We start from the raw sequence: 116,259 nt of genomic DNA on the forward strand, positions 1-116,259 counted from the left end.
ATACTCTTTTATTTATTTATTTATTTATTTTTGGCTGTGTTGGGTCTTCGTTTCTGTGCGAGGGCTTTCTCTAGTTGTGGCAAGTGGGGGCCACTCTTCATCGCGGTACGTGGGCCTCTTACTATCGCGGCCTCTCTTGTTGCGGAGCACAGGCTCCAGACGCGCAGGCTCAGTAGTTGTGGCTCACGGGCCTAGTTGCTCCACGGCATGTGGGATCTTCCCAGACCAGGGCTCGAACCCGTGTCCCCTGCATTAGCAGGCAGATTCTCAACCACTGCGCCACCAGGGAAGCCCTCTTGATAGTCTTTTTTTTTTTTTTTTTTTTTAAAGAAGGTTCAACTTTTTATTTATTTATTTATTTAGTTTATTTTATTTTTGGCTGTGTTGGGTCTTCGTTTCTGTGCAAGGGCTTTCTCCAGTTGCGGCGAGCGGGGGCCACTCTTCATTGCGGTGCGCAGGCTTCTCACTGTCGCGGCCTCTCCCGTTGTGGAGCATAGGCTCCAGACGCGCAGGCTCAGTAGTTGTGGCTCACGGGCTTAGTTGCTCCGTGGCATGTGGGATCTTCCCAGACCAGGGCTTGAACCCGTGTCCCCCGCATTGGCAGGCAGATTCTTAACCACTGCGCCACCAGGGAAGCCCTTGATAGTCTTTTGATGCACAAACGTTTTACATTTCGATAGAGTCCAATTAATCTATTTTTCCTTTGTTGCGTGTGCTTTTAGTGTCCTATCTAAAATAAAACAGAAGGACAGTGAATCTGCCAAGTGGGGTCCTGGGGCTGAGGGGTCTCTGGGGACTGATGGCTCAGGAGGGGGATGGGGCAGGGGCTCCTGGCTCAGGTTGGATTCTGGAATGTAACACGACTGATGGGCAGTGGACCAGGTCCGAACACCTCTTTCCCCACTCCATTGCTGTCGAGCTGATCTTTGACGGTGGGCAGGAGAGGGTGATGGCTCCAGCACAGGCGAGAGGGAGAAAGACCAGGAGAGTGACTTTGACTTTCTTTCTTCCTTTTCTTCTTCCCTCTCTCCCCTTCTCTCTCTTTTAAAATAATTTTAAAAGAATATGCTATTCTGTAGGATCATGTAATTGTGGATATATGACATCTTGTGTTTGTGAAAACCCATGGAATGTACAATACCCTAATGTAAACTGTGGCCTTATTTGTAATGTATCAATATTCATTCATCGATTGTAACAAATACACCATCCCAGTGCAAAATGTTAACCTAAGTGTCCATCATCTGATGAATGGATAAAGAAGATGTGACACATATATACAATGGAATATTACTCAGCCATAAAAAGAAATGAAATGGAGGTATTTGTAGTGAGGTGGATGGAGTTAGAGTCTGTCATACAGAGTGAAGTAAGTCAGAAAGAGAAAAACAAATACAATATGCTAACACATACATATGGAATCTAAGGAAAAAAAAAAAAAAGGTCATGAAGAACCTAGTGGCAAGACGGGAATAAAGACACAGACCTACTAGAGAATGGACTTGAGGATATGGGGAGGGGGAGGGGTAAAATGTGACAGGGTGAGAGAGTGGCATGGACATATATACACTACCAAATGTAAAATAGATAGCTAGTGGGAAGCAGCCGCATAGCACAGGGAGATCAGCTCGGTGCTTTGTGACCGCCTGGAGGGGTGGGATGGGGAGGGTGGGAGGGGGGGAGACGCAGGAGGGAGGAGATGTGGGAACGTATGTATATGTATGACTGATTCACTTTGTTATGAAGCAGAAACTGGTGCACCATTGTAAAGCAATTATACTCCAATAAAGATGTTTAAAAAATAATAATAATAGGGGAAACTGTTGCAAGGGGAACTCTATACTTTACAGTTTACTTTTCTGTAAACTCAAAGCTGCTCAAAAAAAATCTATTAATTAAAAAAAATGCAATACAGTAGTGATTACATTGCAATGATTGCAAATATATGTGAAAAATGAAAGAGAGAAAAAGTAATATTGATATATTTGATAAATGTTATTAAATTAAAACATACTTTTTAATAAAGAAAAATAAAAATTTCAATGATTTTTTAAAATTTCAATAACTTAAAACAATTAAATAAAAATTTAAATCATTTTAATAATTTCTTCTGAAATAATTTCAGACTTGCAGAAACATGGCAAGAACCATCCAAAGAACCCCCTTTCACTTGGATTCCCCGAAGGTGGAATTTTATCATGTTTGCCCCCTGCTCCTTGTTCTCTACATCGCCACTCATCGTAGCGATTTTTCTTTCTGAATCATCCCGGAGCAATTGGCAGACATGCTGCCCTATCACCCTGACGCTATCCCCCAAACAAGGACACTCTCCTACAAAACCTGCTTGCCACTGCATGAATCCAACACCACCACTAGGGCGGCACCACCGGGCAGTCTCCAGACTCCATTTGGCCTCCAACTGCCCCTTTAGCCTAGAACATTTCTCAATCTTTCCCTGGCCTTCATGGCTCTGATGGTTTTAAATAGAGATGGAAGACAGATGAGTGGTTGCTTAGGGCCGGTGGGAGGATGGAAGGCTGGTATGAAAGCTAAAGAGTATGAGGTTGCTTTCTGAAGTGATGAAAATGTTCTACAATACTTTTTTAAAAAAATTGTTTAATTTTTTATTTGGCTGTGTTGTGTCTTAGTTGTGGCAGGTGGGATCTTTGTTGTGGCACGTGGGCTTCTCTCTAGTTGTGATGCATGGGCTCTAGGGCATCCCGGCTTAGTTGCCCCACAGCACATGGGATCTTAGTTCCCTGACCAGGGATCGAACCCGTGTCTCCTGAATTGGAAGGTGGATTCTTAACCACAGGACCACCAGGGAAGCCCCCTACTTTTCTTTTTTTTTTATTGAAATATAGTTGATTTACATTGCTGTGCCAATCTTTTTTTTTACAATACTTTAAAAAATTTTTATTTTCTTAATTGAAGTATAGTTGATTTACAATGTTGAGCCATTCAAAAATGTTCTGTAATTGATTGTGATGATGGTCGCACATACATGTGTATATACTAAAAACACCCTTGAATTGGACCCTTTAAATGGTCAAATCGTATGGTGTGTGAATTATATCTCAATAAAACTGTTGGGAAAAAAGAATACAGCCTTTTCATTCTGTAGATGACCCTCAATCTGGAGCTATCAGTATATCCTTATGTCCAGGGTCAGGCCCTACATTCTTGGCAGAACCACAGAATCAGTGATGTACTCTTCTCAGGACACCACATCAGGAGGCCCCCCTGCCATCTGGTCCCTCCACTGGGTGTTATCTTGTGTGTAGTAAAGAACTGAACCTGATTCAAAGAGAGTCTGGCCTTTGCCGTTGACTCTTTGGAGGTGCCTTCTAAACTTCTGGGATGTCCTGCCTAAGAAGAGTGTCTTTGTTTACCTGGAACCTTGGGCCACACCAAATAGTCTAATTTATGATGGGGGCCTCAGGCCATATGGTCTCAGCTTGACCTCCAGATGGTCTGGAGACTACAGGTCAGCCACATGGACAGTTGACCTTGGACCCCTCAATAAAAACTCTGGACGCTGAGTCTTGGATGAGCCTCCTTGGTTGGCAGTACACCATGTGGGTTGTCACACATCATTACCAGGAAAATAACTCTTTCCTGACTGCACTGTCGGGGGAGGGGGGCACTTCTGGAAACCCATGCCTGGATTTCTCCTAGACTTTTCTCTTGGCTGTTTTTAACTTATATCCTTTCACTGTCATAAACTGTAACTGTGAGTATAACAATTTTCAGTGAGTTCTGTGAATCCTTCTAGACAATTATTGAACCTGAGGGTGGTCTTAGGACTCGTAAACTTGCAGTTGGTGTCAGAAGTGAGGGTGGTCTTGGGACTTCCCTGGTGGCACAGTGCTTAAGACTCCACGCTCCCAATGCAGGGGGCCTGGGTTTGATCCCTGGTCCAGGAACTACATCCCACATGCATGCTGCAACTAAGAGTTCGCATGCCACAGCTAAGGAGCTGGCAAGCTGCAACTAAGGAGCTCACCTGCTGCAACTAAAGAGCCCACATGCTGCAACTAAGACTGGACACAACCAAATAAATAAATAAATAAATATGAAAAAAAAAAGAAGTGAGGGTGGTCTTGTGTCCTCTAATTTCACACCTTGACAACAAGGGTCTCCACCATGAGGCTCTGTTTTTCCTTTTGTCACTGGTAGGTATTTTGCGAGCAGATCCTTTGTGTCTACACCAATCACCTGTTCTTTCCACCCCTCTTATCATCAGCCTTAGTGTCTATTATGATCCTGCCTGAACCAGCTACCTTCCTGGTGGTTGACAAAGGGCATTTCTACATTCCCATCACTTGTCTCAGTTTATTAGTTGATAGTCTATCCTGTTGACTCTCCTGGTGGTTGACAGCTGATAAAAATGGGCTGTGAATCATTACTTGAAAGAACCCATAGTGTGATGGCATCTTTCCAAACATGGCTTTCTTAGGGGGTGGGTACTGTGTGCAAAAACCAAGGATTTGGTTTGCAAAGTGAAAAGCTTGGGATCCTCTAAACCAGTGGTTCTCAACCGGGAGTGGTTTTACTGGCATCTACTGGGTCTGCTCAGCATCTCATAAAGCACAGACAGCCCCCCATGGCAAAGAATGATCTGGCCCCAAATGTCAGCAGTGCCAGGGCAGAGAAACCCTGGAATAACCCTGGGTGAAAGGCCTGTCAGGCAGTGGACACAGCCTGGGCAAAGGCCAGGAGATGGGACCAGGTCTGGTGTGTGGGAGGGAGGTTGGAGGGGCAGGAGCTGACCTTGATCTTGGCCTTGGTCCTGGTGGTGGGGGCTTCATCACACCCTTGTTAAGGCAAGGCCCACCTGAGCCTCTGCCCTGCTCTGCTTTTGCCATCTTGCTTCTCTGTGCTTCCCCTCACTGAGCCCCAGGCTGTTCGTTTGTGAAATGGGGGAACTTATAGGGCACACTGGGTCAAGGGGGTTAAAATGCTTAAGATACATAATGCGATAAGGTGAGGACCTTGGGACCTTTGGAAGCAGGCAGTGAGAGGACAGAGAAATGGTCCTAGATACACTTGCCAGGGTGCCATGGGCATACACAGAAAAGACAAAATCCATCCCCAGTTCGGACGGACTCTAGAACCTTCCAGGGGAGCACAGGGCGGCCCAGGGAACTGAGATGGGGAGAGGGGGAAGCCTTCTCAGGCCACAAGGTTCAGTGGGACCCCGTTCTCTGCAGGAATCCTCATTGAATCCCGGCGCCCTCTTGGGTTGCAGCTCATGACTGACCCACAATATTAGCCATCAGCTGTGGGAGCCCAGGATGAGATGCTGTTGACGGCACAAGAGGCCCACATTCTCCAGATTCTGGATTTTGGAAGGAGACCCAGGAAGTGGAGGCATGGGAAAGGAGCCCAGAACCGGCTCTGGTTTCCTGGGTGCCGCTCCTGGGCCAGGCCCAGAGTCAAGCTCTCTGCATGCACCCGTCGCCTTGTTTAGTCCTAGCAGCATGTAGGAGGGTGGGGTTATGACTATCCCTATGTGATGGACAAGGAAAACGAAGTCCAGATTGCTTGGCACTGCCCCAGATGTGAAGCTGGGTTGGGACCCCTAGGCCTGGCTCCAAGCCCCCACCCACACCCAGCCCTTCAGTTGCTGTGGTCTGTACTCTGAGGCTAACAGAATGACACAGTGGGGCAAACCTAACTCAGGCCAAGGAACTGACAAATTGGACTTATGCACAGACTTCAATTTATATAGATATTATTCCCTTCCTGGGAAGGGCCTAAGAAATCACTTAAGATTATTTGCTGAAAGGTCCCTGTGCCAGCATGAGTAGGATCCCCCTAAAATTCATGTCCCCCCAGAATCTCAGAATATGATCCTATTTGCATCACAAGTCCAAATGGGTTTGGGTCTTTGCAAATGTAATCAGTTATTATAATGAGATCAGGGACTTCCCTGGTGGCGCAGTGGTTAAGAATCCGCCTGCCAATGCAGGGGACACGGGTTCAAGGCCTGGTCCGGGAAGATCTCACATGCTGCAGAGCAACCAAGCCTGTGCGCCACAACTCCTGAGCCTGCGCTCTACAGCCCATGAGCCACAACTGCTGAGCCTGCACGCCACAACTACTGAAGCCCATGTGCCTGGAGCCTATGCTCCACAACAAGAGAAGCCACCACAATGAGAAGCCCGTGCACCGCATCGAAGAGTGGCCCCTGCTCGCCACAACTAGAGAAAGCCCGGGCACAGCAACAAAGACCCAACACAGCCAAAAATAAATAAATTTAATTAAAAAATAATAATACCATTAAAAATTTTTTTTAAAAAATAAAAGGAGGTCATATTGGATTAGGGTGGGCCCTCAATCCAATAGGACTGGTGTCCTTATAAGAAGAGGGAAATTTGGACACACACACACACACAGACACACACACGAGGAGAGAAAAGCCATGTGATGATGGAGGCAGAGATTGTGAGATGAACTGGGACCTGGGACCCTTTACTGCAGTGCTTGCGCCTGGACAAAGTTCTCCTGGAGCAAAAGAATACAAAGAAACTATAAGGGACTAAAAATAACTGCACGCATGTGCAGTAGAGGCAATTATAAACAATAAGATACCAAAAGGCCACAGACCAACTGCCACTTCTGACGTGCCAGGAGCAAAAGCAGGGTACTGCCCGTGATCCCTGCACAGAGTACCACCAAGGGAGTGGGCAGACTACCTAAACTGCGCCTCCTGCCCAACCCACTGATCTGCCCGCACCCCCTCACCCCATGTAAGGAAGCCCCTTAACCCCCAGCTCAGGGAGTGAGCAAAGGCACCTGTTTCTTTTTCTCGCTCCCTCTAAAGCCTTGCCTGAATTCCTCATCCGGCCTCTTATCAATTTCTATTGATTAAAGAGTCCAAGGACCCTAGTCAGTAACAATGGGAGCAATGTATCAATTAGCCAAGGTAAGCCGAAGACTTCCAGAGGCCACCAAAAGCTGGGAGAGAGGCATGGAATAGATTCGCCCTCACAGTCTTCAGAAGGAACCAACCCTGCCAACCAATCCTGATTTTGGATTTCAGGTTCCCAGAACCATGAGGGAAGAAATCCTGTTGTTTTAAGTCACTCAGTCTGTGGTCCTACATTATAGCAGCTACAGGACACTAACAGACCCCAGAAATGGTTGTTGCATCTGCAAACAGCATTCACTCTGTTGTGGAATGTAACTGCAAATAACAACTGGAAAGCCCTCTGTCCAAGTGCGTCTGCCCTCTACACTGCTGCAAAATTCCTTGGACATTTTCATGATGCAAAGGAGCAGGACACACCATGCACAGAAGCAGCATCAGATGGAGCTGGCTTTAGGGAATCTGCATGGCAGAGCTCACGTGATTAGCTTTTTCCTTGACCTCTGCTGAGCCCTGGGCTGGGCATCTCCAGGTGAGGTGTGTGAAATACACCTTCTCGTGACTGATCTTTATTAATTCAACTGCAAGTGGAATTGAGCTGTTTGGGGCTTCCGTGAGATGCTGGAAATACAGAGCCAGAGAGGGAGGGAGCAAAAGGAAGCAAAGACCTGTCAGTGTGGGCATTCCCAAAGCACATTGTTTGCTTGTTCAGAAATATATATGCAAACAACTATATTTGCATGTATTTCCATATGCCATTTTTTGCTCTATTGAGATATCATTGACATGCCATCAAATTTACCTGTTTTCAGTATACAAGTCAATGATTCCGCATAAATTTATAAGATTTTACAACATCATGACAATCTAGTTTTAGAATATTTCCGTCACCCCCAAAATATCCCTTGTGTCATTTCACCATTAATCTTTGCTCACAGCCAACCATCACCTCTATCTAGTTCCAGAATATTTTCATCACCCCATAAAGAAACCTCATACCCATTAGCAGTCACTCTCCACTCTTCATCCACCTCAATCTGTTCCTGGCAACCACCAATCTGCTGTCTGTTTTGCACATTTCATACAAACTGAATCATGCACTATGTGGTCTTTTGGGTCTGGCTTCTTTCACTGAGCATAATGGATAATGGTTTCAAGGTTCGTCACATTGTAGCCATGTCAGTGCTTCATTCCTTTCTATGGCTGAATAATATTCCATTGTATGGATGAACCACATTTTGTTTCTCCCTTCATCTATTGATGGGCATTTGGGTCATTTCCACCTTTTGGCTACTGTGAAGAGTGCTGCTGTGACGTGTGTGTACAATTTGTTTGAACACCTACTTTCAAGTCTTCAGGTCTACACCTAGGGGTGGAATTGCTGGGTCATATGCAAACTCTATGTTTAACTTTTGGAGGAATCATTCCCTTCTTTTTGGAGATTATTTTAAAGGTAATAATGAAGATTATCCCTCTGTCCTCACCCAGTTAGAAATGTCACATAGAGCATAAGACACCCTGTCAAATGTGACTCCCACATAAGAAACAAATAAAATTTATTAGTGTAAGCATGTCCCAAATATTGCATGGGCTACGCTTATGCTAAAAGTTTTTGTTGTTGTTGTTTATCTGAGTCAAATTTAATTGTATTTTTCTTTGCTAACTCTGGCAAACCTACACCTAATCCATGCCTTATCTCAGGTGAAAACATTGCTATTTAGCCCCATTGCTTATTTACAATCTCTCTGTCTTTGGGTATATATCCCAGAGTGGAAACTGGTGGAGTATATGGTAATTCTGTTTAACTTTTTGAGGAACGGCCAGACTTTTTCCCGCATGGCCGCATCATTTTACATTCCCGTGAGAAATACACAAGGGGTTCAATTTCTCCACTTCCTCACCAACACTTGTTATTATCTATTTTTTAAAAAAATACTGTCATTGCAATAGGTGTGAAGTAGGAGCTCATTGTGGTTTTGGTTTACATTTTCCTACTGATTAGTAATGTTGAACATCTTTTCACATACTTGTGGGCCATTCGTATATCTTCTTTGGAGGAGCCTTTCTCAAAGTCCACCCTGGGAAGGGGGCTCACACTGGTTGTGTGGAAAAGCCTCTGCTCTTCACATGCTGGGGGCATAAAGGACACAGGGTGAAAGAGATCACACAGGTGCAGGAAGATCCCCCCCCAGTCATCCTTCCCTCCCCTCCAGGTTCCTGCTCCCCAGGCAGCAGGAGGTGAAAGTGCTTGGGTCTTGTTGAAGTCGCCTTCCTGCATCCCTCTCTCTGGCTACTCTTCTCCGCCCCCCACCCCCATACCCCGCCTCCCCTGATTTGTGGCAATCACACACGGCACATCCTTCCTTTATCTGTCCCTTGTCCCTTGTCCCATGGATGGACACACAGTCTGCTTCTGGCTATTCACCACCCTTGAATGACGCAGCTGTGAAAGCTCTTGGCTGGGTCACCTTGGACGCATTCATGTCCTTCCAGCAGGGTCAGAGGTCACATGCAGTTTCAGCTTCATTAATATCACTGGCCACTCCCCAAGTGACGAACTGGCTGTGTCCTCCTGAGCAGCAAACAACACTCACCACAGCCACTCCTGCACATGGCATGCCCTGTTCCCCCTCTGGCTTTGGGGTCCTGGCCATGCTGTGCTCAGCTCCCACCTCCTGCAGGCGGTGGGGCTGTCATCCCCTGCCACATCCTGACTGCCGGGTGCTCAGCGGGCCCAGGACCAGGCTGGCTCCTTGGAAGAACAAAATGCTTCTCACAATTGGACTGTCTTCCTCGTCCTCCCACCCAGACCCAGACTGCTATGCCATTCATCACTGGTGAGCTAGGAGATATTTAGCAATCTCTTCCTGAGGGGGTAAAAGCAACCAGTTCTTCCCTGACATATTCTTGAAAATGACTATGTTCTTCACACCAACCACAGGGCTCATGGAAAAAAGGAGTCAGGACACCACACTCAAAAACTGTGTCAAGGGCTTCCCTGGTGGCGCAGTGGTTAAGAATCTGCCTGCCAGTGCAGGGGACATGGGTTCGAGCCCTGGTCTGGGAAAATCCCACATGTCACGGAGCAGCTAAACCCGTGCGCCACAACTACTGAGCCTGTGCACCTAGCGCCTGTGCTCTGCAACAAGAGAAGCCACTGCAATGAAAAGCCCACGCACTGCAACGAAGAGTAGCCCCCGCTTGCCACAACCAGAGAAAGCCCGCGTGCAGCAACGAAGACCCAATGCAGCCAAAAATAAATAAATAAAATAAATTAATTGAAAAAAAAACTGTGTCGGTAACACATTTTAAAAAGATAGGCATTTACTAAAAACTGATAGCACCATTATACACACGTTAAACCCTAAGAATGACGTGAATACTACAGCACATGTGGCACTTGACCTTGAAAAAGACCTGAGGTTCATGTGTGGATGTGGTGTGGGAAGGTTGTAGCCTTCGTGTCTCTGAGAGGTACCAGGAGGAGGTTTGCTGAAATGAGATGGGATGTTGTCATCCCAGACAGGGGAGGGCGGGGTGGCTCCTAACAGCTCAGAGAGTGTAGATGTTGAGGGTGTGTGTGTGTGTGTGTATGTGCGTGTGTGTGCGTGTGTGGCAGGGGTTGTATATTCCCATGTGGCTCTGGTCAGTGGGGTGCTATTTCCTGCATTCACTCCGTGTTTCTTGCAGACCAAATCCTGCGTAAGCAATACCACATTCCATCAAATTACGCTCAAATCCTTCCCTTATGTATCCATCATGTTGGAACAAATTTTTGTTTTCAAAACTAGTGTTAGAGCAGAATTGACTGTACTCCCCCCATGGCCAGTTTCAAGCTGCCAGCAGGAAGTCACTACATGGGAAGAGATATGTATCATTACAGAGTCTTTTCACCATCAGATACAAAGGTCAGGGATACTCTCAAGAGCACAGAGAATAGTACGATGTAGTGAAATAATGAGGAACTGATAACTTTTGCATACTTACTGTTTTTATTTTTAATATCATATACTAAATTGAAAGTTGGTGTAACAATTTCTAATAATGGCTCTGTTAACCAGGGACTCACACAAGTGCTGGAAATGTATCAAATGTGGGACTCTTCCCCAGTTCCCCACTGCAGCTCAGGGGACCAGGGAGGATGTCACATGTACTGATGTCCACTTCAAAGCAGGGGCCCGGCATCCAGTAGCAAATGGTGCTCATGCCCCAGGGGAGACAGACAGGAAGTAGGTTCACGGGGATAATAAGATCATGGCCTCCGTACTGGGCACCATGGAGCGAATTAAATTGGGTGTTGAGAGCACGGTGGTGTTCTATTTGCCTCTTATTCACCCCATTAGGGAAGGAAGGATCCCTCATGCTAAATAGTACAAGATAGCCAAACACACAATACCCAACACTGAACAGGTGAGGTAGAGAGTGGTCTGTTAGTTACATATATTCACAACCCCGGGCAGGGTGGGGGGAAGACACAGCTGGCCATGCAGGACCACATGAGGGTTGCACTTAGGAGCGGGGTGGACAGCCAGACGCTGTGGGAGGCAGGCTTTGTAGTAACAAGAGGGTGGGGTGTCCCTGCTTCCCTCGGGAGGACGTGATGGGCTTACTTGAATAACAAGAAAGTGAGGGAATTCCCTGGCGGGCCAGTGGTTAGGACTGGTCGGGGAACTGAGATCTTGCAAGCCATAGGGCTTGGCCAAAAACAAAAAACAAAAAACCAAGAAAGTGAAATCTGTTAGCTTAGGACTCGGTGGCGTGCAGCTGGTTTGACCAACAGGGGAACTAGCCAGGTGGGGTTCAGCCTCTCCTGCTGAGTGGGGGCAGACCTGGCAAGAGCAGGGAGCTCAGGCTTTTGGGGACCTGAAATCTGAGGCTTTATCTTACAGGTAGTCAGGCAAGGAGGGACGGTAGAGCTAGTCCTGAAGGTAGAGGGGGGCCAGCCTTGGGATGCAGGAGGAAGAGCATCCCAGGCAGAGGGACCAGCTGGCACCTCGGCTGGAGGAGGTGGTGGTGGTAGTGAGTCGGCATCCACGGAACCCTGGAGGCCTGTGCAGCCAGAGCTCAGCGGATGAGGGAGAAAACAGAGGGGCAGGAGGCTGGCCTCGCGAGACTGGAGAGTGGAGCCTGGTTTATGGAGGAGCAAGGGGAGGCGCGCAGGGGCTGAGCAGACGTGAATTATGGGGATCACGCTAGACCACCCTGCTTGGTGCCAGTGTGGCTGGGACTGGAGGCTGGCAACTCCCCTGGTCTCTCGGCACTGCGGCTGCTCCCCAGGCCACTCCGGCCCCTGCGCAGCCCCCTCCGTCATCTAGGACAGCAGATCCTGTCTGTCCTGAAGTCCCCACTGCCTGCCCAGGGCTTGGTGCTCACTGGGTGGCCAGGGCTTGGCCAAAAGCCCGTGGAGAGGGCTGGTGGGAGAGGCTGCCTGGAGGACCCACCATGCCCGTAGGGCAGGGAGGGCGCAAGGGAGGTTTCTGGAAGAAGCAGGAGTTGGCCAGGCAAAGGAGGAGGGCAGAGGGGCAGGGTTTGAGCAAAGGCTGGCAGTGGGGATCGGCACAGGGTGGCACAGGGCACCTAGGAACTAGGATGAGGTGGGAGCCATCAGCGCAGCCTCGGGGCAGCCCGGTGTTTGGACTTGGTCTGGATAAATAGAGAGCTGGGAGGATTTCGGGCAGGAGGGCCATGTGGTCAGCTCTAGAGTTTTAGAAGTAAGGCCCTCGTCGCTGCAGGGGTCCTCACTAGAGGGACCACCTGGGACAGCTGGGGGGTAACTAGAGGAGGGACAGGACTTGGACATGACATAAAAAGGAGGTGCCCCCTTCCAGAGGGACCTACAACAGTGAGGCCATCACTGAGTTGGGCACACGGGGAGGGGCAGGAGGGGGCACCCTGCTCTCAGAGAGGGAGGGGTGCCGTCTCACCCCTGCTGTTTGCCAGAAGGGAAAGTGAGGCCCAGACAGGGAGGGGCCTGGCCTAGGGGATTTGCGGATGGAGGAGGTGGGGAGAGGGAAGAAGTGAGGAGCGGCAGTCAGGCGCCTGGGGGAAGCTGCGGGTCTGGAAGTTTCATCCCTTGGCCAGCCTCCGTTTCCCCAAAGGGCTCAGCTCCTCCTGTGCGTGCACTGCACAGGTCGCCGGGTCCAGGCTGGGGCAGGTGCGGGGTGCCGACGAGATGCGCGGTGAAGGCGGCGCGGAGACCGAGCGGCCCCCGCGTGGGGCGGGGCGGGGCCGGGCTGGTCCGCGGGGTCGGGGCGGTGGGGAGGCGGCCAGGCAGGGAGCTCGGAAGGGGACAGTCCAGGGAGGGGGCGGGTCCCAGGGTGCGGGGCCGGGTTGGGGGGGGGCGAAGAGTGGGATGGGTCGGGTTCGACGAAGGGTCAGGGAATGGGTCAGGTCTGGGGATGCATCCGGGCAGGGGGCGGGGCGGGTCCCAGGAGAGATTGGGGGAGAGTCGGTGTGGGGGGGGTGGATGAGTCCCGGGAAGGGAGCGGGGGGAGGGGGCGGGACGAGGTCCGGAGAGGGGGCGGGGCGGGAGGCCGGGAGGGGGTGAGCGGGGCGGGTCCGGGTGGGGGCGGGCCCGGGGACAAGGCGGGTCCGGGGAGGGGGCTGGTCCCCCGCTGCCCCAGCCTAGCCGGGCGCGGAGTTGGGCGCATGGCGCCGGGCGCACTGCGCGGGGGCTGCGAACAAAGGGCCCCCGGCGGCGCAGCGGGGACGGCCGCGCTCGGACCCCGGACCTGGCCTGACCCCGGCCCGGCCCCCTGCCCGGGCGCGGCAGCTCCGCGGAGCCGGAAAATGTGGGTCGCCCTGCTCCGGCCGCTGCTCCGGCTCCTGGTGCTGCTGCTGTCGCCGCGGGACGGCGTGCGCGCTGCGCAGCCCCAGGCCCCGTGAGTAGCCCCGGGCGACGGAGGAGGCTGGCCGCCTTCTCGGGGTGGGGGTCGCGGGGTCTGGTTCAGAGAGACGCAGCGACCTGTCCAAGGCCACACAGCCTCCGGGCTGGGCGGGACGTAGAATCTTGACCCCTTAGCCCCCAAGAGTCGGACTGGGAAGAGGGCAGCCTGAGGCTTCAGAAGTGGCCCCGTGGAGGTACAGGGACTCCTCAGAGCTAAGGCGGCGAGGCCCTCCCCCATCCCACCTCGCTCCCTTGGTGTGACCAGGGCTGTCTTCTTGGGTGGCGATTTCCAGTTGTCCGTGGCTTGAAGGTAAGAGGTGCGTGTTTTGGCTGAGAAATGGAAGGAGAGACCTGCCGTTCCGTTTTCCTTGGGAGGGCGTGGGGTGGGGAGGAAGTGTTTATTTTGCTTCCACATTTTTCTTGAAGTTTGCTTACAGAGCTTCTGGTGAGTTGACACAGTGAGGAGGTGAATTAACTAGCTGCTAAGGAGAATTTCCCATGAGTTGGCTTCACAGGGACTATTCGCAGACCTGCCAAGTTTGGGTGAGCCCTGCGGGGTTGTGGGCTGGGTGGGGGCCTGCCTCCAGCTGCTCAAGCTCAGCCATTTAGTGCAGACCGGACTTTCTGAGCCTTGTTCAAGCAGCCCTTGTATAGGAGTTCCCAGAAAACAGGTCAACAGTGAGACCAGGTGGGCGGAGGCACCTCCGGCGCTGCCCCTTTGGATCACAGTTTGAAAAGTAAGACACCATACTTCAATTGGAACCATGGGACTTACCTCCCCTGGGCCTTGTGAAATTGGAACCCGGCAAACTTTTGACCTGATGCTTTCAGAGCTGACATCCCTCAGAATAGCAGTTTTCAGCCAAGGGGCGATTTTTGTCTCCCTGGGGTCATTCAGCAATGTCCGGAGGCATTTTTGGTTGTCACATCTAGGGGGAGGCCATGCGGCTGGAATCTACTGGGTGGAGCCAGAGATGCTGCTACACGTCCTGCCATGCACAGGACAGTCCCCAGCACGAAGCATGACCCTGCCCTCCATGAGAGACCCCGCCTTATAAGGACCAAGTTCAGAGTCCCTGTGTTGCAGAGTTTTAAACAGTTCTCAGGAGTATTTGCCTCTGACTAAAGTTGCCCTGGGATCTTACCTACTGTTGAGTCAAATGGAACTCCTGTGCTGGGAGACACACAATGACCAACCCAGGGGTCCAGATTAGCCGACCTCTAAGCCAGAGCCATGGCTCACCAGCCCGAAGGATCCCATTTTAGGAATAGCCCTGGACACCCACTTCTATGATCCATCTGATTGTAGTGTGAGGAATGCCTGATGCCAGAAAGCCCCATGGATTTGCACACTGTTGTGAGACCCATACTGTCTACACTTTACCAAATACCACCCTTCCCAGGATGGGACCTTCCAGGACCAAAGGATGGGAAGCTAGTGTCAGCCCAGATGGCAGGGGTGTATCAGGTAGACAGTGATTGGCTGGCGAGCACTCCAACAGCTGTAATTCCTCAGTCGCAGGGAAAGTTAATTTGGTTCCATCAGGTTCTCTGGGCCTTTGAGCGAAGACCCTAACTCAGATCTGGATACGGGCTTTAGAAGTGCCCAAGGAAAGTGAACACGTGGATTGTGTATTTCCCCCAGTACTCTTCCACATGCAGCAGGTGCTATGTGGGAGGCCCTGGGGGTCATCTGGGAGCTGGGCAGAAAGGTTCTGTCCTGAAGGTGGCCGTATTCCCGTGCTGCAGTGGGACAGGACACACAGGAACCCAGGGTCATTGCCCGTGCAGGCCGGTGTTGGAGTTAAGATAGTACACATCACGTATGTGGAGTGATTGTGTGCTCCAGACAGTACAGTTACGTACCCAGGATCATTGCGTGCTCTGTGCACTGCTGAGGCCAGACACTGCACAGGGGACCCCAGGGTCATTGCACCCTCTGGTCAGTGCTGGAGCTGGATGGTGCACATCACACATGAAGCAAGGGTCTTCCCATGCTTGAGGCAGTACATGTCTGTCCCAGTGTCATTGAATGCTGTGTTTGATGCTGGAGTGGGACAGAAACATATAGGACGCAGGGTCAGTACACATTGTGGTCAGTGCTGGATCCGGACAGAACATCCATGAAACCCAGGGTCATTGCATGCTCCGGCTGGTGCAGTTACATACCCAGGATCAATGTATGCTCTGTGCATGGCGAAGGCCTGACACTGCACAGAGGAATCCTGTCCTTGCAGGCGCTTGTTGGTGCTGGAGTCAGACAGAACATCGGACCCCAGGGTTGTTACTGAGTCCAGCCACTGCTGGGCAGTGCACCTACGAAACTAGGGTCTTTGCACACTCTTATCAGTGCTGGAGTCATATAGTGCATGGCATGTCTCGAAGGTCCTCTTCGTGTATGGTGTGTGGTAAGGGCCTAAATTCATCTCTTTGTGTGTGGACCTGGGGTTGTCCCAAAGAGGATGTTGAGAAATAAAAACATCTCTCCTGATCTCAGTGTTTGCCCAGTGTTTTCCCTTTCTCCTATTTCCTCCTGGTGCCTGTAGTTCTGCACCGTTGGAATCGTGCTGCCTTTGCTGCCAGGCTCCTGGCGCTTGCCATTGCACTGTGAGTGGGTCCCGCGGTTATGGATGAGCCTTTGTGATTTTCTACCTAAGGCTGCAAAATAACGGGGAAGCAGGAGCTCAGGTGGGGAGGACCTAGGCCTCCAGCTCCGGTGCCATAAGGGGAGCCCAGGGCCCTCCCCTGCCTGGCTGTGTGATCTGGTGCACGTTTCTTCTCCTTCTGCAAGGTCAGCCTTCCCATCTGGAAAACAGGATAATAACGCCTCTCTTCCAGAAATGTCTTCACAGTCAAGCTGAGTCTTTTCAGAAAGAGAGAGCTGTTTTGACTCCATTGTTCACAGTGCTTTTCCTGTTTCAGGCCATTTAGTTTGTTTTCAGGGTCTTATTCTTAAAATTAATGCTGCAGGCAGTTCCTTGCTTCTTTCCACTGGGTTCCAGAGTCTGGCTGCCTGGGTTTGTAGCCTAATCTCTCACTGACTCGGGCACATGAATTGGCTTCTCTGGGGCTTAATTTCTGACTCTGTAAATGGGAGATGTTAGCACGTCTCACGGGTGGCTTTGAGGATGAAGTGGGATCCTACCAGTTACTCAGTCTACAGGGGAGAGTATTTTAGTTTGTGGGTGTGGCATGTGCAAAGGTCCTGTGGCAGAAGGAGCTGCGAAAAAAGTCCAGAGGCTATAATGCAGAGATCGAAGGGGGTGTGGTTCCGGGTAGATCCAGAGAAGCCAGATTCTTACTTATTCGGGGGGGGACTTCAAAGGTGAACAAGCCTCAAGGAGCTCACAGGTTGGTAGGGGACACGGACACATAAAGTGACAGTGCCATCGGAGTGTGGTCAGGCATAGGTGGGAGTCCACCTAGGGTGCACCCTGATTTAGCCAGGTGACAGTGAGGCTAGGGATGGGTCAGAACCTTTGGCCTTCACTGCGGTTCTCCTCTTCTGCAGGGGCTATTTGATCGCTGCACCCTCCGTCTTCCGCTCAGGAGTGGAGGAAGTCATCAGTGTGACCATCTTTAACTCCCCAAGGGAAGTCATGGTCCATGCTCAGCTGGTGGCCCAGGGCGAGGCGGTGGCGCAGAGCCAGGGAGCCATCCTGGGTAGGTCCCTGGGGTGCCTGACCAGGCCTTCCCCTCCCTTTGCAAAGTGGTCTTTAGGGCTCAGGCAGTGTCGGCATTGCTTTGCTTCCTTCCCACTCCACCCCCAGAACCCTGGCAGGAGTAGGAGGACAGGTTGCATTCTCCTCACTTTACAGATGGAGAGAGTAAGGCCCAGCAGGGGAAGCCACCTGCCCAGTCTGGGAAATCAGAGTGCCTTGTTCCTCAGCAGCTCAGGTTCAGTGGGTGCAGATCTGGATAGATTTGGGCACCCTTTCGTGCCAGTTTTGGCTAGAGGTGGGAAGGGGGCCCAGAGGGAATCTTGTGACCTTTTCAGATCCTTTGTTGAGCTTCTAGCACCCCTGTGGTGTTAGACCCGGAGCTGGGCTCACAGCCAGCCTGCCACTGAGCTGAGCTCAGGCCCTCAGCCAGCCTCTCCCTGGCTCTCCTTTGTAAACTGCAGATAACAGCAGCGTTGGCCTCTTGGACAAAGTGTGGAGAGCAGGCCCCTGCCTTAGGGCCTGTAGTCCAGCAGGGCAGGTAACTCATTCATCATGCAGGGTGTGGTGCGGCCACAGGAGACACCGAGGGATGATGTCAGGTCTCCCAAGGCCAACAAGGCAGCCTCTGTCCCCTGGGAGAGGGAGACTTGGGTAGGCAGGAGAAGTGCAGGCAGTCCCGACTCCACTGGCCAGTCCTGAAACCCAAATCAGGTTGGCTTCAGCAACAGAGGGTTTATGGGCTCTTATAGCTGGAAAAGTCCCTTGGCATCACTGGTCCAGTCTCCCAGCTCCACTTCTGGATGTGCCTATGTCTCCCCAAAGCAGGGAGGGAATGGCAGTTACAGGACCTTTGGGGAAAGTCCCAGGATTCCCTCTGATTGGCTCATGTTGGGTCATGTGCTCAATCCTGAACCAATCCCCATGACCAGAGGGAAGGCCTATGCTGATTGGCCCATGTGGGTCATGTGCTCAACTCTGAACCAAGTCCTGTGACCAGGTGGATGGCCCATGCTGATTGGCCCATTTTAGGACATGTGCTCAACCCTGAACCAATCACTGTGTCTAGGAGGAAGGCCTATGTAGATCTGCACAGAGCCCCAGGGAAGATGGGCAGAACCCACTAAACCTTAAGAATTAGGAGTTGGGTAGGTGGGCTTCTCCAAGAAAATCGGGCTTCTGCTAGCAGGAAATGGGGGAAATGGACACTGGGAGGCAAAAACAGTAGATGCCTAATTAAGTCCCGGAGGTCAAAGAGCCTGGAGAAGTGTCAGACGACAAATGGCTCAGTTTGGGTAGAAGAGAGAGGTTGATGGAAGACTAGTTAGATCCATTGGAGTGAGGTCCACTGGGGACCTCAGGCTCCTCTTTTTTCTCTCCACCTTTCTCCTTGTTCCTCTCCCGTGGAGTTTTCTCTTTGCTCCCCTCACAGCTTACCTTGGTCAGGGGCCAGGGGTGAAGTGAATAAAGTATGCAGGCTGGCCAACCTTTCCCTAAATAGCTCGGCTTTGTCCATCCCCTCCAGTCTTCAGTACTCTCCAGCTTGGAGGAAACCTCTCACTTCTGCCGATCCCAGCCTAGGCCAGACCAGCATGACCCAGGGTGTGTGTTTGTCCGCAGAAAATCCCTGTGGGTTGAGAAAGCCCCTGTCTGTAAGGCTGCAGCTCAAGGAGGCAGGAAAACACAGCTCCTGATTTAACTGTTTTCATTTTATTTTCATTTTTTAGATAAAGGGACGATCAAACTCAAGGTAAGCTATGAATTTTTAAAATCAGAAACCCTACCTTGGAAATAAAGAATGGAACCAGAGAAGTTGCATGTGTTGTGAAAAAAATCATTAATGGTGTTGTTAAAAAAAAAAAAGAATAATGAAGGAAAGAACAGTTTACAAAAGGAGAAAACTCACCCATAATCCCATCCCTCATACTTTTCACTTTTTCATGTTTCCCATAAATCCTTGTCCATATAAAGACATTTTCTTTCATAGTTGCAGTTAAAGGGTATATTGTGGTCTGTCATGCCATTTTCTCTTCACACATTGCATAAACATACGTCCATGTTTCCAAGTCACTATAATTGCATCCTATTGTAAATAACATCCCACTGCATCTCTTTTATATACTAATTTACTAACACCTCCCCCTCACACACACATCGCTTGTACATGGTTAGATTTTTTTCTTGTTTTCAGGGTTTTGATAATGTAATCCAAAAGTTGAGAGCATCTTTGTGCGTAAAGCTGTTAACGTTCTGGATGCCTGCCTTAGACTGAACACCCTGAAAGAAGAACTACCAAATTAGGATCCAAGGCTCTTGCTGGGTCCTGTTGTGTCTTGGAAGACACAGCAGTGCACGTGCATAGCACCACCAGCTATACATTAGAGACCAAATTTCCCGCAGCCTTGTTGGCATTGAATATTATTATTTTAAAATTATTTTACATACCAAACTACAGGTAGGTCATTCTCTGACATGGGTGTTTTAACTGGAGTCCTTGGATTTCAAGGCAGTCATAAGCCCTGAAATTGTCGGCTTTTTCTGGGTTAGCTAGTCCTTAACGCTTACCAGATGCTCAAAGGAGTCCCTGAAAGGATGGACTAAGTAGAGAATCATTCCAAATTGTAATGTGCTCTCTCCCAGTAATTAGAACGAAGTCCGAGGCGGTTCTTCTTCCATGGGATGGGATGCATCATTAGTGTCTAATTGCTGTGGGGCAGTGGTCTTCCTGCCCTCTTGTCAATGTTAGAATTTCCTCTCTAGAGTTCTCTCCCGTGGGTGAGGTTTGCAGGGTCTGGAGACAGTTCTGGTTGTCACAGCTTGAGGGGCAGGGCTGGAGGTTGCTACTGGCTTCTAGTGGGTAGAGACCAAGGATGCTGCTCAAATCCTGTAATACACAGGACGGCCCCTCCACTGAGAATGAGCCAGCCCCAGATGTCAACCTTTGGAAAACCCTGGATAAATAGGCTAGAGCCACCCCTGCCCGCTTCCTGTGAGCAGATCTGCTTTCTTGTGAATCAGAATGCAGGGCTGCCCTATCCACTGACAGATGAACTACTTAGGAAAAAAGAAAGCCTCGTATATTTTATTTAGAGAAGTACTTTTAATAAAGCATATTACTTACCAAAAAGAAAAAGAAAGAAAGCAAGCAGAGCTGCCCCAGCGGGGTTAAGATTATGCTCTGTCCCCGGCCACCACACATAAGAAGGCACTCTTCACAGGCTAGATGCTGTGGATTTGTATAAGAAACCAGTAAAGGGCCATATAACTTTGGGAGAAGGGTCAGAGATCCCTAGACTGGAGACTTTCAAAAGGGTCTTGGGATCCTTAGCATTTAGAAGAACTCTGGATGAGCCTTTCTCAACTTGGGGGGTGGGGAAGGATGCTCCTCTCCCGCCCCCCCCCCCCCCCCCGGGGGACAATGGCAGTGTCTGGAGATATTTCTGGTTATGGTAGCTGGGGGTGAGGGTGCTACTGCCATCTAGTGGGTGGAGGCCAGGGATGCTGCTCAACACCCTACAGTGACGGGGACGCCCCCCGTCCCCATCCCTGCAGAGGATGATTCAGCCCTAAACGTCAGTAGTGCCGAGGCTGAGTTGAGAAACTCTTCTCTGTGGAACCATGGTGTGGGCCTCAGACAAGAGAGAAGCTGCTCTTGTGGGTGTAGGACCCCCCTGCCCACTACCCCACCCACACCCCAGCTGTGTCTGCCTTGGGGACCTGAGTGCTTCCGGGTACAGGTTTTGGAAACCCGTGTTGTGGGGACCTAGTGTTGCCACTGACTGCCACGGGCAGGCTCTGCCCAGTCTGTGTCTCATCCTTCTCATCTGTGCAGCAGCGAGGATGCCAGTAAGAGGCCCTTGATGGAACTTTCAAGAAAGCATACCTAAAGCCTCGTGATGTTTGTTTTATTCCGATTTTTCAGACTTAACCCGTGCATCTGTGTAACAAATGTCTTAAGCATCTATTCAGTTTCAAGCAGGAAGTTGGCCACATTCCCTGCTCTCAGCCACCAGCCTCATTGGTGCTGGGCAAAGGGGTGGGTCAGACAGTAAACCCCCAATTACATAAACATGATCACCTCAGAGAGTAGCAAGTGTCCTATTTTAGGACACTAAATGTTAATCAAATTCTAACATTTTATTTTAAAATGTGTCAGAGAAAGAGAATGCTGAGGAGTGGGGGGTAGAGTCACATTTTATATGGCAGCAAGGCCCCTCTGAGCTGAAACCAGGAGGAACCGACATGCAGGAATTTGGGGGTAGGGCATTCCAGGCAGAGGGAACCGAGGGTGCAAAAGCCCTGGGGCAGGAAGGAGGCAAAAAGAGGCAGCCAGTGGCCTGGAGTGGAGCCAGCCAGGAGCTCCCGTGAGGACTGGGAGGGAGATTTCCAATCTGTGGAATCAGCCTTTACCTGAATCCCTCTGCTTTGGATGGTTTCCATTTAGGAGAGGAATCGTGATACCTGTCGCCACCAACCATGGGTGTCTATCGTGTGCCATGCCTTTATAGTTCCATCACCCATCTGCACAACAATGTGTCGGAAACTCAGGGTCTAGTGAGTCTGGTGGCTTCTCTCTCGGGTATGTTTGGTGGATGCCTACGGAGTCCGGTAATCTGGGACCCACACCCAGAGCCCCAGGGGCCTCCCCTGTCTGGAGCTGGGCGTTCATCAGGGTGGTGGATCGGCCTGCCGTAGGACTGGCCCCTCCACACAGCCTTCCCCAGAGGACAGCCGCCCTCTTTCTTTAGCTGGGCCCCAAGCCCCCCACCTTTGTACTCAGCTGCCAGCTACGCCAACTTTGCCTGGCCGTCTCCCTTGCTTGGATCTCGGCCCCCGAGTCCTTGGCTGTCACTGATGCTAGAGGAGCAAATGTGGATCACTGAGGTCAGGGGTGGGGATGGGGATCAGCTCATTCCAGAACCTTCCGGCAAGACCTCTGAGGGCTGGCAGGTGCAGGACCAGGTAGGAGCGCCACTTTGAGCTGAGACTTGATTGGGAACGGCAGCTCTGCAGCTTTCAAGACCCGGGGTGGGTCACTTCATGTCCCCAAAGGTCACATCTGATCCTTTCTGTTCTCAGGGACAGCTTCTTGGTCCCAGCACCCACGACCCCCCGCTGGCACACAGCCCATTCCGCTCCCCCCGCCCACCTCGCCCGCCAGCTCCTTCTTACCTGTCCATGCCTGCTCCCCTGGGTGGCCTGGGGTTTTTTCCTCCTTGCATGGAGGTCTTTGGCTGATGCTGAGTGGTTTCCAGAAACAAAGGCAGGTAAGGATTTGGGGGTCCAAGTAAGGGGATTATCCTCAGGTTCGTCCTAAAGGTTCTCAAGGTTAACTGCAGTTAGGAGGGACCCCAGAGTCCTGAGACGCCCCACCCTGAGGGTAGCAGGTGGGCAGGCAGGCAGACAGGCAGGGTCCCTCTGCTGCTGTTCAGAGCAGACAAGAGAGGCAGCCAGAGCCAGGTGCTGGAAGGATGGAGAAGGTCCTGGCATGCTCCGACCTCATCCATAAAATGGGCACACTGGTGTGAGGACCGGTCAGATAATTCACCAGGATACTTAGCATGGTTGCTTGCTGTGATGGTGACGAGGACTTTTTCACCCCTTGAGCAACCACACAGGTGGATGCTGACAAACAACTGGGAGAAGAACACCCCCGCATTTGGATGGTCTTAGGAACAGGTGGTGCTGTAGCTCCCAGTGTGAACTGATGACCACGTAACGTCCACCCGCCAGGCACCCAGGGATGGCCGCGAGCATCGCATTCATGACACATGGTCACATCCAGAGTCGTGACTTTTGTTTGCTTTAGTCGCAAAAGGAGTTTCTGTAGGTTATGACTCACATGCACGGGTGTTCTGCTCATGACTTAAAAAAAAAAAAAAAGAGGGAATTATATAGGGTAGTTTCCATTCCCTAAATGTTGGAAATTTTGCCCTAGAAGAATTTGAACTCCAGGGTGAATCCTTAAGACTGCAGTGAGTATTTTTTTTTGTTTGTTTTATCCATCTAGGTGGCCAAAAAAAACCCAACTTTTTTTTTACCACTTTCACCATTTTAAAGTGGACAGTTAAGTGGCATTTAGAACATTCACACTGTTGTGCAACCACCACCCCTGCCTAGTTCCAGAACATTTTCATTACCCCAGAAGGAAGCCCCATCCCCATTAGCTGTCACTCCCCATTCCCCATCTCCTTCCAGCTCCTGGTATCCACTAATCTGCTTTCTGTCTCTATGGATTTGCCTATTGTGGACATTTCATATAAATGGGATTGTATAATGTGTGTGCGGTGTTTACAGGGAGACAAAGCACAGAGGCACATACATTATATACATAAATGAAGTATGAAAACATACATACATATGCATACATGTATTCATATGTGTATATGTATATGAAGGGGCTAGGGTCTCCATACCTCCCAGCTTACCAGCTATGACTGCATTTGGGTAAGATGGGAGATAATTCTTGTAGCTACAGGGATGAGAATATTTTTGCAAGCTTGCAGTGTCAGGAGAGGAGAAGGCTCTGTCTTGTCAAGCTAGACCAGTGTTTCTCCTTCGCAGCGCTGCTCACAGCCATCCTGTGCATCACAGGGTCTTGAACAGCATCCCTGGCCTCCACCCACCAGATGCCCAGTAGCGCCTGCTCCCCGAAGCTGTGACACCCAAAACATCTCCAGAAGCTGCTGAGTGTCCCCTGGGTGCACAGTTGCCCCCGGGTGTGCTCCCCTGCCCTAGACCTCCATGCTGCTTTCCCAATACCTGGGTACCTTGCAGGGTGACACCCCCTGCCCAAAGCTCTGTGCTCTGCCTGCAGGTGCCCACGGGCCTCTGGGGCCAGGCCCTCCTGAAGGTGTGGGGCCGTGGTTGGTGGGCAGAGGAGGGCCCTTTCTTCCACAACCAGACTTCAGTGACTGTGGACAGCCGGGGAGCCTCCGTGTTCATCCAGACCGACAAGCCGGTGTACAGGCCCCAGCACCGAGGTGGGTGGCCGGTGCGCGCTGGGGGGAGGGCCAGCCATGGCCTGGAGCTGCCACACGCCTATCTCCTTTCTTCCAGTGCTCGTCAGCGTCTTCACTGTCACTCCAGACCTGAGGCCCGTCAGCGAGAAGGTGAGATTGGCTTCTAAAACCGTGGGCCCAGAACATACCCACCTGGGTTCGGCCTGGCCAGGGCCACCATCCACAGCTGGCCTTTCCCCCTGCCTCTTCCAATTTCTACCTCCATTCTCGGTTTCTTCCCAGGGCTCCACGTCCCTTGGGGGACCCAGGGGAAGTTCTATGTGACAAGAGCGCTTGTGGGCATGCTTCTTCCGCAAGGGGCACCAGTGGTCCCCGCAGTGGGCAGTACCCCTCTGTGTGGGGTCGGGGCCGTGGCCCATCATTTAAAATCTTAATAGCCCTGCATTTATTTAACGTTTATTAGAAAGAAAATATAATTGCCACTTAAAACCCACCGTTTCTCCTTCAAAATAAATATACTCACATGAAAAAGGCATTGATTTTCTCTTAATTTTTATTTGGAAATAACTTCAAATGTACAGAAAAGTTGGAAGAAAGTCACAGAGAACTTCCCATAGGTCCTTCATGGAGCCCAGGGGTGAGCAGACTTCCTGTAAAGGGCCAGGTAGTAAGTATGTTCAGGTCTGCCATTCAGAGGGATTCTGTCACAACTTGAATGGACTCAGCTACAGACAACACGTGAATGAATGGGTGTGCCTGGGTGCCAATAAAGCTTTATTTACACAAACAGGCAGAGGGCCGGATTTAGCCCAAGGGTCATAGTTGGCCAAGCTCTGATCAGGAACAGAGGTTCTCAAACTGCAGTGTGCAGCAGAACCACCTGGAGAGCTTGTTCACATACAAGTGATTGGGCCCTCCCCAGAATTTTTGATTCAGGAGCTTCCTGGATGGGCCCCAAGGATCTGTATTTCTAATAAGTTCCTGGTTTCTGCTGCTGCTCTGGGGAAACCACTTTGAGAACCACATATCTAGATTCACCCATTACAAAACATTTTATTATATTTATGTGCTTTCTCTCTCAGTGTGTATATATACATATATGTACATATACATGCATTGTATGTATATATGTATAAGTACATATATAGTTTTAAAATTATTTTAATGATAAATCATTTGAGAATAATTTGCAGATATCACATCTCTTTGTCCCCGAACACTTCCTGTATCCTTTAAGAACAAGAGCATTCTTTCATACAACTAAAGTACAATCATTACATTTAGGAATTTTGACATCGATACAATAATATTATCTAATACAGAATCCATATGGTTCCAATAATGTCCTTTATAGCATGTTTCTTTGCTGGTCCAGGACCTAGTCTCTGACGACGTGTCGAATTTAATCGTCATGTCTCTCGCATCCTTTACTCTGAATCAGCTCCTCAGCCTTTCCCTGTGTTTCACGGCATTGACATTTTGGAGACTCCAGGTAGTTGCTTTGAATGGTGTTCCCCAGCGGGCTGGTCTGCTGGCTTGTTCTCTGCAATCAGGTTCAAGTTGTGCGTCATGGGGGAGGATCCACAGGAGCCGTGCTGGTCCTCCACAGTGTGTCGTATCCCGAGGTACCTGACGGTAGTTCAGATAGGGTCTGCCTGGTTTCTCCCCGCAAAAGTCACTGTTTCCCCTTTGTAATCAGTAAGTAATCTGTGGGGGACACTTGAGGCTGTGTGGACACCCTGTTACCAGTCACCATGATCACCCGCTAGTTCTAGCCTCCACAGATGAGTTCAGAATTACACGAATCAAAACTTGCTATGATGCTTGCAAAGTGGTGATTTTTCCAACTCTGTTGCTTCTTCTGTATTTATTAGTTGGCATTCTGCTGCAAAGAGGCGTGTTCAGAAGGAAAGAGATTGTAAAGGAAGAGATTTAAGTAAACTGTACATATCCAGAGCAAAGATGGGAACGCAGTCTGGGGTGACTTCAGTTGAGGGGGTCCCTGAGGGGTCACGTGTACGGTGCTTACTGCGTGCCAGGCGCCGTTCTAACACTTGGGGCACATGATTGAGCAGAGCAGACCCAGACCCCACCCCAGGGGGCTCATTCTGGAAAATAATCCTGCAAAGTTCCCCAGTGGGCCCCAGCCTAGAAGCACAGTTCCACTGGGTACACGCAGCTTTTTCTTAACTTTCACCAGCCCGAGTTTCCACATTACTTTTTTCATTGGATCTTTGAATGCACTTACCCACGTTTTTGACACAGCCTTGCAAACTCACCTCAGTGCCTGAGGTCCTTCTGCCAAAGGAAGGCTTCATACCCAACTGCCCCCTCCTGGTGGACATTTGCTTGTTTCCAGGTTTTGGTCATTGTCAGAAATGCTGCCATGATTGTTTTTATGCTCAAACCTTCTTTTCCACTGAGGTGTCCTTCCTTAGGCTCAGCTGGACCCCAGGAGTGGGATACTGAGGTCCACGGCCAGGGAGGTGTTGAAGGTCCCAAACGTGTATGTTTCTGAGCGGATGGTGCTGGGTCCCTGTGCCCAGTTGTTGGAGGGGGTCATCTGCCCACAGCCTTCCCTGGAGAGGGGGGATTAGCCTCAGTCATGTGACATCAGCTCCTGCCCAATGTCCAGTTTTTGCCAGAAACGGCTTCCCACAAACGATAGAAGGAAGGGGACTGGATGTATGTGTACAGCTGCCTATCTTCCTCTGGAGGTTGGTGGAAGTCCAAGAAGGACAAATCACAGGACAATGAATTCAAATCATTGAATTCAAAGTGTAAAGCTTCCAGGTGCCTCTGGGCTCGACACGGACACCCCTGGACAGCCCTGAGCTGATGGGGACGGGTCTGCGTGCACAGGGTCAGCTATGCATGGGTACCAGGCTGGGCATGTTGCTGGGTTCAGGCGGCACAGTTGTGCAAGCAGTTGACCTTCACTGGAGTCAGTGTTGACTGTTCAGTTTGACACTGATGGAGCTAGAAGCCAGGCTCCAGGCAGGTGCTGGGGGTTCAGGGATGAAAGCGTGCATTCCAGACCTTCAAGGAACCTGGCATGATCCCTTGAAAGAACAACCCAGCTGCAACATAGGAGGGCTGCCTGGAGGAGCTGTCCCTGGTTGGGGCGTGGGGGAGTCTGGAGAGAAGGGCAGGGCTGTGATGGGGAGCGAGGAACACAGAGGTTCCGGATGGGGCTCGGCCACCCTCATTGCCAGTGGCCACTGGCAATGAGTTTGCTCAGTGACTTAAAGGGCAGAAATGTATTCTTTCCCAGTTCTGGAGGCCAGAAGTCTAAGATCAAGGTGGGGGCAGAATTGGTTCCTTCCAGGGACCCTGAAGAAGGGATTTGTTCCAGGCCTCCCTCCTTGGCTTGTAGCTGGCCATCTTCTCTCTGTGTCTTCATATCGTCTTCCCTCTATGTGCATCTGTGTCCAAATTTCCCCTTCTTATGACACCAGTCCTATTGGACTGGGACCTATGCTAGGGACCTTATTTTAACTAATCACCACTATAAAGACCTGTCTCCAAATACAGTCACATTCTGAGACACTGAGCGTGAGGACATCAACATGTGAATTTTGGGAGGAGGGGGACACCATTCAACCCATTACAGAACCTGTGCCTGTCCCGAGGGATGAACACTCAGCATGCACGGAGGACTCGGGTCTTATGGGAGGGTTTGCTCACTGCCTCTGTCTGTCTCTGTTGCAGCTGGAAGCTTATGTCCTGGTGAGTGGCCTGCCCCTCCGCAGCTGGCTCAGAGACAGTTAGCCGCTCTCTGCAAGACCTGGTCTGTCTTTGCCTAACACCCACCCTCTGGGTTGATCCCTGCCTGCCCCGGCACCCCAAAGACTGGGACCCGGTCCATCCCGATCCCTGGGTCCACCCTGGGATAAACCGAGCTTGTGTCTGTCCATCTCTTTGTAGATTTGCATGCAGCTCCCTAAATGAGGAGGCAGGCTGGCCCTTTCCACCACCTTGTCCTCAGACAAGTCCCTTCTATGCCCCGAGCTTCTGTTTGCTTCATGTAAATAGCTAATCTTGCCTGCCCTAGAGAGCAGGCTTGGAAGGTCCGCATGCACGCCGGGCACACACAGGCTGCCTTGAGTTTACTGTGCATCCGTCCCCCTGCAGGACCCCCGGGGCTCACGGATGATGGAGTGGAGACACTTGCAGCCCTTATGCTGCGGTAAGTCTCTCTTCTCATCCTCTCTCCTAATTCCTTCTGTGGCTTGGGGGCTGCACCTTTGGGTGGCAGATGTGATAAACCTTCCAGGAAAATAGAATGTGCTCTGTCTGGGCACCTGCCGCTCCTTCCCTGCAGCGTTTGGACCCTCTGCCCACATTTCTCTGTGCCTGGGATCCCAGCTGGGGAGCCTCCTATAACTTGAGATCTTTCTGGAATATCAGGGCCTTGTTTGTCGGCACCCCCCACCTTCCTGCTGCTGCAGATCTTCCTCGTCCTCATCCCCAACCCAACACGAGACAGTTCTTTTCCAGCTAGGAGTCAGAAGGCTTTGCTTTGGCTGAGGAGCTGGCATTTTTTTCTTTCTCTATGATGATAAGGGCCATGTAATTGACATCTCCCTTTGTGCTTTGGCCCTAAGGGAAGTGGAATCCTGGGAGAGGGGAGCTGTAGGTGGGGTTTGGGGAGACTGAGGACAGCTGTGCACCCTCGACCTGGGAAATGCACAGACATGACAGACCCTTGAGTCCTGCTCTGGGGCTCCCGGCCCCCGCATGCCTCTGTGAACCAGACACAGAGAATGGGGTCTCTAGCCGACGTGTGGGCTGTGGTGGTTTGTGCAGTGTCATGCAGGCCTCCAGGTCTCCTGACCTGGCCTTGACCCCTCTCCATGTCCATTTCCCTCTTCCTGATTCTGAGATGCCTAGAGAGGGCTGCCAAGTAAGGACAGCGCTTGTGTGATTCTCTGTCCCCAAGGGAACGACTCGGGTGGGGAGCAGAGTGGGTGAGCTGGATGGCCTGTCTCTCTGGCTCATCCAGCTCACTGCCTGCACCTGGCCTTGGCCTCAGGGGTCCCCCAGGAACCCAAGGTGCAGTTTCTCGCTGCTTCCCCTTCAGACTGCAGAGGTGCTTGTTCTGCACAAATCCCCGCCAGCCTCGGGTAGCTTCTGGCTTCCCCGAGGGACTGTTCGGCCAGGGGGAGGCGCAGGGTCCCCGGGGCGCCCCTGCCCTGACCTCACCACCAGATGCCAGGCCCTCTGCACACTCACTTGCCCCAGGATGAGGGGGGGCGTCTCTCTCCACACAGGCATCACCAACATGACCTTCCCCTTGTCTGACCAGCCGGTACTGGGAGAATGGTTCATTTTTGTCGAAATGCAAGGCCACGTGTACAACAAGTCCTTTGAAGTTCAGAAGTATGGTAAGTCGGAGAATCTTAGGACCCTAGGATTTCAGATCTGGGAGAAACCACAGCCCTAGTGACAACACACATGACAAGGGGGAAGATGGCAGGAGCTTCATTCACTGAGGGCTCAGTAGGGCCAGGCACGATATGGAAGGCTGGGCCTTTGTCATGTCCTTTAAAAAAAATTGTAAAATATATGACTTCATATGAGTAGCATCATAAGGTATTTGTCTTTTTGTGAGTAGCTTATTTCACGGAGCATAATGTCCTCAGGGTTCATCCATGTTGCAGCATGTGTCCGAATGTCCTTCCTCTTTAAGGTTGTCACTTCCTTTTGTTCTTTCATCCTTGTCCTGAACCTATGAGGTATCTCCATTTTACAGATGGGGAAACTGAGGCTGAGAGAGCTGTTAAGGAAACTGCTCAAGTAATAAGAGCTGGGGAATGAACCTGGGCCAGAGCCACATACTCTGCTTCTGTGCTAAAATTCTCCCTTATGGGGTCAAGGATTTCTCTTCCTTTCACGAGGCAGGTCTTGGAAGGAAAATCCTTAGCGGTCAGGGTTATGGGTTGCAAGCCACAGAAGCCTGGGGCAGACTCAGTAAGCAAAAGGAAAGGGTTATAGGCTCGTGTAACAAGCTCTCAGGACCAGAGTCTTCACGTTTCCTCCATTCTGCTCCTCGGTGTCCATCTCTCCGTGGGCTGTGCAGGGGGACGAGATGGCTGGATGTGCCCGGGGCAGCAAAGAGTGACCCTTTCCAGCTGCAAGCACCCTCAGGATGCCCCTGATGGGTCCAGAAGCCTGGCTACTTGTGCACCCCTGGGATGGGCTGGAATTGGCTGCACTCAATTCAGGTGGCCTAAAACTGATGATACATGGCCCCCTGAGAAAAACGAAGTGCTGGTCCCCCAAAGATAGGAAACAGATGCGGACGGCAAAATCCCCAGAGAGCTGCCCGTGCTCAGCAACGGGTGGTGTGGATTCCTATGGTGTCAGCAGCATAGAAAACCCCAGAGTTGCTTTTGTGTTCCTCCCTCCCACATCTCCAGTACCCTTCTGGGGCCACCCCAGAGGTGGAAGCCACCCTGCCGCCCTCCTCTCTGCTCTCTCCCTTCAGTGTTGCCGAAGTTTGAGCTCCTTATTGACCCGCCCCGATATATCCAGGACCTGGACACTTGTGAGACCGGCACTGTGCGGGCCAGGTGAGAAAGAGGCGGCCACTGTTGGTGAGCCCTTCCCACTGTGGGCACGCCCCTCCCCTTAGACCCGCCCCTTCCCAGGCAATGCTCCTCCCCTAGTACTTGCCTCTCCCCAGGGAAGCCCCTCCCCCAGGCCATGCCCCTTACCCTGTGGGCAGCATCCACAGCCAGTGGGCTGACCCACAGCCAGTGGGCTGACCCGCCTAATGACCAGGCTGTTGACGGAGCCCGATGTGAGGGTCGACCAGAGGGAGTCAAGAGGCTCTGTCCCTTTCTGGGGCCCCTGGGAGAGCCCTACATGGCCTGTGTCCCCACCCCATCTCTGCCACCTGCCGGAGGTTGTTGCTGAGACTTCTCCCTTGTGTGTCTCCCCTGGCTGTGTGTGTTTTAAAATCCAGGGACGTGATGGATACATTTTTTTTTCTACATCTTTATTGGAGTATAATTGCTTTACATTGTTGTGTTAGTTTCTGCTGTATAACAAAGTGAATCAGCTATGCGCATACATATATCCCCATATCCCCTCCCTCTTGCGTCTCCCTCCCACCCTCCCTACCCCACCCCTCTAGGTGAACACAAAGCACCGAGCTGATCTCCCTGTGCTATGCGGCTGCTTCCCACTAGCTATCTATTTTACATTTGGTAGTGTATATATGTCCATGCCACTCTCTCACTTCGTCCCAGCTTAGCCTTCCCCCTCCCCGTGCATGTCCTCAAGTCCATTCTCTACGTCTGCATCTTTATTCCTGTACTGCCACTAGGGTCATCAGAACCTTTTTTTTTTTTTTTTTTTTTTGATTCCATATATATGTGTTAGCATATGGTATTTGTTTTTCTCTTTCTGACTTACTTCACTCTGTGTGACAGACTCTAGGTCCATCCACCTCACTACAAATAACTCAATTTTGTTTCTTTTTATGGCTGAGTAATATTCCATTGTATATATGTGCCACATCTTCTTTATCCATTCATCTGTTGATGGACACTTAGGTTGCTTCCATGTCCTGGCAATTGTAAATAGTGCTGCTGGATACACACATTTTATAGTCTAGAAAATACTATCAAAATTCTGGGTGTTATTTTTTAAATTTTGCTCCCATTTTGCCCCTGTGTCCCAGTAAGCAGGTGTCTCACTGCATCAGGCACGATATACATACATTTAAGTATTTTACCAGCATCCCTGAGAGGATGGTTTTATTCTCATTCTCCCCGTGAGGAAACCAAAGCTCAGAGAGGTCAGATCTCTGGTCCATAGTTGAACTCCCTGGGCACTTAAGCCCAGCCAGGCCTTCCTGTTGTCCACAGTTGCTCGATCCTCTGTGCTGCCTTGCTCCAATGTGTGACCAGCCTCAGTGGTTGTCTCATATACCCTGCTGCTTTGGGTCCAGAGTTCCTCTCTGACCCTTGGTCTCTTTCTCTGTCCAACATGAGACTTGGTGCAGAGGATCACAGGGCCCTGACATGATCTGTCCTTACTCAGGGCTACAAGGAGGGCTGTAAGGATGGAATGTAGGATGGGAAGCATCCCTGGATTAGCCACTGTACCACTGACCACATCTTGCAGGGCCTGGCCTTCATGAAACTGACCCCTCCCCCGCTGTCCCCTGGGCATCTCCTGCTTGTGAAACTTACTACCCTTTGTCCTTTCATTCCAGGTATACCTTTGGGAAACCTGTCTCGGGCACTTTAACCATCAACATGACTGTAAATGGCGTGGGGTACTACAGCCAGGAGGTGGGGCGCCCCATCCTCAGGACCACCAAGGTGAGGAGCAGGAACCCCGACCCACTCGGTGGGTCCCTTCCCACCAGCTTCAGCTCTGTGATCATCCGTTTTATTTTGCTTTCCGAAACAGTTTAGATGGTAGGGATATTCCGATGATAAAATTCCTGCAGGCTGAACATAGAGGCTAGAACATATAAAAAAGAAGTAATAAAGTCGGCTTGTCCTCTGATAGGCAGACACAGCCACTACTGGTATTTTGATGTGTTTCCTAATAGGATGTTGTGTGTAAAGTTAAAAAAAAGTTTTCTTGAGACATAATTCACATATCATAAAATTCAAATCCCCGTATGGAATGTACGAGTCGGTGGTTTTTAGTATATTACAGAGTTGTACAACCACCACCACCATACAGTTTTAGAATATTTCTGCTAACCGTCCCCCCACCCCCGCCAATCTCTCACATCCTTTTGCAGTTAAGCCCTGTTTGCATCTCCAGCCCCTGGCAACCACTTACTTACATACTTTGTCTCTATGGATTTCTGGACATTTCATATAAATGGAATCATGCACCATGTGACCTTTTGTGTCTGGTTTCTTTCACTCAGCCTGATGTTTTCAAGGTTCATCCACATTGTATTGTGTGTAGGTACTCCATCCTTTTTTATGGCTGAGTAATATTCCGTTGCATGGTTGGACCACATTTTGTTTATCCGTTCCTTAGCTGATGGACATTTGAGTTGTTTCTACTTTTCGGCTATTATGGATGATGCTACAAACATTCATGTACAAGTTTTTGTGTGGCCAGATGTTTTCATTTCTTTTGGATTTGGAATCCCTGGGTTGTATGGTGTGCAATGAAATGAAGACTGCCCAAACAAGAACAAGCAAAGGCTATTTATTCGAAACTTGCAGCAAGGGAGTCAGCCACCATCACCTGTGTCTGGCAGAGACTCAGAGGCAGGTGGAGAAGTGGGAAGGCTTTATAGTGAAAGAAAGGGAAGGCTTCCAGTGTGCCATGATGGGAGGCTATTGGTGTGCAGAAGTCATGGGCGGGTAACTAGAAGCAGGCATCCAAAGTGATTGATGAGGGGTGCATATGTGGCTTTTTCCAATTGGTCTTAAGATGGAAGTGGGAGCCAAAATCAGAAAAAATGTCAGTTATTAATCTGGTCCTGGCCATTTGGGGCTGGTTGTTACGGGGGTTATTGTTTGGTTGCTATTGAGATAGGGGGTCTGGCTTCTTACAAGTCTGACTTATAGGTACAGTTGGCCCTCCCATGTCTGAGGATTCTGCATCCCAGGATCCCAGATTGAAACTCTTCGAAGTTGGTTGAATCCGCAAATGCGGAACCGCGAATACGGAGAGCCGACTGTAATGGGTTGGCTTCCTTGCTGGTGCCTGCAGAGTGTGGGTCCGAGTTCTCTTTTTTCTGTATTATCTGGCCCTGGTCCATTTGTATATTCAGTCTCTCAGTGGTGTCTCTATGTTTAGTTGTTTAAAGAACTCCCAGACTGCTTTCCAAAGTGGCTGCATGATTTCACGTTCCCGTGCATGTAAAGTTTTATAACCTGGTTTTTGTTTTTCTTTTTCAACTTAACATTAAGTTGTGAGTGTGCTACTATGTAACATACACACACATCTTGGATATTCTGTGCCCCTGTAGGCATTAAACCCAGTCAGTGCCACCTCCTTCCCATTTCCACCCGAAGCTACTTCATCCCTTTGCTGCCTGGGATGTGTCCCCCCTCTCTGTCCCTGAGGCTTCTCTTCTTTTTTTTTAAATAAATAAATTTATTTATTTATTTATTTTTGGCTGTGTTGGGTCTTCGCTTCTGTACGAGGGCTTTCTCCAGTTGTGGCGAGCGGGGGCCACTCTTCATCGCGGTGTGTGGGCCTCTCACTATCGCGGCCTCTCTTGTCGCGGAGCACAGGCTCCAGACGCGCAGGCTCAGTAGTTGTGGCTCACGGGCTTAGTTGCTCCGCGGCATGTGGGATCCTCCCAGACCAGGGCTCGAACCTGTGTCCCCTGCATCGGCAGGCAGATTCTCAACCACTGCGCCACCAGGGAAGCCCCAGGCTTCTCTTCTGTAGAGTGGACACCCTGGCCCCTCACCTCTTTCGTGCCTGGTGTTGGTGCCCTTGGTATCCTAGCCATTGTCCCTGGGGGCTGCCCCTGGTGGCCCTTGTCTTAATTTTCTCCTTTACTGAGTAATTCACTCCACAGCTGTTTGTGGATGTGGATTATTTGCCAGCCTCCGCCCCCAGGTCCTGAGATAGGGGTTGATTGAGGGGGTTCTGTACCCCAGGCGTGGGAGGCGAGCCAGTGCTCCAGAGTGTGGCTGACCAGGTTCAAGTCCCTGCCTGCAGTCTGGCCCGAGGGGTTGTCTCACCTTCTGCCCAAGGAGCTGACTCCCTTCCTCCTGGGACATAATGCATGTCCAGCCAGGGATTCAGTCCCCACGCAGTGACTCACGGCATAGGTTGGGTGGGTCACCGAGAGGCCCCCTGGCCCTCCAAGCAGCCAGAGCCACCTACTTTTTTTTTTTTTAATATTTATTTATTTGGCTGCGCTGGGTTTTAGTTGCGGCACGTGGGATCTTCGTTGTGGCATGTGGGATCTGGTTCTCTGACCAGGGATCGAACCTGGGCCCCCCAGATTGGGAGCACGGAGTCTTAACCGTTGGACCGCCAGGGAAGTCCCCAGAGTCACCTACTTGAGCTCTGTGCTTGCGAGTCGTCTCTCAAAGCCACTCCAGCTCCCGGCGAGCATGACCTGTGTGTTTCCCACTCCAGATCCACGGCTCCCAGGACTTCAACATCTGCGTGAAGGACATGATCCTGGCCGATGTCCCTGAGCACTTCCGGGGCACCGTCAGCATCTGGGCCATGGTGACCAGCACTGACGGGAGCCAGCAGGTGGCTTTTGATGACTCCACCCCCGTCCAGAGACAGCTGGTGGATGTCCGGTACTCCAAGGACACCAGGAAGCAGTTTAAGCCGGGTCTGTCCTATGTGGGGAAGGTAAGCCCTGGGCGTGGTGCCCAGCAGGGGCTGTCAAGGTCACAGGCTCTGCGCTGCCTCCCAGCCCAGCTCCTGCCCAAGGACCACTGTGTAATCACTGCAGTGCATGCCGTGGGCCCCACAGCCGTGACTTGGCTGAAAACCACGTCGTTTGATTGTGCCAGCAGAACTTTTGCCCTCTTGGGATCAAGGGACTGCTTTGCTGAGTGTGATGAGAGCTGGTACCCAGGGCAGGGGACACTGGACATTCTGCTCCACCTAAAAGCATGGTTTACTTTAATCCACATAGTTAGATGTTCCCATACCTAGAGCGTTAAACCAGGATGCTACGTATCCACTTATTATTATTATTTTAACATCTTTATTGGCATATAATTGCTTTACAATTGTGTGTTAGTTTCTGCTTTATAACAAAGTGAGTCAGCTATACATATACATATATCCCCATATCTCCTCCCTCTTGCATCTCCCCCCCATATACACTACCAAACGTATCCACTTATTAAATCACCTTCCTTAATTGGGTTGACTTTATCTCTGGATGACTTAACAACTAAGTCCCTAAAAGGCAGATCCCTGTCCCTGAGACAGACTGATTCAGATCCCCTGTGGGGAACAGCATTTTGAACAAGCCCCCATCTCGCTCCCACCCACCACACCATTTTTTGTACATAGTAAAGTTGAGGTGACTAGAAATTCGAGATCCTTATCCTAATAGCTGAACTGGGGCGTCTGTGTCTCAATTGCAGCTGGGGGAGGCAAGGCCAGTGGAGCCTAGCATCACCTCAGGGGGAAGCTGGCCATACCCTCTAACCCCTTTTATGTTCCATGGGTCACCCACAGGATCCTAGCGGTCTGTCCTCATGCTGTGTCCTGCCCCTCCTTCTCTGCTCTGGGACCTCTCTTTACTCCTCCATGATGAGATCTCAGCTCCCACTGTCCCACACACAGAGACATGGCTTGTGTGCCCCTGGCTTTGAGGGTACCAGCTTGAGTAGAAGCTAAGGCACCATGTGCAGGGTCAGATTGTGTATGAAGAAGGGGCTTGGGGCTGTCCATTCAGTGAAAGGGGAGCATTTCACCTACACCCAAGAAATTTCCTGCTGTCTGCCTTAAAGAATGGAGCTGAAGCTGGTCACCCCATCACCAGATACCTACACAGTTGAGGGGTGCTCCAGGGTCCTTCAGGAACCACTGACCGTATTTCTTCACAATATCTGAACCCCTCATTCTGACTGCCTTTTCTACCTGCCTGAATGAGTGAGGTCTGAGAGTCACGTGGAACTGTCCATGGCATTGCCCGCCCCATTCCTACCTGGCTATGGCACCAGGAGAATGGCTGGCATGTGGTGATTTGTGCCTTGTGACTTCTTTGCCAAGTCTAAGGTCATAAAAGTTTTCCCCTATGCTATCCTCGAAGTGTTTTGTAGTTCTAGCCATTACATTTAGGACTCTGATCCATTTTGAGTTAATTTTGGTATATGGTGTGAGGTAGGGGTTCAACTGCATTCTTTTGCATGTGGAGATCCAGTTGTCCCAGAACCATTTGTTGAAGGAATTGTTCCTTCCCCATTGAATGGTCTTGGCACCCTTGTCATAAATCAGTTGACTATAATCTTTTTCTTTTCTTTTTTTTTGCTGTGCCACTCAGCATGCAGGATCTTAGTTCCCTGAGCAGGAATTGAACCCATGCCCCCTGCAGTGGAAGCATGGAGTCCTAACCACTGGACTGCCAGAGAATTCCCCCTCACCATATTTTAATCTTATTTTTTTGAATCAATTGACTATAGATGGGTGGATTTATTTCTGGACTCTCAGTTCTTCTACTCCACTGGTCTGCATATCTGTCCTTATACCAGTACTACGTGTCTTGATTACTGTACCTTTGTAGTAAGTTTTGAAATTGGGACGTATGAGTTCTTGGTTCTTTTTCAGGATTGCTTTGGCTGTTTGGGGCCACTTGCAATTCTGTATGAATTTTAGCATTAGACTGTTGATTGCTGCAAGGAAGCTGGCTGGGAGTCTGCTGGGGGATTGGGTTGAATCTATAGATCCGTTTGGGAAGTGTTGCCACCCTAACCACGTTGAATCATTGGTGACTCTTTCCAGGTGGAGCTGTCCTACCCAGACGGCAGCCCGGCTGAGGGGGTGACGGTCCAGATCAGGGCAGAGCTGACGCCAAAGGACAACATATACACCACCGAGTCTGTGTCCCGGGGTGGGCTGGTAGAGTTTGAAATCCCCTCCATCCCTGTGTCAGCCCAGCACGTGTGGCTGGAGGTGGGTGAGTCACCTAGACCCTTGTCATTCAGCCAGCAGGCATGGATTTGGTCCCTCCTCCAGGCCATGCTCGGGCACTGGGTCAGTGGACCTGGGTCCTGCCCCTGCCCTGAGGGAGTTCAAAGTCTGATGGGGGAGGCTGATAGGGAGTCAGATAACCCATCCACCTCAGAGTGAGGCGGGAGGCTGAGAGGAGATGAGGGTGCCTGGCTCCTGTGAGGGGATCTTCCCAGGTGGACTCCTGACAAGAGAGAGGTTCAGCCAGGCTGCTTCCAGGAAGGTGGAACAGCATATGCAGAGCCCCAGAGGCCCACAGTCCTAGTGTAATTGGATCCTGCAAATGCCCAGCCAGCCAAGCCATTTCAAGAAGATACGGAGGAGGGAACCAGTGGGGCTTCCCCTCACCTCACAGGGGTGCTCAGGGCTTACCCAGAAGGCAGTCTGTCACTCCAGTGCCCATAGTGGGGGATGTCTGGGCGGGGCCACAGGTGGGAAGACGGGAGGTGATGATGGAGAGGACACTGAGCCTGGAGCTGTGGAGGTAGAATTGGCAGGACCTGGTGTCCCCTTGTCAGGGGAGGGAGGAGCAGGTGTGGTAAAGAAGATGTCCCAGCCCTCACCTCTATAGCTGGTGGTGGGCGTGGTGGCCCCACGGACACTGGGATGGGGGGGACAGAAGGCAGCTGAGAATAAATGTGTAGGTGGGAGCCAAGGACACTTGTGGTCACTATGTCCCCTGTGGGCGACATGTCCTTAAAGATTTTTAACAGCTGGGGATCCCCAGGCCACCGACACTTTTTACCACCTGGCTACAAATTTGGAGGTTCCTGCTACCCCACTACCTTACAATTACAGCAACTGTGGACATGTAACATTATATTCATTTCAGGTGTTCAACATAATGATTTAATGTATGTATATATTGTGAAATGACACCACAATATGTCCAATTACCATTCATAGTTACACTTTTTTTTCTTGTGATGAGAACCTCTAAGATCTATTCTTTTAGCAACTTTCTCAAATGTACAATACGATATTATTAACTATAGACACCATACTGTACGTTACATCCCCAGGACTGAATTTATAACTGGAAGTTTGTATTTTTTGCAATTACAGTTTTATTATAGCAAAATGATACAAATTAGGACCAACCAAAGAGAGAAACACACATGCATAGGATGAGAGCTGGGAGGGTCCCAAATTTGTAGCTTCGTGTGCTGTCCCCATGGAGTCGGGACACGTCACCCTCCTGGCACTACACACAGAGCACTGCCAACGGGAATGCTCACTCCCACTTCGGTGTCCACAGTCATTATTGGGGTTTCATTACATAGGCTTGATTGATTAATCATTGACCCCGTGACTGAACTCAGTCTCTAGCCGCCTCTCCTCCCTAGAGGTCAAGTTGATACCACATCACGTGGCTCAAAGCCCCAAACCCTCTAATCCCATGATTGGTCTTTCTGACATGATTGTCCCCATCCCGAATTATCTCATTAGCTCATATTGTCAGGACCCACCATGAATAACAAAGACACCCGCATCACTTGGGAAATTTTAGGGGTTTAGAGGCTATCTGCCAGTAACTGAGATAAAGGTGGGCCAGCTTCTTTTTTTAATTAATTAATTAATCAATTAGCTTAGCTGTGTTGGGTCTTCATTGCTGCACGCAGGCTTTTCTCTAGTTGCGGCGAGTGGGGGTTACACTTTGTTGAGGTGCGGGCTTCTCACTGCAGTGGCTTCTCGTTGCGGAGCATGGGCTCTAGGCATACGGGCTTCAGTAGTTGTGGCTCGTGGGCTCTAGAGCGCAGGCTCAGGAGTTGTGGCTCACGGGCTTAGTTGCTCTGTGGCATGTGGGGTCTTCCCAGACCAGGGCTCGAACCCGTGTCTCCTGCATTGGCAGGCGGATTCTTAACCACTGTGCCACCAGGGAAGTCCCCAGCTTCTTTATTCTTTATCACACAGAGGTCTTAGACTACCTCTGCTCCTGCCCCCACTTCTGGCATCTCTCTTGGGTTAGCCACACTTTTCCAGCAGCAAGTGAAGGCAACAGGTTCAAACTCCCAAAGGAGCAAAAGTAATATAACTGCCGGTCCCTGGGGCGTGAAGGGGGAGGACGCAGAGCTCCAGGTGAAGCAGCATCCAGAGCTCTGGGCATGCTGTCCAGTGCAGCTGCTCCTTCTCCTGACCACCACCTCGCCTGTGCTCACTTCCCAAGCAGGTTTTACCCTCTGAGAAGCCATGGAGGCTGCTGGCAAGCCCAGGACGTGGGCTTCCCTAATATGCCCATGATGGAACTGTCTCTCAGTGGCCACGTGGGCCACCTGCCGTTGCCTGAGCCAACCCCCAGCACCCTGTGGCCAGCCTTGGACACTTGCTTCCCGTGGAGCTGGGGAAGAACAAGCTAGCCACACTGGACCCCATACTCTGAGAATTGGGGAGGAGGTTCTCTAAAGGGAAATTGGAGCATGAGAGGATCTTGCTGCAGGGCGGGGCGGGGCAGGCAGAAGCATGGAGTCGGGACACATCACCCTCCTGACACTACACACAGAGCACTGCCAATAGGGAAGCTCACTCCCACCTCGGTGTCCACAGTTATTATTGGGGTTTCATTACGTAGGCTTGATTAAGACCCCCTTCCTACACCAAGCATCCAAGCCTTGATCAAATACCCTCTCTTCTTTAGACCAAGGTGACAGCACTCGGCGGAAAGCTCGTGGGGGCCCAGTACCTGCCCAGCTACCTCTCCCTCAGCAGCTGGTACTCCCCCAGCCAGTGCTACCTGCAGCTGCAGCCGCCCTCCCTCCCCCTGCAGGTAAGGCTTTCAGGTGTGCCCTCCTCGAGCAGGACGGGGCCCAGGAAGCAGCGTGCACATGCCTCCAGGGGACCTGCACCTGCCCCAGCAGGGTTAATGCTGATGCTGACACAGGAGCCCCATCCCTCCAGCAAGGGGAGTATGCCGCGGAATGAATGCCTGTCATTTATTTATGATGGACATTTAGGCCAAGGCCAGGGTTTACTGTGATGTCACCTGCCCTCAGGGTCCTGTTGCTCCCACCCATGAGACAATTCCCCTACTGTTGGCCCTGGTTGCCCACTGTCTGGAGTTTCTTGTGCAAAGGCACCGGAAGTCACCCACCAGCCACTTGCAGACACACCGAGTGCAAAGATGAGACGAACTCAGGGCTGGGTCTCACATTAGTTCTTCCCAAGTCTGTTATTCCACGATCCAAATTAAGTAAGATGCACGAAGATGTGTGTGGAAATAGGGATCTGTAAACACTGAGCAGAAAATACGGAGACTTCCCATATACCCACCTCCCCTGCACGCAGTTTCCCTGATTATTACCATCTGTAAAAATTGATGAGCCACTATTAATATGTGATTATGAACTAAAGTCCCCAGTGTATGTCAGGGTTCCCTCTTGGTGGTGCACATTTTATGACAAATGCACAATGTCACTTATCCACCGTTACAATGTCAAACAGAATGGTTTCACTTCCTGAAAAATCCACTGTGCTCTACCTATTCATCCCTCCCTCCCTCCAACCCCTGCAAACGCTGAGCTTTTCACTGTCTTTATACTTTTGCCTTTTCTGGAATGTCATAGAGTCAGAATTATACAGTGTGTGTCCTTTTCAGATTGGCTTCTTCTTCTTCTTTTTTTAATATTTATTTATTTATTTGGCTGCAATGGGTCTTTTTTTTTTTGGCTGTGTTGGGTCTTCGTTACTGCGCGAGGGCTTTCTCTAGTTGCAACGAGGGGGTGCTACCCTTCATTGCGGTGCGTGTGCTTCTCATTGCGGTGGCTTCTCTTGTTGCGGAGCACGGGATCTAGGCACGTGGGCTTCAATAGTTGTGGCACGTGGGCTCAGTAGTTGTGGCGCATGGGCTTAATTGCTGCACGGCATGTGGGATCTTCCTGGACCAGGGATTGAACCTGTGTCCCCTGCATTGGCAGGCGGATTCTTAACCATTGTGCCATCAGGGAAGTCCTGTGCTGGGTCTTAGTTGCAGCACGTGGGATCTTTGTTGCCACTTGCGGGATCTTCATTGTGGCACGTGGGATCTTTTTTAGTTGCGACATGTGGGATCTAGTTCCCTGACCAGGGATTGAACCCGGGCCCCCTGCATTGGGAGTGCAGAGTCTTAGCCACTGGACCACCAGGGAAGTCCCCACAATGGCTTCTTTCACTTAGCAATTTGCCTCGAACTACCTCCGAGTCTTTTCCTGACTTGAGAGGGCCTTTCATTTTCGTGGCGAATTATATTGCATCATATGGTTTGGATCAACTGCGGTTTGTTTGTTCCCTCACCTATTAAACGATATATACGTATATGTACATTTTATAAAGCACTCCGTTAATTCCCCTACTTGATGCCCTGAGGGCTGAGCCCGGCTGCCGTGGGTGGTGGCAGGCTTGCCAACATTGCCTCTAATGGAAACCACTTGCCGATGGGACTCCCAGGCCCTACCAGCCCCGTAAACCTCTGAGACCCCCTCTCTGAGGGTGCTGCCCAGACCCGAGGGGCCCCTGGGATGCAGCTCGGAGGAACTGAGACGGCAGGGCTGCCTATTCCCTGGGCTTAGTGGCGCTCTGTGGGGGTTATGAGAATGAGAAACTCCAGTGAGATCGTGCCCAGCTTGGCTGCACACGCTGTTCTTGTTTTAATACTGTTTAACCATCCGTGCAGCATGGGGATGCTGGTGTTGGCCACCTTCCTGTGGGGGTGGGAAGGAGTCCTGTGTCATGTCTGCTGGGACCACTATTCCCGTAGGCGAGGACTTGGCTGGGCCGCTCAGAGTTTCTTCTTGGAGGGACACCTCTGTCCTGCCTCAGTCAGGCCAGCAGGCGCCAGCTCTCCCCGTTCCAGACTGTCATCGAGGGGCCCTGAGTGTGACCTCAGGGCATTGAGGCAAGAGTGGCCATGCTTGGTGCAGTCCCAGCTCTGTGTTGGGGCCCTTTCTTCTTCCTCCAGCACCAAGGGATGTGCAGGGAGGAGCTGCTCTGTAAATGGGGCTGTCACCCCAATATTTTAGGGTTGCTCTGATGCCATGGGGTTAGTTCATGAGAAGAAGAAAAAGATTTGCACTCTTTCCTTCTTTTTTTTCCCAACATCTTAAACAGAAAGAGACTTCTGTTTGGGTGTTGTTATAAGGAGGATATTTACAAATTTAGAAAGAAATTTAAAGAAAAAAGTATAATAAATAACCATAGGCTTTTCACCTAGATTTATGAATATTTTGCCTCCATCCATCTACCCACCCATCTACCCACCCACCCACTCACCCACCTACCCATCCATCTACCCATCCACCCATCCATCCTCCCATCCACCCATCCATCCACTCATCTATTTATCTCTCCATCCCCCCATTCCCCCACCCATCTACCCATCCCTCCACCCATCCACCCATCCATCCATCCTCCCATCTACCCACCCATCCATCCACCTACCACCCATCAACCCATCCATCCATCCTCAGCCCGTCCATCCACCTACCCACCCATCCATCCACCCATCCATCCATCCATCCACCCATCCATCCATCCATCTATCCTCCATCCACCCATCCATCCACTCATCCACTCACATATCCACCCATTCATCCATCCTCCCATCTACCCACCCATGCACCCATCATCCACCTACCACCCATTCCCCCACCCATCCATCCATCCATCCATCCACTCACCTATTTATCCATCTATTTCTTTCCACCTTTTTTGACTGCAATATTTGAAAGTAAATTACAGATATGATGCTTCACTCTTAAATACTTGAGCATAATATGTCTTAAAAATAGGGACATTCTTCAACATGACCGCAAGGTCATTGTTATATCTAAGAAAATTATATTAACTCAATCATATTGTTTAATTCACAGGCAATATTCAGATTCTCAAAGGTGTCCTCGAGATATAGTTTATATATAGTGTGTGTACACACCCATGCATGCCTGCACATGTGCACACATGTGAGTGTGCATGTGTATGCATGTCTTGCAGATGCATGCTTGTGCATGTGCACGTGTGTGTGTGCTCACCTGTGTGTGCATGTGTGTGTGCGTGCATGCATTTTACTCAGGATCAATTTAAAAGTTGCATTTGGCTCTTCTGTGTCCATAATCGTTCTTGATCTAGAACAGTCTCCCTGCCTTTTCATTGCCATGACTTTTGTAAAGAATTCAAGTCTGTTATCTTGTAGATTATCCCACATTATGAGTGAGATTCAGGTTAAAACATCGTTCTGGCAAAACTACTATGTACGTACTGCTTTTGTTGAGTCCCATCAGGAGGCACAGATTTGGGCAGCCCCACCCTTGCTGAAGCTGATCTTATCCTTGGTTTGGGTCTGGTTCCTACCAGCTCTTTCCCTCTGCAGGTGAGGCTAATAAATAATCTGGGTGACACTCTGAGATCCCTGCCACAGTGTCCTGAGCCCCAGCAACCTTTCACCCAATGCCTTTGGCATCTTTGATGATTCTTGCTGTAATCAATTATCACATTGGCTTTATGATGGATATTCTGATTTCTGCACTTATTATGATTCTGACATTACTTCTGAATTTATTAGCTGGTAAAAAAAAGAACTTGCCCCACTATTATTTTTGCTGTATTATTGTTGTTTTCAGTGTGCCTATGGACTTGTGAACTTCTAAAAAATTATTCAATGTGTTATAATCTGTTACCACCATGCTTCCTTTTTTCATTTTAGATTTTGGAATAACTTTAGACTTACAGAAGAGTTGCTCATAGAGTGCAGAGAGTTCCTGCATATCCTTCATCCAACTTTCTTTCCCTAGTGTTTTAAATTGTTTGTCTTTTTGTTTTTGTGAGAGTACTTTATATACTTTGGACATTAGACCCTTATCAGATATATGACTTGGAAGTATTTTCTCCCATTCTGTGGGTTGTCTTTTCACTTTCCTGATAGTGTCCTCTGATGCAAAAAAGGTTTTTAATTTTGGTGAAATCCAATTTATCTATTATTTTTCTTTTGTTGTTTGTGCTTTTGGTGCCATATCTCAAAGAAACCATTGCCAAATCCAAGGTCATGAAGGTTTACCCCTATGTTTTCTCTTAACAGTTTATGGTTTTAGCTCTTACATTTAAGTCTTTGAACCATTTTGAGTTAACTTTTGTATATGGTGTGAGGTAGGGTCCAACTTCATTCTTTTGAATGTGGAGATCCAGTTGTTCCAGAATCATCTGTTGCAAAGACTGTTCTTTCCCCATCAAAAGGTCTTGGCACCCTTGATGAGAATCAGTTTGCCACAGATGTTTATTTCTGGACTCTCAGTTCTATCCTATTGATCTGTGTGTCTGTCCTTATACCAATACCACACTGTCTTGATACTGTAGCTTTGTAGTAAGTTTTGAAATTGGCAAGTGTGAGTCCTACAACTTTGTTCTTTTACCCTGGATATCCTGGATCCTTTGCATTTCCATGTGAATTTTAGGATCAGCTTTTGCACTTGGACAAAAAAGGCCACTGGCACATTGTAGGCTTCCCCCTAATGTTACCATCATATGAAACCATGACACATTTGTCAAAACTAAGAAATCAGCACTGGACATGACTATTAACAAAATCCCAGACTTTATTTGGATTTCCCTAGTTCTTCCAGGCACCTGCCTTTTTTGGTCCAGGATCCCATGCAGGATCTCACACTGCACTTCGTGTCCTCCAGTCTGATGGTTTCTTGGTCTTTCCTTGTCTTTCATGACCTTGACACTCTTGAAGAGTTCATTCTTCTTTCTGCTACTCCAGTTTCCCAAATTTGGCTGTGGGAGTGAGTACCTTTGGGTCAGCTCCTTAAACAGGTGGGTTCTTGTCTTCAGTGGGAAGTAGAATGACATTTATTAACCACCCACAGTGAACAGGTGTGGTGTTGAGAATGATACATTCATCATTTCATTGGATCCTCAGGACCTTCTGTCCAGGAGATATAACCTTATTTTACAAATGGGGAAACTGAGGATCAGAGAGGTGAAATGACTTGCCCAAGGACCCACAGTGAGAATGATACTCACCACTCACCACCTCAGGTTACCCTCCTCTGGGCATTCAGGGTGGCCCAGATGTTTGGGGAGAGTCATGGATTGTAAAACATGGGGCAGGGGAGGGAACCTCTGGGGCAAAAGTCCAGAGGATGACTTCTCATGCAGCCTGTAACCTCAGTGTTGGATATGGTCACACTCCAAGCTCTTGGGGAGGTCACAGGACCTGGGAGACCTCAGCTGTAACACAGGGAATGAGGGCAGCTTGGAGGTTAAGCATGGGGCTCTGGCTTCAGCCCTTTGGGGTTTGAATCCTGTCCCCACCACTCACTGATGTTGGGAAGGGACCAAACCCCCTCTGGAAACTTGGGGATTGTGATAGAACCCAACTCATCAAGTGTATATCCAATGAGAAGTTCCAGCCCATTGCCAGCACTGGTGCCTGTGAAGTTAGGGAATAGTCCCCAAGACCATCCCCCCCACCAATTGCAGAATTTGGGGGGGTCACCAAACCACTTTCAGTTTCTTTAATCTCTAGAGGGAGTCACAGAATCACTGAAAGCTCTTAGAATCACAGTGACAGTTTAATACAGTGAAAGATACAGATTAAAATCAGGCAAGGCAAGAGGATCATAAGGCAGGGGCCAGGTGAGTTCTGAATGTGAACTTCCAGTTGTCCTCCCGCCACAGAGTCAAGGACAGTGTTGCTTTGCCGCCAACAATGTGTGACTACATGCATGGTGTACTGCCAACCAGGGATGTTCACCTGAGCCTCAGTGTCCAGGGTTTTTATTGGAGGTTAGTCACATAGACATGGCTGACCACCTGCCTGGCCGACCCTAGTCTCAGCCCCTCCAGAGGTCAAACTGATGTAGTGTGGCCCAATGTCCCTACCATAAATTATATTGTTAGTATCTGGTGTGGCCCCAGACCCCAGGTAAACAAAGACTCATCAGGCAGGGCATTTCAGGGCCTTAGAGATCACCTCCCAGGAGCAGGGGACAAAGGCCAGACCTCTCTGAGGCTAGGTTCAGATCCTTACTACACTGCACTCACTGAGAGTTTCCATACCCTTATCACATTTCATCCACAGCACAGCCCCATGTACAGAGCATCAGCTGAGGTTGCCATGGGGATGTGGCCACAGCCAGGACCAGATGCTGAGCACTCAGCTCTGAAGCCAACGCTCCTCCCTCAGCTTTCTTGGCCTCGCTGTGGCCCCACAGTGGCCGCCTCCCTAGGGTAGGCTGTGGCATTGGTGCTGGGCTGTGGGTGCCAGGCATGGCTCCCCATGCTGCATGTCTCCCACAGGTCGGGGAGGATGCCCACTTCCCAGTGAAGTCCACGTGTCCCTGCAATTTCACTCTGTACTATGAGGTGGCTGCGAGGGGCAACATTGTGCTCTCGGGCCAGCAGCCTGCCCACATCACCCAGCAGAGAAGCAAGCGGGCAGCCCCGGAGAAACCCATCCGCTTAATGCACCTTTCCGAGACAGGTGAGCTAGGCCGCAGGCTGGAGGTTCCTGTATTCCTTCTGAACCGTTGAGACTGGGGTGGGCGCCCCAGCAAGGAGGAGTAGGCAGGGTGCAGCCAGGAGGGGGGGCCTGCCTCAGGGTGGAGGACACATGTCCCAGGCAAGACCGGGTTGGGGCCAGGAGGGTGGGCAGTGACCAGCTGTTGGAGGCAGCTCCTCTTGAGGCTGCCATGGGCTGGGCCCCTGCTGTGGCAGGTTGCCATCTGCCAGGCCCCCTCTGCCTTTGCCCAGATGGGCTCCCCATTTAGAGGTCCTTCTTTTCCCTCTCCTTGACTCCACGTGTTCCTCACAAGACCCACCTCCTCCCCTGGGTCTTCCCAGCCCCCTCCTCTTCACAGCCCTTCTGCCTAAAGCAGGATCCCCTAACTAAGGACTATGGACACTTGCAGGATATTATTTGTGGTGGAGCCTGTGCTGTGCACTGTAGGGTGCTGAGCAACATACCTGGTCTCCCCCCACTAGATGCCAGTGGCAACCCCCCTACACACAGTATGACGACCTAAAATGTCTCCAGATATCACCAATGTCTCTAGGGGGCAAAGTGACTCCTGGGTGTGAATCACTGAGATAGATAGATAGATAGATAGATAGATAGATAGATAGATAGGGAGACAGATTCATAGATAGAATTATCAATAGATAAATTGATGGATGGATAGAGTCATGGATAGGTGGGTGGATAAATAGATAGCTTTATAGATAGAATCATCAATAGATAAATTGATAGATGGATGGTTAGATAGAGTCATAGGTGGATGGATGGGTGGATAGTTAGATGGATGATGGGTAGGAAGGCAGGCAGACAGGCAGACAGGGTCTCTCTCATCCAAGTCACTTTCTCATCCTCCACACTGCTGATGTTTGGGGCCGGATTATTCTCTGTGGGGCTGTCCTGTGCATTGTAGGGTGTTGGATGGCATCCCTGGCCTCCACCCACTAGATGCCAGTAACACCCCCAAGTTGTGACAACCAAAATTACCAAAAGTCCCCTGGGGAGTAGCATTGCCATGGTTGAGAACCACTGGCCGGAATGGTGCTTTGGACATTGTGCACCCACATCCTCTTGGGTTTATCTTCCCTTCTGGGTGAAATAACAGGGGATGTGAGTATCCGTGGAGTAGCTGCCCTGGGCCAGCCCTGGGCTGGCATCTCTTCGTGCTACACCCTGTGTAACCCCCAGGGCAACTGAGGCATCAGTGGTTCTACTGTGGGATGCTGAGTTTTCATGTCTCTCCCCACCTTTGACTTGTCTAAGACCCCTCTCCAGCCCCAGCAGCAGAGGTCAATGTGTGCGTGACCTCTCTCTGGCTGACCGTGACCCCCAGCATGGTCCCCCTCGGCCGCCTGCTGGCCTTCTACGTCAGGGAGAATGGAGAAGGAGTGGCTGACAGCCTCCAGTTTGCTGTTGAGACCTTCTTTGAAAACCAGGTAGAGCATCGGGAACCAAACTGGGGGAGGGAGAGGAGATGGGCAAGAGTCATCAGGGCTGAGGGCTCCAGGGTGTCGAGGCTGGGGTGGACTTCGCAAAGCTGCCTGTCAGACCCCACATAGTATGACAGGCAGGACTTTTAAGGGTTGCCCTACCTTCAGGATCCTAAGTTGCGTCTTTACTGGAGATCCTCCAAAAGACACCCAAGTGGGGATTGCCTTCATTACACACAGGAAAAGTGGACAGCAGTTCTCTGTCCCTGCTGGGCTCCAGACCTAAGGGACACCACTCATGTCCCCCCAAACGGGCTCAGCCCCCCACGTCCTCTCCCTGCACCCTCCAAAACTGGCTGCAACATGTCCTCTATCACCGCCCATCTCCCCACCTCTCTTCTCCCCTCCCATCTTCTGCACAGAATGTACCAGTTGCACCAGCCTAGTTCCCATCATTCAGCCTCCCATCCTTGTCCTCATCTGGGCAGCAAAGCCAGGGTCCCAGCTGAGCTGGCGAGGACCGACTCTTCTCGGAGGGCAGAGAGGGTGCGTGGGTGGGTCTGGAGAGTTTGGCCAAGCTCCCGATTTTTCTGCTGTGTTTGGGTCCAGGTTTCACTGACATATTCAGCGAATGAGACCCAACCCGGGGAAGTCATCGATCTGCGGGTCAGGGCTGCAAGGGGCAGCTGCGTGTGTGTTGCTGCGGTTGACAAGAGCATCTACTTGCTCAGGTCTGGGTTTCGGCTGACTCCCACCCAGGTGAGTGGGGGCCCTTGGGCGCTGGGCTCCAGCATCTTCACGGACGTTTCTTCCTTTCCAATAACTGAAAAGCCCCGTATAAATCCAGATTGTCTCTCTTCACTGGGTTCATTCTCAGCAAACCCCATCCTTGTCGCTGTTTGGGTGCAGTTAAAAGATCTTGGAGTCAAATCCAATGTGACATTGTCCGGGTCCCACCTCTTCAGCCCCTTGCTGCCCATCTTAAAAATGGGTTAATGCCACCAAATCCTGTCTCCTAAGATTGGTTCCAAGTGATACATGTGAGAGGAGGTTGAGATGGGAGCATGCCAGGCCAGTTTGGGTTGAAAAGAAACCCTCAGTTGACCAGTTCCTGCTCCCCTTTGTTTGTAGGTTTTCCGGGAATTGGAAGATTACGATGTTTCCGATGCTTTTGGGGTGTCCAGGGAGGATGGACCCTTCTGGTGGGCTGGGCTGATGGCCCGACGACGCCGGCGCTCCTCCATCTTCCTGTGGCCCTGGGGCGTCACCAAGGACTCCGGGTTTGCCTTTGCCGTAAGGAGAGGTGGTCTTGGACCCCACCGCCCCCTTCTGAGCTCCTCTTCCTTTGAAACAAAGGGTCTCGGGGTACAGAGATGGGTTGGGGTGGAAGTTTCCAAACTTTTAGCATTGCAGAATCTTTTTTGATTCTCCCCAGTGAAAGCTCATATGTGGACCCTCCCAATTTGCAAAACGGACGAGAACAGAATGAGTATCCATTGATAACTTGAACTTGTTCTGGAGCAATGACGATGAAAGTGCTTTGGTGGAAGGAAAACCTACACTGTGGGTGCAGGTGCCGTGTTCTCAGGTGGTGACCTCACCCTTGTTGACATTTATAGCTCAAATCTGTCCCCTTCCTTCCTGGCTCCGGGGACCAGGGCGCTGCTGGAGACGCAAGACACACAAATGTCATTCTAGCCCACTTTAGCATGCTGGCGGTCTCCACTCAAATGCATGAGGGCACTTTTCATCCCAGGTTTTAAATCATTTAAAAGGCATCCTTGGAAATCCTCTGGTGATCCAGTGGTTAGGACTCTGTGCTTTCAGTGCTGGGGCCTGGGTTCAATACCTGGTCAAGGAACTAAGATCCTGCAAGCCATGCGGCATGGCCAAAAAAAAAATAAATAAATAAAAGGCATCCTTTTCCTCCCATTTTTATTATGGAAAATTTTCAAACATACAGAAAAGTTGAACGAATTAGCGAACACCTGTAGATCCACCACTTGGATCCCACAGTTAACATTCTGCTGTATCAAATATATATACCAATATATATACATATATATTATTTTTTTTTATTAAAGAATATTTTGGATGTGGACCATTTTTTAAAAGTCTTTCTTGAATTTGTTACAATTGCTTCTGTTTTATGTGTTTTGGTCGTGAGGCACGTGGGATCTTACCTCCCCGACCAGGGATCAAACCCTCACCCCCTACACTGGAAGGTGAAGTCTTAACCACTGGACCACCAGGGAAGTCCCTATATTATAACAGTAAGAACTGCAGCCCACAGTCATTGGCTCTTGGTCCGGATTAGGCACTGCACCAATTGATTTGTTTTAGATAGAGGTGAAATTCACATAGCAGAAAATTAACCCATTTTAAAGTGAACAATTCAGTGGCATTTAGTACATTCACAGCGCTGTGCAAACCAGCACCTCTGTCTATTTCCAGAACATTTCCATCACCCCAAAAGGAGTCACTCGACACCCACCCTCCCCCAGCACCTGGCAACCACTGATCTGCCTGTGGTTCTGGACATCTCATATAAATGGAATCATACAAGATGTGGCCTTTTGTGCCTAGACCACAAACACGCTGGCCTCCCCTCTGCCCTGCCCTGGATGGTTACTGGGTCCCGTGACCCCCTTAGTCCGTGTCACCAAGCCTGGAGAGAGGACTGACTCCCTCAGGGCTACGCAGCAGTGATGTTGGGGCAGTGACCTGTGGGACTACGATGCCCACTTCCCCACTGTGGGTCTGGGCGTTGTCTGTTGCCTAGGAAACAGGACTGGTGGTGATGACAGACCTGGTGAGCCTGAACCACCGGCAAGACGGCGGCCTGTACACTGATGAGGCTATCCCTGCCTTCCAGCCCCACACAGGGAGCCTGATGGCAGCAGTGTCCTCCAGACAACCCCCCAGGTAATTGCCACTGCCTCGAGCAGGGTTGTCTCAACTCATACTGTTGACATTTGGGGCTGGATCATTTTCTGCAGTGGGGCTGTCCCACGCATTGTAGGGTGTTGAGTGGCATCCCTGGTCTCCACCAACCAGATGCCAGTAACCCCCCGCCCCTACCCCCAGTTGTGACAACCAAAAATGTCTTCAGACATTGCCCAATGTCTCCTTGGGGCCAGACTCACCAATGGCCTAGTGGGCTGGGGCACTGAGCACTTTGGCCCTGCTCCCCCTGGTCCTTGGACCCATCCAAGTGCACGGAATTGGGGGTTGAGGGTGCAGAAGAGAGAGGAAGGTGTAACAGGGGAGCAGATCTGCCTAGGGACAGACAAATTGGGGCAGGGTGGGAAACTGCGGCTTTATCCTCCCACTCCCAGACACTCTGCTTAGAAAATTCTTTCTATTACCCTTTCTCCTTCCTCCCACCATTTCCTCCTTCCTTCTCTTCCTCTCTCTTCCCCCTTCCCCTCCAACTCTTTACCTTTTGGAGTTAGACACCAAGTAATTACTTTTCAGTCTTTCTTATTTTAAATCAAATGTTTAAGCCTCGGAGTGTTGCTTTGGCTGCACCCAAGTTGTGCTATGAAGTGTTTCCATTATTGCTGGCTTCCAAATAGATTCTTACTAGTGGAAAAATTGATTTGCCCAGATGTGGCAAGTGACTTACCCAGATGTGTTTTCAATTTTCAAGTGATTTTTAAAATTATTATTATTTTATGTGTTTTATAAATTTGTGTCAGATGTGCATCATGGCCAGGGAACATGGTCTGTATGATATCCACTATGGTCAACAAACATAGTCTGTATGATACCCATCATCTGGTTTTTATTTTGGAGACTGGCTATATGGTATATGGTCTGTTTTTGTAAATGCTCATATCTACTTGAGAAGAATGTCCAAGCTCCTGTCATTGGGTATAGGATTCTCTATGAGTCCTTTTGGTCAAGTCTATGGTAGATGGTGCCCAAACCCTCCATATCCTTGCTCATTTTGTTTCTTTGTTTGTTTGCTAACTTATCAATTACTGAGAGAGAGGAGTTCACATCTCCCCCTTAGATTTGTGGCTTTGTCCCTGGTCTCATGGAAACCTTTGTTTCACAGGAGGTAGTGTTTCCTGTTATCTCCTGTCTCCGCCTTTGTCCCCTCCCTTCTGCTCCCCCATCACCCACCTGTCTTCTTTCCCACCTTCTTCATTCTCTGCCTCTCCCACTAGCTCCTCAACTCCAGCCAGCTTGGGGAGGGTAGGGTGTTTTGAAGACCTTGCCTTTTCACTCTCTCTGAATTTAGGGGTGTGTAGGCTGGGAAAGGGGAGGCAGGCCTTGGATGTACCCTTTCCTGCCAACTCATTCAGTGAGAGGCACAGAACCAAGTGGGCCAGGGATGGGGTCAGTGTGGTCAGCGGTGCCCCAGCATCTGGGTCTCTTTGGAGACCTTGAGGGTGGCACCCATACTCCTTAGCCCTTGTTCTGAGCCAGAAGTGGCCCAGAGGATCTCCCACCCTGGCAGGCCTGTCCATGAAAGCCCTCTTCTTCTTTCAAGCCCTCTCTTCCCAGATTGGGAACCTTCCCAGTCCCCCCAGTCTCCTCTGCAGTGATTTCTGGATACCTGGATCCCCTAGGTCCTTCCTGCCCAAGTCACACATTTAACAGGCCCACAGGGGTCCTCGTTTCCAAACTCCATATCAGGACATAGGCAGACCAGGCTCCCCCTATGGTACCTTGGACACACACGAAGGCATTTCTGAGATGTGGTTGAGTGAGGAGGTGGAGTATTGGCCCCTGAGCATCCTTCAGCCAGACACTACTCTGGAAGCCTGGAGCCTCCCATGTGCGTGCCTCCTGAGAGCTTGGCCTGCAGTGGATATGCAAGCAGCCTCGAAACCCAAAACCTCAAAGGGAATTGCAAATCCCAGTGCAGAAAGGCATAAGAAATGCCTTAAAAAGCAAGTGGTTTTGCCTTTTTGTAATTGGATAATGCATCCTTATTCTGAAGGATATTTTTCTTAACCATATGCATGTGGTTAAATTTTTTTTCAAAGAGTATGAAAGGGTATATAATGACATGGAAGTCTCCCTCCCTCCTCCAGATCCTCCGTTCCCTTCTAAGAGGCAATAATGGTCAATAATTCCTTAGATATCCTTCTAGAAATTTTCTGTGTATACACAAGGATTAAAAAAAAAAAAACGCAATGGGAGAATACTATAATACTGTTCTGTGCCTTCCTTTTAAAAGTCAGCGATAAACCTTAGAGACTATTCCATACCAGTACATATATACTTACCTCACCCTTTTTCACTGACATGTAATATTCCATTGTGTGAATGTACTATCATTTGATTAACCAAACGCCCTATTGATGGAGATTTTGGCTGTTTGTTATTTCTCACAGTGCTGCAGTGAACCACACCATAGTCTGTCTTTGCACATGTGTCTGTGGTTAATTTCAGGGTCCATCCCTGGGAGAGGTAACCTCAGGTTGAAAGAGATATGAGCATTTTTAATTTTGAGAAGTTTTGCCAGATGTCAAGTAGGGCTTATTAATATTATTTTTTTTAAGAATAGGACAGTCCCAGGACTTCCTTGGCAGTCCAGTGGTTTAAGACTTTGCCTTCCAATGCAGGGGGTGCAGGTTTGATCTCTGGTTGGGGAGCTAAGATCCTACCTGCCTCGGGGCCCAAAAACCAAAACATAAAACAGAAGCAATATTGTAACAAATGCAATAAAGACTGTAAAAAAAAAAAAAAAAAGAAGAATAGGACAACCCCTGAGGAAGGTGGGCTGTGAGGCTTCTGAGGATAAACCAAGAATGAAAGCACATGAAAGAATGTATGTATGTATAACTGAATCACTTTGCTGTACTTCAGAAACTAAACTAACACAATGTCGTAAGTCAACTATACTTCAATTAAAAAAAACTTAAAAAAAAAAAGAAAGCACAGAGGAAGGGGGAGAGGGGATAGGAGAGCTCTATGTAATGATGCAGAAAAACATGGCAAACCCAGGGAGGGAAATTAACAAAGGAGAGGACATGGGGTGGTCCCTGTGGCCCTTCTTACCTTCTAAATTCAGGATGTGAGGCACCACTATCATTTTAAGAAGCCTCTGTCAAGCCTTTGATGCCTCGCTTTTACTAGTCCTAATCAAGTAGAATGTTAACCCTGCCAGGTGAAAGAATTAACACATTATGTCCTATTAGAGTAGAATACTGACCTTTCCAGGTCAGAGAATTAAAACGTGTAGAATATTAAGCTGCTGGGTAAGAGAATTAACATGTTATAGGCTAATCAAGTAGAATGTTAACCTGCCAGGTAACAGAATTAAGTTATGTCCGTGAAACTTTAATCATTTCTCTCTCTCTTTTTTTTTTTTGTAATTTTCATAGAGCAGAGAAGAGGAAAAGGACCTACTTCCCTGAAACATGGATTTGGCACTGTCTCAACATCAGGTACAGTATGATTTCTTTCCTTTGCTGCCTTTGTGGGCTGACTCAGAGGCACTCATGAAAGATGGTTCCCAGTCGGTTTGCATGGAGATCTGACACCAACATCTGAGTAAGACATTGGGCATCCTTTTCTAACACATAAAACTCAAAGCTATGAAGTCAGCCCCAAATCCCTCTGCAGCCTCAGACATCTGCCCATGAAATATGAAATTTGAGGGCTTCATGCCTCTTAACAACTCCCTCTTGGGGTAACTCTATCCGCTCTGTTTATATAACGAGCTCATTAAAATGATTACAGTTCCCTGGAACATGAACTCAATTCCACCCACCCACCCCCTCCTCACTCCTCTGGGGACTCAGGCTCCTGCCCGCAAAACAGGCTGCTTCTCTCAGCACATTTCCTTTCTACATTGTTTTCTCTTTTAGTTCGCCTTGAAGCAGCAGTGCTGTGCTAAATTCTTGCCAGATGCAGTTGGCTTTTTTCTTTCAATGCTTAGTGTCAGAAGGTAGTGGTGACTTGCCCTGGGAAACCAGTTAGGCATGAAAGTTCAGACCCTGGGGCCAGTGGGTTGGCCAGCGGGTGGACCTGCTGCTGAGCTGGGGGCTCCTTCTTGGCATGAGATGCCATGGCACGTGCTCAGCACAGAGCCAAGCACTCAGCTGGGGGTTCCTCAGGCTGCTTTCACGGATGTGCGTGTCCCCATTATGGGCGGTCTTCCCCGCTGGTCAGAACAGAAGCTGATTACTGCATTTTGTTCTGGGAGTCCAGATTTAAGATGGGCTGTCCGTCCATCATCAGAGATGTACGGAAAGTAAAAATGTATCTATTTTCTGTGTGCTGGGTGATGTTCTGGGTGCTGGGTAGTGTTTTTGGTGCCAGGGATAGCACCTTGAACAAGGCAGATAGGGTCCCCTCACACGTAGAATTTATGTTTTATGCCCCCAAAGGCTTCATGCTTCAGTAGGGCCAGTGTTCTCATGGAGGGCTTGGCCCGGGACTTGGGAGGAAGTAGAGGGACCCTTTGGGGAAGCCAGAGAGACTCCCAGGGCAGGTGGAGCCCAAGCTGGGTCCCACAGGATAGATAAACAAGAAGGGGGGAAGGGTATCCAGGAGGTGGGACCAGCATGGGCAAGAGTTGGGGCATGGGAGAGGCTGGTGATTTCCACATGGTTGGGATGAGGCAGGTGGGTCTAAGAGGGCGAGGCAGGGAGTGTGAAGGCCGTGTGGGCTGTGGTGGGGGTGTGGAGAGCCACAGAGGGTTGCTGGGAGGCATTTGGGATTTGAGACGTTCTCTCTCCCTCTGTCGGTTGGAGCAAGGATGAGTCAGAGAGTACAGATCTGAGACCAAGGAGCAGGTTCCTGCTGGGCCCAGGCAAGGACTCGTCAGCTCTTTTTTTTTTTTTTCTTTTCTAATTTTTAAAATTGGTAAAATACACGTAACATAAAATTTACCACCTTAACCGTTTTTGGGTGTATGGTTCAGTGGTAATAAGTGCATTCGTATTGTTGTGCTGCCATCACCACCCCCTGTCTCCAAAACTCTTTTCATCTTGCAAAACTGGAACTATGTCCCCATTAAATCCTAACTCCCCAATCCTCCCTCCCCTCAACCCCCTGGCGTCCACTCTTCTACTTTTTGTCTCTACGAATCTTACTGCTCTAAGGACCTCATGTACGTGGAATCATATACTATTTGTCGTTTTGTGACTGGCTTATTTCACTTAGCATGGTGTCCTCATGGTTCATCCTTGTTGTGGCATGTGTCAAAATTTGCTTTCTTTTTAAGCCTGAATAGCATTCCGTTGTAGGTGTGGACCACATTTCGTGTACGCATTCAACCTTTGGTGGACACTTAGGTTGCTTCCACCTTTTGGTTAGTAGGAATAATCCTTCTATGAATATGGGTGTGCAAATATCACTTCGAGATCCTGCTTTCAGTTCTTTTGGGTATATACCCAGAAGTGGAGTTGCTGGATCATACGGTAATTCTGTGTTTAATTTTTTGAGAATTCACCATATTGTTTCCCACAGTGGTTGCACCATTTTGCATTCCCACCAACAGTGCACAACGGTTCTTCTTTAAATGTTGGATAGAATTTACCAGTGAAGCCATCACATCCAGAGCTTCCCTTTTTGGGAAGATTTTGATTGCTGATTCAATCTCCTTACTTGTTTGAGATCTATTCAGATTTGTTATTTCCTTGTGATTCAGTCTTGGCAGGTTTTGTGTTTCTAAGAATTTGTCCATTCATCTAGATTATCCAAGTTGTTGGTGTACAGTAGTTCATTGTAGTCTCTTAAAATCTTTTTTTATTTCTGTGGAATCGGTAATAATGTCCGCACTTTCGTTTTGGATTTTAGTAATTGAAGTCTTTTCTCTTTTTTCTTAGATCATCTAGCTAAAGGTTTGTCAATTTTATTAATCTTTTCAGAGAACCAACTTTTGGTTTCATTGATTTTCTCTATGATTTTTCTTTTTTAAAAAAAAATTATTTATTTATTTATTTATTTATTTATTTGGCTGTGCCGTGTCTTAGTTGCGGTATGCGAGATCTTCATTGCACCATATGGGATCCTTTTAGTTGCAGCATGCGGGATCTAGTTCCCTGACAAGGGATCGAACCTGGGCCCCCTGCATTGGGAGTGCAGAGTCCTAACCACTGGACCACAAGGGAAGTCCCTCCCTATTATTTTTGTATTCTTTATTTTATTTATTTCTGCTATGATCTTTATTATTTCTGCTTCTTTATTATTTGATCTCCTTAGTTTTTCTTTTTCAAGTTCTTTAAGTTGCAAAGTTAGACTGTTTATTTGAGATCTTATTTTTTAATGTAAGCATTTACAGCTATGAATTTCCCCCTTAACACTGCTTTTGATGCATCCTGTGAGTTTTGGTGTGTTGTGCTTTTGTTTTCATTCATCTCTAAGTACTTTTTTTTTTTTTGCAGAGATTTAAAAAAATTTCTTTCAAATCCAGAGATAATTTGAGTAGCAAAGTATAACAGTTAATTTTTGAAATATCATTTATCTTTGCAAAAACATTTCTTTTTCTTTTTGAATTTTATTTTACTTATTTATTTTATACAGCAGGTTCTTACTAGCTATCTATTTTATATATATTAGTGTATATATGTCAATCCCAATATCCCAATTCATCCCACCACCACCACCACCCACCCCGTTTTCCCCACTTGGTGTCCATATGTTTGTTCTCTACATCTGTGTCTCGATTCCTGCCTTGCAAAGCAGTTCATCTGTGCCATTTTTCTAGATTCCACATATATGCATTAATATGCAGTATTTGTTTTTCTCTCTCTGACTTACTTCACTCTGTATGACAGTCTCTAGGTCCATCCACGTCTCTACAAATGACCCAATTTCGTTCCTTTTTATGGCTGAGTAATATTCCATTGTATATATGTACCACATCTTCTTTATCCATTTGTCTGTCGATGGGCATTTAGGTTGCTTCCATGACCTGGCTATTGCAAATAGTGCTGCAATGAACACTGGAGTGCATGTCTTTTTGAATAATGGTTTTCTCTAGGTATATGCCCAGTAGTGGGATTGCTGGGTCATATGGTAATTCTAGGTTTAGTTTTTTTAAGGAACCTCCATACTGTTCTCCATAGTGACTGTATCAATTTACATTCCCACCAACAGTGCAAGAGGGTTCCCTTTTCTCCACACCCTCTCCAGCATTTGTTGTTTGTAGATTTTCTGAAGATGGCCATTCTGACTGGTGTGAGGTGATACCTCATTGTAGTTTGATTTGCATTTCTCTAATAATTAATGATGTTGAGCAGCTTTTCATGTGCCTCTTGGCCATCTGTATGTCTTCTTTGGAGAAATGTCTATTTAGGTCTTCTCCCCTTTTTTTTGATTGGGTTGTTTGTTTTTTTTAATATTGAGCTGCATGAGCTGTTTATATATTTTGGAGATTAAGCCTTTGTCCGTTGATTCATTTGCAAATATTTTCTCCCATTCTGAGGGTTGTCTTTTCGTCTTGTTTATAGTTTCCTTCGCTGTAAAAAAGCTTTTAAGTTTCATTAGGTCCTATTTGTTTATTTTTGTTTTTATTTCCATTACTCTAGGAGGTGGGTCAAAAAAGATCTTGCTGTGATTTATGTCAAAGAGTGTTCTTGCTGTGTTTTCCTCTGTGAGTTTTATAGTGTCCGGTCTTACATTTAGGTCTAGAATCCATTTTGAGTTTATTTTTGTGTATGGTGTTAGGGACTGTTCTACTTTCATTCTTTTACATGTAGTTGTCCAGTTTTCCCAGCACCACTTATTGAAGAGACTGTCTTTTCTCCATTGTATATCCTTGCCTCCTTTGTAATAGATTAGTTGACCATAGGTGCATGGGTTTATCTCTGGGCTTTCTATCCTGTTCCATTGATCTATATTTCTGTTTTTGTGCTAGTACCATATTGTCTTGATGACTGTAGCTTTGTAGTATAGTCTGAAGTCAGGGAGTCTGATTCCTCCAGCTCCATTTTTTTGCCTGAAGACTGCTTTGGCTCTTCAGGGTCTTTTGCCTCGCCATACAAATTTTAAGATTTTTTGTTCTAGTTCTGTAAAAAATGCTGTTGGTAATTTAAGAGGGATTGCATTGAATCTGTAGATTGCTTTGGGTAGTATAGTCATTTTTGCAATATTGATTCCTCCAATCCAAGAACATGGTCTATCTCTCCATCTGTTTGTGTCATCTTTGATTTCTTTCATCAGTGTCTGATAGTTTTCTGAGTACAGGTCTTTTACCTCCTTACGTAGGTTTATTCCTACATATTTTATTGTTTTTGTTACAATGGTGAATGGGATTGTTTCCTTAATCTCTTTCTGATCTTTCATTGCTAGTGTATAGGAATGCAAGAGCTTTCTGTGCATTAATTTTGTATCCTGCAACTTTACCAAATTCATTGATTAGCTCTAGTAGTTTTCTGGTGGCATCTTTAGGATTATCTATGTATAGTATCATGTCATCTGCAAACAGTGACAGTTTTACTTCTTCTTTTCCAATTTGGATTCCTTTTATTTCTTTTTCTTCTCTGATTACCGTGGCTAGGACTTCCAAAACTATGTTGAATAATAGTGGCGAGAGGGGACATCCTTGTCCTGTTCCTGATCTTAGAGGAAATGCTTTCAGTTTTTCCACTATTGAGAATGATGTTTGCTGTGGGTTTGTCATATATGGCCTTAATTATGTTGAGGTAAGTTCCCTCTATGCCCATTTTCTGGAGAGTTTTTATCATAAATTGGTGTTGAATTTTGTCAAAAGCTTTTTCTGCATCTATTGAGATGATCATATGGTTTTTATTCTTCAATCTGTTAATATGGTGTATCCCATTGATTGATTTGCATATATTGAGGAATCCTTGCATCCTAGGGATAAATCCCACTTGATCATGGTGTATGATCTTTTTAATGTGTTGTTGGATTCTGTTTGCTAGTATTTTGTTGAGGATATTTGCATCTATATTCATCAGTGATATTGGTCTGTAATTTTCTTTTTTTGTAGTCTCTTTGTCTGGTTTTGGTATCAGGGTGATGGTGGCCTTGTAGAATGAGTTTGGGAGTGTTCCTTCCTCTACAGTTTTTTGGAAGAGTTTGAGAAGGATGGGTGTTAGCTCTTCTCTAAATGTTTGATAGAATGCACCTGTGAAGCCATCTGGTCCTGGACTTTTGTTTGTTGGAAGATTTTTAATCACAGTTTCAATTTCATTATGTGTGATTGGTCTGGTCATATTTTCTATTTCTTCCTGGTTCAATCTTGGAAGGTTATACCTTTCTAAGAATTTGTCCATTTCTTCCAGGTTGTCCATTTTATTGGCATAGAGTTGCTTATAGTAGTCTCTTAGGATGCTTTGTATTTCTGTGGTGTCCATTGTAACTTCTCCTTTTTCATTTCTAATATTATTGATTTGAGCCCTCTCCCTCTTTTTCTTGACGAGTCTGGCTAAAGGTTTATCAATTTTGTTTATCTTCTCAAAGAACCAGCTTTTAGTTTTATTGATCTTTGCTATTGTTTTCTTTGTTTCTATTTCATTTATTTCTGCTCTGATCTTTATGATTTCTTTCCTTCTACTAACTTTGGGTTTTGTTTGTTCTTCTTCCTCTAGTTCGTTTAGGTGTAAGGTTAGATTGTTTATTTGAGATTTTTCTTGTTTCTTGAGGTAGGCTTGTATAGCTATAAACTTTCCTCTTAGAACTGCTTTTGCTGAATCCCATAGGTTTTGGAACATCGTGTTTTCATTGTCATTTGTCTCTAGGTATTTTTTGATTTTCTCTTTTATTTCTTCAGTGATCTCTTGGTTATTTAGTAACATATTGTTTAGCCTCCATGTGTTTGTGGTTTTTTACATATTTTTCCCTGTAATTCATTTCTAATCTCATAGTGTTGTGGTCAGAAATCATGCTTGATATGATTTCAATTTTTTTAAATGTACTGAGGCTTGATTTGTGACCCAAGATGTGATCTGTCCTGGAGAATGTTCCATGTGCACTTGAGAAGAAAATGTAATCTGCTGTTTTTGGATGGAATGTCCTGTAAATATAAATTAAATCTATCTGGTCTACTGTGTCATTTAAAGCTTGTGTTTCCTCATTAATTTTCTGTCTGGATGATCTGTCTATTGGTGTAAGTGAGGTGTTAAAGTCCCCCACTATTATTGTGTTACTGTCGATTTCCTCTTTTATAGCTCTTAGCATTTGCCTTAGGTATTGAGGTGCTCCTATGTTGGGTACATATATATTTATAATTGTTATATCTTCCTCTTGGATTGATCCCTTGATCATTGTGTAGTGCCCTTCCTTGTCTCTTGTAACATTCTTTATTTTAAAGTCTGTTTTATCTGATATGAGTATTGCTACTCCAGCTTTCTTTTGATTTCCATTTGTGTGGAATATCTTCTTCCATCCCCTCACTTTCGGTCTGTATGTGTCCCTAGGTCTGAAGTGGGTCTCTTGTAGACAGCATGTATATGGGTCTTGTTTTTGTATCCATTCAGTGAACCTGTGTCTTTTGGTTGGAGCATTTAATCCATTCATGTTTAAGGTAATTATCAACATGTATGTTCCTATTACCATTTTCTTAATTGTTATGGGTTTGTTTTTATAGGTCCTTTTCTTCTCTTGTGTTTCCCACTTAGCGAAGTTCCTTTAGCATTTGTTGTAGAGCTGGTTTGGTGGTGCTGAATTCTCTTAGCTTTTGTTTGTCTGTAAAGATTTCTCTGTCGAATCCGAATGAGATCTTTGCCGGGTAGAGTAGTCTTGGTTGTAGGTTCTTCCCTTTCATCACTTTAAATATATTGTGCCACTTCCTTCTGGCTTGTAGAGTTTCTGCTGAGAAATCAGCTGTTAACCTTATGGAGTTCCCTTGTATGTTATTTGTCGTTTTTCCCTTGTTGCTTTTAATAATTTTCCTTTGTCCTTAATTTTTCTCAGTTTGATTACTATGTGTCTTGGCGTGTTTCTCCTTGGGTTTATCCTGCCTGGGACTCTCTGCACTTCCTGGACCTGGGTGGCTATTTCCTTTCCCATGTTAGGGAAGTTTTTGACTACAATCTCTTCAAATATTTTCTCGGGTCCTTTCTCTGTCTCTTCTCCTTCTGGGACCCCTATAATGTGAATGTTGTCCCAGAGGTCTCTTAGGCTGTCTTCATTTCTTTTCATTCTTTTTTCTTTATTCTGTTCTTCGGCAGTGAATTCCCCCATTCTGTCTTCCAGGTTACTTATCTGTTCTTCTGCCTCAGTTATTCTGCTATTGATTCCTTGTAGTGTATTTTTCATTTCAGTTATTGTATTGTTCATCTCTGTTTGTTTGTTCTTTAATTTTTCTAGGTCTTTGTTAAACATTTCTTTCATCTTCTTGATCTTTGCCTCCATTCTTTTTCCGAGGTCCTGGATCATCTTCACTATCATTGTTCTGAATTCTTTTTCTGGAAGGTTTCCTATCTCCACTTCTTTTAGTTGTTTTTCTGGGGTTTTATCTTGTTCCTTCATCTGGGACATAATCCTCTGCCTTTTCATTTTCTCTATCTTTCTGTGAATGTGGTTTTCATTCTGCAGGCTGCAGGATTGTAGTCCTTCTTGTGTCTGCTGTCTGCCCTCTGGTGGTTGAAGCTATCTAAGAGGCTCGTGCAAGCTTCCTGATGGGAGGGACTGGTGATGGGTAGAGCTAGGTGTTGCTCTGGTGGGCAGAGCTCAGTAAAACTTTAATCCACTTGTCTGCTGATGGGTGGGGCTGTGTTCCCTGGCTGTTGGTTGTTTGGCCTGAGGCGACCCAGCACTGGAGCCTACAGTCTCTTTGGTGGGGCTAATGGAGGACTCCGAGAGGGCTCACACCAATGAGAACTTCCCATAACTTCTGCTGCCAGTGTCCTTGTCCCGGCGGTGAGCCACAGCCACCCACCCCCACCTCTGCAGAAGACCCATCAACACTAGCAAGTAGGTCTCGTTCAGTCTCCTATGGGGTCACTGCTCCTTCCCCCTGGGTCCTGATGCACACACTTTGTGTGTGCCCTTCAAGAGTGGAGTCGCTGTTTTGCCCAGTCCTGTTGAAGTCCTGCAATCAATTCCTGCTAGCCTTCAAACTCTGATTCTCTGGGAATTCCTGTTTCTGGACCCCAGGTTGGAAAGCCTTATGTGGTGCTCGGCACCTTCACTCCAGTGGGTGGGCTTCTGTGGTATAAGTGTTCTCCAGTTTGTGAGTCACCCACCCATCGGTTATGGGATTTGATTTTATTGTGATTGCACCCCTCCTACCGTCTCATTGCAGCCTCTCCTTTGTCTTTGGATGTGGGGTATTTTTTCAGTGAGTTCCAGTGACTTCCTGTGGATGATTGTTCAGCAGTTAGTTGTGATTCCAGTGCTCTAGCAAGAGGGAGTTCTAAGTAGTTTTTAATTTCCTTTGTGATCTCTTCTTTGATCCTTTGGTGTTTAAGAATGTGTTAATTTCAACAAATTTGTAAATCTTCCAGCTTTCCTTCTCTTGTTGATTTCTAACTTCATTCATCTTATTGTGGTCAGAGAAGGTACTTTGTATGCTATCTCTCTTTTTAAGTCCATTGAGGCTTAGTTTGTAGCTTAACCTATGGGTCTGTCCTGGAGAATACCCCAAGTGCACTTCAGAAGAATGTGTGTTCCATTGTTGTTGTTGGGTAGAGTGTTCTGTATATGTCTCCCCCTGTTCTGTGCCCCACAGAATGGCCCACTGTCAGGTGGATCGGCCAAGACATAGGGGTCATCTCACTTGGAGGGAGCCCTGAACAGAAGGCTCCGGCAGCTTTATGGACCATGGGGCGGGGTTGGGGGTGGACAGGGGAGAGTTAGGAGTGGGAAAGTACTCCAAGCGGGGAGGGATGTCTTCAGTGTTTCCTTCTGACCATAAAGAGGCCTTGGCAGAGGTGTCTGAAGAAAACCTCTGCCCATGGTCACTTATGCTAAAGAGACCTGGGAGTGGAAATTCTGGGCTGGGAATGCAAACGTGCAAAGAGCATGGCCAGCCAGGGGGCCCTGAGTCCTTGGCTGCAGCTCCCCTCAGAGACCCCTGTGCACACCCACCCCTCACCTCCCTACCCTACCCCCACCCCGTGAGACCTGCAGGCCTGTGGGCAGGCCTGAAAAATCACACATACGTTCTTGACAGGGAGCTGGGCTCCGCCAGAGTGTATGGGACAAGGATGCCAGGCCAGGAAGTGTGGGTGTCCCCCACAGGCAGGCATTCCTTGGCTTGTGGCTGCATCACTCCAGTCTCTGCCTCCATCTTCGCCTGGCCTTCTTCTCTCTGTGTCTGAATTTCCCTCTTCTTATAAGGACATCTGTCATTGGATTAGGGCCCACTCTACTCCAGTGTGACTTCCTCTTAACTAGTGGCGTCTGCAAAGATCCTATCTCCAAATAATGTCCCATTCACAGGTTACCAGGGGTTAGGACGTGGACATGTCTTTCTGGGAGACACAAGCATGCTCTAAGTGACCAGTCCCCTTGATTCAGTGTCTTTCTCCCCTAAACTGGGCAGAGCACACACTGCCAGAGTTTGCCTCTCTGAACCCATGTTTTGGATGGTCCTGTGATCACAGCTGTCCTGAGACACATTCATGTTTCCGATTATGGCGAGTCAGGGCTGAGGGATGACTTTCTCCCGTCACACGCTGTGGGGTGCCTTTAATGCTTATTTCCAAGCTGTCGGGGCAGTTGGGGGGGGGGTGGGCACCACCCTGGGGCCCAAGGCCATACGGCTGGATTCCTCTGTTCCCACCTGGCCGCTGCGGCACGGCCGTGGAGAGGAGCACACGGTTGTCCATCTTTCCGCAGTGATCCATCAGGCGAGGACACACTCAGCGTGCGGGTCCCCGACTCCATCACCAGCTGGGTGGGTGAGGCGGTGGGTCTGTCTGCCGAGAGGGGCCTGGGCATTGCCGAGCCCACTCTGCTGAAGACCTTCAAGCCCTTCTTCGTCGACTTCACCCTGCCCCCCAACGTGGTCCGCGGGGAGCAGGCCAAGATCCCGCTCAGCATCTACAACTACATGGACACCTGCGTCGAGGTACCGAACCCGCCCTCCATACACAGCCTTTCCCATTATGGGGGAGAGGGGTGGCATCCTTAATGGCAGGAGGCAGAGGGAGGTGGGGTCATCCTGGGGGGAGGGGTAGGAGGGGCACAGCACCTGGGATGTGGGGCAGGCAGGGCGGAATGGGGTCATCATGGAGGGCCGTGGGGGACAGCGTCTGTGATATTAGTGAGGCAGAGGCTGGAGGAGTCAGCTTCTACTTCACCAGCTGTCTACACCTGGGCAGGTTGGGGGTGGGAGTGTGTGCATGGCGGGGTTAGAGGGTGACAGATGTGACGGAGCCACTGTCGTTGACTCCTGACCCTGCAGGGGTGTGGGAGGGTGAGTATCATATGTAATGGCATGGAGTCAGGTGATCTCGGAGAGACAGCAGCAAGCAGTCTTGAAGCAGGGTCTTAGTTCTCTGCCCAGAAATTGGACCTGGGTAGCCTGGATGAAAACCAGGAATCCTAGCCACTAGACCACCAGGGGCTCGAGGCTAGAAGCAAAGTTTCCCTGGCTCTTGCCCTGTGTGAAAAATGAATTTCTCAAAGAGGCAAAAACCTGCAAAAACAGGTGAAGTTCATTATGAGAGACACAGCGCAACAAGTGGGAGAACACACAGGGAAACAGTCGTTTATTTAAGACAGAGCAAGGCAGAGATACACACCCAGAGAGGAAGGGTGTGGGCGTCCTCCCTAATGAGAAGGAGCCCAGTACAGAGGCGGTTAAATCATTTATACAGGGCACTTCTTCCCAGTCTTTGTTTACCTTTGGCCAATTGTCTCGCTTCTCTTCCCACATCTGACCTGCCCTAGGACCCGCTCCAACATGCTTGCGTATCTTTTTGCCAAGATGGATTCTAGCGCAGAGGCCTGTGGGAGTTTTGGCATCACCTATTGTGGGGGGGCACCCCCTCCTTTTTGACCCCCGAGGAGCCTTTCTGCGCATGTGTAGTCAGGGAGGTCTCCTTGACCTTAGGAGTGGTCATCTTATCTCTTTACTCCAGCAGAGCTCAGCTCCGGCCATTAACTTTGGCCTTAGAGTGTCTGGGGAAAACAAAGCTCCAATTTACTGGGCTTGACAAACTCCAGCTGTCCAGCCCAGGGGCCCCCTCTACCTCCTACCTCAAATCCCCCCTGAGAGATGTGAACCCCAAGAAATCTTTATTGGGAGGATAAAGGGCGACAGAGTCTGTCTTCTGTAGCTTCTTCAGCCTGTCAAGGGGCTGGTAGACCCTACCCAGCTGAGGTCACAGAGCTGTCACCTTATCTCATCAAGGGGCCCCAGGGTGACTTCTGTTGTTATTCCAGCAGGATCTGTTCCGAGGAGTGGCTGGAATCTCTGCATCACCATTATCTTGATATGAAACTGTTGTAATCTGGAAGAGACAAACTTAACAAGTAGATTAAAAGAAGGCAGGGGCCAAAGATCAGTAAAAGAATTATTGTAACCAGGGGCCATCTACCTCCTGCCTCACGGGGTCAGCAAATGTTCTCTGTAAAGGGCCAGATAGTAAATATTTCAGTCTTTGCCAGCCAGAGGGTCTCTGTTGCAGCTACCTTTGAACAGGAAAGCAGCCACAGATAATATACCCATGAATGGGCCTGGCTGTGTTCCCATAAATCTTTATTTCTGGATACTTGAAATTTGAATTTCATTTGAATGGTCACAAAATACCATTCTTTTTTTTTAAAAAAAAAATTCCCCCTCACCTCAATCATTGAAAAAAAAAAAAACAAAACACGTAAAAACCATTCTTAGCTCCCTGGCCTCACAGAAACAGGCCATGGGTCAGATTTGGGTCGGGTTGTGCTGATCCCAGCACAGAGGCAGGGAATCCTGGTGGTGCCCAGAGCAGGTGCTCCGAATCTCAGTTGACCGACCTTGGCCATATTATCCCACCCATTGGTGTGTCAGTTTCTACAAATGTCAAGCAGACAGGAGTCTTTTAACGGGTGGTTAAATGGGTTAGTCCACCTAGGTGCTAAGAACAGTGATCGTGGACGTGCCACAGATCTTGTTGATGCTGCTTTTGGGGTCTCAGGGCCCGCAGGGTGCTGTGCAGTGGGGAGGGGCATGACTCCTCAGAGGAGGTGGAAAGGCTACTGTATCAGTTTCTTGCGGCTGCCATAACAAAGTAGCACAAACCGGGTGGTTCAAAACCATGGAAACGTATTGTCTCATAGTTCTGGAGGCTGGAGTCCAAGATCAAGGTGTGGGCAAGGTTGGCTTCTTCTTGAGGCTCTGAGGGACAGTCTGTCGCTGACCTCTCTCCTCGCTTCTGGCAGCTGCCCCCAAATCCTTGGCGTTCTTTTTGGCTTGTGGCTGCCACATTCCAATCTTTGCCTCCGTCTTCCCATGGCCTTCTTCTCTCCGTGTGTCTCTACATCATCTTCCTTCTGTGAATAGACATCTCTGTGTCCAAATTTCCTCTGAGAAGGGTTCCTGTCTTATTGGATTAGGGTCTACCCTAATGACCTCATTGGAACTTGATGACATCTGCAGAGACCGTAGTTCCAAATGAGGTCACATTTATAGGTACCGGGGGTTAGGATTTCAACATATCTTCCTGGGGGGCACAATTCAACCGATAACAGCTACCCCAAAGAGGTGGGCTTGGGGATTTCAGACCCTGATGAGGAGGAGGGATGGCAGGCAATGTGGAGGGAGCCGTGAGGACCAGGGTCAGGTGGGGGCAGGATAGGGGAGGGGTGTTTGGGGGCCTGAGCATCAGTGTGGCTGCAGGAGGGCTGCGGTACCCTCCTCCCTGCCTTTGTAATCCTTCTGCACCATCTCAGCCTGGATGTCAGCTGGGGGGTGGCAGGAAGAGAGAGGAGGTGGGCTCCCAGAGTTAGGGGCAGCCCTCAGGAGTGGGAGCTGGGAGCCGAGGCCGCGAATGGAGGAGTGAGTGGGGTGCAGGGCCAGGGGTCTAGCTGGGAGCAAGCCTGCTTTCCGCAGGTTGGCCTGGAGGTAAGGCTACAGGTCTCAGCCTCACCCCAGCCAGCCGGGTGAGCCTGCTAACCTTGTCCTGGCCCTGCCCGTGTGTGTGCACCCCTCTCCCGCCCCCCCCCCCCCCCAGGCTGCCGGCACATTCCCCGCCAAGGGCAGAGATGGGAGGGGCAGCCCCAGGCCAAAGACACTGGAAACCCAGAGATTTTATCCACCCCCTGCCCAGATTTCTGGCTTTTCCTGAAAAACAAGGCCTTCTGGCCAGGGAGTGATTTGGATTTGTCACCTGAAGGGCCGAGGCTGCTGGGGGTGGAGGTCCTGAGTGGAGGTGGGGATCCCCCACGGCACCGCTGTAGTCCCAGCGCATACGTGTCTCAGCATCCCCCAGACGACCCTTTGGACTTCAGCTTGCTGTTGCCATTTACCAGCCCACTTTGTCTCAGTTCCCTTATCAGGGTGTGAGAGATCTACCTTCACCCCCTGCCCCCTCGGCTATGTCTGTGCTCTTTTCTGAGCCTGGCCCAGAGTGGAGACAGCAGTGTTCTGAGTCTCTGAGTCTCAGCTCAGAGGCTGACCTTGAGCTTCCATGAAATCATTTACGCCTTTTTTCCTTTGCAAATTCTATACCTCTGCTGACTGATTACATCTACCCAAGAACATGTTGTACAGAATGCCGTATGCTGGCCCTGAGGCCAGTAAAGGACCCCTCCCATTGCCCTCTGCCGACACAGTCCAGGTTTGGGGCTGGTATTTGCATTTGACTTCCCGATGCTTATTTGACCTGTGGAAGAGCCACACGTAATGTACTGTCACACAGGAACTTCTGTCTTGGGTCTTTAATGAAAAGAAAATTCCAAGTGAAAAAAAAAAAAGTGGTCAGTGCAGGTCTGGAATAGAAATGAAACACCCAGAGGCCACCAGAAAGGAATTCCTACATGTAAAATGCAAGTGATTCTAATTCATTCACTCAAAAGCAATCGCCCAATACCTGATGCGTGCCGGGCTCTGTGTGGGAATCTGAAGACCCCAAGGCTCAGGACGTGGGGTCTGCCTGAGCTCACCTGGAACTCTGATGCCACTAACTCGGTGTTCTTGGGCACGCATCTCTGTGCCCAGTGCTGGGTGGATGATTTTAACTGTATCATTATCAAGTGCCCACGTGGGCTGAGGAAGGAGGGGCTGTGATGGAATCATTCCCGCGTGGGAAGCTCAGAGAAGCATCATCGTACAAGGTCCCACAGGGAGTGAGGGGCAGACCTGTGTTAGAATTAGGTGTCGGGAATCCCCCAGCCGTCCAGTGGTTAGGACTCTGCGCTTCCACTGCAGGGGGCAGACGTTCCATTCCTGGTTGGGGAACTAAGATCCCGCAAGCCGTGCCACATGGTGTGGCCAGAAAAAAAAAAAAAAAGAATTAAGTGTCTGCAGGAAGCCAGGGAGGCCCTGAGGAGGGGTGGCTTCCCTGAACGCCGAAGTCTTTGGGCGATGCTTAAGCCGGGCACCAGCCCTGGAAGGGCATTCCTGGCAGAGGGGATAGTATGCACAAGTGACAGGCAGGAGGCAGCTTGGCCTGTCCCAGGAACTGCCCGTGACACAGTCTGGCTGGGCTTTAGGGTCTGGTTGGAAAAGCAGGAGAGAAGGGGGACGCTTGTGCAGTAATCTGAGTGAGAGCCACTGAGTGAGAACCACGGCAGTGGCCACGCGGTGGCCTGGAGGGGGCCAAGGAGGACATGTGAGGGGCTCAGGGCAATCAGCCGGGATAAAGGTGCCCCCAAACCCAGAACCTTTATCATTCATCCTTTTTATGTAGCTTATGGCTAGGAGGAATAGGACCCTAGTTTCAGAAAGCTGGAATAAATGTAGGCTGGTCCCTAATCACAGGGTGGCCCCCGAGGGAGGCTCCCTCCTGAACTGCAGGCAGGCCCCCCAGGTGCCCATTTCAGCTCCTAGCAAGCACTGGTGGTTGGCTTGTCAGCCGGAAGAAGGAAGCCCTGTCGGGCAGCAGGTGTGTCCAGGGATCACCACACGTCAATTTCAGGAACCGCCTCCCCGCCCCCCGCCCCCCGCCCCCCGCCTCCATGTGCTTGTCCTGAGGTTCCAGGAAAAGAGGCACATCCAGACCCCTCAGCCTGGACAGCGGGTTCCATCCAAGACCTGGAAAATGTATCTCACCGATGCTTGATGCTTGAATTTCTTCTTTCCTCCCTGGAAGAACTTTCTAGAAGAATGCTGTCTCGAGGGGAATGGGGGAGCCCCCAAAGCACCCTGCACCAACTGTTCTCATTCAGGTTCTAGTGGGCCTGCCCTTGGGCAGGATTCAGACACTGTCATACTTGCCACTGTGAAGCTTCCTTGTACACACCTGCATGTGTGTGTGACTTAGGCACGTCAAGCCTCTGAGGCCCAGGGATCGCTCTTGTCTGTTCAGATCTGCTTCGTGAGCTCCTAGCAGGGCTCCTGAACCCACCAGGTGCTGCATATGTGCTGGTTGGACAAATGCATGTGGAACAAAGAGCCTGTTGTAGATTGAGGGTTATAAACACACACATGTACACAACATGCACACAGAGACACGGTGTGCACAAGCACACACATGTAGAGAGCCATGCTTGCACATGTGTGCAGAGACACTTGCCTTCACTCATGTGCACTCACACATCGTGTAATGCTACGCCTACACACATAGGTGTGCACACAGAGACACATGCGTGCACAGCACACACATGACACATAAACACGTGTGCACACCGAACTCTATTATGACTCGGTGGACCTCAGTGGTTGGAGAGAGGGTCAGATGAAGTTCCCTGCGGGGGCCTGCATGTGGAGTGGCCCCTCTTATCCCATGCTTGGCTAGAGAGACAGCCCTTGAATTGACCTTGGTCCCAAGGGAGAGCTGGACCAGTGAGGGTGCAGGGAGCTGAGGGAAGGAGGGGGCTCCCAGCAGGACAATGGTAAGTAGTTTGTTCTGATCAGAAATGGAAAGAGAGCCTCCCAAAGAGAGCGTGGCTTTGGGGGGAAGGCTGCCAGGGTGGACGGAGTGCGGTGGGCAGTGGGGTGTGCTGGGAGGGCACACAGATTCCGGGCACCATGGTTCTCGCCACACTCTCCAGGTCTACGTGAAGATCTCAGTTCCCAAGGGCATCCAATTTGTCGGACATCCTGGCAAACGCCATCTGACCAAGAAGACGTGTGTGGTCCCCGGGGAGATGGAACCCTCCTGGGTGGTTCTGTCCTTTGGCGACCTGGGTCTCAGCAACATCACAGGTGAGGGTCATGTGCTTCTTTGGGCATCTCCACTCTCTAGGCCGCCAAGGGGTTCAGGTGCAGAATCCAGGCACAGGTGAAGGGTCAGTGGGGCAGAAGATGAGATCAAGGGACAAGACAGCTGCTGGGGATGCAGGCCAGAGGGAATGATCAGGAGGTAGGGGGCCTCATCTGGGGGAAGCCAGTCTCTTAAGATGCCAAACCGATGTAGCACACACATGCACGCACACTTGCACACATGCATACATATGCATGCACACACATCCAGCCTACACCGTGCACACACGCGCATATGCACATACACACACGTATGTGTGCATGCACACCTGGGAAACCTGGGACAAGGGTGGGGTACAGAACAGCGCCGGGTAGGGACCTGTTCTGAGAGCCAGCACCGAGTACTCAAATCTCCGCAGCCAAAGCCCTGGCTTACAGAGAAACGAGCTGCTGCCGGGATGGGAAGTCGGTCAGACCCCCGGAGGAGAATTTCGCTGACAGGAGGGTCCCCATTGGGAGGGATCACATCCGGCGCGGTGTGATGGTTGAGGTAAGCCTATGTCCTCACTCGAGGCACTTGGCCAGGGCCTGATTACCTCAACAGTGAGGTTGGGGCCGGAGAGTGTGGTCCCTTCCCAAGCCAGGGCCAGGGCAGCCCCCATGAGTCCTGCTCTGGGGCTTGGGGCAGGGGACGGGGCTGCCTTGCTGGAGGACTGCGGCATCCACCTCCTCTCCAAGGCGCAGAGCGGGCTTTGCTGAAGTGATCTGGGACTCACACGGGCTGCAGGGAAGTGTCCTCCTGACCCCCGGGGTTGATCACCTTGGAGGGTGGTGTGCCTCTGTCTCCTGGCTGTCCATTGGTCAATAGGCAATTGTAGGGACTGTGAGGAGGGTTGTCCTTGGAATGCCCGTGTGGGAAGGACACGGAGCCTCCAGCAGGGGCGCCCAGACCATCCCCCCCCCCACCCTCCACCCCCACCTCCGCCCCCTCCCCCCGACCCATCCCCGAGCTGTGAATCTGGGATCTGCCACTTAACACATGGGACTCAGCGAGTGTCTTGTTATTCCGACTCTGCTCTGTAAGACTGCGGTGCTCACGCTCACCCCATAGCGTGGGGAAGGCTGGAGAATGCACACGGCACTTCACAGTGCTGGGCTTGTAGCAGCAACGGTGCCCCATCTTTTTTGGGCTGCTCAGATGTATCAGAGCCCAGAGCTCTGGAGAGACTCCCATTTAGTGCTGCATGGAGAGCACACAGCAGCCCCACTGAAGCTCCTCACAGTGGCCCCGAGTCTCTGCCCCTCCCCAGTAGCCCAGCTGCAAACAGCTGCCCTCCCTCCCGGCTGCGGTCCTGGCGGAGCTGAGCACAAATGGTTTCCATCAGCGCCCGGAGTCACACACGCGCTGGGCGGAACTCCTGGAGGTGGCTGGGTTACTGCTGCAGCTTTGTTGACACGACGTGATGGAGTCCTCCGGTACGAGCGTGTCATCAGATGAGGCACGCGATCTCTGTGAGCCAGCAGGAGGGGATGGCCTCCACAGGAAATGCAGAGACCCCTGGTGACCCTTTGCACAGCCTGAGCACGCTCCCTGGACCACAGCCTGCCCTACCTCAGTCCAAGGAGGCAGCGAGCCCCCCAGCGCGGCCAGCCTGACCTGGAGGCCTGGAGCTCTTGTCTCCTTCCTCTGCAGGAGGAATTTCTAGATGCACGGAGAAGGACTCTCTTATCCTCAAGCCTTTCCTCCCTTTCATGCTGTTCAGCAGTGCCCTACGTCTGCAGCATTCACTGGTCCAGCTCTGTACAGACGACACTGGAGGACAGGAGGTACGCGTTAGGCATCAGAAGACTTGAAATGTCAATGCAAAAAAATGAAACATGAATTAGAAAAATGGATTTATGAAATAGGAGGCACTGGGTGCACGGCTTCTCGCATCTCATCCCACCACAGAGCTCTGAGTGCGTGGGTCGCTCGCTCCATCAGTTATACGATGGACCCTCCCAAGACACCACATGCCACCTGCCGGGCAGGAGTCCTAATACAACAGAAAGGCCATTCCTGAGAGACACGTGGTGGGGAAGCAGGTGATGGCTGAGCGGTCGTGGGTGTGTATCAGGAGGAGAGGCGGCGAATGCCATCCCTCCTGGATCCCCAGCTGGCCCAGGGGATTGTGACCTTTTGCACTTCTGCTGGAAGGCTGAAAGCCTTCCATCACCCCACCGTGTCTCAGTGAAGTTCACAGGATCAGAGAGGAGGCCGACATAATTCAGACCCATGAGGGGAGCCTGGCGGGCATCCCAGGAGTGAGAGGAAGTCTGCCTTCTTGGCTGGGAGTGGACTCTGGAGTGAGAGCCCTGGGTTCAAACAGGAAACTGCTGGACGGTTAAATGAGAGTGCGTGGAAGGCATCTCTTGATGCCTGGCCTGAGTGCTAAAGAAAAGTGGTCTCTTGTCATCCAGGCATTTATAATGGTCAACTGGGGGAACCTGGACACAAACCAGGGACACTCTTTCCGTTTTAGGATATGGCCATCAGCTGATGAATGGATAAATGTGGTGCAAGGGGATCCAGTTACCCAATACCATGGAATATTACTCAGTCATAAAAAGGAATGAAGCACTGATTCATGCAACAATGTAGATGAACCTTGAAAACATTATGCTGCGTGAAAGAAGCCAGACACAAAAGGCCGCATAGTGTATAATCCTATTTATATGAAATGTCCAGAATAGATAAATCCATAGAACAGACAAGAATGAAGCACTGAGCTGTGCTACAAGGTTGTAGAAAAGTCTTGCCAGAGGTAATAATAGTGACATCATGCAGTGACCACGTTTTGGAACCTGGTCAGGAGCTGCCTTGAGCACAGAGGTGAAGGAGATTGGAACCCAGGATCAGCTAAAAGCCAGGGCAGCGTGGAGGAGAGAGGCTGCCACCAGGGTCCCCTCTGAGTTGAGCCGGAAAAGAAGACAGGGTGGGGCGGCCACGAGCGGCCCCATTGGCTGCTTCAGAGGCTATGCTGGGGGCGGGGTTGTGTCCAGGAGGCCCTGGATGGTCAGCCAGAGCCAGAGGGCATGCTCAGCACCAGCAGAAGGGCTCAGATTCTGTCTCTGGATTTGCTTGTTCTGGACACTTCATATAAATGGAACCATACGCTATGTGGCCTTTCCTGTCTGGCTTCTTTCACTTAGCATGATGTTTTTGAGGTCCATTTCCATCGTAGCATGTGTCAGTGCTTCATCCTTTTTCACGGCTGTATAATGTTCCATTGTATGCATGGACCACATTTTGTTTATCCATTCATCCATTGATAGACACCTGAGTTATGAATCATTTTTATGATTGTATAGCTATCATGGGCTTACAATGGCCAGGCCCTGTCCAGTGACTCAACCCCTTTTCCAACAAGGGGCTGAGCTGATAGATCGGTGAGGGGGTTGCTAAGGTCCAAGCAAAATCTCGGGGGCTCACCCTGGAGCCTGTGGCTGAGCGGATGGCCCGTGGGCTCCATGGCAGGCCTGCTGGCTGTGAGATGACAGTCCGGCTGGCGGACAGCTCAGCGTCGTCCACAAGGGTGTGCTTGGCCTCTCGGTGCCAACCACGGGTGATTTTGCTAAAGGTTTGCTAGCGAGGTGTGCAGTGTGGGTGTCAGGTGGTGGCTTGCGTGGGTGAGGCAGGACCCCGGTGCAGGCCCCTGGGTGTGGCCCCGGGATGGTAGCAGGAAGTGGACATGATCCAGACAGGTGCCTCCTGGACTCATCAGTACAGACCCAGGATGGATGATGCCCATCTTTGCAGCTTCAACAGAGGACTGGGGACGGGGGTGGGGGGAAGAGGGGGATGAGAAACTCTAACAAGAGCTGACTGTTAGGAACACTGAGAAGATGCCAGGCTCTGTCTGAAATACACCTAACCCTCACATCGCGGTGAGGTCAGTGCCTTCATCACCCCCATCTCAGAGATGACAAATAGAGGTCCAGAGAGGTTAAGTGAGTGGCCCTCGGTCACCCAGCAAGGAGCGGGTGTATTAGTCAGGGTGCTCTGGATAAGCAGAGCCAATAGGACATATACGTCTCTCTAGGAAGAGATTTATCATAAGCAATTGGCTTACACGATCATGGAGGCTGAGAAGTCCCCATGGAGGCTGAGAAGTCTGCCGTCTGTGAGTTTGAAGGCCAGAAGCATCGAGGGCAGAGAAGATTGATGCCCCAACTCAAGCAGTCATCCTTCCTCTGCCTTTTGTTGTATCTGGGCCCTCAGTGGAGTGTTTGGGGGCCATCACGTTGGGGAGGGCCATCTGCATCACTGCCCACCAATTCAAATGCTGACTCCTTTAAGACATGTCCTCACAGGTGTGCCCAGAAGTAACATTTGGCCAGATGTTTAGGCATCCCCTGGCTTACACGAGTTGGCAGATACAATGGCCCTCACAGTAGGAGGAGCTGGGACCCCAGGAGGCTGCCTGGCTGCAGTGGCCAAGCATTAACCGTCTTGAGGTCTGACCTCAGGTGGCCCCAGCTCACCGATTTGCTGATGACGCTAAAAGAGATCTGGAAAAGCGAGAGCCCCACAGGGGCCGTTCTGGTCAGACGAAAGCCCACAAGGCGTATCGGGTTAAATTCCCAGTGCTCCCTTTTAAGAGAACAAGCCAGGACTTCCCTGGCGGTCCAGTGGTCAAGACTCCACGCTTCCACTGCAGGGGGCACAGGTTCGATCCCTGGTCGGGGAGAAGTTCCTCATGCCGCGTGGTGTGGCCAAAAATAGATAAAATTTTAAAATAAATAAATAAGAGAGCAAGCCAGCTGCCTTCTATTATTTGGGGGACGTTGTGGAAGGGGTGGAAGCAGGAGCATGATGGACAGGAGACAAGGGAGGCATCGGACAGTGGGACAGAGACCCCGTCCTTGGCAGACCTGGGTGCCCCCTTCTCAGTGCTCTTGGACATTGGATGGGACCTCAGATCCTGGCAGCCTTCGAGTCATAGTGTTCTCTGCCCAGAAGGAGAAGCTGGGCTTGGAGCTGGGCCAAAGGGGTGACTGGGAGGGTAGGATGGGGGTGTGAGAAGCATGATAAGTCTAGGAGTGGTTGGTGAGTTTGTTTGATTCGAGCCCAGAGAAGGGGAAGTGAGCCTCAGTTTCCCTATCTGGGCGTGGGTGGTAGGTGACCTGGTCCATCTCTGTGCAACTGTGGTCATGGTATCACCCTGCGGGATCCACACTCAGAGCTGCTGCTGTCGGAGGGCGGCTTCGCCCTTGCACTGACTGCCGCCCCCCCATTTCTCAGTTCTCCCCATTTCTCTGTTTCAGCCTGAAGGAGCCCCCCGGTCATACACCTACAGCGCTTTCTTCTGTCCCAATGGTGAGTTCCCATGCCCACCCTGCCAAGGACTTTGGCCCTTACCCCTGCACTTCTGCAGCTTTCCTGCTGCTGAGGGGACACCCACCATCCCTGGGAGCTGGGGACACAGCAGCAAAGCACTGATATGTCCCAGTTGGGGGCACCTGTAAGCCAGAGTGAGGACTGGGCATCTGCCGTGTAGGAAGTGAGCACATACGATGGTAGACTGCAGGCACCAATGAGAAGAGACTGCCATCAGGGGTAGGGCTGTCCTTGGGCGCTGGGTGAGGAGCCCAGGGTCTGGGGAAAAGAGGTCTTAGAGTCACATCATGGGAAAGCTGTGGGAATGAGGGTGACCCAGAACCCAGGGATAGCAAAGGAGGATGCGGGAAATGAAGGTGGGTTCCAGAAAGTGTGAGATCTGGGCTCCACCTTGATCCCCCCCTGAAATTGACATTATACCTGCCCATGATCTGTGAACAGGAAATGGGCACAGAGTGCCCAGTGGGTGGAGTGGCAAGACAAAGGCCTGTCCACACCTCTGCCTTGTGGGGTCAGGGTAGTGCTGGGAGGAGCATGAGTCTGAGCTGCCTATGGGAGGGTCTGCCCCTTCCCCATCCAGTCCCTCCCCAAAGAGCCCTCCAGCTTGGAGGTTGGGCTGGGCCTGGCACTGGGCACTCACCTGGCAGGTTTTGCCAAGAGGCACAGCAGAGGATCTGAAGTGGAGTCCCCTGGTGATGCTTACCCCCTAGATGTACCACCTCCTTGTTCCCAAAGCATTCAGCACAACAGGTCCCCTGACCCACAGCACACTCTGGACACAGACTTCTTTCTAACATCCCCCCCTCCCTTTTTTCAGTAAATAGCAATACATCACATATGTGCTCAAATGAGTTTTGACAGTGGTGCACAAGCAATTCAATGGAGGATGGAGAACCTTCTCAACAAATGATGCTAGAGCAATTGGACATCCATTGGCAAAAACATGAAATTCGACTGAAAGATCATACCTTATACAAGAATTAACTCAAAACGGAGCACTAACTTACATGTAAAACTGTACAACTTTTAGGAAAAAAAATATGGGAGGAATATTTGGGATCTAGGGCTAGGTAAAGAATTCTTAGACATACCACCAAAAGTATGAACGACAAAAGGAAACATTGATAAATGGACCTCATCAAAATGAAAAATGTTTGCTCTGTGAAAGATGCTGTTAATGGGGGGAAATTCAAGTTACTGACTGGAAGAAAATATTTCCAAACTCAGATCTGACAAAGGACTAGGATCTAGAATATATAAAGAGCTCTCAAAATTTAACAGTAAATAAAACAAACAACCAATTAGAAAATGGGCAAAACAAATAAACAGTTCACTGAAGAAGATGTACAGATGGCAAATAAACACATGAAAAGGTGCTCAATATTGTTAACCATTAGAGAAATGCACATTGAAATGCAGTGAGTTATCAGTACACACCTACCAGAATGACTAAATAAAAAGTAGAGATAGCACCAAAAGATGGCCAGGATGTGGAGACACTGGATCTCTCACACATTGCTGGTGGGAATGTAAAGTGGTACAGTTACTGCTGGTGGTTTCTTAAAACAGTTTGGTGGTTTCTTAAAAGACAGCATGCCATCAGCATACCCACCAGTAACTACACTCTTAGGCATTTTTCCCAGAGAAATGAAAACTTATGTTCACACAAAAACCTGTATACAACTGTTCATATCAGCTTTATCTGCAATAGCCTCAAACTGAAAATAGTCTAGATGTCCTTCAGTGGGTGAATGGTTAAAAAATTGTGGTCCATCCATATCTTAGAATACTATCCAGAGTAAAAAGGAAGAAACTATAACATGCAGCAACTTGGATGAAGTGGATTAAGTAAAAAAAAAAAAAAAAAAAAAAAAAAAATCCTAAAAGGGTACATAAAATATTCTGTTTATATGACATTTTCAAAATGACAAAATTTTAGAGATGGTTGTCATATTATTGGTTGTTAGGGCAAGGAGAAAGGGTGTGGGTGTGATGATAAAATGGCAATATTTATTTTTCTGCCATAAAATAAAATTGGAGAAATCTGAATGAGGATTGTAACAGTGCCAATATCCTGGTAGTGATACTATACTAGAATTTTGTGAGATGTTACCACTGGGGAAACTGGGTCAAGAGTACACAGATTTCTCTGTGTTATTTCTTAGAGTCACATATAAATCTATAATTATCTCAGTAAAATTTAAATTAAAAACGTTCTAAAAAAGCAATGCATGTGTACAAATACCATATGATTCCACTTATATGAGCTCCCTAGAGTAGTCAAAATCAAAGGGTCAGAAAGTCGAGTGGTGGTTGCCAGGGGCTGGGGGGAGGGGAAAATGGGAGTTTATTGTTTAACGAGTATAGAGCTTCAGTTTTACAAGATGAAAAGTGTTCTTGAGGTGGATGGTGGTGATGTTAGCACAATGTGAATGTATTTGATGCCACTGAACTGTACACTTAAAGATGGTTAAGATGGCAAATTTTACATTGTGTGTATTTTACCATAATTTTAAAAATTGGGAAAGGAAAAAGCAATACCTGTGTATTAGAGAAAATTCAGAAAGAGAGAAAGACAGAAACTGTCTCCTCTGGTTCATACCCAAAGATGACCTGTTTTGACATTTTGTTGTATTCACTTTCATAGGATTGATTATTGTTTGTTTTAGCATAGTTGTGACTCATGAGCTATGTAATTTTATATCTTGCCTTTCTCACTTAACACATCCTGAGAACTTTTCCTTGTTATTGTAAAGTCGTTATAAACAGCATTTCAAAACAGCTTCAGTATGCTCCATCAAATGACTGCTCCAAAATTTGATCATTATGGAACATTTTGAAACATTATTGGACATTTATATATTGTTTGTACTTCTTATATCATAATCAACACTAGGCTGAATATATTTGTATTCAAAGTAAGGTCAGTAACATTTTAACATGTTTATTGAGGTATAATTGACATACAATAAATTGGACATATTTTAAGGGTAGTTTGATAAATGTTGACATGTGTGTACATCTGTGAAGCCATCACCACAATTAAGATAATGAAGATTTCCATTAACCCTAAAGTCACACCCGTTTGAAATCCCTCACCCTGTCCACTCTTGTCACTAGGGAAACATTGATCTGCTTTCTTTCTCTATAGATTACTTTGCACTTTCTAGAATTTTACATAAATGGAATCATATGGAATGTTCTCTTTTTGTCTGGCCTCTTTCACTCAGCATAATAATTTTAAGTTTCAACCATACTGTGTGTATCAATAATTCAGTCATTTTAAGGCTGAGTAGGAGTCCATTGGATGGATGTGTCACACTTTGTTTATCCATTCACTTTTTGGACATTCAAGTTATTTCTCATTTGGGGCTATTTCATATAAAGCTGCTATGAACATTCATGCACAAGTCTTTGTATGGGTGATGTGTTTTCCTTTCTCTTGAGTCAATGTCTAGGAGTGGAATAGCTAACTCATGTAGTAGGTATGTGTTTAACTTTTTAAGAAACTGTCAATTGTTTCCCAAAGTGGTAGTACTATTTTGCATTCCCACCAGCACTGGGTAAGCCAGTTCTGCCCCATTCTTACCAATACTTAGTATTGTCTGTTTAATTTTAGCCATTCTAATAGGTGTCTAGTGGTATGTCATTGTGGTTTTAATTTGCATTTCCATCATGACTAATGGCGGTAAGCGTCTTTTCATATGCTTATCTGCTATTAGTATATCTTTTTTTGTGAAGTGTCTTTTAACCTTTTTAAAATTGAGTTGTTGTGAGTTCCCTGGTGGTCCAGTGGTTGGGATCCAGTGCTTTCACTGCCATAGTCTGGGTTCAATCCCTGGTTGGGGAACTAAGATCTCACAAGCCGCATGGTGCAGCCAAAGTGAAATAAAATAAAATAAAATTGACTTCTTTATTTACATTGAGTTTTGAGAGATTTAAAAAATGTGTTCTGGATACAAGTCTTTTATCAGATAAATGCTTTGCAAAGGTATTTCTCCCAGTCTGTGGCTTGTCTTTTCATTCTCTTAATAGTGTCTCTTAAAGAACAGAAGTTTTTCATTTTAATGAAGCCCAGCTTATCACTTTTTCCTTTTATGGATTATTTTTTGTTGTTTTATCTAAGAAATCTTTGCCCAACCCCACATTTTCTTCTCAAAGTATTATAGTTTTAGGTTTTACATTTATAAAATGGCTATGATCTGTTTCGAGTTACTTCTTAAAGCCCATGCAAGGTATGGATAAGTGTTCCTTTTTCTGCATCTGGAGGCCCAGTTGTCCTGGCATCATTTGTTGAAAAGACTTTTGCTATTGAATTGCTTTTGCACCTTTGTTGAAAATCAGTTGCTTATACATGTGTGGGTCCATTTCTGGACTCCCTGTTCTGTTCCATTGAGCATTTGTCTACGTTGACAACAATGCTACACTCTTGGCGATTGCTCTAGCTTTAGAGTACGTCTCAGTGTCAGAGGGTGTGAGTAAACTTGGTTCTTGTTTATCAAAGTTGTTTTGGCTCTTCTAGATCCTTTGAGTTTCCATATAAATTCTGGAATCAGCTTGGCAGTTTCTTCAGAAGACTCTGCTGAGATTTTGATTGGGATTGGATCGAATCTATAAATCAGTTTGGGGAATAATTAACATCTTTGCAGTATTATCTTCTGACCCACGAACACGCTCTAGCTCCCCCATTGATTTGTGTCTTTAGTTTCAGCAGCATTTTGCAGTTCCCAACTTATGGGTCTTGCACGTCTTCTGTAGGATTTATCTCTGTGAGCATTTCATCTTTGGTGTGCTATTGACAAAACGGTCATTAAGCCAGCTGTGTTCCACCATGCTTCCCGCAGCTTCATGGGGAGCCGCAGTGAGGCTGGCCCCCTGAGGTCCCGATGCTCAGCTCTGGGCATGGGCAGGGGGGGTGGGGCTGGATGCTCCGGTGCCCCCTCAACACCCCTTCTCCTTCCCTCCATCCAGAGAGAGTCCACATCTCCACACCCAACAAGTACGAGTTCCAGTATGTGCAGCGGCCGCTGCGCCTCACCCATTTTGACGTGGCTGTGCGAGCCCACAACGATGCCCGCGTGGCCTTGTCCCCAGGACCCCAGGACACGGCGGGCATGATCGAGATCGTTCTGGGAGGGCACCAGAACACCAGGTCCTGGATCTCCACCAGCAAGATGGGCGAGCCCGTGGCCAGCACACACACAGCCAAGATCCTCTCCTGGGATGAATTCAGAACATTCTGGATCAGCTGGCACAATGGGCTCATCCAGGCATGGCTGGGCTTCCCTGGGGTGGGCACGGGAACTTCCTGGTCCTCTGGCATTGTTGCTTTCTGATACATGTGATAGGGGTGGGGAGGAGAGAGGGGAAACACAAGGCAGCTCTCAAGTTGCTCATAGTCTGCCTGGAGTTACTTACAAAAAAACAGGTGGTGAGAGCTGTGGCAGAGGAAGTGCCCAGGGATCTGGGAGCTGAAGGGTGGTGGGTGGTCTGGGAGAAAGAAAGTGGATAGAACAGGTAAAATGGGGACTGTGGACTCTTTCTGGGCCAAGCAAAGGAGACATAGCAAAGAAGCAGCTGACACAGCTTCCTAGAGGAGGGATATAGCCAAGTGGGGTTTTGAAGTACAAATAGAGGAGTTTGCCAGGCATATGCTAAGATCCAGAGGTTCCAGGGAGCCCAGCGACTTTGGAACCTGCAGATGCCACACTTGTGTCTCTGTTGGGTGTTTAATGAACAGTGTGGTCTCTAGTTTCTCTCATCTCTGACCCCTTGAGAACCCCGCCCCAACCTATGAGCGTGGCCAAGGCCTCTGACCATGTCTGAGCACAGCTTCATGCTTCTTGCCAGCACCCAGCAGCCTTGGCCTCTTTTTCCAGGTTGGCCATGGTCCAGAGCCATCCAATGACTCTGTCATCATGGCCTGGACCCTCCCCAAGCCACCAGAGGTCCAGTTCATCGGTTTCTCCACTGGCTGGGGTTCTGTGGGCGAGTTCCGCATCTGGAGGAAGGTGGAAGTAGATGAGAGCTACAGCGAAGCCTTCACCCTGGGGGTCCCGCACAGCGCCATCCCTGGGTCTGAGCGTGCAGCCGCCTCCATCATAGGTGCGTCTGCCCTGCAGCCTGATTTGGGGAGGGCAGGAGCAAGAACCCAGGCCAAGGGACAAGTGTTTACTCTGGGCTCAGTCTCATACCAGGCTTTGCTGGGGACCTGTGCCCCGGGGCTTCCAGCCACACACCCACTCACCTGACAAGCAGCTTCTAGTGCCTTCTCCATGCTGGTCGCTGGGGCCAGACTCAGAGATGACCTCAAACCTGACCTTCAGGGCTTCCTAGTCTGGCCGAGAAGGCAGGTCCTTGCCCTGTGTGGGGTGACTGGGAGGGTGGGTGGTGAACTCCATGAGGGCAGTGGGTCTGGGGTGATATACAAGAAGGCTGAAAGGCCAGGTGAAGTTAGCCAGGTATGGGGTGGAGGGCGGGGGTCCTGGGTATCCAGCTGAGCGGGCAGGACCATTTCAAATGCTTAGAGCATTTACTGAGCAGGGGTAAGAGACTGTGGCCAGGGATCTCTTGGGCTGTGGATGGTCTCCCATAGCCCAGGCAAGGGAGTGGAAAGTGGGGACTGTGTGATCCATCGAGTGCTGGGAATTGGAAGGGTGAGGTGAGGGTGAGACGCCAGGAGGAGGCGGACAGACCTGAACGAGGGGGTCTTGGGTCTCTCTGACATCAGAGGATGGAAGCCCTGGGGCCTGGGCAGGGTGGTGGTTGTGACCAGATCAGAGGATGTTGGAGTTTATGACTTCTGAAGCATGAGATCAAGTCAAATGTGGCCTTGGGGATGAGTGGCCCAGATGGAGGTGAGGGATGTAGGGGAGATGGCAGATGGACAGCAACGGAGAGGAGGTGAAGGCAGGGACCTGTGTGCCAGTCAGTGTCATCAGCACAGTGGGATGGAAGATTGGAGAAGAAGCTGGAAAACCCAGAAGAGGGTGATGAGAAAGTAGCCAGGTAGGCCCTGCCACAAGAGGAGGCTGCAAGAGCAGTGGCAGCCTCAGTGGGGCAGGAGGAAAGGCCGAGGAAGGAAGGGAGGTGCCATCAGGGGACAGTGGGGATTCCAGAGCACCCATCAGCAATGTTTGGGGCATAGAAGCCAGGGAGAGGAAGACAGACTACTGAAGGGATGAGAACACAATAGGTCAGAAATAAGAGAAGAAAAGAACTTTTAAAAACACACCAACAATACCACACATGTAGGAAGAGTTTTATAAAAAATCTAAATACTCATGGTTAGAGAGAAAATCACATTTCATATTGGGAGTTAGAAAAAATATTTAGAATGGAATCTCATGGCTGGATTGATACCTTAACGTCTGTGGGATGCAGCCAAAATTGTACTAAGAGGGAAATGTATAGCCTTAATTGCACCTGTTTAAAAAGCCAGAAAGGAAAGAGCATTTAACATAATGAAAAGGTAGAGAAAGAACACCTGAGTTAAAACTAAAGAACACAGAGGGAGGCATGTAGGAAAGGGCCAGCGGGTGTTCACCAAAGCCAGGAGACCAAGCAGGCTGAGTGGGCAAGGGTGCAGCCCAGTTTCAAAAGGCAGCACTGGCAATCAGAGGATGGGTTGCTGGTGTTAGGCCACAAGTGGGCTCTCTCTAAGGGAAGCTGTCTGTAGGACAGCCAGGGCACTGGGTGAGGCCAGTCCCCAGCCCATCCTTCTTTTTCTTCCCACCAGGAGATGTCATGGGGCCAACTCTGAACCATCTCAGCAACCACCTGCGCCTGCCCTTTGGCTGCGGAGAGCAAAACATGATCCACTTTGCACCCAACGTCTTTGTCCTGAAGTATCTCCAGAAAACCCGACAGCTCAGCCCTGAGGTGGAAAGGGAGACCACTGATTACCTGGTACAAGGTACTGGGCGGCACTGCCTGGGTGGAGGGTGTGGGGCTGCAGGTAGCCTTGACCATGCTGGGTCACATGCCACACCTCACATGCCAGGTGCGGCGGATGGAGAAGAAGGGAAAGAGGCCACTCTGGGTGGCCTGATGGGGTCCCTGTTAATAGGAACCTGGTGTCTGCACCTGTTAGGAAAAGGCTCTGAATGCTGGTAATCAGCCATGGGGAGAGGAATAGCATCTTTTAAAAATGTAGATATTTTGAACAACCAGAGCAGTATAATAGCATTTTAAAAAACATCTGGAAAGGAAAAAAATCCCTATAACTTCCCTGTCTTGCTGGCTCTGGGTTTACTCCTCTGCCCTCCAGGAGCAAAGATTAGCTTTGCCACTCTTGGTGTCTCATAACATGGCATCCTATGGCGTGCCCTCCACCCCCAACTCCACACTGTGTGCATAAGATTCGTCCACTGGGCTGTGGGGACCTGTGGTCTGTTCACCTCCAGTGCTGTGTGGGGAGACCGTAGTCAGTGTGTCTGTTGATGGGCTTTGGAGCAGCTTCCAACTCAGGGCTTTTAGAATGGTGCTGCCGTTAATCACCCTCTTAGTGTACTTGGTGACAACACGTCCAAATTTCTGTGGAGTGAAACCGCTGGGTCTCAGGATGTGTTCAGTTCATAATCACTTTGGAGGCTACGCTATTTGTTCATCACGTGCATTTATGGAGCACAACATACTGAACTCTCCTCTTGGACATACTGGCGTTATTTCCAGTTTTTTTTTTCTAAATAATGCAGCAGTGAACATCTTCAGAAATAAACCCCCAGCACTGAACTTCTTCAGAAATAAACAAAGCAGCATTGAACTTCAGAAATAAATAACACAGCACTGAACATCTTCGATTGCCATGACTCAGGTCCTTAGGGTAGGGAACAGCCTTATGGCGGAGGGGGCAGAGGCGGGGGGGCGGACAGGGCCTCTGAGTGCCCTGTCTCACCCACTCTGCACATCTAGGCCCCACAGGTAGGAGGAAGGGTGGGGGGAGGCTGGAGGTGGGGTCTCACTTCTGTCATGGATTCCCACTCTGTGTCCTCGGGTAGAGCCTGCTTTTCTCAGTAACTTGGTTTCCTACCTGTGTAACAAGGGAGTTGTCAGTTGATCCCCAGGTCCTGGGGCCTCCTGGGCTCTGCCTCTAGCCTTGGGCTGGAGCTGAAGTGAAAGGAGAGCATGGAGGGGGCTGGACCCAGCTCTGAAGCTGGCATCCATCTTGTGCCAGGCACGTGCCGCTCCATCCACGCTGCCCTGAGTTGCCCTCCCGGCAGCCTCCACACTGATGGTCCTCATTTCCCAGATGAGCAAAGTGAGGCCCCTGGGAGTGAAGAGGTGCCCAAGACCTCACAGGGGCAAGTGGCGGGGGCTTCTCAGACTGCAGGCTCCCCTGGATTGGGGCACGAGGCGCAGCCAGGGCACTAGACCCAGCCAGAGGGAGATGATAACCCACGGGCACAACCTTGGAAATTTCTGCCACCGAAAAGGACCCGTGGGTGCCTGGCTCAGAGGATGCTGGCCCCTATCAGATGGGGAAACTGAGGCATATGAACATCTCGATTCCTAAGGCGAGTCTGGGGTCCCTGCCTCCTGGCCTGTTACGGTTCCCTCAGTTACTGTGCTCCAAGGGCAGTCCTGATGATCTAGAACCATCTGTCCCTGTGGATGAGAAAATGAAAAAACTTACTATGAAGAACGTACAACTCTCAGATGAAAAGAGAACTCAGGGGTTGCCATGGGCTGAAGGTTTGGCTTCGTGACGGCTGACCGCAGACTGCCCAGAACCCCAGGTCTGCTTGGTCCACCGTGGGGACGGGGGGCTCAGGTTGATGTGCTGTGAGGGTCTTGGAGGTGGGTGGGCCCTGGCCTCCCAGGGCCAGGCATACCTCAGTGGACTCATCTGGGCTCAGGCCCTCATTCCGTCTGGAGGCTCCGAGGGAGCATCTGTCCCAGACCTCTGTCCTGGCGGAATTCTGGTGACTCCAGGTGGTCTTTGGCTCGTGGACACATCACCACGCTCTCTGCCTCTGTCTTCACAAGCCCTTTTATATCTGTGTGTTTCCCTTTCTTTCCTCTGAGAAGGACACCAGTCATTGGATTTAGGGTCCAGCATAATCCAGGAACATAATTCCATCTGCAAAGAACCTCACTCCCTATAGGGTCACATTTTGAGGTTCCCGGTGGACATTAATTTGGCGGGGGGACACTGTCCACCAGTTCAGAGCTCCTCTTGCCTCTTTCCCCACCTCCATGGGCACAGCTCCGTCCTTCCTGCCTTTCAGGCCGCAAACCTTGATGCCCTCGGCATCCTTCTTCTTTTCCTTCACATCTTATTCAGCTAAGGCAGCTCTGCCTCTACCGCAGAACCCCTCCCTGCCTGTCCCCACCACCGGATCCAAGCCCATGGTCGTGCTCGCCTAGACAGTCCCCACCTGCCCAGCTTCTCTGCTTCCTCTCTGGACCCTACAATCCACCCACTACATTTGTCCCCTCACACCCCTCCCCTGCTCCCCTCACCCCCTCCACTCATGCCCCCTGCTGCCCTCACAATAAGACCAACTGCCCAGCCCAGCCTTGGAGGCCCCAGTAGCCCACCTGACCTCCCTCCCTCTCGTCCCTCCTTGCTCCCTTGCTCTGGCCACTCTGTGCTCTGAGCAAACCAAGCTCGAGGGCACCTGGAGATGGTCCATTTCACTGACCGCCCCCTGCCCCAAGGTATGACTGAGGGGCCGGTGTGTGACCAGGAGTCACAAAGGGGCGATATCAGGAAACAAAAGAAGAATAGAGTAGAGGTTTCAATCCCCCCAGCTGTGGGTGTGGGGCAGTTTCAAGGACCCCAGTTGTGGGCGTGGGGCAGTTTCAAGGACCCCAGCTGTGGGCATGGGGCAGTTTCAAGGACCCCAGATGTGGGCATGGGGCAGTTTCAAGGGCCCCCCGATGTGGGTGTGGCATCGTTTCAGGGTCCTGGGGTAAGACGTTGGCTGGCCAACCATTCACCAGGGTGCTGTCCCCTCTTCTTGCCCCACAGGCTACCAGAGACAGTTGACCTACAAGCACCAAGATGGCTCCTATAGTGCTTTCGGGGAGCGGGACAAGTCGGGGAGTATGTGGTGAGTCCTCACTCCCCAGGCACGGCTGCTGAGGTTCTTCCACTTGAAGCCACAGCCTCATGTCCAGCACAGCGTAGCCAGGACCCCTGGGGCCTGATCCCCAGGGTGCTGAGGAGCCTGCATGGGAAATGGAGATGGCCATGGTCCTAGCCCCTGGGGTTTAGAGGTCTGGATTGTTCGGGGGCGGGTTCTGCCTGGCCTGTGCATGGTGGAGCTGGCGGCGGTGACAGTTACTATTACCCCTTCTGCTGTTGTTGCCACAACGCCCAGGAACTGAACCCCTGCCCTCTGGCCCCTGGAGGATGGGTCCTGGCGCTCTGGTCCTCCTCAGAGCCCACTGGACCCAGGAATGGGGTGACCCTGAGCAGGAGGGGATGGGCTGGGAGAGGCCAGACCACTGCCTCAAAGCTGGGTTGTGGGGTTCTGGAGGCACGTCCTGGGGTCCGGTTTCCCTTGCGAGCGGCTCCCTCTGGCTTTCAGGGTCAACCAGAGCAGGGAGGGCCTGGGTGCACCTGGGTCTTATTCCCTGGGATCTTTGGGCCACAGCAGTTCTTGGCGTCATCAGGGATTTGCCTCGTCCACTTTGGGGCTTACTGAGGAAGTGGGGCACCCCGAACTTTCTGTCCCTAGTGGGGCCTCCTTCTCAGAGCAACACCCTGATGGCGCCTGCAGCAGCTGTGGGCATGGAAAGTATCCAGTCCTTAAATCGACAGTGTCCACTGCCCAGCGTCAGTGCCAGGGGCCGGGGGAACAGGGACACGGCTGGCTGAGCCCACACTGCGGTGCAGTGTCACTCGCTTGGCTCCCGAGGGGCCCTGCCTTGATGACCTGCTCAGTCCCCCAGTCCCCAGAAGCCAATCGTCTGACCCAGTTCTGGTCCCAGGGCCCTGCCTTGCTGACAGCCCATGAGGCAAGGCCACAGTCACGCACTAGCAAGCAGAGGCCCCCACCCGCTGTGGGGTTGGCCAAAGCCACTGAGTCACTCTCTGAAAGCTGGCCAAGTCCTGGCAGCTCCCAGAGGCCTCCACCAGTCAGAAATAGTGAGCTGTGACCTTTGTGTGCCCTCCCACAGTTCACACACACACACACACACACACACACACACAGAGTGAGCAAGAAAAGACCAGTTCTACTGTGGTCATGGAAATGTGACACCCAGCAGCTTGCCTCTCCCCCTTGGCCTTGTGAAACCTCCCTGTAGGACAAAACTGCAGGATGCACAGGACAGTGGCAACAGCACCCACCCTGGGGCTGGGCAAACCCAGGCTCTGTCTCGTGTGAACTGTGGCAGCCTTAGACCAGATGCTCAACTTCTCTGAACCTGTTTCCTCACCACACATCCCTCTCTGGACTGGGATCTGGGAGGCAATAGGATAAGGGTGCAGGCGTGCTCATTACGGTGCCAGGTACCCACTGGGATGGATACCCTGTTAGCATCTCCCTAAATATTTGGCCAGGGAGTCCAGGATCCAGTCCAGCTTCCTCAACTTCCTTAAAACTCAGGATCTGTTATAGATAGGTTCTGGTGCATCCAGTGTTCATTCATTAATTCATTTGTTTGTTTGTTTTTAATTTTTATTTATTTATTTATGGCTGTGTTGGGTCTTCGTTTCTGTGTGAGGGCTTTCTCCAGTTGCGGCAAGTGGGGGCCGCTCTTCATCGCGGTGTGCGGGCCTCTCACTATCGCGGCCTCTCCTGTTGCAGAGCACAGGCTCCAGACGCGCAGGCTCAGTAACTGTGGCTTATGGGCCCAGTCGCTCCGCGGCATGTGGAACCCTCCCAGACCAGGGCCCGAACCCGTGTCCCCTGCACTGGCAGGCAGACTCTCAACCACTGCGCCACCAGGGAAGGCCCATTTGTTTGTTTATTCAAGTGTCTGCTATGTGTCAGGCTCTTTTCTTACTCCTGAGGGAACAAGAAACACATGGTCCCTGCCTCCAGGAGCTCATTGCCCAAGAGAGAGAGACCCTGTACAAGATGTAATGGTTATCTACTGCTGTGTAACAAGTTACCCCCAAACATAGCCATTTAAAACAAACATTTAGTCACAGTTCTGTGGGTCAGGAATTCAGGAGCAGCTTAGCTAGCACTGCTGGCTCAGGATCTCTCCCAAGGTTGCAGTCAGGGTGTTGGCTGGGGCTGCCATCATCTGAAGGCTTGAATGGGGCTGGAGCATTTGTTTCCAAGTTGGTTCTCTCACATGGCTATTGGCAGGAGGCCTCAGTTCCTCACTGAAGACTATCCCATAGGGCTGCTTGAGTGTCCTTACAACATGGCAGCTGACTTCCCTTTGAATAAAAACTCCAAGAGAGAAAACAAGGAGGATGCCGCATGCCTTTTATCATCTGGTTTCCCAAGTCATACTGTCACCTCCACCACATTCTACTTTTTAAAAAAAATTTATTTATTTATTTATTTATGGCTGTATTGTGTCTTCATTGTTGTGTGTGGGCTTTCTCTAGTTGCAGCAAGCGGGGGGCTACTCTCTTCGTTGTGGTGTGGGGGCTTCTCACTGTGGTGGCTTTTCTTGCTGCAGAGCATGGGCTCTAGGTGCGCAGTCTTCAGTGGTTGTGGCACGTAGGCTCAGTAGTTATCGCTCGTAGGCTCTAGAGAGCAGGCTCAGTAGTTGTGGCGCATGGGCTTAGTTGCTCCACGGCATGTGGGATCTTCCCGGACCAGGGCTTGAACCTGTGTCCCCTGCATTGGCAGGCGGATTCTTAACCACTGCGCCACCAAGAAGTCCCCACCACATTAAGTTCTGTAGAAGCAAGTCACTATGTACAGCCTATACTCAAGAAGGGGGGAATTGGGTTCTACTGCTTGAAAGGAAAAGAAGCAAGGCATTTGTGGATATATTTTAAAGCTACTACATCACCTATATAATTTCTCATATCTATGAAGCATGCTAAGGGGGTAGGGTATGATGAGGCACACAGTTACATGGGGTGGTCAGGAAAGGTGCCCCTGAGGAGGTCACCTGAAGAAGATGAGAGAGGAGCTGTATGAAAATCCAAGGGAGAAGATTTCAGGCAGAGGTAACAGCCTGTGCAAAGGCCCTGAGGCAGAACTGAGCTTGACGAGTTTGAGTCACAGAAGGAGACCAGTATGGCTGGAGCAGCACAGATGAGGAGGAGAGTGGTCCAACATGAGGGAGGAGAGGGTGGCAGGGCCAGACTGAGCAGGGGGAGGGGTTTGGATTTTATTCCAGGTGGAGCCAGAGGGCTTAGAACAAAGCATGGCTGTAATCTGAGTCATGCTGGGCTGTGTGTGTTTAATTAATAGAGTTTATTTTTGTAGAACAGTTTTAGTTTCATAGAAAAATTAAGTAGGTAGAAATGAGTTCCCATACACCCCCTCTCCCCTACACACAGAGTTTCCCCTGCTGTCCTGCATTAGTGATGTACATTTGTTACAAATGATGGACCAGTATTGCTACATTATTATTAACTGAGGTCCATAGTTTAGGGTTCACTCTTTGTGTTGCATAGTGTATGGGTTTGGACAATTAAGGTATCATACAGAATAGTTTCACTGCCCTAAAAATCCCCTGTGCTCTGCACATTTGTCTCTCCCTCCCCCCAGCCCCTGGCAACCACTGATACTTTTACTGTCTCTATAGTTTTCCCTTTTCCAGAATGTCATAGAGTTGGAATCGTACAGTATGCAGCCTTTTCAGATTTCTCCTTTCACTCTGTAATATGCATTTAAATTTCCTCCGGGTCATATCGTGGCTTGTTAGCTCATATCGTGGCTTGTTAGCTCTTTTTGTTGCTGAATAATATTCAGTTGTATGGATGTACCACAGTTTGTTTATCCCTGTTTGTGTTTTAAGATGGAAAAATAAAGAGAACAGTGTAGCAGAATGTGGAAATTCCACAGTTCCCAGCACAGGGGCAACTAAGTTCCATCTTGGCCCCCCAGTGTTTGGAATTTCCCTCTGGCTGCTGCATACAGAGTAGGTGACGGGGCAGGGCTGGGCTGGTGGAAGCAGTGGGAACCATGGGGTGGCCTGGCTGACACAGGAGCCATGGGGGTAGAAGGAAGAGGATGGATTTGAGGTATCTTGGAAGGAGAGTGGCCAGGAAAAGCTGACTCCTGGGTTTGGGGTACATTGTAAGGTTAATATTTCCGGTTTTGGTGATTCACAGAAAACAGAGCTTGGAGCCACTTGATTTTCTTTCTTTTTTTTTTTTTTAACTGTATTAAAATACACATAACAGAAAATTTACTGTCTGAACTATTTTTAAGTATACAGTTCAGTGGTATTAAGTACATTCATACTGTTGAGCAGCCATCACCACCGTCCATCGCCATAACTCTTTTCATCTTGTAAATCTGAAACTCTATACTTATTAAATGCTAACTCCCCATTCTCCCCTCCCCCCAGCCCCTGGCAACCACCATCCTACTTTCTGTCTCTATGATTCTGACTACTCTTAAGTGCCTCATAGAAGTGGAATCATACAGTGTCTTTTGTGATTGGCTTATTCCACTCAGCATAATGTCCTCAGTGTTCGTCCATGTTATAGCACTTTGCAGAGTTTCTTTCCTTTTCAAGGCTGAATGATATTCCATTGTATGGCTATACTGGTGTCGGCAGGTGAGAGGACCTTGGTCCTTGTCGTCTTTAGAGAAAGAATTCCACAAAGAGACTTTGTAAAGCAGAAATACACACCCAGAGAAGAGTGCGGGCATCCTCCCTAACGAGGAGTACACCAGCGAGATGATTTAAATCACTTATATGGGGGCAGTTTTTCCGGGTTTTTGTTTTCCTCTCACCAATCATCTTTCTTGGTTTTCCACATCTGACCTGACCCAGGGCCCTGCCTGATATGCGCATGCATCTTTTAGCCAAAATGTATTCCAATGAGGGGGGGTCTCTGGGAGATTGACAGAACAGAAATTATGGGCTAGTGTTCCCTCCCATTTTGATCCCCAAAGGAGCTTTTTTGTGCATGGGCAGTTGGGGAGGTCTCCTTGACCTCAAGAATGAAAGATGTGGTCATCTTATCTTTTGACTCCAGCAGAGCTCAGCTCTCCTCTGCTCCTGCCATTAACTTTTCCGTTGAAATATCAGGGGGAAACAAGCTTCAATTTACTCAGCTTGACAAACACCAGCCACTCAGCCCAGGGGCCCGTCTACATCCTACCTCAATACCACATTTTGCTTGTCCATTCATCTGTCAGTGGACACTGGGTTGCTTCCATAGTTTGGCCATTGTGAATAATGCTGCTACAAATATGGGTGCACAGATAGCTCTTTAAGACTCTGCTTTCATTTCTTTTGGGTATAAACCCAGAAGTGGAATTGCTGGATCATATGATAATTCTATGTTCAATTTTTTTAGGAACTGCCATATTGTTTTCCACAGTGGCTGTACCATTGTCCATTCCCACCAGCAGCGCACAAGGGTTCCAATTTCTCTGCATCTTCATCAGCACGTGTTGTTTTCTGTGTTGTCTGGTTTTTGTTTTATAGTAGCCATCCTGATGCGTGTCAGGTGGGGGAGCCACTTGATTTTGAAAAGGATGGATTACTCTTTCATCCTGAGTTGGGGTGTTTCCCCTGCTGATAGTTTTGCTGTTTGTCCCTCTCGGCTCCCTGGTTTCCATCTGGTGGTTCTCCTGAACTCATTTTTTCATTCATTCATTCTCCAGCTTCATCGTCTCCCATTCAGGGTGCACTAGCAACAGTTGGGCTGGGGGGATGGGGTGGACAAGGGGCAGGCTGCAGAGATACAGATAGAAAACAATGACACAGAGGGAGGGCCTGGGGGTCCAGAGGCAGCATGCCCATCACAGAGTGGAGGTGTCTGGGAGGCTTTCTCTGGGGAGAGACCCCTGGGTTGAACACTGAGAGACAAGTAAGACTTCATCCTGTAAAGAAGGGAGGTAGGAGCATGGTGCATCCAGGGCCTGGGTAACTGAGTAACTGAAGCTAGTGGGTTGGTGGGATGTTTTCAGCTGCAAACAAAAGAAAACTGGCTGAAAAAGCAATTCTGAACATCTGCTCACACCATAGAGCTGGGGAGCCTCCAGGATTGGCCAGTCTGGCAGCCCCACAATCCATTGGGGTTCCTGGTTCTTTCCCTTGGTCCCTGTGGCCATTCTTGGCACAGCGGCTGCTCTCCTCGTGGTGGCAAAATGGCTGCAGCTGCTCCCAGCATCACCTCATGTGCCCATTCCAAAGCCATTTGCAGGTCTGGGGACTGGAAAGCCCATGGCTGTGGCTGGCTAGGGCTATAGAGGAGCCCAAGTGTCCAGTGTACCTGGTTGCCAGTTTTTCCTGGGATCTCTCAGCAAGACCTGGGATCTCTTGGGGAGTGGTTATGGAGGAGCAACAAGGAAGGCCTTCTGCACATGGCAGGGGTATGGGTGTGGGGGGGACTGGACCAGCTCACAAAAAGGCCTTGAGTGCCAGGCAAGGAGCAGACCCGGGTGCTTCTGTGGGGGGGAGGGAGCAAACGGGGAGGCTGGGCTCCATCATCAGGTCCTGCTGGGTGCCCACATACTTCCATCAAGTGCTCACAGCAGCCCTGCGAGGGCAGGCAGGACCCTCCTGTCTTGCAGAGTCTTGGGTGATGTGGGGAGCGTGCCACGGTCCCTGGTGGGGCACATGGGAGGTGACTCTGTTTTGCAACTCCCCAGCCCATGGCTCTCCCAGCCCCCACTTCATCCTGTTTCAGGCTCACAGCCTTTGTCCTGAAGTCCTTCGCCCAGGCGCGCAGCTTTATCTTCATTGACCCTCAGGAGCTGGCAGCCGCCAAGGGCTGGATTGTCCAGCAGCAGCGGGCAGACGGCTCCTTCCCGGCGGTGGGCAGGATTCTGAACAAGGACATCCAGGTTGGCAGCCTCCCAGCCTCCTCCTGGGGTCTTGGCCTTGCCCTGGCTGCTCCCCGGTGTTGTCTGGGCCCAGTGGGGGCAGGGGGCTGTCCCCTCAGGCTTGGGATGAAACCTACAAATCCTCTTACAGGGTGGGATCCACGGCACAGTCCCGCTGACAGCCTACGTGGTGGCCGCGCTCCTGGAGATGGGCCTGGCCTCGGAGGTAAGCGCAGGGGGCCCGGGAGATGCCGGGCTGGAGGAGCGAGCGGACAGTTTCCCCCTGTAGGCCAGGTTGGCCATCTTCTGGCCATCTTCAGCTTCTGTTTATTCCTTGCTGCCCCGCTTCTGCTCATTAATGAGACTTTTTGATGCTTTTCAATGGTCACAGAACATCCAACTTCTTGTGGCCTGAGCAGAGGTGTGAGAGATTCCAGCAGTAATCACGGGGAACACGCGTGTGGGAGAGTGGGGTAGGGGTGGTTGTATCCTGAGTATGAGCCCTCGCAGGACTGTCCACAGCCCCCAGGCCCATTCGGAGAATCATTTTGGGCCCAATCAGGTTCCTGGCCAGGGACCCACGGGCTGGCTTCATGGAGCCCTATACAAAATGTTGGACTCATGAATGCTTTTGCGGGGAAGAGTCTAGAACCTTCAGGGACGGTACTAGACCCAGCAGGGCTTAGATGTCCCAAGGAACTCAAGGGCCATCGTCACTTCTGTGAGGCTGTCCCAGATGGGTGTGGCATGTCCCCTGCAGTGAGAGCTTAGATGGATCTCAGCCGCTGGGGTAGGGATTCCACCATTCCTAATACCTGTGTCAATTCTAAATCCTCTGGTGATGAATTGTGAATTGTGGTACTTCTCAGAATTTTCAGCCTCACAATACCAATTTGACTGTGTCTAGGCTTTGGTGTGACCTAAGACCCTCCACATCCCACACGCTTTGCCCAGAGAGCCCCTTGCTTGCCCTGTGTTAAGGGGCTGAATTGTGTCGCCCCCAAAATTCATATCCTGAAATCCCAACCCCCATCTTAGTCAGCTCAGGCTGCCATCACAAAATACCACAGACTGGGGGACTTCAACAACAGACATTTATTTCTTATGGTTCTAGAGACTGGAAAGTCCAAGGTCAAGGTTCTGGTCGATTTAGTTCTTTTTTTTTTTTTCTGATTCAGTTCTTAATGAGGGATCTCTTCCTGGCTTGTAGACAGCCATCTTCTTTCCGTGTCCTCACGTGGCCTTTTCTTGGCGCGTGACCGTGGAGAGAGGTGGGATGGGGTTGGGGGACAGATTGAGAGAGAGATCACTCTGGTGTCTCTTTGTCTTCTTATAAGCAGCCTCATTGATTATAGAGGTTCCACCCTCTTGGCCTCATCTAAACCTAATCACCTCCCAAAGGCACCCCTTCCTAACACCATCATATTGGAGGTTAGGGCTTTAACATATAAATTTGTGGGGGGTGCGGGGAGACACAGACATTCGGTACATAACAGCCCCAAGACTTCAGAATGTGATTGTATTTAGAGACAGGGCCTTTAAAGAGGTAGTCACGTTAAAATGTAGCCTTTAGGGTGGGTACTAATCCACTATGACTGGCATCCTTGGCAAAGGGGGACATGAGGACACAGAGACCAGCACAGAGGGAAGATGATGTGAAGATAAAGGGAGAAGATGGCTAGCTACAAGCCAAGAGAGAGGCCTGGAACAGATCCTTTCCTCATGGCCCTCAGAAGGAACCAGCCCTGCTAACACCTTGATATTGGACTTCTGGCCTCCAGATCCACGAGACAAGAAATTTCTACTTTTTTAAGCCACCCAATTTGTGGTACTTTGTTACGCAGCCCCAGCAGACTCATACACCCTGCCTCTAGGAAGACCAACCAACTTGGTTGGCCCGGGACCAAGGGATTCCGTGGATGCAGGCCTCGTGGGTGCCTCCTCCCTGCCTGCACCTGAGACTGAGGAACCCAGGCTCCTTGGCGTTCCCAAGGTGGGCCTCTCCTCCATCCTCTGGTTCTGCTTTTTGTTTAGGTAAAATCGACATTTAGGTCATTCTGACCTTATCAGACTTTTCTAGAGCTGAACCAAGTGTTTCTTCCTGAACTTAAGAATGTGAAGGCCCCTGTGCCTTAGGCTGAATAAAGGCCCCTGGACTCCTGTCCTGTGGCATTTGTAACAACGTACCACAAACAGTGGCTTTAAACAACGGGAGTTTATTCTCTCGCAGTTCTGGAGGTCTGAAGTCAGTGTGTGGGCAGGGCCATGGCTCCCCTGGAGGTCTAGGGGAGGATGCTTCCTAGCCTCTTTCAGCTTCTGGGAACTCCCAGCATTCCTTGGCTTGTGACAGCATCACTCCAATCTCTGCCTGTCTCTCCACGGCCTATTTTCTGTGTGTCTTCGTCCTCTCTTCTTATAAGCATATCAGTGCTACCTCTGCAAAAGCGTCCAGCCACCCCCACCCCAGGCTCTGGGCTTCTGTGGCTCAGGCTTGGGGTCCAGTTAATTTGCTCTGTCATCCCTGATGCATGCCCCGGGAGGGAGATGGTACGTCTTAACAACGTGCCGTAAGGGAGGTTCCCATGCTTTATCCTGATCTAAAGATGGCAAGCTTTGGGAGAGCGTTCTTTCTGCAATCTTAACAATCACCAAAGCAGAGTTATCTTAACTCCATGGCTCCACGGGTGCCCACAGGAGCACCATTGCTCATTTGCTAAATTCCCGAATGCTTTGAATCACTCCTTTTTCCATTTAACCTATATTATTGGGCAGCTTCTCTGAACTAAGCCCCATCACTGGACAATGGACTTGGTTTCTGTCCTCCAGCCGCTCGCACTGTGGGTCAGGAGCATGATGAGGGTTGGTGGGCTTCCTGGAGGAGGTGACAATTGAAGCAAGGCCTGGAGGATGAGGTGGGCCTGAGCTGGGGGTCTTAGAAGCCAGCCTAGTGATAGAGTGGGAGGGGTCGGGCGGCCAGGGGTCTGCCTGCTTCCCCCAGAGTGTCTCTGAATTGCTTTGTCGTGCTCAGACTTCATTTGGAAAACATGGCACCAACATAAAAGGAAGGGAATGGGGCTTTGAAGGCTGAGGCTGCAGGCAGTGGGACACCAGAAGGATACGAAGTGAGGGGCTGCAAGCCATCCAGTGCTTTCCCCAGGCATGTCCTGAGAACCTTCGGGAGCGTGGTGGGGGGGGGGGGTGAAGGCAGAGCAGCCTCCCAGGGCTCCAATTCCCACCCCCCGCTGCACCCCGCAGGAGGAGAGGGGTACCATTGCCAAAGCCAGGCACTTCCTGGAGTCCGGCGCGCCCCTGGCTGTGGACCCCTACAGCAGTGCCCTGACCGCCTACGCGCTGACCCTGCTCCGCAGCCCTGCAGCCCCCGCCGCTCTGCGAAAGCTCCGCAGCCTGGCCATCACCCAGGGTAGGTGCCCCTGCCTGCCACCCCAGCGGACACAGTGTGGGACCAGCCCACTGCGGGCCCCAGTAAACAGCTCATGAACACGTGCATGGAACTAAGGAGGCATCCTTTGCTCACTCTGTTGTTTTGGTTTTTTTTTTATAAATTTATTTCTTAAATTATTTTATTTTATTTTTGGCTGTGTTGGGTCTTCGTTGCTGCACACGGGCTTTCTCTAGTTGCGGCGAGCAGGGGCTACTTTTCATTGCGGGGTGCCGGCTTCTCATTGCGGTGGCTTCCCTTGTTGTGGAGCACGGGCTCTAGGCGCACGGGCCTCAGTAGTTGTGGCTCGCGGGCTCTAGAGTGCAGGCTCAGTAGTTGTGGCACACGGGCTTAGTTGCTCCGCGGCATGTGGGATCCTCCTGGACCAGGGATCGAACCCGTGTCCCCTTCATTGGCAGGCGGATTCTTAACCACTGGGCCACCAGGGAAGTCCCTTACTCTGTTTTTTTTACTCATTTATTACTCATTCATTATTGCATCTACTAGTGGCTTCATTTGATGAAGTGGCTTGAGCTTGAGCATCATTTTCTTCCCCTATGAAGTGGGGGATGCCACCCCGCCCCCACCAGGGAAAACAGTGCTCAGATATCCCCGGTAGAGGATCCCCCAGGCTTCCTGGAAACCATCCCTGGGCAGGGTGCTGGGAGGCAGGGGAGGGCTGCAGCCGGCTCCCACCCTGCCCCCCACCACTGGGTGAGCCTCGGAAAGCCTCTTCCATCTTGGAGTGTCAGTGTCCCCATCTACAAAATGACTCCCCATTGTGTTTGGGGAGCCCCAGTAACGGAGCTGTGACTTCTCGGAAGGTCCCCAAACTCAGTCTCCTTCCCCCCAACCCCTGGGCTTTCCCAGGAGCTGCGCTGGGATTCCATCCAGCTTCTCTGCTTAAGATGTCACCTGAAGAATTGCTTTCACTGCTTAAGAAGAAGAAGAAGAAAAAAAAAAAACTTAAAAAGCAAAATTCTAAAACCATCCAGTTGGATGACGGTGTCAATTTAGGACTAACTGCTCAAGATCTGAGGCAGGGAGGGCTGATTTCTCAATGGTTTGAGGGCTTTTAATACCACACATGAGCTCAGAATCTGTGGAGCCTTTGCAAGTACGGAGTGGCTTCCTGGTCCCCAAGTGGGGAAACCTGGGGCCAGCCTCAGGGCCCCAGCCAGGAGGGAGGCCATTGATTAGTGATGTCTGCTGGGGTACAGAAAAGCAGCCAGGGATTGGTGATGTCTGCCAACGGTGCGGGAGGGGCTGGGTTTGTCGCTGTAGTTGCAGATCTGAGATGTAGCCCCAAGACCCTTCCTGTCCCAGCCATCTTCCCCTGGTACCCTCTCCCCCTGGGGCCCAGCCGCCTGATGTCTCTTCTTGAGACCACATGCGCTGGCACTCAGCATGGGTTGCCAGGCTGAGTGCCAAGAGGGGTTGTGGCCCCTGACCTGTTCTGGCCTTACAGATGGGGTGACCCACTGGAGCCTGACGGGTTCCCGGGATGTGGACAAGGATGCGTTCCTGAGCTTCAGTGACGGGGTCTATCAGACAGGTACTGGCCACCCCACCTGCGGTGCCTGCTGCGGGCACCGGGTCCTGGGTCCCAGTGTCAAAAGGGCCCCAGCTGGCCTCTTGCGTTGCAGTGGTCTCGGCCGAGGTGGAAATGACAGCCTATGCCCTGCTGACCTACACGCTCCTGGGAGACGTGGCCACTGCCCTGCCTGTGGTGAAGTGGCTGTCCCAGCAGCGGAACGCCCTTGGGGGCTTCTCCTCCACTCAGGTGAGCCAGGAAGGGCCAAAAGAGGGGCTCGGGTCTGAGCGGGGTTACTGCAGCCCAGGCTTGGGACTCAAGAGCCAGGTAGGAAGCCAGTGGCTGCTTCAAGTCTCAGGATGGCTCCTTGCCCACAGCCCCTGGGGGCCTGATGTCCAAGAGAGGGCAGGAGGATGGGGCCGAGGGACAGCTGTGCCTGGCTCTGGGACAGGGACCCAGCCCCTGCCTCCGTGGAGATGCTCCCCAGCTGGCTGGGACCCCCAGCCCTGTGGGTATCTACACCGGACACCCAGTGCTCTCTGTGCCAGCCTCACGGTTCGCTGGTATCCAGAGAGGGTCCGTGGCGCCCGCAGTGTGGGCCAGACCTCCCGCTCCTGGGGCCGACCTCAGCCTCCCGCTCTGTCCCTAGGACACCTGCGTGGCTCTGCAGGCCTTGGCAGAGTATGCCATCTTGTCTTACGCGGGCGGCATCAACCTCACTGTCTCCCTGGCCTCCACCAACTTGGACTACCAGGAGACCTTCGAGCTGCACAGGGCCAACCAGAAGCTTCTACAGATGGCGGCGGTGCGTGTTCCCAGGACCAGGGTTGGGGGGTGGGCAGCGACGGCGGCCCCTCCCTGCTGCCTGTCTGTCCATGTGCGTCTGCGGGGCAAACCACGGCATCTTCTCTCCCCAGATCCCCAGCCTCCCCACAGGGCTGTTTGTGAGCGCCAAGGGCGAAGGCTGCTGCCTGATGCAGGTGAGGCTGCGGGGAGAGGGGCCGCTTCCAGGGCACCCCTGGAGGGGCGGGCGGGAGGGAGCTCCGTGTTGGGCCAGGTTGAGTGGGGTGGATGTGTGTGTGAGAGCCACCCCAGGGCAGCCTGTCAGCCCCCTGAAATGCCATCCACGCTGCCCAAGGCAGGACCCAAGGCAGATGGCAATGTGTCCCCTTGAGGATGGAGTCCCCCCAGAAACTCCATCTGATCCTCGTTCCGCTGGTCTCTGATCTTAAGGAGACCCCTCCCTTCACCCCCCATGGTGGGACTTGTTATTCTCCCTGCCAGGGCCTGAATGGAGATGCCCAGCCTGGCGCTCCCCATGACCCCTCAGTCACCAGGCTCAGGCTTTAGTCACACTCTGGGCGGAGACAGGCTGGCCTCCTAGGCTCTGGCCAGCGGTCAGAGGGCGAGTCTGCCAGGAGACCCTCGCGTTCTCAGCTTCTCCGTCTGGAAAGTGGGAGCCCAGATGACACAGTGGATAGGAAAGGAAGCCTGAGAGGCAAACAGACCTGGGCTTGAGATGTGGAAAAATGGGATGATGGTCGTACCTACACCATCAGGGCGAAATGGAATGACCGTAGTGCCCAGAACTGTTGTTGATGTCATCACTGTCGTCGTTCTGGCTGTCCCCCACCTTGCCCTGCCCTTGCCTCTCCCCTCCCCACTCCCCTGTCCCCTCAGCCTCTGTCCTCCCACCCCCCCAGATCGACGTTACCTACAATGTGCCCGACCCGGTGGCCAAGCCGTCCTTCCAGCTGCTTGTGAACCTCCAGGAGCCCGAGGCCGAGCAGCGGCCCCCTGCGCCTGCCTCCTCGGCTGACGATGACGACCCAGCAGCCGACCAGCATCAGCAGGAGTACCCGGTGACCCTGGAGGTGTGCACCAGGTAAGGCCTCCTGCCCCGCTGGCTGGCACCGCCACCGGCGTCCACCAGTGGACGGCGTATTATATAGTGACGCTCTCGGCTAGGAACGCCTCGGGCATCCATCTGGGCCTCTACTACCTGTGGGAGCCCCACAGACATTTCACCGACTCGAGCCAAAGTTGTGGCTGGACCAGCCCTTGTGGTCCTTGGTCTGATCACAAGACACACCTCAGCAACACCCATCAGGGAACTTTGAAGAACAAGATTTCTTACTCACAGGTCCTGGAGGGTACATGACCCTCCCGAGGGTCACACAGCGAGGTCACAGGTAGAGAGACAGAAAGAAGGCACGGACCTGAGGTTCTGCCTATATTGGGGTCCGAGGGGGGTTGCCTACATTTTTGTGGATTCACTCTTTATTGGCGAATTTAAAATATAAGAGCAGGAATTAGGGTGCTGGAAGGGGAAGGCAGGGTGACCCAAGTGGTCCGTCATCTAGGTTACCCAGGGCTTCCTGAAAGAGGGACCTTCGTGGGTGGGGGCAGCCTGATTCCTCTTCTGGTTGTTTTGCTAGTAGTTGTGTCATACAGCTGCCAGTATCTTTATTCAAGATGGATGTCTTCGAAATGGATGCCTTTGCAATCAGAAGCTTACACTCCAAATGATTTTTGACATGAAAGAAATGGAAGTGCTTCTGAATGGGTGCAGCAAACCCCAGTGACAGGTGGGGCTGGGTGGGATGGCTGTTTGTGGCCCCTGTGCGACCCACCAGCCCCAGGTGTGACCCTAGGACCAGGCCACAGAGGGTCCTCGGTGGTGGGTGCATGCGGCTGCCCACAAAGGATGCTCATTACCATGGCAACGATGGCGGACCCCAAAGGTGGTTGGAAGCTATGGCACCTGAAGCCCATCAGAGCTGCCCAGACACCTTCTTTAACCTTGACCCTCAGCCCTCACATGTCCAAGGCTCCCATCTTAGGAAGTTCTGAAGAAGAAGCCCAACTTGGTCCAAGCCTGGGAACCCTGGCTGAGTGGCTTCCCAAACCTCCAGCTGTGTTTCCTGCTCCACAGTGAGACTCAGGATGGTTCCACTAAGCAGGGCTGTGATCACCGTCTAATCAGGCGGGGGAGCGAGAAGCAGCTGGACTGGCCCAGCTGTCTGGCCCCGGCAGGCCTGCTGGGGCATCTCTGTTCCTCCCTCAGATGTGTTAAGAAAAAACCCCCACTGTGTGCCACCCGGATGTAGCATCTCTCAGGCCTCACCCCTGCAGGAAGCCTCCCCCGCCTGCCCCAGGAGCTGTGGCCACCCCGTCCCCTGGGGCCACAGTCTGCAGGTTCCTCCCTCAATGTCAGCCTCCCTGTCACCAGCACCCAGCACAGGGAGGGCCTGGCAGATAGCAGGCCCCAGAGGCCATATTTACCCCCACCCCCATGTCACAGAAGGGGAAACTGAGGGCTGGCACTGGAGAGTGACCGGGTCTCCCCCCGTGGCCTGGACTCCCTCGGCCCCACGGAGCAGCTTCCCACACTGGGGGCACAGCATGGAGTTCGGGTCAGAACACAGCCCAGAGTCGCTGGACCTGGGTCAGGCCCAGAACCCTCGGCAAGGCCTTTTCTTTACGGTCTCAGTGCCTTAGCTGTGAAATGGGCTGACCGATGACCCAGCCAAGGGTGTCTGTGCAGATGGGCTGCCAGCCAGGCAGGCTCGGGGGTTGCGGGGACAGAGGGGTCCGTGAATTCCACGGCGGGGCTTGCGTTCAAGGGCCTCCCTGTCTCCCCTCGTCGGAAGGTGGATGCACACAGGCTCCTCCAACATGGCGGTCCTGGAGGTGCCCCTGCTGTCGGGGTTCCGGGCGGACGTGGAGAGCCTGGAGCAGGTGAGGTGGCCCTGCTGGGCGGGGCTCGGGTCGGGTCTCTGGCTGGTGGCCCTGCCCAGGTTGCAAATTCCCAGCCCTTCATAAAATGGGTTTTGGTTTTTGCTTTTGTCTTTCTGGGCAAAGTTGGTGTTTGGGGGCTGGCCATCTGCTGAGGGGCAGGTGGGGAGGGGTGGGGGCTTTCCCAGTAGGTGTCATTCAGTGGGCCACCTGTGCTGTTATCCATGTGGCAGAGGAAGGCTTCAACGAACCTGCCTGCGCTTTGGGGATGATCTGGGATACCAGGGAGAGATTTGCCACCATCCTCAACTTAAAGGGAGACCCGGCCCCCTTTTGGGGGAGGGAGGGGAAGAGGGTCACAAAGTGGGCGGAGCAGCCTTACCTGAGGATGTCTGCAGTGTGGGGAGGGACAGGAAAGTAGGGCCCGTCCTGGGGGAGGGGGTTTGAATGGTGCAGGTGAGGCAGGAGCAGGTGGCAGGGCTCTGTGGGCGCCTAGGGGGCCACAGGGAGGCCCGGCCTGGGACTGAGGCTCGATCAGGGGAGACTGCAGGCAGGGAAGGGGAAGCAGGCACTCGGGACAGTGGTAACCAGCCTTGAGTGCCCTCTCCTGGGTGCTGACCTCCACCCCCTGGCCTGGCCCGTGGGGACTTGCTGGACGACCGTGGGCAAACTCCTCAGCCTCCAGGGCCTTGGCTCCTCACGGGTCCAGCCCACCTTGGGCCCTTGGAGATCGGGGAGGAAGAGAGCATTGGGGTCTGAAGGGCCGGGCAGACGCTGACCTCTGGCTTCCCTGCCAGCTGCTCCTCGACAAGCACGTGGCACTGAAGAGGTACGAGGTGGCTGGTCGCAGAGTGCTCTTCTACTTTGATGAGGTACTGCTGGCCGGGGGTGGTGGGTGGAGGCCTCCACGGCAGCCACGTTGGCGAGGGCACGGCTGCCATGGCCCGGTGTGGTTCCTGCAATGATCTCATACCAAGAAAAAGAAACTGGGAGAGTCAACTCAGGCGGAGTTGGCACGGCTGCCTGCCCTGTGCCCTAGCCAGCTTGCTTTGGTGCAGAAAGTTGGGAGGGGTGTGGAATAGTATTCGGGCATCAAAAGGAATGAAGCAGTGATGGTTTGAACCCCAAAAACATGCGGAGTGAAGAGACAGAAAGCAGATAGTTGGTTGCCAGGAGTTGGGGGGATGGGGAGTGCAAATGGGGATAGGGTTTCCTTTTGAGGTGACAGAAATATTCTGCAGATGGATAGTGGTTGCACAAGTTTGTGAATGTCCACACACACACACACACACACACACACACAGGGAGGGAGGGCACCTGCCATGGGGGAAGTGGGGGATGAAAGACCAGCTGAGATGTTTTTCCCAAGTGGGATGGAAGGACCCACAAAATTAAAATGGGATCACGTTTCTGTTTCACGCCGCCTGGGCATCCCGAAATCAGCCAGTTCTGGGCCCACATTTTGCGGCGTCACAGAGCACAGAGGCCGGAGCTCAGTCTCTGGCCCTAGTGGCCCCGGCCGAGCCTGAGCCCGCTCGCTGCCCCCGCAGATCCCCAGCGGGTGTTTGACGTGCGTGAGGTTCCGGGCGCTCCGCCAGCACGTCGTGGGCAGGACGTCGGCGCTGCCCATCTCCGTGTACGACTACTACGAGCCTGGTAGGTCCGCGCCCAACACCCCCAACTCTAGCTCAGTCCCTCACCCTGTCATCCATCACTTGGTCACCCTTCTCCCCTCGTCCCGCAGCCTTCGAGGCCACGCGCTTCTACAACGTCAGCTCGCGCAGTCCCCTCGCCCGGGAGCTGTGCGCGGGGCCTGCGTGCAACGAGGTGGAGCGTGCCTTGGCCCAGGGCCCTGGTAAGTGCGTGGGGCCATTGCCCCGTCCGACCACCCGCCACCCCGACCCCACCCGCGGCAGAGGAGGGTACAGCATGGTAAAGGCAGGAGGACCCGGCACGGTCAAAGGCGCACTGCCTGAGCGGAGGGGCTTGGGGTTGAGCAGAGTGGGCAGGCAGTGAGAAGGAGGCGGGGCTTAGCGGGGCGGGGGGTGGGCAGTGAGGAGGGGCGGGGCCTAGCGGGGTGTGTGGGGCGGGTGTAGAAGTGGGAGGCCCAAAGGAGAGCCCTTGCCTCCCCTTCCCCACAAGCCAGAGGGTGTCGGGACCCAGGCCGGGAGCCCCAATCGGCCACAGCGAAGGACAGGACGGGCTAGGGGTCCCTCGGGACCCTTTTCTGTATTTTCCAAACTTCTTGAAATGAGTTTAGATTGCTTTTAATTTAAAAGTTTTCTTTTTCTTTTTCATTTATTTATTTATTAACATCTTTATTGGAATATAATTGCTTTACAATGGTGTGTTAGTTTCTGCTATATAATAAAGTGAATCAGCTGTACACATACGTATATCCCCATATCTCTTCCCTCTTGCATCTCCCTCCCACCCTCCCTATCCCACCCCTCTAGGTGGTCACAAAGCACCGAGCTGATCTCCCTGTGCTATGCGGCTGCTTCCCACTAGTAATCCATTTTACATTTGGTAGTGTATATGTGTCAGTGCTACTCTCTCACTTCGTCCCAGCTTACCCTTCCGCCTCCCCATATCCTCAAGTCCATTTTCTACGTCTGTGACTTTATTCCTGTCCTGCTCCTAGGTTCTTCAGAATCAATTTTTTTTTTTTTTTAGATTCCATATATATGTGTTAGCATACGGTATTTGTTTTTCTCTTTCTGACTTACTTCACTCTGTATGACAGACTCTAGGTCCATCCACCTCACTACAGATAACTCAATTTTGTTTCTTTTTATGGCTGAGTAATATTCCATTGTATATATGTGCCACATTTTCTTTATCCATTCATCTGTTGATGGACACTTAGGTTGCTTCCATGTCCTGGCTATTGTAAGTAGAGCTGCAATGAACATAAAAGTTTTCTTTTTAAATTTTATTTTGGTAAACACTAGGCAAATACTTGTGTGAAATTCTACCAGGTCAGGGCTCAGGGCTTCCTAGAAACTGTCTCCACGCTGTGGAGTGTGGTCCGGAACCCCAGGGACTTCTCCCCCACCCCAGGCCCAGGTGGAGGCGGGGATCAAGTTGGTGGGTGGAGTTCCCGGGGCCCTGCCCATTTCACCTCGCCCGCCAGGCTGGTCCCCCGGCGAGGGAGGTCCCGCGGCCATCCCGGAGGAGGGGACGAAGATCACGCGCTGCGGCTGCGCACGCGACTGCGCCACCAGCGGGGACCCGGTATGTGGCTCCGACGGCGTCGTCTACGCCAGCACCTGCCACCTCCAGGAGGCTGCCTGCCGCGGACGCGTGAGATTGGAACCCGCGCCCCCCAGCCGCTGTGCCCTTGGTGAGGATCCACCCACGCCCCGCCTCGGGGACCCCACCTTGTCCCAGAATGTATCGCTCCATCTTCTCCTCTTTGCGTCTGGGTCCCTTTGCATCTCCTCAGTCTTGGTCAGTCTCTCCCCAGCCCCACCCCAACTTTGTGCTTTTCTGCATCTCCTCATCTCTGATTTCTGTGTCCGCTTCCCCACCTTGTGACCTCACCTCCTATCTGTTGCTCTGGGCCTCAGATCTCCTCCCCTCGGGCCCCCGGGGCTGTTGGTCATCCAGATCCTCTCCCTCCAGTGCCTTCCCTACCGACTCAGTCCTCCTTCCTTCCAGAGCAGCCGACACCAGCCTCTGCTTTGTACAGCTACGACTATGACCTGGGTGCCCTGGACGCTGGGCATGTGGCAGCCGGCCATGAGGACTTGGATGGGGAAACAGAGGACAGGTGAGAGCTGGGCCCGCCCCCAACCTCCCTCCACTGGCCCTGGAACCTGGCAGGGAGTGGGAGTGACTGATGGAGGGGGTCAGCCTGCTGTAGGGTTTCAGGGGATGAGGTGGGGGATCCGTTCTCCCTTGACCCCCATCCACCCAGCACACATAGAAGAGCAGCCTGTATGTGTAGGGTGAGCTTAGCGAACCCTCCCAAGGACTGGACCCCAGGACAGAGCTGTCCCTGAGACCCACTGGGCCTGGGACCCCTATTAAAGAAGAAATTATTCATGACGCAAGGAATATATTTTTCAAGGGGGAGCACTATGGAGTCTTGCAGTGGGGATAAAGATTGTAACCAACTCCTAATAATAAAAAAAGAAAAAGTGGGAATTTATAGCCAAGGAGTTGGGGGTGGCAGTCAGTGGATGGAAAGTTACTAGGAGGAAACATCAGGGGTGAAGGGGGGATAGTCTAGCTAAACCGACTGCACCTGATTGTTGCTGAAGGCAGGCCAGGGTGATGAGACATTACAGGGGGCGGGGGGTGGATGGTGGAGGAAGAGGAACCCAATCAGATATCAAGGGCAATCAGTACGGAGGAGGGGGGTTTCTGGCTAAACTGACATATTAGCAGATTCTTGCTACAGTTGGGCAGTGCTGAGATGAACACGGAAGCCTAGAATTTGAGACCGAGGTGAAAAAGAGCTCAGAGGAGCCCGAGTGGAGTTTGGTTAGGTAGAGAATCTTTGTCCCCCCTGAAGGAAGGATGGAGGAAATGGTCAGGAGACCAGAGAGCCCTGTGGGGTGAGGCTGGGAAGGGGCTGCTGGGCAGACTTCCTGGACGAGGCACATCTTTTGGGTCGAGCAAACTCAACTCAAGAGGTTTAAACAACAGGTTGATCTATCAGCTCAGGTAAGTGCCAGGTCCTGGAGGCTGGCTGCACTGGCGGACCTCAGAGCCCTGCCTTCCTGGTGGCAAGGGCCTCTCCACCCCATGCTGGTGGCAAAGGCTGGTTTACATCCCCACTCAGCGAACCCAGTAGGAAAGCTATTCCACCAGCACCAACCAAAGTCCCAGAGATTTAGGGGTGCGTCCTCTTGCACCAGGCACTGGGTTTAGTTCACATGCATGTAATATAATTATTGATAGGGCTGGGTTTAGGGTTACTGTTGCACTAATTTTGTTTTGCCCCCCTGTGTTTCTCCTTCCATGCCCTCTTTTGAATATCTTTTCGAATTCCATTTTGATTCAGTTATTGTTGTTTTAGCATGATTTTTTTAGTGGTAACTCTGGGGATAAGACTATTCATCTTTAAATTTTTCACAGTCTACTTGGTGGGAGTATTGTAACCACTTTCAGCAAAATGTAGCAACTTTGAAGCCGTTTCTGTCCATGTGTTGTCCCCTCCCATCTCTCACGCTATAATTATCATATGTATAACTTTAAAGTCGCCCAAGTGTTGCCCACCCTATCCAGTGTCTTCTGAGAGAGGTCTGCTTTTATTTTCCTTTTGGAGGGGAAGATTTTTATTAAACTTCTAAATTTGAGATACCATAGGTTCACATGCAGTTGGAAGAAATAACAGAGAGATTTTAGGTGCCCTTCATCCAGTTCCCCCCAGTGGTAACATCTCCCAGAACTTGAGTTACAGTGTAACACCAGGAAATTGACATCAATACAATCTACCCGTCTTACTCCTATTTCACCGCTTTTACATGCACTCGTTTGCAATTGAGTCTGCAGTTTTCCCCCACGTGTAGATCTGTGTAATCATGACCACAGTCAAGATACAGGACAGCCCATCACCTCAAGTATCCCTTTAGCTGCAGGTTTATAGCCAAACTCACCTCAATTTCCGCACTCCTCCCCGCCCCCCAACCATTCACCTGTTCTCCCGCTCTATACTTTTGCCATTTCAGGGATGCTTTGTAAACAGAATTGTGGGGTACGTAACCTTTTGAGATTGGCTTTTTCTCACTCAACAGATTTCCCTTGCTGTCCATCCATGGTGTTGTATCAATAGTGCCTCCCTTCTCATAGCTGATTGAGTTCCACAGATAAGTTTTCTATTTGGTCAGTGGTCCCTTGCAAGCTGCGCTCATTCTTACCAGAAGTGAAGGTCCCATCCCATCACTGTGGCCTGGTGGGGGTGGGCAGGGTCCTGAGGGGCCCTGCTGGACCATGTCCCTCCCAACCCCGGCTCCAGGTGGGGCGCTCGTGTCTCAGTGGGCGGAGGCAGCCAGGCGGAGCCACTTGGAGGCAGGTTTAGGGAATGGTCCGCAGTCCCGCCCCCGCCAGGCCTGGCAGCCCACAGGCATTTTTCGGCTTCTCTCTCCATCAGTCAGAGCGGCTTCTCTTCCTAAAGCTCCGAGCAGGGAGACGTGATCTGGCTGTGATTTCACCCCACTGGAAGAGGGTCACTGACAGGAGACCTGACTGTCTGGGGGCTGCCGGACCCTGCCCAGGTGACCCCTGCTTCCAAATGAACCCGATAAACAGACCAGCAGAGACGATGGTGGGCCTCCTGGGGGCTCAGCCCCCACCTGAACAGGAAGGATGGTCAGCGAGGTGGCTGGAGGCACCCCCCTCCCCGCCACCTCGCCAGCTGCAGCTGGAGTACCAGTCGCCTCACCCTACAGCCCTTGGGCTGGGTGGCCAGAGCAGCTCCCACAGCCTGACGTTCTGCTCCCCGGAGAAGGGACATTTCTGGGAAGGACTCATAGCCAAACACCTGTTTCTGAGGGGACATGACTCTGGCCAAATCAAGGACGTAGCGTCAGCAACTTAGAAACGAAACAGGCTGCTTTTCTGCAGAATGACTGCCTGGGCTGCTGAGCCCCTGGACCCAAACCCCAAATTGTCCCAGAACTGTCACAGTTTCTGCACCCCTGCCTCACCCCAGGGGTCCCTGAATGTTTGGCCTCGACAGCACCAGGCTCTGCAGAGAAAGTCCTGGGCTCCAGACCGATGCACCTTCAACTTCCCACTTCCTGACCTCGACCTCTGAACCCCTGATCTTCCAATGCCCCGCCTGGAAGATTGTCCCCCTCCTAGCAGCCTGGGAGGGTGTCCTAGCTCTGGACCTACCGAAGCCGTGTGCTCAGACCTGCCTCCCGGCTCTCTGTTCCCCCTCCTGCATTCTCCTGTCTTCCGCCTCCACGGTGGTAATTTATTTCAGCCAACACTGCTCATCTCTGGACAGCACGGAGACCCTGAGGGGGCTGCCCAGCCTGTGGGTCCCCGTCGTGCAGCACCGGCCACTTTCCACGCCCCTGACCCCTGCCATCCTGCAAGGTTACAGTGCCCTTGCCGAGGCCCTGTTGCCACTTGCCTTAGAGGCTGCCGGTGTAATAAAAGCTCATTTCCATAGAGTCCCTGACAGACTTGGGCCTCCTGCGGGCAGGGGAGGCTGAGGGGCAGCTCTAAGGGCTGGGGCCCGGCTCCCTTCCGGCCCCTCACCTCCATTCCTTCATCTACAGCCCAGCCTTTCAGAGCAGGGTGGGGAGGAGGCTTTGGAACACTTGCGTCCCAGGGTAATCATAGATTCCCATGCACGTGTAAGAAATCAGACCAATGCAGAGAGGTCCTGGCTACCCTTTACCCAGCCTCCCCCAGTGGTAACATCTTGGAAGACTCTAGTACATCATCACACCAGGCTACTGACATGATATTCTTTGTTGACTTTATTCACACGGCCCCAGGTTCACTTTTACATGGGCGAGCGTGCGCGCATGTGCATGTGTGTGTGTGTCTGTCTGTCCTGGGGCTTCCGGCTCACTCCTCCCCAGACCAGAGACATATGAACTTGATGGGGCGCCCAGGAATGGAACCCATTCCCCTCTGCCTCTGGAGAGGGCCTGTGTACTCCCCCACAGGTGACGCCTCGGTGGCTCCTGACACTGCCCTGTGCTGCCTGCTGGGGTGGGGAACGGCAGGGTGTGTGTGCATGTGTGTCTGGGGCTATGGCTGTCCTTCCCCATGTGGTGCCCCCCGACTGGATTCAAAGCAGCCTTCAGCTGGCTGGGGGTGGGTTCTGCAAAGCTGCAGCCCCGTGACCCTGGGTGTACACCGCAAATCCGTGCATCGCTCCACCCACCCAGTCCGTGGGGGAGTTACCTGAGAAGAGGAATCAGACCATGGGAAAGCAGGAGGAGGTGATGTCTTGCAGCCAGGGTGACAGTAGGAGGCTGAGCCCTGTGGCTCCCGGTGATGGGTTGCACCAGGCTTTGGGGAGCAGAGTAGAGGTCTCCACTGCTCAGGAGATGCCCCAGAACACGAAGGTCCATCCTCGGGACAAGGACTGCCAACGGGGCTCCCAGCCGCCTTGGCCACAAGCGGGTAGGGGGCCCGAGCCTCCTCCTGGGTGGGGTCCTGCAGCGGGTCCAAGGCAGCACCGGCTTCGCCTTGTCCACACCTTGGACACGGACACAGGCGAGCTGGCTGGGCCCGGGAACCTGCATTTAATGCTTGTCTTAGTTTCCTGGGGCTGCCGTAACCAAGTACCACGTACCAGGTGGCTTAAAACAACAGAAATTTATTCTCTGACGGTTCTGGAGGCCAGAAGTCTGAGATAAGGGTGTGGGCAGGGTTCGCTCCTTCTGGGGGCTCTGAGGGAGAGTGTGTCCCAGGCTGGTCTCCTGGCTTCTTCTGGTGGCTGCCAGCAGTCTGAGGCGTCCCTTGGCTTGTGGCCATATCACCCCATCTCTGCCTCTGTGGTCACATGGCCTTCCCTGTGTGTCTCTGTGTCCTCTTCTTATAAGGACACCAGTCACATCGGATTTTTAGGGCCCACCCTACTCTAGTGTGACCTCGTCCTAACTAATTACACCTGCAAACACCTTATTTCCAAATAAGCTCACTTTTGGAGGTTCTCAGTGGACATGAATTGGGAGGGGACCCTGTTCAACCCAGTGCAACCTCGTTCCTGTTTGTCCGGCCTGTGGAGGGGCTGTCACACAAACGAGGAGGACCGGGTGCCGGTCGCCGGGCTGCACCCCTCCCTGGAAGCCGTGGCAGTTCCAGGCGCCCGGCGAAGCATCGCTTCGTGCACCTTGCTCCTGAACTCGGCCGACACGTAGTAGTAGATGAAGGGGTCTACACAGCTGTTGAGGGTGCTGAGCGCCAGGCTGGGCAGGTAGGCGGCGTACAGGTCCCCCCAGGCATCGGGGTCCGGGTTTGAGTAGTGCAGGAGCAGGAGCACGTTGCTGGGCGCAAAGAAGGCCACGGCCGAGGTCAGCACCAGTGCGGTCAGCCTCAGCGCGTGGCCGTAACGCCGGCCGCCGGCCGCCAGCGTGCGCAGGGTGGCCCCGTAACTCAGCAGCATGGCCAGCAGCGGCAGGAAGCAGCCGAGCACCGCCAGGCAGATGAAGGCAGGCCGCCAGTAGGAGGCCTGGGCACCGACGGGCAGCACGTCGTGGCAGAGCACGTGGTCCGAACGCGACAGCCGGAAGGTCTGCTGCTGCAGCGCCAGGGGCAGCGCCAGGGCGGCTGCCACCAGCCAGGCCGTGACACAGAGCCCGATGGCCAGGCGCTGGCCTCGCAGGGTGCGGGCCCGCAGCGGGTGCACCACGGCCAGGTAGCGGTCCAGGCTGACGGCGGCCAGTAGCAGCACGGAGCCGTACATGTGACCATAGAGTGCGGCCGTGTCCAGGCGGCAGACGGCCTCGCCGAAGGGCCAGCGCTGGCCCCGCAGGTGGTAGGTGATGCGTGGCGGCAGCGCCAGGGCCAGCAGCAGGTCAGCCGCCGCCAAGTTCATCAGCAGCACCGTGGAGGGCAGTCGTGGCACCCGCGTGGCCAGCACCCACAGCGCCAGGCCATTGGCGGGCAGCCCCACTGCCAGGGCCAGCCCGTAGAGCGCGGGCACCAGTCTCGTGGGCACCCAGCCTAGCAGCAGTGCCCGAGAGCTGCCCGGGACCTCCAGAGTGTTGCTGTCATTGGCACAGGGCTGGCCAGGGAAGCTGCGCGGGTGGGGCCCCGGTGTGCTATCTGGGGGAGAGAGGCCCAGAGGGAAAGGGGATAGAAGCGCTGAGAGGCCAGGAGTCAGCCCCCCACCCCTAGCCCCTCATCTGGTTCCCCGGCTGGATGGCGCTGCCCCTGAGAATCTGTAGACCTAGCCCCAGCTCTCAGGAGCCCCTGGGCTGGTGGGACAGAGCTGGACATGGAAACCCCCAGCCCTGTGGACTCAGGGCTGGGCTGGAGAAGCCCCACCCCCGTTCCCTGTCTCCCCTTCACCGGCTCTGGGCACCCTCCCAGTCCCAAGGCAGGGCCCGAGGTCACTCACCATCACCTCTCTCTGTGCTGCCCCCATCATCATCGTAGATGATGGGGGTCTGGGGGTCATCCAGGCTGAACCCCAGCGCTAGGGGCCACAGGAGCAGGAGAGCCCACATGCTGCCGATGCTGGGTGCCGGCTGCTCTGGGCTGTGGCCGGCTGACCTCAGGCTTCCTGCCTGGCTGGAACCCCCCCCCCCCCGCCCCCGCCGCCCCCAGCTTCCTGAGTGCCTGCGGAGGAGGGGACAGGGTCGGGTGAGATAAACCAGCCCCTGCCCCCCACGAGCCCATGGGAGGCCCAAAGCCTGGCCTGAGGAGGCCTGGCAGCTGGGGTTACTTGGGGTCTAGGTGCTGGGCCAGTATGATGGGACAGGAGGTGCCAGGCTGCAGCCCCCGTAGAGCCTAGGAAGCCTCTGTAGGCCAAATGGCCACTTCTTGCTGGCCAATCACATCTTGGCCCCTTCCTCATGACAGCCCAGCCCTCTGTGCCACGCTCCCCTCCCTCCATCAGGAACTCTTGGCCCTTCCTGAAGCCTCCTCCTCCCAAACCCCACCTCTGGCTCTGGCAGGCAGGACCCCACGTCAGAGGCCAGAGCAGGTGAGCGGACCCCCCCCAAATGCCCCTGGCCCTCTGTGGAGGTCACCCTGCCTTATGCAGCCTCACTCACACCCCAGCACAGGTCCCCCGGCAGGCGCAGAGTAAGGAGCAGAGAGGGGAAGGCCCTGTGAGCCTGCTGGGGAGGTCTTGGTCCTCAGCCAGGACCCCCGATGCTGACCATGCGCTGTCCTGGGGGTCTTAGGGGAGCGTGGCTGCAGCCCCCTCTGGGGGGGGGGTGCCCATTTCCAGTTCTCAAAGCCGCTTCTGCTCTGGTCCTGACCCCACGCTCAGCCTGGGGTCCCAGGTGTGACCAGGGGCCACAGCCATACGTGAGCCAGAGGGAGGTGGCCCAGCCAGCCCAGAGAGCCCCCTGAACCACCTTCCCTTGGGGTCCTCACCCCTCAGACCTCTCCACGTCCCACCCAGAGGGGAGGGTACTCCTCTCTCCTGAATACGATCCCCTCTCCAGACCTCAGAGCAGCTACACCATCCTACCCCGGGGGAGCCCTGCACTGGGGGTTCTCGGTCTCTGTGAGGTCAGGGCTGGGTCACAGTGGTGGGGGCAATGTCTGGGAGCAGGTGGACCCCAAGGGGGCAGTGGGGGTCAGGGAAGAAGAAATGAACTAGGGGTGGGAGAGGGGGTCGGATGCAGCCGTGTCCTGGTACGGCGAACCCTAATCTAGCCACACACTCGGGGACATGGGAACCAGCCAGGAAATGACCGAGCAGTCCTGGACAGAGTCAGTGCAGCCAGAGGCCGAGATGCCGAGGTCCCTGCCCCCCAGCCCCAGGGTTGGTCGGCGGGGATCGAGGCCTGGAGAGCTCCAGTCAGGGCAGGGGGTCTCAGCCAGGAACCTCTCCCTCATTTCTGAGCGGTTTCCACCAGCACCGATGACGAATTCATCCCACACCTACGCCTCACAGCACACGTGACCAGTGATGATGATGACGCCCTCGGCGCACAGGAAAACGGGGGTGGGGCCCCCCTGCTGCCCTCCAGGGGAGAGCAGGGAACCTGCTCAGGGGAAGCTGGGCCCGGCAGCTCTTCCCGGCCAGGGATAGGGCAGACTGGAGCCTGAGGAGGGTGGTTTCACTCAGGAATTCCGTGTCTAGGAATTTATGGCGGGTCTGTACAGGGAGACGCTCAGGAAGGCGTCTGTACAGGGAAATTTCCGGCAGCGGGGCGGGGGGCCATAAACAACCCCCCCTCACCCCTGCCGCCATGGAAACAGCCGTGGAGGTGCAGGGCCGCTGTTTCCGATCGGATGACAAGCCACTTGAGTACCTCCTGGGGGACACTGGGGGCAGCTGCCTTCGGGGAGAGGGACTTGGGCACCTACTCTTCTCTGTGAGCTTTTTTTGTGCTATTGGAATTTTCTGTGCCGTGCGTCACTTTCCATAAAAACTCATGTTTCCAAAAAGGCATAATAGTAGCTTTAAAAGGAAGGAAATTCTGACACAGGCTACAACATGGATGAACCTTGAAGACACTGTGCTGAGTGAAATAAGCCAGTCACCAAAGGACAAATACTGTATGATTC

The 116,259-nt window shown here is 51.2% G+C and overlaps 2 protein-coding genes across 2 annotated transcripts; one reads left to right on the plus strand and one right to left on the minus strand.

Annotated features, from left to right (window-relative positions):
* Positions 1 to 13,663: 13,663 nt before the first annotated feature.
* Positions 13,664 to 111,442, plus strand: CPAMD8 (C3 and PZP like alpha-2-macroglobulin domain containing 8). Its single transcript, XM_007195519.3, has 42 exons — positions 13,664 to 13,755; positions 17,272 to 17,423; positions 19,147 to 19,169; positions 24,237 to 24,402; positions 24,479 to 24,531; positions 28,093 to 28,110; positions 28,516 to 28,570; positions 29,655 to 29,768; positions 30,872 to 30,956; positions 32,609 to 32,717; positions 35,473 to 35,700; positions 37,810 to 37,980; positions 40,673 to 40,801; positions 47,305 to 47,488; positions 48,782 to 48,954; positions 49,558 to 49,707; positions 50,080 to 50,241; positions 51,731 to 51,873; positions 55,293 to 55,355; positions 65,668 to 65,899; positions 71,968 to 72,121; positions 72,538 to 72,668; positions 77,426 to 77,477; positions 82,470 to 82,768; positions 83,378 to 83,603; positions 85,237 to 85,413; positions 88,474 to 88,555; positions 95,242 to 95,398; positions 95,529 to 95,603; positions 98,633 to 98,798; positions 100,285 to 100,371; positions 100,463 to 100,599; positions 101,000 to 101,155; positions 101,268 to 101,330; positions 102,054 to 102,235; positions 104,004 to 104,091; positions 104,886 to 104,960; positions 105,639 to 105,744; positions 105,833 to 105,943; positions 107,225 to 107,434; positions 107,752 to 107,863; positions 110,192 to 111,442. Exons 1-42 carry the CDS (start codon positions 13,664 to 13,666, stop codon positions 110,211 to 110,213), a joined length of 5,370 nt encoding a protein of 1,789 aa, XP_007195581.2. The 3' UTR covers positions 110,214 to 111,442.
* A 73-nt stretch (positions 111,443 to 111,515) lies between these two features.
* On the minus strand, positions 111,516 to 114,246 carry F2RL3 (F2R like thrombin or trypsin receptor 3). Its single transcript, XM_007195520.2, has 2 exons — positions 114,131 to 114,246; positions 111,516 to 113,835 (listed from the first exon to the last, which is right to left on the minus strand). The coding sequence occupies exons 1-2, from the start codon at positions 114,237 to 114,239 to the stop codon at positions 112,802 to 112,804; spliced, it is 1,143 nt and encodes a 380-aa protein (XP_007195582.2). The 5' UTR covers positions 114,240 to 114,246; the 3' UTR covers positions 111,516 to 112,801.
* Positions 114,247 to 116,259: the final 2,013 nt, after the last annotated feature.

This window comes from Balaenoptera acutorostrata, chromosome 2, assembly GCF_949987535.1.
Source record: "Balaenoptera acutorostrata chromosome 2, mBalAcu1.1, whole genome shotgun sequence".
Classification (NCBI taxonomy): domain Eukaryota; kingdom Metazoa; phylum Chordata; class Mammalia; order Artiodactyla; family Balaenopteridae; genus Balaenoptera; species Balaenoptera acutorostrata.

Coding starts and splice junctions, on each gene's coding strand:
- CPAMD8 (XM_007195519.3), top strand. CDS start 13,664: ATGTGGGTCGCCCTGCTCCGGCCGCTGCTCCGGCTCCTGGTGCTGCTG. Junction 35,701..37,809: donor GTCTGTCCTATGTGGGGAAG/GTAAGCCCTGGG, acceptor GACTCTTTCCAG/GTGGAGCTGTCCTACCCAGA. Junction 47,489..48,781: donor AATGCACCTTTCCGAGACAG/GTGAGCTAGGCC, acceptor GACTTGTCTAAG/ACCCCTCTCCAGCCCCAGCA.
- F2RL3 (XM_007195520.2), bottom strand. CDS start 114,239: ATGTGGGCTCTCCTGCTCCTGTGGCCCCTAGCGCTGGGGTTCAGCCTG. Junction 113,836..114,130: donor CAGCACAGAGAGAGGTGATG/GTGAGTGACCTC, acceptor TCTCTCCCCCAG/ATAGCACACCGGGGCCCCAC.